At 38.9% G+C, this 144,179-nt stretch overlaps 1 protein-coding gene and 1 pseudogene across 1 annotated transcript; one reads left to right on the top strand and one right to left on the bottom strand.

Moving 5' to 3' along the window:
* The first annotated feature begins 34,679 nt into the window (after positions 1-34,679).
* Positions 34,680-40,331, top strand: Fam170a (family with sequence similarity 170 member A). Its single transcript, XM_035438728.1, has 4 exons — positions 34,680-34,749; positions 37,631-37,777; positions 38,639-39,397; positions 40,237-40,331. Exons 1-4 carry the CDS (start codon positions 34,680-34,682, stop codon positions 40,329-40,331), a joined length of 1,071 nt encoding a protein of 356 aa, XP_035294619.1.
* Positions 40,332-49,111: 8,780 nt separating this feature from the next.
* Positions 49,112-99,585, bottom strand: LOC100771976 (annotated as a pseudogene).
* Positions 99,586-144,179: the final 44,594 nt, after the last annotated feature.

Below are 144,179 nucleotides of genomic sequence, written 5' to 3'. Positions count from 1 at the left end.
TAAATAAAAATTCAAATGTGACATCTATAGGAAAAAGTTGATTTCGATTACATCCAAGCAACATTGTTAGAAAGATTAGAATGTTAATGGACTATAAATCAAGTTTCTAATGCCAACAAGGGCCTGGTATCCAGGACACCTAGCAGAACTAAATTAATCAGAAAAAGAAACTAATCTCAGTGTGAAGGGCAAACTCTAGGGAACCAAAATGTATAAAATATGCACCGAATTTATAAGAACGTATACAAATAATAGAACTTATATACTTATCCATGAAGAGGAGGGAATGACAGTATGATGTAGGGATTTAAAACATACATGGGGGCCAGCGAGGTGGCTCAGTAGGTAAAGATGCTTGCTGCCAAGCTTGATGACCTGAGTTTGATTCTCAGGCCTCACATGGTACAAAGAGAGACCAGACTCCTTGCAAATTGTCCCCTGTGTGGTGGTACCCGTGCACATGCACGTGCCCCCTACACAAACAAACACAATAAAACATATGCATGGCAAAAGCAAAAGGATTAAGGACTAAGATGGGACCACTGTAGACCAATAAACTGAGTACCTTACTTTTGCCAACAGACACCCAAAGAGAAAATAAAAATTCTGTTGTTTTTTAAGCTTAACCCCATCCTAGCTTTATCCCTTGAAGCCACGTGAATATCCTTCCTTTTAATTAGGTAACCCATGGGATCTTTGATGATGACTGCCTAAACTGGTGTATACAGGACACCCGGCACAGACATGTACTCAAATGCTAGTTTCTCTTTTTTTCAATGTTTTCCTTTTCAAATGTTTCTTCCCTATTAGTCCTCTATTTTTTAATTTAACAAATTGAGCTTTTAAAAGCATGCCTTTATTTTGATTTGTTTCATTTTGAGACATGGTCTTTCCCTGTAGTCAAATTTGAGATCTCCCTGCCCTCCTCATTCCTGAGGGTGGGGATTACACGCATCTGTTATTCCTCCCTGCTCAGTTCTCTGAGATGGCCTTCTCCATAAAGAGGCAAGCAGGGGAGATACCTGAGTAGGCCTGGTGACTGCACTTAAACACAGAGAAGAACCAAGGAAAATGAACTCCACAGGTAAGGATTTCTTTTTAAGTTTTCAGAGAACTGGGCTACAGGCAATTTCTGTAGCCACACCACCAGGTGACCCTATAGTGACTTCCCATCATTTGCCATCACTCAGCCAGAAATCTGTCCCGGAACTCATGCTGCTACAGCCTTCGCTTTCTGAGCCCTTCCTAAGGAAAATATCCAATTGATTTAGAGTAGATGGCAGGCAAAGATGATGCAACAAGTCCTGACATTCCTCTATTGCTGCATTACCCAAGGCAGGAAGAGTGGGTAGAGTATGCATGCCCACTAATGGTATATAAAGGAAAAGGGGCTGGTTCAGTTTAAATTCACAACAGATACCTCAACAGGCACTTGCAAGGAAACAGCTGACTGTGTGTGGTGGCACAAACCTGTAATCCTCAACACTTGGGAGGCTGAGTCTGAGGGAGGTTTGATAAGAATGCAAGGTTAACTTGGGCTATAATATGAGTTCAAGGTCAGTTGAGGATACACAGCAAAACCCTTTCTCAAGTCCACCTTGCCCAAAGGAAACATCTGGAAAGCTGGGGAGTCAGTTATGCTAGGTGGGAGTGATGCTTCTGAGTTTTGACACCAGCTTAAGCCACTTTAGGTATAGGGCTGGAACTGTGTTGAGTGAAGGATCCAGCTTTTGCTACAATTAACCCAAATAGAAAGTCTTGCCTATACTTCCAAACAAAGTAAAGCTGGATAAAAACAAAAACAGACAAACAGAATGCAAAATGTTCTGAAAATGGATTTGCACGGAGGTGCTTGACACTGGGTCTTCCAAACATGACCCCTGATCAATCTGGGCTGCTGGAGTCAGCATGGCTCTCAGTCTCCTGTGGTGATGAATTATCTGCCAAAGGTTTCTCAACTGCCCATAGTTTGTCCCTTCCCCTCAGGTATTTTTATTTAATTGATGTGGCCTGGGAACATACATCCAGTTTCTCTTTTAAAATCTCCTGGGGCTGAGTCCAATGTGGTTCATAGAGCTAAGAACCTCTAAATGTAGGAAAAACTCTAAAACCTAGGTTGAGAAAATAGGATCTGCTAACCTCACTGTCCCCCTTTGATTTCTGAAATTCTGTTATTTTAACTTCAAGTTCTGAATAAAGATGGTATTAAGGTACCTTTGGATGCTTTACTCCATTTTTCTCCCCATGTTTTCTGTCATGGGAGGCGTTCTTCCTGTGTTCACACTGGAACTGAGTTCGCAAAGCGGCCTCAGCAGTAGCTGTTGCTTTTAAAAACTTTTGGACACTGACTTATTTTGCTCCCTCTGAGATCAATTGCCTTAAAGTGCCCTGTTAGCCCTCAAATTGGAAATCCCAGCACTTTCTCCAAAGGCATAATGTGTATAGAATTGGCTATTTAAATGGGAGCACAGGATGGAAGACAGGACATTTAACTCCGAAAAGATTGTCAACAGCGTATGAGTTTTCTGGTCCTTATGTTGAGTTGGTTTAGAAAAGCCCAGTATCTTGTTATCTTGTCACTTGGAGGAAACACTAAGGAACAATTTCAAGAGCCTCAGCCCACACGTGCTGGTTAATTATCTGTGTCCTGCAGAGAAGGGGCCAGGAATGGGTGGTGAATAATGGCTGGGAGAAAGCTTTTGCAATGCCCCAGTCTGTGGTGAGAAGTCAACACCTGAAGGCCCTTCAGAATCTGTCTTTATTTTTCTGCAGAACGAACTTTTCATCAAATCCAAGTCCCCAAATGCCTTGTGTCCTTTTCAGCCCTGTCTGTACTTGTCTCCCCCAAGGGCAGATGGATAGGCTGGCTTGCCTTTGCTACAGTGTCATTTTATTGAGTTAATTCTTATGTCTCCTGCTTCCTTTAGAGAAAAAGATCACAGCTTGACATTATAACAGACCCTCTTTAAATACTCACGGGAGAAGAAAGACCACAAAAACATAATCAGCTGCCTCTAGATGAATAACAACAATCTTGCTCCCAAACCTTAACCTTCCAGCTCTTAAAACGTTCAGTGTAAACAAGGTTGCCTTAGATAAATGCCTTCTTTTGAATAAAAGTTCTCTCTCAGATAAAATTTTGCAGCTAGCTTCATAACCTCCATCATCCCAGTGGTTGACTATGTTCACTCCTTCTTAAATTTTCACACTGCGGGTAGTGGGGTGCATGGGAGAATTTTTTAAAAGGCATGAAGGAAATTCGTTTTTTTACCTGCCTTACTTTTGAATGTTCATGGCTTCCTGGAGCTGTGGTTATGATGCCATCTCCTGATGGAAAGTGTGGATGAAGATGCTGGAGCTGCAGTTACCATGCCATCTCCTGATGGAAAGTGTGGATGAAGATGATGGAGCTGCAGTTACCATGCCATCTCCTGGTGGAAAGTGTGGATGAAGATGCTGGAGCTGCAGTTACCATGCCATCTCCTGGTGGAAAGTGTGGATGAAGATACTGATAGCATATACCTTTCACAATGACCTGATGTGCAGCATCAACATGGCTCCTCAAGAAACTCAAGTGGCAGGATTGGGAAGGAGTTTTCCTTTGGGCCTTGCTTTTATTGACAATCAGGTACTTCAATTCAGAAAACTCAGTTCCTCCTATAACTAAAGGACAATATATCCCCTTACTTCAGGGAGTTCATTTCATCAGTTCTAAGTGCTTTTGGGAATCATTTATTTGACACCGGGATCTTGACCTAAAGAGTTTCTGTGTTACACAGTGTCCTGGTATGGTTGCAAATACCTAAGACAATCAACTTAAAGAGAGGACACATTTACTTTGTCTCTTTGGCAATTTCAGTCCCCCTGTCCATAGGACTGGTGCTTGGAGGCTATAGGAATGGAGTATGTCATGTGGGAGCATGTGACAGAGAAGTGGTTTTACTTTATGTCCCAGAAATGAGAGAGAGAGAAAGAGACCAGAGTTCTGCAATTTCTTTTGAAAGCACACCCCAAATCTACATATTTCCCTGTAAAACCCACCTTGTAAAGGTCCACAACTTCCCAATAGTGCCACAAGCTATGAAACAAAGCTTTATCATCCAGACCTTTGGATGACTTTTGACAACCAGTCTAGCAACTTCCTAACCAAGGATCAGTACTCTATAGCCGGTTGAGGTTGACAATGTTGGCATGATCAGTGTGACAGATTCATAACCTTCCTTGAACCTTCTGGGAACCTTCCTATACAGGATCAGGCAGCATAGCCATTTTAAGAGATACCACAACCAAAAAGACTCTTTGTGTTGACTGGTGGCCAGCAAGAGGCTCTCAGTTCAGCATAGTTCCTTAACTCTTAGATTGAATTTGCTTGAAACTTTTGATTAATTTAACAATAGTTAAACAAAAAGTATGTAAGTTAGCTACTGTTGTATATGTCACTGCCCTCAGGAATCACAAAGCAGATGTGAAGGGAATTAGTTTTATTAATTATATACTTTTGAACTATAAAGTTCAGCTAAAATCATATCATATCCATTTGACAAATGAATTATTAACACAGTATATTTTGGTATGTATTTGTCTCACATCTGAATAAAATTTCATTTTTATATAGCAATCATGGGTCTTCTGTAGCCATAGTTATTTTCAGTTCAAGCAGTTTTCCTATACGTTTTCATTCCCATACAACCTGCTACTGAAACCAAAACATGGATGTCCTTGTTGTTGGTTGTTTTTACTCTTTTGCTTTTTGACTCATTTGGGGGTCCCACCACCCAGTTCCCAAATAAATCACACTGAAGCTTATTCCTTCTTATAAATGTCTGGCCTTAGCTTGGCTTATTTCTAGCCAGCTTTCTTTGACTTAAATTATCCTGTGTACATTTTGCCTCTGGGCTTTTATCTTTCTCTATTCTGTATGCCTTTCTTTACTTCTTACTCTGTGGCTGGCTGTATAGCTGGGTAGCTGGCCCCTAGAGTCCTCTCTCCTTTTCTTGCTCCTTCTTCCTCAACCTCCTTCTTCCTCTTATTTATTCTCTCTGCCTACCAGCCCTGCCTATCCTTTCTACTGCCTTGCTATTGGCCATTCAGCTCTTTATTAGACCAATGAGGTGTTTCAGACAGGAAAAGTAACACAACTTTAAAGAGTTAAACAAATGCAACATGTAGGGAGAAACCCTGATTAAGAGGTACTGCTGACCATGCCCACATGGTCAGAGTGACCTAACAAGGGTTTAAGAAGGAGAGAGGTGTGCATATGGCCATCTTTTGTCTGGTTGAGCTAACTAGTAAGCATTTTGTGGGTCTTTCCTGCTCTGGAGTAAACCTGGTCACTGGCTCCCTTGCGTGAGTACTTTTCCCTAAATAAACTACCTGTTATCAATGTAATTCTGACTCCACTTTGCAATCCTCATTAGCAATATAAAAGAATGCAACATATCTTTGCATCATTAAAACAAATGTTCCACAACATAAACAAATGTAATGCATCTTAGAATAATATTCTGTAACATGCCCCTGATTTAGATCCTGCTTTTCTTTGTCTTTTGCCTGTGGTATTCTTTCATGGTAGAACTGACCTATGAAGGTTGTTACATACCACCCTTCTGTGGGAGATTCCCTCTGTGTCCTGGGTGGTTTTGTGAATTTGACACACACACACACACACACACACACACACACACACACACACACACACACACACAGACATATCTGGCAAGAGGGAATCACAACTGAAAAAATGCTTCCATAAGTCTGGCCAATAGGAGGTGAGTTTCTTGGAAATTTTCTTGATTAATGATTGATGTTGGTCAGCACAGATCATTGTGAGCAGTGCAAACCCTGGGCAGGTGATCCTGGGCTGTTTAAAAAAGCAGTTCCTGAGGAGCAAATCAGTAAGTAGCATCCTCCATGGCCTCTGCTTCAGCTTTTTCCTCCAGGTTCCTGCCTTGAGTTCCTGCCCAGACTTCCCTCAGTGATGGAGTGTGATCAAGAACTGTGAGATGAAATAACCAGTGGGGTGAGTTTAACAAGTGGAAGACATTGATGATAGGAGGAGGGTGGAGAGAGGAGAAAGAGAGAAACCGGGGTATTCTCCCCCTTTTCATTTCTGCCTTCAGTGATTCTTGTATAGCAGGAGAATTTATTCCATGCTCCAGTTATCACAGGGTCAGCCCATCATTGGTTCAGCCTTTGTAGGATTATTGACTTGCCTATGCTCTGGAGTACTGGTGCTTTGTCTAATGTGGTATTGGTTTTCTGTTGTTGCTAATATCTGAGTTACTACATCACATCAACCTGGCTGTCGACTCTTCCATGACCTGTGTAAATCATTCTGTGCACTAGTTTCCCTCTGTTACAAATATTTGGAGTGGTAATACTTACCCTGCTCATTTTATATGGCAGGAGTTTGAAGCCTGTATGCTTCCTAGGGTTATCTAGAAGACAAACGTCTTACATCTCAATCACTGACAATGCAGTTACGAATTGACAATAAAACCATATTGTTAATGTGAGCAGCTGTAGAAAAGGTCTTTGCATCAGTGCCATTGTACCAGGCCTTTTGAACAGACCATGGTTCAGTCTGCTATTTCTGTTTTGTTAAGCAATTATTCAAGTTACCTTCACTAGTAAGTTATCCAAAGAAACTGGTGTTCGTATTTGACTGGTGCCCACATTACTCCTCTGTTGTTATTTCATTGAACAGAACTCTCTCAACCCAGAACAATGAATTCACCTCTCCAGACGTCTGATTTACTATTAACTAGGGAATCAACAAGTGGAAGGAATCTGGGTCAACAATTCACAGAAGCGTAGTGAACTGAAACTTCAATACAGAAGCCTAAATAAATTAAGGGTTCAATTTTTCTCATACAATAAGAATCTAGAGATGGCATGTTTGTAGGGGTACTTGGGAGGTTGCCAGCAGTAATTCTAGCTCTAAGATATTAGAGCTGAGTCCTTCACTGAGGTGGAAGCCATGATTATGGAAGTGCACGACTCCAGTCTCCTTTCAGTGAAGAATTTGTCATCCTGAGAACCAATAAATTCATTGTATTTTGGATATTCCTCAACTTTGGAACAAGGGCTACAATTTCTTTTTGAATATTCCAGGTAGTGGTGGCATATGACAAGAGACACTTGGGTAGGTCATATCTGCTCAATGTAGGCTAACAGGAATTCTTTGCTCAGGAAGTTCCCTCTGAGTTTGGCGAAATATGTTGGGATGGCCATCTTTCAGCTTAATGTACCTCTTGCCAAATGTTGCCTTTTTTCATTTTTTTCTTTCATAGGTATTGTGGTGGTTTGAATGACAATGGCCCCAAATCTCAGAGCTTGTGGGAACAACCAACCAATATCTGATTTGGTTTAATTCCCACTCCATGAAATGGAGTCCATGTTTAACATTGCTCAGGTGGCCAAGAACCCGAGACTAGATAGATCATGGATCTAGAGGAAAACCAAATACTACTGTTCTACTAAAGAAATGTATCAGTAAAATGACTCCTAAGGACATTCTTCTATACTCATAGATCAGTGTCTTGCCCAGTCATAATCAGAGAAGCTTCTACTGCAGCATTATCTTCTGCAGTAGATGAGAACAAATATAGAGATCCACAGCCAAACATTATGTCAAGAGTAAGAAACCTTATGACATTCAGCCTTAAACAGGATGTCTCCATTAAATCCTTCTCCTCAAGACTCAGGGAACTTTGTGAAAGAGGAGGCCAGAGGGGATGGAGGATACCAAGAAAACACAACCCTATAAACACTGCATGACCAACGCAATATGAACTCTGTGGCAGCATGTACAGGACCTGCATGGGTCTGCATCAGATGAGGTCCTAGAGATGAGACAAAAGTTAGATGTATGCTCCTATCCCTAACCCAGAAGCTATCTCCAAATGTTAATCACTTGCAAATGAAAAATCAGTTTTCAGTGTATTCAAGGGTACTTTCCACTTTCTCTTCTAAGAGGTCCAGTGTGGCTGGATTTATGTTGAGGTCTTTGATCCATTTGGACTTAAGTTTTGTGCATGGTGATAGATATGGATCTATCTGCAATTTCCTTCATGTCAGCATCCAGTTATGCTGGAACTGTTTGTTGAATATGCTTTTTTTCCCAATGTATACTTTTAGCTTCTTTGTAAAAAATCAGGTGTTCATAGGTATGTGGATTAATATCAGGATCTTTGATTTGATTCCATTGGTCCATCTGTCTGTTTTGGTGACAAAAAACAAGCTTTTTTTTTATTGTTATAGCTCTATAGTTACGATTGAAGTCAGGGATGGTGAAGCCTCTGGAAATTCCTTTCTTGTACAGGATTGCTTTGGCTTAAATCTCCACCCATGGGAGGGTCAGGCAGCCTGGATGAGTGTCCGTGTCTTAGATACCCACTGCTGAATTGTTCAGGACCAAAAGAATATAAAGTCTAAAGTGACTCAGAATTCAAGTAATGTATTATGTGCAAAGAACATATTATGAGTAAAATTTACCAGTGGGTTATCTCTGTTGGAAAGTATTGGAAGAGTTTGAAACAGTCTTTGCTATGAGGAGCTGGCTGACCTCTGGGTTCAGCGAGTTGATCAAACTTGCTGGCTTCCTTCCTTATCCCCCAACTTGTCCTTACTTCCTTTCTTCTAAGGTATTTCTTTGTACTCTACAAATAGGAAGGAGCCAGAGTGGACAGAGAATGTCCTTATCTGTCTTACACAATACTGCCTGGAAGGGAGATAGGCCATTTGGATGACACAGGTAGGTGAACACAGATCCTCACCTTTGCCTTTGACAAGCTACTTTTGAAGAAGACATATTTATACGTGAAGTAATGTGAATATTTTTGACTGTCATATCTAAATATGTGTAACAAAAGTTTTACTTTTTTATGTTCACTTTAGATGCAGATATAGCTTTTTTTTGGTTTTTTGAGACAGGGTTTCTCTGAGTAGCTTTGGAGCCTATCCTGGCACTCGCTCTGGAGACCAGGCTGGCCTAGAACTCACAGAGATCCGCCTGCCTCTGCCTCCCGAGTGCTGGGATTAAAGGCGTGCGCCACCAACGCCTGGCGAGATAGAGCTTTTCTAATGATGCTATTAATTAACATACTTTGGAATTTTCCTACTCAACCTATTTCAAGCTAGTTTACTGTTTAGGTTGGTATATTTTTAAAGTAGGATTGTTGGAACAATGCCACAGACCCTACTTCCCTTACATGTACCCTGTTGGAAAAGGTATGTCCTTTTAAACATATTTTGTTGATGATATTTAAGTTTACTCTTTAAATGTGTGTATCTAAATTGTATGTGTATATGTACCTGAATGCAAGTACGTGAGTCCTATGTTACCCAGGTAGATATCAAAGTATAACCTCAGATGTCCAAACTTCCCTACCTTGTTTGAGATAGTCTTCATGTATGCTATACCTGTAAATGGACGTTTCCTGTCCCAATCTGCTATTCCCAAATACCCAGAAGCTACATGCCAAATTACCACACACAGGCTTATATTAATTGTAAATGCTCGCTGATAGCTCAGGCTTCTTACTATCTCTTACATTTTAAGTTAACCCATATTCCTTATTTATGCTCTGTCACGTGACAGTACCTTTATTAGCATGGCATGTTTATATCCTGCTCCCTCTGCATCTTGTTAGTGACTCATGACACTACTCTTCTCCTTCCTGCCATCCTTAGTTTAGCCCCCTGCCTATATTTCCTGCCTGGCAACTGGCCAATTAGAGTGACAAATCTTTACAGTGTACAAGAGGATTATCCCACAGCATACACTTGGCTACCTGGCCTGTGAATGTTGGAATTCAGTCCAAGAATGGAGTCATGTGAGGAGACTTCTAAATGCTGGTGAGAAAACTCCAAGAAACCAAGACAAGAGTCTTATGACCTCAGTTTCTTAAAAAACAGGGAACTGTTCTTGGATTATGCTTTCATACTCCACCCAGGTATAGCAGACAGGAATGAGTTTACTTTAGAATATTCATGAAAACTGCCTATTGTTATTTATTAAATGCCTCAATGGAAAAAAACATGTTTTTGCCACATGCAGCTTGTCAGCCACGTGTGGCTTGGCCTTGTGATTGGACACTTTGTTCATGTGATTCTTAACTTTCAGGGTATAAATTGTCTGATGCTCTGAATAAAGTTGGCGACCAAATGAGATTTTAGTCCACCTCATTTATTGACTCCATTCTTCCAGATCCCACCACCTACAGAGGGGTACACATGAACTTCTGTGAATTTTCCCGTGTTTCCTGTACATCCTGTGTGGGAGCTGGGATTACATGTGCACCATGCACACCCACTTCCGGAGATTCAAACTCAGGTCCTTATATGCACACGGCATACACTCTTCTCATTGAACCATTTCTCTGATGAGTCATTGCCCCACCCAAGTATGACCCTTTATTTTGGCAGATATTTAGCTACCTCTTTGTAGAATGACACATCTTGAAACAAATTCTTGGAATTTATGGTGTGGATAAAATACTTCATTATAAAATAATTATAGAAATATCCATATTTTCTTTGGTTTTTTATAACTTGCAAGAACATTTTCAAGACTAAAATCTCTGTTGTTAAAACAAAAGGAAAACTTGTTTATTTATTTGGTATTTTATCTTTTGCTATTTTTAAAAGAAATAACTATAAATATCCTTCGGAATGCCAATTTCAAAGTCATTCTATCAAAACAATCATTTATTTCTACTACAGATCAAAGAGCAACTCTAGAGTTAGATGGACTTAAGTTGTTGACTGGAACCTTCGTAACAAAAACAGAGATTATAAGAAAACCAATGAAAAAGTTTAACATGTATGTTTCAAATACATTTGGAGAGACACAAGAATTGAAAAACACTCACAGAAGTCACAAGCTAAAGAAGAACCTTAGTTTCTAGGGACAGCAAAATTTCAGAACATAGTATGTGGGAAATTAGTGGTAGGACAGAGCAGTTAGTAATGTTGGCTGTGAGTGGATTTTCTTTTTTTTAGTACTTCTAGGCTGGCAACAATCTGCAAGTGTGTCGACGATGAAATTATGTAAATTTATGTCCTCATTTTAGCAAAATGTTTAGGGAGGGGGACGTAGAACTCTTCTGCTTTTGAGTTCCTTTCAACCCAAATAATCCTGATACCAAAGTGGATTACTATGGGGGTATGTACTCCACAGTCCTTCACCTTGTTAGGCACAGAACACTTTCTTGTTTTAATTTTTTTCCATTTTTATGTAAATTAGGAACAAGATTGTTTTACATGTCAATCCCAGTTCCCTCTCCCTCCCCTCCTCCTCTGCCTCCCACTAACTCCCTACCTATCCCATATCATTTCTGCTCCCCAGGGAGGGTGAGGCCTTCCATGGGGGGTCCTTCAGAGTCCGTCATATCCTTTGGGATAGTGCCTAGGCCCTCCCCCCGTGTGTCTAGGATCAGGGAGAATCCCCCTATGTGGAATGGGCTCCCAAAGTCCATTCCTATGCTAGGGATAAGTACTGATCTACTACACAATGCCCCATGGATTTCTGAGACCTCCTCACTGACAGCCATGTTCATGGGGTCTGGATCACTTCCATGCTGGGTTACCAGCTATCATCCTGGGGACCATGAGCTCCCCTTGTTCAGGTCAGCTATTTCTGTGGGTTTCACCAGCCTGGTCTTGACCCCTTTGTGGCACAGAACACTTTCAAAACAGACTGGTAATATGTTTGAATTGTAATAAAAGTGGAAGAAAATGCAATTATGGTTCATTCAAAATGTATTTCAATGTTTGAATAGATTCTCAGGGATATTACCCAGATGTAGTATTTGACACATTACCTCAAGGCATTTGTTGTTGCTATTAAAGAGCAGATATATTTACAACAATAATATCAGTGGAATTTTATGTTAAAAGCAGATAATCTTGAAAATGGTTTGGGCAGTGTCAAGTGAGGAATGATGATGCTGAAACTATGCAAATGAAGATCAATGTCAGTCATGGTAGCTCGTCTTCCCTTTTAGGTAATTTGTATGTATCTTGCCTCTCTGAAGCCCACACTATTTTCTAGTTTTACTATCAGGTTGAAGTATTGTCAAACCTTACTCTTCATCATGGAGTCCAACGCCTTTATTACCCCTGTTTTCATCTTCTCCAGTTGTCAGATATTTCTCTGTCTCTAGACCTGTGACCCTGGGAAGATGTGTATTTGTCTTATCACATTTGTTTTCTGCCTTGTGGTCTTGTTAAGACTATTTCATAAGCCTACATCCATGTTAGACTTGGCCAGCACGCAGGCAGTTTCCAATATTATGCTATTACATTAGTTAATTGGAAAAAAATCCCAATCTATCTACTTCTTTTAAGTATTCTCATATACATGGCAATTGCTAAAGACAAAAGAATCCTGTTAGTTCCCTTTTTTCTTGGCATTTGTATTGATGTTCTTATCAACTATCTTGTACCGAGGGAAGAAATTAAAGTATGGCCATCATTCCATCATTGTGCCTCTAAGAGGCAACACTAAATTAGCTAACAAATATTATCAGCATATTTACTGTACAGTCTATGTTTGAGTGTGGTTGTTTTAGAGTGTTTAAATTGTGGCAGCTGTCTGGCTTAAACAAATAAACAAAAGCTAAGGATGCTATGAAATAAGACCATTTACAAGGTCCATTACCTTTTGACTTTGAGTAATTGCCTAATTACCTTACGTTCCAAGCTAATTCATGGAATTACATCTAATAATGCCTTACATTTGTCTAGTGTTCGTAGGTTTACAAGGTGCTTTAATTTGCAGGACTTGTTTAATCAATCAATCAACTATTCAATTAACAAATCAGTAGTTTAATAGAAATTTCTTTGAAACCATAACAGTACAAACATCAGTAAGCTTAATTTGGGTCCTCCTAAGATAAGTACAACTATCTTGCTCTTCAAAGCTTTCAGTCTAGCCGAAGAAGGAAGAAATATCAAGAAATAAGTGGACTAAAATGTTGGCTGAACACATTTGTGGGGGTACAATGTGGAAAACAGAGGTTGTTCTCACTGGGGGATGTCCAAGTGATAGAAAGCACTCATTGAGGGAAGGCAACTGAGTGAAGTATTAGATTATTTTTGCTAGGTTATCCAGGCTCATGGCATAGAGGAGCCTGATTGATAGGGAGGGCTTAAGCATCATCTTGGACATACTCCTACGAGTTCAAAGGATTTCTCACTCTGCAGCATTTCCTCCCCATCTCATACAGTTCCTGGAAGGAGAATCATGTTTTAGCTGAGACAACAAAGAGAAGTCTGAAATGGAGAATTAAATCTATAGAATGAGCCAGGTTCCCAGAGTAACAAGAAAAACAACTTGATTCAAAAAGTTACTCATCCATAACTGAAAAAAGAATGCCAAACCCAAGTGCAGGAAACAATTGCTTTGCTAAGATTCATAGGCTTGTGGTTCTCAGTTTCATACAGTATTAAGGCAAGTTATTCAAAAGGTGTTTAAATTACTGCAGCATCACTTCCTCTAGATCAGTGGTTCTCAACCTTACTAATGATTTGACCTCATGTGTGGGGACCCCTAACCATAAAATTATATCGTTGCTACTTCATAACTATAATTTTGCTACTGTTATGAATTGCCATGTAAATATCTGATATGTAACCCCTGTGGGGTTCAGGGCCCACAGGTTGAGAATCTCTGCTCTAGACAATATGGAAACACATTTTGGAGGTGGAACTTCTGTTAGTATGAACCTTATAAGGAAACAGGATTTAAAAGAATGATCCACTTCTGCCATCACCATTCACAGACTTAATTTCTTCCTTACTATGTTCACTAAAAGCCACTGGTATTTTTTTTATAGGAAAGATGTTTCTCTTTCATAATGTTCTTTGTGTGTGTGTGTGTGTGTGCGCGCGCGCGCGTGCGCGTGCGTGCGTGCGTGAGTGTGTGTGTCAAGCCACATCTCACTAAGTTGGTGGAATATTGATTTTCAGTGTGCATTGAAGAGAACAAAAAAAGCAGTTTAGCATTGGTACATATTTTCTTTGTTTTCTGAAAGAAAACTTGATTTTGGGTTCTAGTATGTATCATCCATTGAAGTTTTCCAATATGAGCTGTGGCTGCTAGCAGACTAATGGGAGGTGTTTGGTTTGTATTTTCTCCCCCCATATTTCATGTGACTATGGGAGAATGAAGAATTAGAATGGCACACTGGAAAAATGATTCAACTTGAATACCAACAGCTAGAGAAGCAGGAAGCTGTTTTAACTTGTTCCTGTTTTTCCAATGAATTGAGAAATCCTTCATTTATGATTCTTTATAGGAAAAAAGGTTTTCAAACAATCTGTTCCAAACCTCATGAGAATGCAGGGTAAGAGTAGAAATAAAGAGATTATTTGTGAGATTATTTATAATTTATGAAGAAACTGAGGCCATGATAGGCTAAGGGTAGGCTCTATGATAACCAGTAATATTTTTTATCCTCAGAACCAGTTCCCCTTAGTTACACATATTATAATGCTTTTTTTACACAGGCATTCTGTGATGGGCACAAGCTACCTCTATCCCTGACCTCATCTTTCTCAAGTGTGTGTGATCAACTGCAAGAGAAACCAAATGAGAAAACAGGTGATTCAGTAGCAGCCTCTTACACTGCTATGAAAAGACAGCAAAACCATGTATCTCATCTGTCCAATAACTTGAATGACTAAACTCTTAAGTACCAAAATCAAAATTTTCTACCCTCCTGGGAGCAACTACAAAGAGTGGAATTAGTTTGAATCAACCGCCTGCTAGAGAGCCTCATTGTAACGCTGATGAAGTTTAAATTACAGAGGAAGAAAAGGTGGTGTTAGGTCTCAAACCCAGGATAAATGAATGGCTAACTGAGGTGTCTATTTAACATACCAAAGCAGACCTGGCAGCCAGATTCTCCCAGCATCCCTCAGTCCCTATGTGTTATAGGGTGTGGCTGGCATACCACACCCAATACCCAGGGGTTGTATGCCCAATGTAACTGAGCCATTATGGTTATGGGGTCTTTTACTCTACCATTTACTCTCCTGGCTCCCCCTCCTTCCTCCTCCATCTTCTCACATGGCTCAGGTTAATGTTCACCCTGGACTCTCCCAGATGTCTCTGTCTCTGGCTATGCTCTCCCTCAAATCTATAATAAATTTTGTCCTACACCATACCTAGCAATAGTAACATCCTCCCTTTTTATTTCTTTTTCTTTTTCTTTTCTTTCTTTTTTTTTTTTTCATCCGGGTGGAAGTGTTTCCAATGCGGACTTTTTTTTTTTTTTTTTTTTTTTTTAGGTCATAGGAGCCTGTAGCTTGAGAGATTCATATCAATGGTAATATCACACAACTTTAGCTTTTGATTTCTCTAGGGATTATGCACTGTGTTATTCCTATTCACCCCAGTGGCATCCCCTAGGGGTTTTACATGTGCTTCCTAGTTCTAAAAACACCCTGAGTTTAGGATGTGTGTTTTTCATTCTCCTGCTTCAGGCCCCATGTTGTCAGGCTGGCTGCCCTCAGAAGGGACACAGCCTTCACTTTGAGATGGTAGCCAGAGTCGGCAGCCTCCCTGGCTACCATGTCTTTCTATGACTTTTATTTCCTTCCTTGATGTGTGCCAGGCTGAAACAGGGTTTCAGCATATTTTTCTCTCTATTTTTAGATTATACAGGTGTTTATTTTCTTAGTACCAAGATCTGAGCCTGTGAGAGTAGATAAGGCATGGACAAAGCTGGGAAAAATATTAAGAGCTGTGGACCCCTTGTCTTCTCTTTGGCCCCATGAAACTGACTTTAACCTCATTTCTGTAATGGTCTGCTAGGACTCCTTGAGAACAAAACATATCAATACTTTGTGCTCAACTCAGGACTGATACATTTTCCTCTTCTGTTTTCCCATTCTCTTGGTCATCTGTATTCTTGATTTCTGTTTCTTTTGTTAATCGAATTTCTCTTACTATTAGCTAATGGAGTGAAAATTGCTTTGTAAAATACAACTCCTTAGGTCATATCTGCCTCTGTGAGAGGAAGGAAGAAAATGACAGAAACAGACAGGAACAGTCATATCTTTCCAACTGGAAGAAGGACAGTCTATTTCCTTCTGGTAGTAAGTGACATGAATTCAACTGAAAAGGGCTATTTACTTCCTGGGGCTAAGAAATCAAGAATCTGGAACTCAGTTACCTTGTACATATACAACAAAATAAGCCTAAATGGAGCTATGAAAAGAGACATTTAAAATTAGCCAAGGGAACTATCTCTGTTACCCCAGAACCAACACTCAGGGTCACCCCTAGCATTGCAACAGAACACCAGCTGCAGTTTCCCCTCCGCCCTGACAGTACTTTCTGTGGATCCCATAGCACAACTATAGTGGCAGCAGTCTGTCCAGCAAGTACAAAAGTGAAACCGAAAGAGAAACGCAGTCCCCTGAAAGTCTCACTTTTCATCACCCTGACCACGCCCTCGAAAGCGTGGTCAGGCACACCTGTAGCCAGCCCCTAAGTAGGCATGGCTACAGCTTCCCCTACAATTCCCCTTTTAGTCTAAAAGAGGATTAAAACTTAACAGTGTAAAGTATCCAAAATTAACAATCCCTAAGCAGGCGTGGCTACAGGTTCCCCTACACACAACCCCCATCCTTCCCTCCCTGCCTCATCACTGTGTCCCAGCCCCCAACTCAGGTAGATACCCCTGCTCAACCACAGGCCGCAGCCACCAGATGACTAGATAGGCTGCCTGTGGACATTCTGCACTCATCTCTGTTCTCCCAGACCTAATTCTCAGTGGTTGCCCCTATTGATGTAACAGACCATCTCCCCTTTTCCCAGCCTCAAGCACTACCAAGCAGCTTCCTCCCTCCAAACATACTAGCCTAGCAGTCCAGTAAAACAGGCAACACAGTGCAAACACACTCTGAAAATCCAGAGAGGAAACAGAAATAAAGAACAAAACACCTACCCAATAAAGATAACACTGAGACCTATAATCACTCAAACTCAGAGGCCTAGACACCAGCATAAGAAGATAATCATAACAGTCAGTGCGATATGTCTCCAGCAGAGTCCAGCTTTCCTACAACAGAAGGCCCTGAATATTCCAACATAGCTGAAGCACAAGAAGAAGACCTTAAAACCAACTATATGAAGACCATAGAGGTCCTTAAAGTGGGAAATGAATAAATCCCCTAAAGAAATCCAGGCAAATACAAACAGTGGAAGGAAATGAATAAATCCTCAGAGAAAGCAAAGAAAAAAACAAACAACTGGAAGAAACAAATAAAACTGTTCAAGACCTGAAAAATGGAAATAGAAGCAATAAAGAAAACACAAACTGAGGGAATCCTGAAATTCAAACAGGAACTACAGAGTCTAGCTTCACCCACAGAAAACAAGAGATAGAAGGGAGAATCTCAGGCATTGAAGATACAATAGAAGAAATGGATATGTCAGTCAAAGAAAACGCTAAATCTAAATATTACTGACACAAAACATTCAGGAAATCTGGGACACTATGAAAAGACCAAATTTAAGAATACTAACTATAGAAGAAGGAAAATAATCCTAGCTCAAAGGTCCAGAAAATATTTTCAGCAAAATCACAGAAGAAAAAATTTTCAAACCTAAAAAAAGAAATGCCTATAAATGTATAAGAAGCATACAGAACAATAAATAGATTTGACCAGAAAAGAAAGTTTCCTCACAACATAATAATCAAAATACTAAACATACAGGACAAAGAAAGAACATTAAAAGCTTCACAGGAAAAAAGACCAAGTAACATACAAAGGTAGAAATATTAGAATCATAATTGACTTCTCAATGGAGACTCTAAAAGCCAGAAGAACTTAGAAAGATGTGCTGCAGACTCTAAGAGACCACAGATGCCAGCCCAGATTACTACACCTAGCAAAACTTTCAATCACCATAGATGGAGAAAATAAGATATTCCACAATAAAGTCAAATTTAAACAATATCTATTTTACAAATCCAGTCCTACAGAAAGTGCTAGAAGAAAAAATCCAGACAAAGGAGAAGGAGGTTAACTACACCCATAACTATAGGAAATAAATAATTTCACATCAGGAAAACCAAAAGAAGGGAAGTGCTCTCTCTCTCTGTCTCTCTGTGTCTCTGTCTCTCTGTGTCTCTCTCTCTCTCACATACACACACACATACACACACACATACACACACACATACACACACACATACACACACACACACACACACACACACACACCACCACCACCACCACCATCAATAACAACAACAACAACAAAATAACAGAATTCAACAATCATTGGTCATTAATATTTCTCAATGTCAATGTACTCAATTCCCAATAAAAATCCACAGATTAACAGAATGGATGGATAACAGGGTCCATCTTTCTATAGCATTCAGGAAATACCTCAGCATCAAGATAGATATCACCTCAGGGTAAAGGGCTAGAAAAAGATATTCCAAGAAAATGGACCTAAGAAGCAAGCAGGTATAGCCATTTTAATATCTAACAAAATACACTTCAAACCAAAATTAATCAGAAGAGATGAGGAATACTCATCTACTCATCAATACTACATATTGATCAAAAGAAAACCCACCAAGATGACATTTCAATTCTTAACATCTATGTCCCAAACACTTACGAGTATCCACTTTTCTATGTAAAAGAAACACTACTGTGGCTTAAGTCGCATATTGACCATCACACACTGATAATGGGAGACTTCAACACCTTACTTTCATCACTGGACAGGTCATCCAGACAAAAACTAAGTGGGGAAGTGCTGGAGCTAACTGACAATATAAACCAAATAAACCCAACAGATTTTTATAGAACATTCCATCCAAGAACGAAAGAATATATCCTCTTCTCAGTGCCTTATGGAACTTTCTACAAAATTGACCACATACTTGGACACAAAGCAACTATCAATAGACACAAGAAAATTGGCATAACTCCCTGTATTCTATCAGACCACAATGTATTAAAGCTGGATATCAACAACAGAAAGCCTACAAACTCATGGAAACTGAGCAACTTTCTACTTAATGAAAAATGGGTCAAGGAACAAAATAGTAAGAAAGTGAAAATATTCTAGAATTTAATGAAAATGAATTCACAGCATACCCAAACTTATGGGATACAATGAAAGTGGCACTAGGAGTAAAGTAGCACTAAGTGTCTACATAAAAAAAATTGGAGAGATCTCATGCTAGCAACCTATCAGCACACCTGAAAGTTCTAGAATAAGAAGATGTAAGCCCGCCTAAGAGGAGTAGATGGCAAGAAATAATCAAATTCAGGGCTGAAATCAATAAAATACAATTAAAGAGAGCAATGAAATGAATCATTGAAACAAAGAGTTGGTTCTTTAAGAAAATCAACAAAATAGACAAACCCTTATCCAAACTAACTAAAAGGCATAGAGAGAATATCCAAATTAATAAAACTGAAAGGAAAAGGGGTACACAACAATAGACACCGAGGAAATCTAGAGAATCATAAGAACATACTTTAAAAACTAGTACTCCACCAAATTAGAAAAATCCAAAAGAAACAAATAATTTTCTTGATAGGTGTCACTTACCAAGGTTAAAATCAAGATCAGGTAAGCAATTTAAATAGACCTACAGCCTCTAATGAAATAGAAGTAGCCATTGAAAGTATCCAATCTCCAAAGAGCCTAGGGCCAGAGAGTTTTAGCACAGAATTCTACCAGATTTTCAAAGAGGAGTTAATGCCAATACTCCTCAAATTATTCTACAAAATAGAAACAGAAGGAACATTGCCCAATTCATGTTATGAGGTCACACTCACCCTGATACTCAAACCAATAAAGACTCAACAAAGAAAAAGAATTACAGATCAATATCCTTTATGAACATAGGTACAAAAATAAAGTAGTTTCAAACCAAATCCAAAACATATGAAAAAGATCATCCATCATATAAAGTGGGCTTCATCTCAGAGGTTCACACAAAAATCAGTAAATCACCAACCATATAAGTAAACTGAAAGGAAAAAACCCACATAATTATTTCATAAGATGATAAAAAAACCTTTGACAAAATCCATCACTCTTTCATGATAAAAGTCCTGGGGAGATTATGGATATAAGAGACATACCTAAACATAATAAAGTCATTTACAGCATGCCTGTATCCAGCACCAAATTAAATAGAGAGAAGCTCAAGGCAATTTCATTAAAATCAGGAACAAGACAAGGTTGTCACTTTCTCCATATCATTCAGTATAGTGCCTGAAGTTCTACTTAAAGTGATAAGACAACTAAAGGAAATCAAGGGGATACAAATTGGAAAGGAGAAAGTCAAACTATTGTTTTTTTTTTTTTTTCAGAAGATATGGTAGTATATGTAAGTGACCTACTAATTCCACTAGGGACCTCCTATAGCTGATAAACACTTTCAGCAAAGTGGCTGGATACAAGATTAACTAAAAAAAATCAGTAGCCCTCGTATATACAAATTACAATAGACTGAAAAAAATCATGGAAACAACACCCTTTATAATAGCCACAAATAATATAAAATATCTCGGTGTAACTTACTAAACAAGTGAAAAACTTGAATGATTAAAAACTTCAAGTATTTGAAGGAAGAAATTGAAAGATATCAGAAAATTGAAAGATCTCCCATGTTCCTGGATTGGCAGGATCAACATAGTAAAATGGCCATCCATCTTCCCAAGAACATTCTACAGATTTAATGCAATCCCCATCAAAATTCCAACACAGTTCTTTAAAGACCTTGAAAGGGCAATTCCCAGTTTCATATGGAAAAACAAAAAACCCAGGATAGCTAAAACAATCCTGAACAATAAAAGAACTGCTGGAGGTATCACCATCCCTGATTTCAAGTTGTACTACAGAGCGATAGTAATGAAAACTGCGTGATATTGGCATAAATAATGATACAAGTTGGCAAATGGAATCCAACAGAAGTCCAAGACATAAATTCACACACCTATAGACACTTGATTTTTTGATAAAGAAGCCAGAAATATACACTGGAAAAAGAAGCATCTTTAACAAATGGTGCTGGTCAGACTGGATGTCTGAATATAGAGCATAAGCAGATCCATATTTATCACTCTGCACACAATTCAAGTCCAAGTGGATCAAAGGTCCCAACATAAAACCAGACACACTGATTCTGATAGAAAAGAATCCATTGAACACATTGGCATAGGAGACAACTTTCTGAACAGAATACTACTAATGTAGTAATTAAGATAAATGATTCATTAATGGGTCCTCATGAGCCCGAAAAGCTTCTTTAAGGCTAAGGACACCATCAATAGGACAAAGTGGCAGCTTACAGAATGAAAACATTTTTTTTTAACCAACTCCACATCCAATAGAGGTATAAAATCCAAAATATATAAAAAGCTCAAAAATTAGATAAAAAACTAAATAATCCAACTGAAATGTGGTACATATCTAGACAGAATTCTCAATAGAGAAAACTCAAATTTCTAAGAAACACTTAAAGAGATGCCCAACATACCTAGCCATCAGGGAAATGCAAATCAAAACTACTTTGAGATTCTACCTTATATCTGTCAGAATGGATAAGATCAATAACACAAGTGATAGTTTATGCTGGCAAGGATATGGAGCAAGGAGATCACTCCTCTATTGCTGATGGGGGTGAAAACATATACAGTCACTATGGAAATCAGCATAGTAGTTTCTCAGGAAACTGGGAATCGATCTACCTCAAGACCCAGCCATACCACTCTTGGGTATATACCCAAAGACATTCCATCTTACCATAAGGACACTTGCACAACAATGTTGATGGTGGTTTTCTTCATCATGGCCAGAAACTGGAAACAACTTAAATGTCCCTTAACAGAAGGATGAATAAAGAAAATGTGGTATTTTTACACAATGGAGTATTACTCAGCTGTTAATGACATTTTATGGGACTCCTAACAGTGGGAGTGTGTGTGTCTCTGACTCTTTTGCCTGCTCTTGGGACTCTTTTCCTCTTATTGGGTTGCTTTGTCCTGACTCAATATGAGGGCTTTTGTCTTGTCTTATTGTATCTTGTTTTCTGTCCTGTTTGCTGACATCTCTTAGAGACCTGATCTTTTCTGAAAAGGAAATGGAGGGGGAGTGGATCTGGAGAGAGCTGAGGTGAGTGGGCAGGGAGGATTGGAGAGAGGGAAAACTGTGGTTTGAATGTATTGTATGAGAGAAGAATCTATTTTCAATTAAAAAATAATAAAATTGGCCATGGAAGCCAGAACTTCCTGGATTTGAATAATTGGGTAACATATCTAGGCACACTTCTTCTGTTTTTAGGGGGGATGAAAGCTTCCAAGTCTGAAATGGGACTCCTAGGAAAATTTATTGAGGTGACATCCATTCAATCTATCACCTCCTCCAACTACTTTGAGCCCACAGACACTGCAAAGAAGAGCAGGTACCAGTGGATAGTGTGCAACCTACATGTAGGAAGGTGATTTTAAAAAGCAGAAAACTACGTGGACAAAAAAATGCAGTGATCAGTTGTCAGGATGTCTGGCATTTTTACATATTAACTATGTCAGCTTTTCAGGGAAACCCCTCCTATCTATCTGATTGACCTTGGAAAGAAGCTTGGTTTACTCGATGCCTCCCTTAAAATCCAGAGTCCATGTTTGTATAATAGAATATATAATTGAGTCCTATAATTTTCTCAGGTCCCAGTGGAAAGTTTCTGTGTGTGAGCAGAGATGTTTTCCCCTACGTTATTGATTATCTCTCATGATACTATGCAAGGCACTTTTTACACGTGTCATTAAATACATGATGATGATGTTAAATGCTTATGGAGCACTTAATCCAATAATTTCTAATCAGTTTTCATGTATTCACTCATCAAATACTCATCACAAACTAGGAAATTGATACTATTATGGACTTCATTTTCAAGATGATCATATGAGCCTTGAAGAAATAAACAAGGTACCCAAGTCTTACACTGACCTCAGCATTCAGAGGCAACTGTGTTCTTTCAGATGAAGAAACTGAGGTTCAAGAGATGATGGTGAATGGCCCGTGATGCCTGGAAGTCAAGTTAAGACCTAATTGTTCCTTCTTCTTGGCTGCTGTGCTTTCCCAGAGCTAGTGTTGCTTTGTCCTGAACTGCAAAGCATGGCACATTTAATGAAAGGAAAGTTTACGAAAAGCAATGCAGACTGATGAGTGGGATGCTTTGCAGTAAAAAAATCTCTTTCAGAATTCTCATCGTTTCCCACTCAAATTGCTAAAGCCATAATGGCTAACAATTACTTCAGTCTGTCTGAAGCAGTGTGGGAGTGGACCATCTTAATTTTACTGCTCAGGGTGTGCACTGGAGACCAACAAAATTTTCCTTTAGCTTGCTGAAGCATTGACCAGAAATTGGATATATTAGATGCTGCGTTTCCCCATCAGCCTCGCCTGACCCTTTCCTGTTAGAACTTTGTCTTGGAACACCATTACTTTATGAGAGAAATAGAGCTTCAAACTGGGTCAACTTTAAATATATAAAAAATGTCAATGCCAACCTATTTTCCAAATAGATTAGACCTAGTGCATCAGATCAGTGTGTCTGTCTGGGGCAGGAGGAGGGCGATGTTTTTTTCCCTTCATCTGTAATAATAATAGGAAATCTTTGATAGTCATGACTTGGAATTTTCAAACATCCCCTGTGAAAGTGAGAGACCAGAATGGAAATCTGATTATTTCTAAAGGATATGCAATCAAGTTTGAAGCCAGGTGCTTGGATTAGTATTCAAGAAAAATGTGGGTGTGTCTATTCATGCTAGATGTTGGGAAGATGAGGAGTATGAAGACAAGCAATGTTAGTTTGTCTCTATTAAGTGGGTGAGGTATAAACTAGTGTGATCTCTGCCTGTGGGAGAATGTGCCACTCCTTAATTGTCTTCTGCCTACTCACAGGCACCATGTCAGACACTTCATAGAAGGACATTGCAAGGGTAGGAAATAGAGGTACATTGGAATGACTGCTGTTCATCAGTGTGGCTTTGATTCAAACCTAGATGACTCTGATGATAGGCTTGTATTTCTTTCTTACATTTTACTATTAACTAGGAAGGATACACTTAACAATTGTTTAACACATTCTATATCCTCTTATGTGGAAAAAAGCTTGTATAGCTAACTTGCTGAGTTGCATACTAGTTTAAGATGATCATTTTTGATCTGGAGACTTTTAAAGGAATTTTGAGCAAATAAAGTGTTTTTTAAAATTTTAAAAGTGAAAACAAGTGGTAGCAAATATTGGCAAAGATATAGGAGGAAGAGGAACCTTATTCATCCTTGGTGAAGTGAAAACTGGTATAACCACTATGGAAGCCAGCATGGAGGTCTCTCAGAAAACTAGAAATAGTCAGGTGGTGGTGGAACATGCCTTTAACCCAGCACTTGGGAGGCAGAGGCAGATGGATCTCTGTGAGTTCAGGGCCAGCCTGGTCTAGAGAGTAAGTTCCAGGATGGCCAGGGATTCACAGTGGAAACCCTGACTCAAAAAAAGCAAGCTGTAAATGCATATGATATAGATATACTATTGTTGGTCATACACCCAAATGACTAATACCCTACACTATAGAGATACTTGCATATCCATGTTCATTGCTGTTTTATTCACAAGAGTTAGGAAATGGAATCATTCTAGATTTCCACCAGCTGGTGACTGGATAATGAGAATGTTGTACCTACATACAGTGGAATTTTATTTTACTATAAATAACAGTAGAATCTGCAGGTAAATGGATATAACTGAGGACAATTATACTGAGTGACATAACCCATACATACAAAGACAAATGTCACATTTTATCTCCTATACATAGATCCTATCTTCAAATATGTAGATTTGTGGGTTCAATTTCAAGAATCTGTAGAAACCTGGAAGCTAGGAAGAGGTGACTACAGGGGATAACGTTAAGGATGTTTGAAAAAGTCATATGGAAACCTATTGTCTCATAAGCTTACTGAAATAATAATGATAATAAAAATAAAGCTTGAATACAAGTATCCTATTTGAGAGTTATGCCACCAATGATTTTACTCAGCTGTGAAACCTGTGAACTACAATAACAACCAGCATGGCAAGCCCATTGGTGCAATAGTGACAAGATTGATATAGGGTTAGATTTAGGTCCAACCAAATATTAACCAAATATGGTTGGATTTAAGTCTTGACCCATAGGGAAAAAATACCTTATACCTAGTACTGTAAATCTGGTCAAGAACTTGTGGCTAAGTGGTGGGTGGTCACAGGCCCTGTGAGAGAAACTATTATTATTATTTTCCTGAATAAATGTGGTTTCAGACTGCTTTCTAAATGTTTATCATGGATTGATGCAGCTCTCAACCCTCATCAGAGAAGCTTCATTCTGCAGTGGATGATGGTTCATATTCAGACTGACAATTGGTCAAAGTGTAGATAATGAGTGACTGTGGCATACTCATCCCTGAAGGGGACCTCTGTATCACACTGTCTACCCACTGAGGCTTCAGGAACATGGAAGAAGAAGGGGTGGAAAAATTATAGGGCCAAATGATGGAGAGGACTGTTGCAAAATGTTTCTTTAAAAAGACTGATGCATGTACAAATTATTGCACCTGTGGTTATCTGCACACAATTGTGCCCATGAACTTTTCAACATGGAAAGGGGAAGGGCTCATGAGGATCTGGCACTCCTTGAGGGCTATTGACAGTCAATGGTGGCTAGGGGAAGGAGTACTACTTTCATCAGTGGTATAGCTATTAATAAGTAGCCCATGCTCCAGTAAATAGCACGTTGCTCAAATTGGTCACATTCACAGAAATGGCATGGAAGACTTGCTGGGAAAAAAGGCTTCAGCAGGAGAAGGAAGGGGGATGAGATGGAATAATAGGGATTGAGAGGGACTGAAATTCATCATATTCATGTATGGCACCATCAAAGAGTAAACAAATTAAAACAGGAATCTTTATTTTTTTTCTGCCTCTTCTATGCTCCAATGGGCTTTGGGTGAAGAATAGGCAAGGTCTAGGTGTCAGTTTGACCAGACTGATTGGTGATGAAATTTTCGAATTTTGATTTCCTTTTGAACTTGTAGTTGTTCAGTCCACAAGGCTAGATGTGAGTCTACACTGGACTTTCAAAGAAGTAGGCTCTAATACCAGCAAAACAAAGTCTCAGCAGTAGGGTAAATGAACTTGCAATCAAGAGAGTGAGGGAAAGCAGGCAAAAAGCAAAAGCTTCCTTCTTACGGATTCTTTTATGGGCTTCCATCAGAAGGTGTGGCCTAGATTTAGGGTGGGTCTTCTGATCTCAAATTATCCAATCAAGAAAACGCTTCACCAGTATGCCCAGCTTTTTGGGTTTTAGTTGGTTCCAGATGTAGTCAAGTTGACAACCAAAGTTAGCCATCACAGCTATAAACAACAGGCTGCAAGGAAGTAGATTTGTCCTTACAAGAAAGAATTTTCAGTTACACTTGCCCAAAGACATAGTTTCTATAAACAGTGGTGATTCATGACCATGTTTGATGAGTCAGAGAAATACTTGAAAGGACCATTTTCCAGGAAATTCAAGGGTATTAGGAGACTGGATTTCACAAACATTGTATTTCTTCCCAATTTGGAGTATTCCAGCAGCAGCTGAACTGTCCTAGACTTTGCCTACACTTTGGTCACTGACACCACTGTGGTTAGGTTATCCTTTGGAAGACTGATGTTAGGAAGGGAAGAGAAGCATCCACAGTGAGAGCAGTTACTTTACTAATGTTCTGACATTAGCCTGTTCCTTGTGAGCCCTGCCGACTTGGGGCCAAATGTTTGTATTTGATAATCTTTCACTTTGTACACCAACTCATCCAATTGAATTAGTTTTTTCCTTTCCAAAAAACGGGTATGGGTGTTATGGCTGCATTCATGTCTATACACATGTGTGTGCAGTACCCACAAAGACTAGAAGAGGCCACCAGAGTCCATAGGATTGAGTTACAGATAGTTGTGAGCTGCCATGTGAGTGCTGTGAATTGAACCTGGATTCCGTTTGAAAGCAGTCAGTTCTCTTAGCTCTTGTGCCATCTTTTCAGTCCCCCCAACTGAGATTTTATGTAGGGTCTCAGCTCAACCACAAAAGACTGAGCTGGGTCTGAGGAAGGGTAAGTGCGCTGATCACTTGCTTCCCCAACCTTCCAGGATCCCAGAGACAATCAGAGGCATTGAGGAATCAAGCATCTTTTAAAGCAAAAAACAGTAAAGCAGAATTATGTGGGAAAGCAGCCAGCCAATACTTTTAAAGGTCAACCTATCATGCGCCTAGTGCACCTAGGCACCCTATGCTTAATCCAGCGATCATGAGCTGTCCGAGCAGTGACCTCATCTGGTTCGATCTAGGGAGTCAATTACCTTTACTTGTAAACATCTCAGGACTCGCCCATTTTACTTCCCCTCGGTGCCGTCTTTGTAGCTCACATACCCTGTAATTTTATAAATGTCCTTAAATAATATTTTTTCAGACATTAAACATTGTCAGGCTCCAACAAAATTTGTGGTCATAGACTTTCTCTGAGGAAGAATAGATTTGAGTTATTTACAACATTTTTGAGATATGGAAATCTTGGGGCTCTCAGGAGACATAGAAACAGTTAGAGCTTTCACACACACTTTAAAGTAGCTTTAAAAATCACCCATAAGCAAGTACACTGCTTCCTACTGTATGCCAGGCCGGAATTTCCAACTGTTAAGACAGTCTCGGGACTCTGATCCCTTCTTACCCTCTCAAGGACAAATTGTGAATGATAGGATGTTTTTGCTCACAGCCTACAACTAACTTCCTGTAGTGACAAGCAGTAAATATTCTAGAAAGAGAAGTGCCAGGCTGACCATCTTAATGCTTTCCTTAGGACAGACAACACCCTGCTGTGTGCTCATGGCGGCATCAGCTCAGTAATCACATTGGTACACATAGGGGCACATTTTCTCTTGATCTTTTATAGGACTATTTATAGACAGCAGGAAGACAACATTTATGAATTAAAAGACTTTCAAAGCACAAGGTTTTCCAGTGGTTCAGGTTGTTCCCTCATTCTGAATATATTGCTGACCTTGTTGTAGGAGAGATGCTAAGACGTTGGCCAGAGTGCAGCAATCCTCCTCACATCTGTGAAGTGATGTCCAGGGCATATAACCAAAACCCTGCAAAGTGGGCTTAAAGGAAGATATAGCTCAGCTGAATTGAGTCTTTTAGGTTAGGAGTTTCTCTAGGGCCCAGCAGTCCTATGATCTCCTTTCTAAGACTTGCTTTTCTTACTTATAATTGACACAAATCAATTAAGTCCCTGATGGGAAGATTTCTTTCACAGTTATGGGTTTTACCCTAATCTCAGAGCGCCTTTATAATTACATACTGATTACAGTGTGGCTATTTGAACTCTCATGAGTCTTAATTCACTTCTTAACATTATTAATTTGGATACATATATACATATATATGTATAACAATATATATATATATATATATATATATTGTTATTAGTACCTTGTCTCACTCAGGAATACTGGTCTGTAGATAATTCATAATGAAGTTGAATATTTATTTAATTTTGGTACTTCCTCAACAGCCTCTTCTTCACTCTACCTCTTCTTTGTCCTTTATCTACATCTTATTCAAAAATAGCCTAGTTTTGTGTGTGTTTTCTACTAGTCCTTGCTTAAATGTAGGCTGATAGTTATTTAAAGTCTCAGTTTTCATAAAGATATTTATATTTAAAGAAAACAATTTAAGGCTTAACACCCAAAATGCTAAATCTCTATAGTTAAATTTTAGGTAGTGAAGTCTGTGGCACAGATGAAGGGAGTCAGCTTAGTTTCACAGGACAGGTGGGGCTCTCCCTTTCTTGGATCGTATCATTGGTGTGATGACAAATTTGGGGAATGGCAGTACTTCCAGGTAACACACATGCTGATGAGGGGGAAAACTGAAAGAAGACCAGGTTGGGATACTGTGTAGGAAAGGAAGAAGCAAGATGCAATCAGTGCTTTCACTATTTAAGTGTTGTGCTTTGGGTGGTGGTGTATGGGGAAAGTAAATTCAGAGAGCTGTCAGAATCAAAGAAGAGGAACACAGCCTTTGCAGATTCACCTGTGCTGCAGAATTGACTCTCAGCAGAGAAGTCACAGGAGCCACTAGTGTCCTTTGGAAACTGGGAATGTGGGGGCCCTCCTTAAGGGAGATCTGGGAAGATTCTTACCAAAAATGCCCTTTTGGATTGTATTCATAAAATCTGTCAGTCAAAGGACAGGGCTCAGGCATAGGCTTGAGCTCTGTGTGAGGTGGGAAGTTTGGCTACATTAAGGGAAAGTGAAAAGGTGAAGGTTGTGCTGTAGGTTTAAAAATGTCATAAGCCTAAAGGATTGGTTGGCCATTTCAGACTGTGTTCCTCTCATCTTAGAAAGCCATTTAAGATCTGAGCAAAAAGGGATAATATTCTCCAAAAAGTAACACTGAGCAGTAGTGATTAAAGGAAGAGAATGGCATGATCCTTTCCCCCCAATTTGGGAAAGTGTGCAAGAGTGCCTCTGATTTATCAGGTGTGTATGGTATGTGTATGAACAGAAATAAGCAGCTTATTGTAATGAGTAAATCCTTCTTCCATAGATGCGTTGCTTTTCATGATGGAGCAAATATTTGGCAGTCAAGTTATCTTTAAAGCAATAACAGAAAAGCGACTTGGCATACGTTTCTGAAGCATTTGTTTCTTGCACAGATCTCTGAGCAAATAGGAGAGCTCCAAGTTGGTTGCACGTGCCTCTGCACTTTCATCTCAGCTAAAACTGTGGGGCTGCAGAGGCTGTCATTATTCACAGATTTAGAGTGTCAACAAAGATAATCGAAACTGCAAAGTGGGAATCAAGAGTTTTTCAGCCATTTCTTTAAGTCTTAGAAACATTGTTTCCTGTGTTTTCTGACTACAAAAGCCTTCCAGATAGCTATCTTTTTAGCTCCATCATTTTTTGAAGGAAGTGAAATTATGTTCCCATTTTTTTTTTCAGTGTAAGGCCAAGTGTTTTAAGGACTTCAGATATTCCTTCCTGAATTTAAGATGAAAAAGGTAAAACAAGCAAAGGCACCATCCTTGTGTATAAACCCTAACAGTGCATGGTAGAGAGGTTTTGAATCACAATCTAACAAGATAATTTTTATCGAGTTTTGTAGATGTGCATCCTGGTCAATTGTATTTCCTGGTTCCTGATTTTTGAGTGGCTGTGGCAACTACCAATTCTAGACCAAAACACTTAATGCCAATGAAACACTTTCCAGTACTGTCTTTCCTCCTGTAACCATACTGTCAGTTTTCCAGCCAGTGTTGGCTTTGTCAGTCTGGGTATAGAAGTAAGTATAATGAAGAGCAGAATTCCTGACCAACTGACAGTGGGCACATAGCAGGAGCAAGGAAACTCATTTTAATCCAATGAGACTGGCGGTAATCTCTCTCTCTATATATCTCTATATCTCTATATCTATATATCTATATCTGTGTGTGTGTGTGTGTGTATGGATAAGCTTCTTTTTGATTGATACAAATATAAGTAGATAAAGAAGGTCCTTCCTAAGACCTCATCCTCCCTGGGGAGCAGAAAGGGGATGGGATAGGGGGTTGGTAGGGGGACAGGGGCGGAGGGGAGGGGGAGGGAACCTGGATTGACATGTAAAACAAGCTTATTTCTAATTTAAATTAAAAAAAGAAAAGGAAAAAAGAAGGTTCTTCCTAAATTAAAACTAAAAGAGATGAATTTCATTATTTTATGTTTATGAGTACTTTGTCTACATGCATCTTTGTTCACCACATGCATACCTGTTGTCCACAGGAGGAAGAAGAAGACATCAGATAGCCATTGTGTGGCTGCTGGGAACCAAACCAGGGTCCTCTGCAAAAACAAACGTTCTTAACTATGGAGTCATCCCTCTGGTTCCTAGTTTAAAAATTCAAAGACCTTTTTTGGCCACATTTTTTCCCCCATTGTTCCTTTCTTAACCACTGGCAGACACTAGTCATTTTTATAATTTGTCATTTCAGTCATGTTTTATAAATAGAATGACATAGCCTATAAGCTTTTTGGATTGTCTCCCTTCCAACTCTGCCTAGTTAAAAAAAATACTTAAAAATTTAAATGTTTTAAAATAAGATTGCTTTTGTGCTTATATTGGCTTTTCCTTTCATTGGGATAAACCCCCAAGAAGGTGCTGGGTCACTTGGTAGTTACATTTATTTTTAAAGTGGTTGTCTTCTGTCTCAGGAGTTTTATTGCTGTGAAGAGACACCATGACCACTGCAACTCGTATAAATGAATAACATTTAATGGGGTGGTGTATGGTTTCAGAAATTGAGTCCATGGTGGGACATGGTGGCATGCAGGCAAACGTGGTACTGGAGCTGAGAGCCCTACTTCTTGATCAGCAGGCAACAGGAAGTGACCTGTCTTACTGGGTGTGGCTTGAGCATATATATGAGACCTCTAAACCTGCTTCTACAGTGACACTCTTCCTCCAACAAGGCCACAACTTCTAATAGTGCTACTGTCTATGAGCTTATGGGGGGCTAATTACATTCAAACTACCACATCTTCTGAAAGTATTTGGTATGCTTACCAGCAGTGTACAGCAGACCCAGCCCCTCCACATTCTTGTTAGAACATGCCATTGCCATTAGAGTGTCTTTTGATTGTTTCTGATAGTTTCTTAGTGAGACCTCACCATGGTTGAAATAAATATTGAGATTGAATGGCCAATGACATTGAATAACATATCATGTGATTATGTGCTATGTGCATCTAATCCCTAGTAATGCATCTCTTCATTTCTTTTTCCATTTTAAAACTGGATTAGTTAAATGCTTGACTTTGAAATGTTGAAACAATATATTATAGATACTAATCCTTTGTTGGATACATAGTTTACAAATACTTTATCAGAGTCTACAGATCTCTTTTTACATTAGTAATGGGTTCTTATCCTAGAAAGTGGTTTTAGTTTTGATGCAGCCTAATTTGCCTATCTTTTTACTGTATGGATTATGTTTTTAGCTTTAGGTTTAAAGAAATTTACAGTGAAGCACGCACTCCTGCACTCCTGCATGCTACTGATGTCTCCGATCCTGAAGGTTGCTTTCTCGTTTTCTTCCCTAAATGTTGGAAAACTTTATTCTGAGTTCATGATCTATTACTTCACTAGCTTTATGCAATTCCCCCAGGCCATAGAGTTAACTTTTGTATAAAGTGTGAGGTTTAGATGGCCGTTCATTTCTTGTTTTTTTTTTTTATGGGGATCTGATTGCTTCAGCACCATTTATTGAAAATGGCTATCTTTTCCCTGTTGAATTACTTTTGCAGTTTTGTCAAAAATCACTTGGTATATTTGAAGAAGTTTATCTGCACAATTTCTGTTCTGTTCAATTGATTTATATGTCCATATCTTGGCCACCATAACACAATCTTGATTATTGTAGAAAATAATGCACAAAATAGGGTAATTTTTATTCCTTTTCAAAATTGTTTTACTTTAGTTCCTTTGCTTTTACATATATATTTAAGAAAAAAAAAACATCTATAGCTACAAAGATTATTCTTGGATTTTGGTAGAAGCTGTACTAAATCTGTATATTAATTTTCAGGGAATTGTTGAGCCATAGTTCTCTGTTTTACAACTTTTCAGCCTTGCACATTATTTGTTAATTTTATAACTGCTTCATTATTTGAGCAGTTATAAGTGGTATTGTTTTGTTTTTGGTGGTCACCTGTCTATTTATAATATACAGAAGTACAACTATACTTCTGGGATCTGAACATGTATGATGATGACTTTTGCTTGTCATAACACCTCTTTCCACTTCATTAACAGCACACTGTGTATTATAAGTTGTCTAGAGAACACTACAGGAGGTTGTGTATAATACGGACATTTGCCGTCATTTTATTTCAGAGTCTGGAGCACTTGTACATATTTTAATTTACAGGAAGTCTAAGAACCAGTTCCCCATGGATATTGACAGGCAATTGTGGTGAGTTTATCTTCTACCCTATGATCCTGATTAATTCACTTAATTATGTTTAAAGGTTCCTTCTTCCTTCACAGCTCCCTTCCTTCCTCCTTCTCTCATCCCCTCTGCACTGTTTATCTTTTCCTAGTGTGTCTTATTTCCCTGCAGTTTTTTATCCAATGATATTATCTGCAAATGGGAACCATTTCATTTCCCTCATCTCATCTGAGTAGATTTTCTTTCCTTTTCATGCCTTATTTGACTTGCCATACTTCCTATCTTTATCCTAAGCACATCATCATCAACAGTGGTGAGCAGAGACAAATTTGCTGTGTTTGCATTCTTAAGGGGGAAAATGTTCAGTAGTTTATTGTTAAGTCTATTATAATCTTAGCAGCACATTTTATGTAGATCTCTTTGTTGAGCTTGGAAATTGCCCTGTGCTCATATTTGTATGAGACAAAAAAACCCCCAAAAAACAAAAAAACAAAGCAAATAAAACACAATAGGTATTTTCCAAATGATTTTTGTTGTATCAGTGGCAACCAGTGGTAGCCAGTTTTTGCTAGTACAACACAATGTATCTCTAAGCTACTTATAAAGTTTCTTTCCTCAATAGTCTAGTGACTCAAATTTCAGGATTGGGGTCTTGGTTCAGCCTCTCTTGAAGGCCCTCACATCTCCGCTAATGGTCAGTTTAAGCTTTGCTCCTGTTCTTGCTTTGTGTGTATTTCCATCTGTCTGTTTTTGGAAATCATGCAGGGCTGTGGCTTTGAGGGTGGCCATCAGAGTACCTGACTGCCATGGCTCCTGGACTTTAAGTAGGACAGGTTGGCATGGTTCTGTTATTTGAACAACACAGCAGTCTCCTTTTGGCATTTTTTTTGTATCTATCTTCCCAGCTATACATCAAGGCCCCTCTTCCCCATGGTTTACATACACCTCTGATCTAATTGGTGTTTTTCACACCTTCAGTAGAATAAGAAGAAAGTGAATCCCAAAAAATTCTACTGATGCTGTTTTTCTGGCCCAGTATTCTGTTTTCTGCCAAGTTTGAGGCTCTAGAGACAATTTATCAACAATTTTAGCCCTGCCAATACCTCAGCTCTGAGAAATGAACAATGAACACAAAACCTGATGCTACCTGCATCAGGGCAGAAAAGAAAGGGTGAAATAACAGGAGAAATAAAAAAAAAAGTGAAGTAGAAACATGTTAACATCTAAAAATATTCTGCCACAATTGAGAGACGAGAGTTGAATTGCTTAGAGAGATTCCATGGGGAAAAAGGAATTGTTCTTGCAAAGAGGGTTTCTGAAGCTTCAGAGGCTATGCTAGACTGAGGTTCACAGAATGCTCTGATGTCATCATTGAGAATCCTCCAGTAAGCCTGTGACCTTTGACCCTTAACAGCCATGCAGTGTAGTGAACACTGGACAGGGCTGCTGTTTGATTAAGTGATCTGAGTTCTTCAGCCAGTTAAGCGACTTGATTATTTTTTTAATTTGTGTTGACTTATCTTAACGGACTTCCTGAACGTAAAAAAGGACCAGCCAACCTGTAGAGAAAAGGTGAAATTGGACTTTAAGTATCCTTCAAGTGACTATTTTGGCTGAAACTATGAAACGACGACAAAAGAGGAAACATCTGGAAATTGAAGAGTCCGAGGAAGCTGATGAGAAGTCAGAAGGTATGTACTGGGCAGCTTGTCTGGGACCACAAGGGATGCTGGTCAGCTTGAGCTTACAAGAGTGACTGAGGAGGATTCAGGTGAAGCAGAGAGGCAGTAATTGCTTATTAGCTGATACTGCCAGATCTGTCTCCAGGGTTTCAGTGGTGTGAGACAGTGCAGAGAGTCCAGATGCCCACGGCAGAGAGACAGTCAGTTGGATTGTTTTATGAACTTTGGCATTTCATGGGCACTGGCATTTGGAGTTATGGACTTCCAAGCTTGCTGAGGTCCCAGGTATATGACTCAGAGGTGCAGATTTTCAGATATTCCTTTCTGAGTTCATATCTCTTATTCTTTTTTGTTCCCTCCCAGAATAATAAATCCCCTTGGAGATATGATGGGGATTGCTAAAAAACTGAATTTCACTGAGTCTTTTAGGACAAAATAAAGAGTAGCCTATGAGTTAAAGGGCCTGAGAAATATTTTGAGAAATAAAATGAGTATTCAAAAGGTTAAAGGTTGGTCTAGGGTTGATGTCATATTGAGACTATGAAGATTTTATTCCTTGAGTAGAAAATATTTATAAATGGAGTCTGTGGATGTACAGGTTTTAGACTTTCCAGAGGAAATGAAAAGAAAGGAAAGGGTCTGATTAGAGACTAAGGGCATGACAGATGGGGTGACACTCACCAGGACCCTAGAGAAAGCAGACGACACTCATAGTTGCTGGCTTGTTTCCTAAGATGCATATAAGTGCAATTACTGTATGTAAAAACATGACATGTGGGCTGGAGAGATGTTTCAATGGTTAAGAGGACTTACTGCTCTTGCAAGAGGACCTGGGTTCCATTCCCAGAACCGACATATTGGCTTACCACCATTGGTAACTCCAGTTCCATGGGATCAGATTCCCTTTTCTGACCTCCTTGGGCGCTAGGAATTTAAATGGTATGCATACATACATTCAGGCAACACACACATATAAAATAAAAATAAATATGTAATTAAAAAAATAAGTGGTTTGCTATAAAGGGTTGTCATGTGTAGGAAGTGGGGTAGAATTGAGCCCAACCTAGATGCTCAGGAATCTTTTGCCTCAAGTAGAGCCCCCAGCTTCCATGGGCCCTGGGACCTGAAGACTATGGGCTGAGCCCAGAGAACAGTGGTTTAAAACGCTGTCAAATTCTAACTGGCAGTTGCAGGGAAGTGAGGGTGAGAGGTTTTGACTCCTGAATTTACCCTTATATTTTAGAATTCTTGCCCAGGTATCTTTTTTTTTTTTTTTAAATTTTCCCCAGGTATCTTTATTGGAAGAAGAAATAGTAGGTGTAAGGGTGGGGGAGTGTCACTAACTCTGAATTATGTAAGGTAAAGTTACTGTATTCTTGCCTACACTTGGCTGACACTCAGTGTATGTGGTGATACAGTCACAGCTCTCATAAGGGTCTTCCAGGAGATAGCTACACATTTCCCATGTGTGCTCTGATACAGAAAGATGTGCCATACCGCCATACTTTGAGGACATACAGCTATGTAAACACTGCATCCTTCCACTACATGCACACACAGCCCATTTATGTGACAGTCTTCTCTTCACACACTGAATTCTAGTGTGTGTGTGTGTGTGTGTGTGTGTGTGTGTGTGTGTGTGTGTGAGTTCCACATAATCATACATACTTAAGGATATTTCTAAATATCATATAAGGACCAGTCACATGTCATAGTTTGTCACATCTGAGGAACACTATCCATGTAATAATACCAGGCCTGCTTTGTACAAACCACAGTAAAACACAGAATCATCTGCACCTTTTGTTACGGTTGTCAAATAAAATATAGACTATACTTAAATTTGAGTTTCAGATAAGTGACAATGATTGTTTAGTATGAACATGTACTAAACACTGTATAGGACATATCTACTCTAAAAATCTGTCTGTGACTTACTTGAAATTCTAATTTGATGGGATATCAGGCATTTTTGTTCACCACATCTGGTAATCATTATATAGCACCATAAGCTGACCTAGTATATATTTACCTATTTCTGTTCAGTGCTTGCCTTTCAAGACTAAAATGGAAAGCCCAGTTCAAAGATGGACTTCGGTTCAGTATTCTCAGAGCCTAGAAATTGCCTCTTACGTAATAATTTATTAAATCTTTCTTCAGTGAATGAAACATACTTAACAGATATAGGCCACACAGAAAAGGTTACATATTTCCTAAGAGCTCTTTCTCTGGATAGAGACCATATTTCTACTGTTTTTTTACCACACTGATGTCACATTTATTAAAGGTTGTCTTATATACATCACTGTCACACTTTAGTTAATTAATTAATTTTTGGTTTTTAAAGACAGTGTTTCTCTGTGTAACAGCCCTGCCTGTTCTGGAACTCACTTTGTACACCAGGCTGGCCTTGGACTCACTTAGAAGCTCCTAGCTCTGCCTCCCAAGTGCTGGGATTAAAGGTGTGCACCACCACCACCTGGCCTTATTTTTACAGTTTTATTTACTTTTATGTGTATGATTTTTTATTGCAGGTATATATCATGTGTATGTGTGGTGCCTGCATAGGCCTGAAGCGGGTTTTGGATCCTCTGTGGCTGGGGTTATAGATAGTTGTGAGCTATAATGCAAGCACTGGGAATCAAACCCAAGTCCTCTGCAAGAGTAGTCAATACTCATCCAGTCCCTACACTTACATTTTTAATGAAGAAATTAATAAAATAACTTGTGGCTGTAATTAAGTACTGGAGTATCCATTAGGGCCAGATTGCAAGCCATGTATATTAATTATAATTGCTAATTCTGTCAGACACCAGTATTTGTTGGATAGGTAAATGATGTACAAACATGGCCAACCACCATATCTTTGTGTCTTTTATACCTTTCTCAGGGATTTCAAAGTCACAAGAGGATGTCCCTCAACCCGAATCCACTGGAGTGGCCAAAGCCCAGAGCCCAGGGGTAGGGGAGGTCTCCTCTGCCTCAGAATACTTCTCCTGTGTTTCTTCTCCACACAAGCTCATCCATCGTAGTAAGGGTGCGAGGCTCCTTGGGTGTGACACACTTTGGGTACGGGGCTTCTTGGGTGAAACTCTTTGGGTGCCAGGCTCAGGGTGCAGTGCAGAAGGCATATAGATTCAAGGACAAGGTTGAAAGGAAATCCAGGTAACGTTGGGAGTACTCAGGGCTCTGTAGAGGAGCCTAGATACCATTCAGAGCTGCTAAGGGAGTTGGAGTTTGGTGTGGGCGATCCTGAGCCATGGCTTCATCATGGCGAGAAGTCATGAAACGGAGGATAGAAGGGTCTGGGCCTGGGGCAGCAGGCTGAGGGAGCAGATAAGCACCTTTAGAAGAATTGTGTGGCTTCTGCCTTTGGATCTGCATTCAGAGTTCTGCAGAGTTGCTCAGCATAGACGTCAGAGTAGTGGGACTACCCAGCATGGACTCCCAGACTTCACACATAGCCGCATTTCACACAGATGTGTACATTCTCAGTACATACCCAACGTGAAAATGTGTGACGTGACCCATTATGCTGTCCTTGAGCACCATAGCCCGCATTCCACAAATACCACAGCAGTGAGGTCACAGGATCTCATCTTCATGGCATAACAGTCTACCTCCACTTCATACACTCTTTGTTTCCTGCTATCATACTCCACACTCCTAAGTACATACCATATGCTAATATCCCTATACACACACACACACACACACACACACACACACAAACAACCCACAGCATATACACTCTCCCATAAAGCAAACATTAAGCACCAAGCTCATTGTTCAGTCATATCACCCCAAGACCTCTTTTCCTGTGTCACACATACTCTCACTCATGGTCCCTCAGCTTTCTCTCTGAAGATACTCTTATGTTTCTAATTTCAATTACCAGGAACCAGGAAATCACAACAAGACAGTTCCATCTCTACATTTCCACTAGAGCTGGTTCCAGAAGGAGATGCCACTAATGTCACCTCCCAACGTCCCTTCTCATCCTGTCCGTCTTATAAGACTTGTGTGTCCTCCCTGTGTACAGACAAAGATGATAAGGGTATGAAAATATACTACATGCAGGTGCAAATGAAAAAAGGTGTGGTTGTCTCCTGGGACACAAAGGAAACCTCAGAGTCCCCAGAAAAGCAGCCAAGGATGGAAGAAGCCACCCTTCCTGATGGTGTGTGGGTGGGCACTCCACCCTCTGATGTGTCCACCAGAAACCCCCTGTCGGACAGTGAACCCAGTGGGGAAGAGAAAGAACATGAAGAAAAGCCAGAGTCAGACAGCCCACCAGGGTCACCCATGATTGAAGAGAGACCCAGGGCTAAGACGCCTGACTGGTTGGTGACCATGGAGAATGGCTACAGGTGCATGGCCTGTTGCAGAGGCTTTGCCACCATAGAGAACCTCCAAGAGCACGTGCAGTACGGGATCAGGGAGGGCTTCAGTTGCCATGTCTTCCACCTCACCATGGCGCAGATGATTGGCAATGCGGCATCAGAGAGCACCCAGAAGGAGGAAGAGAACAACAACAAGGAGAAAGAAAATCACAAGGAAAAGAAGACTGAGGAGCAGCAGCCCAAAGAGGAAAACGGGACGAAGCAACCCTGGAGCCAGTGTCCAGGCTGTATGTTTGATTCTCCAAAGGACAGAAGTGAGCAAGGGCTGGGTTGACTGAGCAATCTGTCCGTCCAGTGCAGGCTTGCACCTCCATCAGGAAGAGAGGGGGTTTGCCAGCTCTGGGAATGATGGAAGAGGGATTAACCAGGCCCTCTGCTTCTTGCTCAGGAATCTTAACATTACTGTAAGTTGGGATTTGTCCTGAGTTTTCCAGCTCCTGCAGGAAGTTCAGATCATTTCTAAGGGCTGACAGAGCACCTTTACTTATTAAGAAGTGTCCTTATTTTGGTTTCCATACAGCAACTTAGATTCTAGGGCTAAAGGATCCTGGAAAATGGGGTGGCCATCTCTTGCAGGAGGTAAGGCCCACAGGAATAGAATAGGGAGCATACAGAAGAGAAAGCTGGGCTATTTTGAGGCATACCCAATTCTCCTAGGGAAACTGACCTTTATTAAGTGAGAAACTAGGGAGTTTTGACTGGGAACTTTTTCTGTTCCTGCATGATTGTCCTCTACTTTAAAAGGAAATTGTGTTGTTCCTCAGCAAACAGGAATAGCCTGGAGAGAGGATGGGATCTGACCCAGCAGGATCAGAGGTTTGGGTCTGAGAGGTTTCGGTCTGAGCTGAGAGCTCATGGTCATAGCCCTGTGGGGAAAATGAGAATGGAGGAGAAAAGGAGCCACACTGAAGTGAAGTCTCAAGAAACCCGGGCATGTTCTAGAACTTTTTGCTGCAGTGGAGCTGGAAATGAACTCATTGTGGTGTGTGCATGACTGTGGAGTTCAGATAGAAGGGAAGGGTATTTTACTAGCAGCAGTCATGGCATTTCTCATCTCTTCTTGTTCTACTGTATTTATTTTTCTCCAACTCAGGAAGAAGAAAGGACCATCAAGACAGCAGTGGAAGCAGACAGAATGGCAATAGTGTGAAGGAAAATGAAAAGACCAACACTCAGCAGAACACATAATCATATGCAATAAAGATTGTTTTCCAAACGGTGCCTGGCTGCGTTCTTAGCCAAATAATCTGGCTGCCCATCTTCCCATGTCTAGAAGTTGATCAATGAGGTTTCACTAAAACATTAATATCTGTCTTAGACTCGGCCTTGCAAACTGAGACTGCAACTGTGTATCTGAAAATCTTCCACTTAAAATACATTTTCTCATCCAGATGAGTTAAAATGTTATTTTCCCTTTTTTTCATTTTTTTTACTTTTTATTATTATTATTATTATTATTATTATTATTAATTCAAGTTAGGGAACAGGCTTGTTTCACATGTAAGTCCCCTCTCCCTCTCCCTCCTCTCACCCCCATTCCTTCTCCTTTATTTTTATTTCTTATCCATTCTTATCCTGACTGGTCTTTTAAAATCTGACTCCAGTACCTTTGAGCCAACCACCGCTGCCACCCATAGGAACAACAGGAATATTGACACTGAGGTCTGATTTTGAAGCTAGCTGTGAGGTTGTTCCCTACCTCTGAGCAACATGTCTCTGAGCAGAGCAAAGAAGGAGCCTAGAAGACAGATGGTGTTAGAAAGAAACTGTGTGAAGACATTTCCTGGCTTGGAGTGGGCTTGAAACAGTCAATGTGACTAAATATCAGACAAAGCTGTTATTTAGAAATGAAGAAGTAAATACATTGCCATATAAAGAAAAGCTAAGAGAAATCCTTCAAACTAAACATTAAGAAACACTCAGAAATATTAATAAAAACACTTAACAAGCTAAAAGAAAATATGGGAAGCTGTAAACTTACCAGTAAAAACAATTGCACAAACTACTCCAACATGTTCCAACGTGCTCTATGCAGTGAGTAGGCAACTCAGATCTCTAATTTAAAGATTAAAAAGCTAAACAATTGTGAAACAATAACTACACCATTAGGGAAGAGATAGGCAACATAGAATAATATGACACAGGAAATGTATAATTCAAAATGGGAGAAGGCAAATATTTCATTTTTTAGTATGTTTTCTCTTGTTCATTTGTTTGTGCCTATTCTTATCTTTGTGGTCATACTAAGTTGCTAGCATTTCAAAACAGTTTCATAAACAAAAATGTTTTTCTGGAAGCTTAATGGCAAAAATACGCATTAGATAATCCAGAAATAACAAGGAAGGAATCAAAACACATTAATACACTCAATCATTTCACCACAAAGGAAGATCATAAGAAAAAAGAAAGAACAACAAAATACCCCCAGCAAAATAAAAAAAACAAACCCACAAGGAAAAATCCTAGTGGAATTTTTGCCTTAATTTTAGTGCTTGAATGGGGACTTCCTAGTTTTACCCTGATAAACAAAGACCCCGGGAGTCATCACTCCCAAATTAACAAGAAAGACCTGGACAAATTGAAGTCAGACTTTTCTTGGACTGAGTTTACAGTTTAAATCTCCTGTAGGCAATTTGGAGAGGCAAGTGCATTAAGGAGGCATACTGAAAACCTTATGACTTTGAGCAAGAGCCTCCACAGCCCTCAGTGTCCTACAAACACCTATGTGGTAGTTTTAATGGATTGCTAGAGGCTGAGTGTAGACTAGCTTCAGAGGAAGAGATTCCTGGGGAACACATTGCTAGGGGCTTCCTACAATTTTAGGGGACTTACCTCTAAAAAACCCAAGCAGATTCTGACATCAATGATTCTAGAAAGAACTCACTTAGGTTCTTTGTTTTACCCTCAATTTTTTTATTTAAATTAGAAACAAGATTGTTTTACATGTCAATCCCAGTTCCCCCTCTCCCCTCCTCCCCTTCCCCCAACTAACACCCTACCTATCCCATACCCTTTCTGTTCCCCAGGGAGGATGAGGCCTTCCATGGGGGGGGGTCTTCAGAGTCTATCACATCCTTTGGGATAGGGACTAAGCCCTCCCCCGTGTGTATAGGCTCAGGGAGTATCCCTCTGTGTGGAATGGGCTCCAAAAGTCCATTCCTATACTAGGGATAAGTACTGATCTACTACAAGAGGCCCCATAGATTTCCAAGGCCGCCTCACTGACACCCACATTCATGGGGTCTGGATCACTTCCATGCTGGTTTCCCAGCTATCAGTCTGGGGACCAAGAGCTTCCCCTTGTTCAGGTCAGCTGTTTCTGTGGGTTTCACTACAAGGATGACACCAACTAACAATCTAAGCAACAGTGCAGAGGTTACCTCATTGAGGTTCTTTTAGGGGAGAGGAAATACATCCATTGTGAATATTCTCAAAGCTTACTCCATAGCTTAGGCCTACAGACAGACACACCAAAGACTGAAGTTTAATAAGACATTTGTATTATAAATATAATATCCTTTTCAACAACCTTGTACAACAAAGAACTCCAGTACATGAGAGTAGACAAAAACTTAGAGAACTACAGGGCGTGGATTCTCTTTGGAAAAACTACTTTGGAAAACCAAATATTAAGAGGGTAGAAAACACACACACACACACACACACACACACACACACACACACACACACAGAGAGAGAGAGAGAGAGAGAGAGAGAGAGAGAGAGAGAGAGTAGCTTTAGTACTAACACAATGAAATACAGACAATAGGGACTTTTAATGGTATGCTCCCCAGAGCTGCAGATCAAATCTTAAACATGTTACCACAGGGTTCTTCATTAAAAGCCTATTTATTTCTGTTCCCATTATCTTAGCAGACAAATCTGGTTTTCACAAAGGATATAACCAAGAAGAAAAACTGAGGATAAACAGTCTTTAGAAATAAGCAAACATTCAGATCTTACCTCTACAGAGAGAGATGGAGAGAAGAGAGAGTGTGTGTGTGTGTGATTGATATTTTGAGATTGGGACCTTGTTACAAATGGTGATGGTTTAGGAATACTGTGGGATATTCAGGAGATGGAGCTTCACTGGATGAGGTTAATCAATGGGAGTCTTTATAACCACATCTCACTTGCTGTTCATTCTTAGCTTTTAGAGTGTAATATAATATGTAATAACATGGTCTCTTCCTGCTACCATCATTTCTTCTCTTCCTGCTGTCATGTCCTCCTTGCAGCAATGAAGTGATCCTCTTGAAAGGTAAAGGTAAGCCAAAATAAACCCATCCTTGATTACATTGTTTCGTGTCATGTATTTGGCTATAGCAATGACGAAAGTAACTCATACAGAAAATTGTTATGGTGGATAGTGTTATTGTTGGGGTAAATGTAACCATGTAATGGTTCATAGGCTTTGGAACCAGTTTGGAAGAGTAATGTAGAAGGATTTGGAGATGTGAGCTACAGAACCCCTAAATTGATACAAGCAGAGATTAATGATTCATCGGTTCATCATGGTGGAAAAGTGGAATACCAAGAGAAATGCGGGCAGTGGAGGCCTGGCCCATGAGATATTTGCTGAGGGGTATAGATTCTAGAAGTTACTCCTGTGTTAGTCTGACAAAGAACTTGGCTGCCTTCTGCCCAGGTCCTGAGAACTTAAATGTAAGGGATTTTCTTTTATGTAGGAAATTTCAAGACAGGCTAGTGCTCAGGATGTGGCACATGTGAGAGACGGTAAAAAAATATGAAAAACATAAAATTTAGAGCAAGTTTAAGTTGTAGACAGCAGGCATGCAAGGCTCTATCTTATGAAAATATGACTACAGTTGAAAGTAGAACCTCTGAGGACACCATGGAAATGGTTCCCTGAAATTGTGGTTCAGGGTGGGCAGGGCATTTTCCAAGTTGGCAATCCAACATGGTGACTGGTTTATGTGCATGAATAAGTCTTTTTTTTTTTTTTTTTTTTGGTTTTTCGAGACAGGGTTTCTCTGTGTAGCTTTGGAGCCTATCCTGGCACTTGCTCTGGAGACCAGGCTGGCTTCGAACTCACAGAGATCCGCCTGCCGCTGCCTCCCGAGTGCTGGGATTAAAGGCGTGCGCCACCAATGCCCGGCATGTATAAGTCTTAAATTGAGGGGGTTGGGCAGTCTTATGTCACAGTTTCTGAGACCCAAGTGTGGTGGTTTGAATGAGAATGGCCCCATAGGCTCCTACATTTGGATGCTTGGTCCCCAGTTGTTGGAACTCTGTGGGAAGGATTAGGAGGTGTGGTCTTGGAGCAGGTATGTCACTGAGGTTTGAGGTTTTAAGCCCATACCTTTGCTAGCTGCTGTTCTGCCTCATGGATCAAATGCAGGCTCTTGGCTACTGCTCAAGCACCATAGCTGCCTGCCTGCTGCCACACCCCCTGCCATGTTTTTCACGGATTACCTTCTGAAACTGTAAGCTGCCATTAAACATTCTCTTCTATAAGTTGCTTTGGTCATGGTATCTTAGTGCAGCAATAGAAAAGTAACTAAGCTACCAGGCAATGTGTGACAAGTAGGATTCCCTGCAAGGAGGCTGTGAAAGGTCACTGCATGAAACCATGAAGTTAAACCTACGTTCAAGAGAGACTCAGAGACACTGGAGATGCCAGGACCCTGGAATGTTGGCAAGGAGAGAACTAGTCTGAGAGAGACAATGTGTGCCATAGGCCCATATGACTTCATTAAGAACACCAGGCACTGGCCATGGAGCTGTAGGATTTGATGTTTGCATTGCTGGATTTAGGTAATGGTTTAGTTTGATCTTCTTGTTTGAAGAAGGGATATTTTCTCTGTGCCACCGAGTGGTTAGAAGCATATAATTTGTTTTATTTTCTAATTATACAAAGATAATTAAAATGCTACCTTGTAAAAATACTACCTTGAGCCTCAGAAGAGACTATAACTTTTGAATAACGTTGGGACTTGTGGTGGTTTGAATAAAAACAGCCCCCATAGGCTCATATATTTGAATTCTTGGTCATCAGGGAGTAGCACTACTTAGAAGGGTTAGGAGATATGGCCTTGTTGGGGAAGGTGTGGCCTTGTTTGTGGGAGTGTGTTACTGGGCGTAGGCTTTGAGGTTTCAGAAGCTCAAGCTGGGCAAAATGGCCCTCTCTCTTCCAGCTGCCAATGGATCCAGATGTAGAACTCTCAGCTCCATCTCCACCACCATGTCTGACTACATGCTGTCATGCTTTCCCATGGATACAATGAACTGAAGTCTCTGAGACTATAAGCAAGCCCCAATTAAATTCTTTCCTTTATAAGAGTTACAGTGGTCATTGAGTCTCTTCATAGCAATTGAACACCAAGCTAGAAATGTTAAACCTTGAGGATTTTGAAACGGCAAACACGTTTTGCATCATTAGATGGCCATTAGCTTATGGGGGGAAGGGATGGAATGCTGTGCGATGTCCCCCAGAGGCTCATGCATTTGAACAATTAGCTCCAAACTAGTGATATGTTTGGGAAGGTCATAGAACCTTTAGGAGATGCAGCTTGTTGGAGGAAGTAGGTCACAAGGGGTAGGTCTTGAGGTTTGTAGTTTATTTTCACTTCCTGTTTACTGCCAAATTTCTGACTGAGGATACAAGATGACTAGCTAACCTCATGCTTCTCCTGCTATGCAGTTCCTTCCTGCTTGCTGCCATGACTTTCCTGGCCTAAATGAATGATCCACTTTGAGCTGTGTGTCATATTAAAAAATAATACCTAACTAATAAATACCACAACAAATCCTACCATGTTATTTACATAATATGCAAAATTTGAGCTGATCAATCAGATCGCTGAAGATGTGAATTCACATGGAGCTATACATCACTTGGCAACGCACTCACCTTCTCTTTATCTCATTTTGCTATTCTAAAATAGGAATAATAACAATATTTACTTTATGGAGCTCTCTTAGGAACTACATTAATTAATCTATTAAAGCACTCAAGTATCTGGAATATGTGTGTGTTGTTTTGTGCTTCTATTCATTTTTGATGTTGCTATTTTAATTATCAGATGGAGTAACTTCCTTTTGTGATAAGAAAGAAAAAGAAGGATAAGAAAACTGGACCTCAACATATGACAATGTCAACACTATCAGGTACATCATGATGTTCAGTGTTATCTTAGCACTCAGAGTCAGATCATGATGTTATCCTGCTGAAACTAATCACAGGGAGCATGACATCAGGGCAACTCACTCTAGAAATAAAATGGGCTCAAATAAAATGATTAAATGATGACCTCGTTAGAGAACAGACAAAAACAAGATTATAGTACCAATTGAAGATTATATAATGTCCTTTTCACCCAGATAACAGGAACAATGATGGCTTCTTTGTCAAGTATAGGCACTCGTTCACATTTATCTTTCTGATCAGTAGATAATATTTGATAAAATACCCAGTCAGTTTGTTTTGGATATTACCCATTATTCTAGGATACATTCTATTCATGCTCCTTTTTTTCTTGTGAGTTTTAATTTTTAAAAATAACAGAACAGAATGGCAGTCTTAAGAATACATATAATAAATAAATGGTAAGCTTGTACAGACACAAAGGAACATTTACACTCTGCTAATGGGAACATAAACCAGTTTAGAAATTGTGAAAATTAGTATGGAAATTTTAAAATAAAATCTAAAAATAAATCTACTATAAAGTAGTTACACCAGTCCTATATATTAACCTAGGGAATCCAGGTGAACATATCATAGAGATACTTGACCACTATTGCCGTATTATTCACAATAACTAAATTAAGGAACCAATTAGGTAGCTGTCAATACAGGAATGAATATAAAAGTCCGTTATATATACATTATGGACTTTTTTCAGTCACAAGGAAGAAGAGAGTTATGTTATTTCTAAGAAAATAAATGCAACAGGAGACAGTCATAATAAGTGAATTAAGTAATTACCAGAAGGACGGCTATCATGTTTTCTTTCATTTGTGGCTTCAAGATGTTATATGTACAATAATACTTGTACATATAATATGAAAGTAGAAGCAATGCTGTCTACGGGAATTTATCATGGAGGCATGAGGATGGAGAAGAGAAGGGTATTGTATATGGGTGGAATACACTTAAAGTATATTGAACACTTACACGATAATTTCCTTCCTTCCTTCCTTCCTTCCTTCCTTCCTTCCTTCCTTCCTTCCTATTTTTCTCTTTGGTTTTTCGAGCCAGGGTTTCTCTATGGCTTTGGAGGCTGTCCTGGAACTAGCTCTTGTAGATCAGGCTGGCCTCGGAACTCACAGAGATCTTCCTGCCTCTGCCTCCTGAGTGCTGAGATTAAAGACGTGTGCCACCACCGCTCCGGCATAGGATAATTATCTAAGTAACCCATTACTATGTGTACTGAAAAAATAGATGAGAAAAGTAAAAAGAATAAAGAATTAAAAAAATAAAACCCTGGACTTCCAGAATGAAGAATTTTTATAAAATCAGCATTTCAATAGTTCCTTGTGTAGTCTAATGATCCCTGAGAGAATTCACATCACAATTACAAATTTTCTTTTCCTTTAGAATTAATTGAATTTACACACACACACACACACACACACACACACACACACACACACATATATATATATATATATATATATATATATATATATATACATTCTGAATGCTCTCACCCCTACCTTCCTTGGTCTACCTCTCCTTTTGTTATAATTTCATTCATGTCTTTTTGTGCTGTTTGTGTCCATCTGGGCTTGGCCATGACTGTCTGTGTGGCTATGGAAGACTCCAAGGGAGTCTGATGGGTTCACCATTGGGTACACAAGTAAAGACCATGATTTACCCTCCCTGTGTCTACCAGTAGGCAATAGTTCAGCAGGGGCAATGTTCCATGCATCCAGTTTATTTCCTTATCCATGATAGACTGCTAAGAGGGAAGTCTTATGCAGGCCCAGTGCATATAACTAGTTGCTGTGAGTTCATAATGACAATGGTTGTACAAACACTGTTTTTAGCAAAGATAAGGACAATGAAAGTTTCTGAAGTATGTATATAGGCTGCCACCACCTGAGAAGGTGAAAGGAGTGGGTGAGAAAACTCTATAAATTTAATTCAGAGAAATCTGTCTCAGAACTAATGGTTGGTGGACTCAAAGACTCCAGCGTGAGTCTACTACTATTTTGCTGCATGGACACAGTATGAAACTTCCTTCTAAATTCATATAATTGTAGATTAATGCCTCTCTCTGATCTCAGCAGAGAGTTTCTTTGTGCATCATACAATAGTTAACATAGAAACTCACAACTACTAAGAGTGCAGAGTATTAGTGGAGTGTATAACAACTAATAGGACTTCTGGATTGCACACTTCCTCTCCAGGGTCAAAAAACACAATGAGATGGAGAGATTGTAAGAGTCAGAAGTCATAGAAGACCAGAGTGAAACACTGTCTTCTGGACATGTCAGGGCCACTGTACTCATAAACTCAGAGCAGCTGTGGTTGTATGCACCAGATCTGTGCAAGAAGAAGCCAATCAATATTTTAACACGGAGGAGAGAGAGGATCATGAGCCCCCACCTCTAATTGGGAAGTTACTCAAATTGATGGCTTCTGGAGGATGGACAATCAGTTTTCTTTAAGGATGTGGCCTCTGGTAAGTCAACTACACCCCAGCGGATAGCACCACATTAGTGAATATTTGTGTAGCACAAAATGGAGTCAGTGGGCTACAACAAAGGAGTATACACAGTTGAAAGGGGGTGGTATTCTAGTTAGGGTTCCTATTGCTGTGAAGAGACACCATGACTACTGTAACTCTTTTTTTGGGGGGGGGTACCAAAATCCTTTATTAGAAGAAATGGTACAAATTAAAGAACTTAAGCAGATGTTTTGGTGACTTATAGAAAAGGTAATGGCAGCCAGCATGCATGCACCGCCTCAGTGACCGGTGACATCGCTGGTGGCTGTGGGAAGTCAGCTTAGCTCTCACTGTGTCCCAGGGTGTGCTTGTCAAAGGGATATTCTGCCATGCCAGCTTCAGGGGCTCCCATCTTGCCCGAGTTGGTCTCGTGGCCACCCAGCTCTTTGATGGACTTCACCTGCTCATTCAGGTAATGGGTCTCAATGAAGTCGCACAAGTGTGGGTCATTTTTGTCAGTAACCAGTCTGTGCAGTTCCAGTACTGACTGATTCACACTCTTTTCCAAGTGCAGTGCACACTCCAGTGCGTTCAGCCTGCTCTCCCAGTCATCACGGTCTGGTTTCTTGATATCCTGCAGGAAGATTCGGCCACCTCGTTGGTTCTGCAGCTTCATCAGTTTCTCAGCATGTTCCCTCTCCTCATGAGATTGGTGGAGAAAGCATTTGGCAAAGTTCTTCAGAGCCACATCATCCTGGTCAAAGTAGCAAGAGATAGACAGATAAACGTAGGAGGCGTACAGTTCCAGGTTGATCTGGTGGTTGATGGCAGCCTCAGAGTCCTGGAGGTAGTTCTGGCACACTTGCGAGGGAGATGCGGTAGTTAGGGCGGTGGTGGTTGTGGTGGTGGTGGGTGAGGTGGCGACACTGGAGCGGTGGAGCGACTATGTTGCAAAGAGATCTGTCCTGGAGTGGCCTGCTGGGGTCGGAGGGGTCGAGCACCGGGTTCCTTTCAAGCACCATTGAAGCAGGAAACCATGGCAACTCTGGGCGAGAATGTCTGGCCTACTGTAACTCTTATAAAGGAAAACATTTAATTGGAGCTGGCTTACAGTTTCTGAGGTTTAGTCCATTATCATGGCAAGAAGCATGCTAGCATACAGGCAGACACGGTACTGGAGAAGGAGCTGAGAGTTCTAAATCTTTATCCACAAGCAACAGGAAGTGAATTGTCTACCACACTGGGGACAGCTTGAGCATATATGGGACCCCCCAACGTCTACCCCAACAGTGACATATTTACTCGAACAAGGCCTCTTACTAGTGCCACTCCCTATAGGCCAATCATTCAAACACAGGAGTCCATGGGGGCCATACCTATTCAAGCCACCACAGGTGGTGATGACGGGATGGATATGGGAGGACTTATGGGGAAGAATTGAGAGTATGAACCAGAATGTTATATGCATATATGAAATTCCTGAAGAATCAATGAAAGTATTACATGGGAAGGGTGAGAGGAAGGCAGGGATGGAGGAAGAGATATAATTATATTTTAATCAAAAATTTTAAAGAAGAGTTAAAATATTACATTAAAATAATTTTGTGAAGTAGAAGTTCAACCTCATTTTCAAAAGTATACTGTTTGAGGCCACGTGACTAAGGCAGTGGACAGAAACCACCCTTTCCCCTACTCCACTCCACAAAACAAGTATAGGACGTATGTGTAAGCCAAGATGCCTCTGGAAAGGCTCAAGTACCATTAAAGAATCTTAAGAAACACATGAGAGAAAATATGAAAATGGCAATGTTTATATAAAATACCTCCAATGAGAGAATCATAACTGAGATGTCACAAGATGGGCAAGGGAATTGGAGGAAAGGCAGACGTTATCTGCGTCACCCCTCTGCAGGAATCACTACAGGCCTCCATGGCTTTTTGTGTTACTGAGGTAACCAACAACTGGGAGGCCCACAGTGGCAACCTGATGCACAGCTCTTTTCTCCCAATGAGTAACTACTGATTGGCTACTTAATGAACTCAGCCAACACTTCATATCTTCATGTAGACCCATTCTACATGGACTAGCTACCTTAGAATTCCTGGGTTCAAGATCCAGGTTCTATGGGCATACAGGTCCCTACTTAGGGGCTAGAACAGTTGCCACCTGGGTCTCAAGGCAGGAGTCTCTAAATCTTCCTGTCTCCTGGTCATTTACTAAGCTGGAAGTTAGGTTGTCCCTAACCCAGGAGATGTAGTGATATAGTAGTTATAAATACAAGATATATAATTATGCATAATAATAGTTGATATAATAGTAAGCAATTAGAGATGAAAATTAAGATACTAATGCCCCCAACTTGGTTAAACATATTTTAATGTGTATGTGTGAAAATATTACATACTGTACCATAAACACAATTTTTATGGTTTGAACTATTTAAAATAAACTTAATTTAAAAATTAAATCAAAACTATAAAATATCCAATAAGAAATGACAGTGGAAATGCAAGCCCTGAATACTGAACTGAGTCTTTAATTATGAAAGATTAAAAGATATCTCAATATATGGAGACAGATTCTTGTGTTTACAGGTCTGAGAGTTCTTGTTGCTAATGTGTCAATTACCTCTGAATTGGAACATCAATGGAATCCCATCATATTCCCAGAAGGAATCTTTACAGAAACTGGTAGGCTGGACACTTAAACTTATATGGTGATGGAAATAACAGAATTTCCAAACACAGCTTTGAAAGAGATAAAACAAAATTTGGGGAATTACACTAGCAATCATTCAACTTATCATAAAGTCACCCCTATGCGGACATGTGCTATTGATATAGCAATAGACACATGGATCAATGGAATAGAACAGAATGTCTGGAAATAAACCCTTACTTTATTGTCCATCTGTTTTCAACAAGGATGAGAAAGAAATCTGTTGGAGAAAGTATAATCTTTTCCAAAAATAATGCTGGGATACCGATGTGCAAAATAGTTAACAGAAGCTCTTATGTTGCTCCATATATAAAAATTAACTTAAAAAGCCTCATACTATGGTCAACCAATTTTTGTTAACTGCGTCATTTATAATTAGATGAGTAGAAATAATTTAACTTGCTAAAAATAATACTTGGTCAATTAGGCAACCATTTTCAAAATCGAAAACTTTGGCCCTTACTACACTTTGAATTGTAACTTTGAATTCACCATAGACATAAAATATAAGAGCTTAGGAATAACATTCCAGGGGAAGGAGGAGGCCAGAGAAGGGGAGCGAGAGGGAACTGAGGTTGGTGTGTTAAATGAAAAATGAAAGTTTTTTTAAAATAAAAAAATAACATTCTAGGAGAAAACTGAAGAAAAATTCATGGGCATGGAATAGACAATTTGTTTTGATTATTCTAAAACAATCCATAGAAGAAACATACAAATTATATTTCATCAAAACAGAAAAGCATTTCCCTTTAAAAATGCAAATAGTTGTCCAGAGCCCTACTCCTACCCAAGGTCCCCGTCACCCCAGGATCTCTCTGGGCCTGCTGCTGCAGAGAGTGAACCCATCTGCATAGAGTGGACCCGCCCAGACAGGAAGGACCTCTGTGAGTCTGGAAATATCTCACTCTTCCTTCCCCCTCTGCCGCCCCAACCTCTCCTGAGTGAGGAGACACCAGGAGAGGCAAGACCATCCATAACTGCAGACATTGAAGTCTTGGCCCACACACACCACCGGGTGACAAGAGGAGATAGAGAGACCCCACCTGCACCCACTGGAAGAAGAGATGGGAAGAAAGCAGAATAAGAACACATTCAATAGAAAGACCAATATGACACCACGAGAATCTAGAGTCTACACCAGCAAGATCTGAAAAGCACAACACAGAGGAAGAAGAAGAGACAGAATCTCTTAAAGAAATAGAAGAAAAAACAAACAAAAATTCAAGAAATAAGTAATTCTCTTAAAAAAATCTAAAGAAAAAGCAACCAAACAAGTGAAGGAAGCACTGGAAACAGTTCAAGGCATGTAAGCTGAAATAGAAACAATAAAGAAAACACAGAATGAAGGGATGCTGGAAACACAAAGTCTGGATAAACGATCAGGATCTAAGGATGTGAGTATAACCAATAGAATACAAGAGATGGGAGAGAGATTCTCAGTTGTTGAAGACTCACTAGACGATATACAGTCATCGACCAAAGAAAATCTCAAGTCCAACAAATCTCTAACACAAAATATCCAGGAAATACAGGGCACAGTGAAAAGGCTGAATCTAAGAATAATAAGTGTAGAAGAAGGTGAAGAAATGCAGCTCAAAGGTACAGAAAACATATTCAACAGAATTATAGAAGAAAACTTCCCCAACCTACAGAAGGATATGCCTATGAAAGTACAAGAAGCTTACAGAACACCAAGTAGACTGGACCAGAAAAAACTCCCATCACCACATAATAATCAAAACACCAAACTTACAGAATAAAGAGAAAATATTAAGAGCAGCAAAGGAAAAAGGTCAAGTAACATATAAAGGCAGACCTATCAGAATCATACCTGACTTCTCAATAGAAACTTTGAAATCCAGAAGGTCCTGTATAGATGTCCTACAAATACTAAGGGAACATGGATGCCAACCCAGATTACTGTACCCAGCAAAGCTTTCAATCACTATAGATTGAAACAAGATATTTCATGACAAAACCAGATTTAAACAATACATGTCCACGAATCAAGCCCTACAGAAAGTCCTGGAAGGAAAACTCCAACCCAACGAAGATAACTACACTCACAAAAACAAACCAACTTTTCCAAACAGGAAAAGAAATAGGAGGGTGAAATCCACACACAACGACACCGCCAACAATAAATCCAAAACAAACAAGAACCAACAATCAATGGATATTAATATCTCTCAATGTCAATGGTCCTAACCTGCCTATAAAAAGATATAGGCTAACAGAATGGATACGAAGACAGAATCCATCCTTCTGCTGTATACAAGAAAAACACCTCAACTTCAGAGACAGGTGTTACCTCAGAGTAAAGGGTTTGGAAAAGATATTCCAATCAATTGGACCCAAGAAACAAGTTGGTGTAGATTTGTAATATCTAACAAATTAGACTTTAAACTAAAATCAATCAAAAGAGATGAAGAAGGGCATTTCATACTCATCACAGGAAAAGTCAATCAAAATGAAGTTTCAATCCTAAAAATCTATGCCCAAATACGAAGGCATTTGTAAAAGAAATATTACTAAAGCTCAAACCACACATAAAACCACACACACTTATAGTAGGAGACTTCAACACCCCTCTTTAACCAGTAGACAGGAGCACCAGACAGAAACTTAACAAAAAAACGAACATAACATAACAGAAGTTATGACCCAATTGGGGTTAACAGATATCTATAGAACATTACACCCAAACACAAAAGAATATACCTTCTTCTCAGCGCTACATGAAACCTTATCTAAAATTGACCACATACTTGGCAACATAGCAAACCTCCACAGATACAAAAAATTGAAATAAACCCCTGTATCTTATCAGACCACCTTGCTTTAAGATTAGAATTCAGCAGCAATACAAATTGCAGAAAACTTACAAACTCATGGAAATAGAATAACACCCAATCGCACCATTCCTTGGTCAAGGAACAAATAAAAAGTGAAATTAAAGACTTCCTAGAATTTAATGAGAATGTAGATACAACATACCTAACCTTAAAGTTCATAGCACTAAGTGCCCACATGAAGAAACTGTACAATAGTCACACTAGAGAATTGACAGAACAGCTGAAAGCTTTAGAACAAAAAGAAGCAAACTCACCATGGAGGAGTAGACGCCAGGAAATAATCAAACTGAGGGCTGAAATTAATAAAGTAGAAACTAGGAAAATATTACAAAGGATCAATGAAACAAAGAATTGGTTCTTTGAGAAGATAAACAAGATAGACAAACTTCTATCCAAACTAACCAAAAGTCAGGGAGAGAGAGAGAGAGCATGCTAATTAACAAAATCAGAAATGAAAGGGGGATATAACAACAGACACTGAGGAAATCCAGAGAATCATCAGGACATACTTTGAAAACCTGTATTCCACAAAATTCGAAAATCTAAAGGAAATGGACATTTTTCTGGATTGATATCACTCACCAAAATTAAACCAAGAATAGATAAGCAGTTTAAATTGACCTATAACCCCTAATGAAATAGATGCAGTCATTCAAAGCCTTCCAATCAGTAAAAAAAGCCCAGGGGCAGATGGCTTCACTGCAGAATTCTATCAGAAATTCAAATAAGAGCTAATACCAGTACTCCTCAAATTGTTCCACACAATAGAAGCAGGAGGGACATTGCCAAACTCTTTCTACGAGGCTACAATTACTTTGATACCCAAGCCAAACAAGACACAACTAAAAAAGAGAACTACAGACCAATATCCCTCATGAACATCGATGCAAAAATACTCAACAAAATATTGTTGGATCGAATCCAAGAACACATCAGAAAAATCATTCACCATGATCAAGTAGGCTTCATCCTAGGGATGCAAGGATGGTTCAACATATGAAAATCCATCAATGTAATCCACCATATAAACAAACTGAAAAAGAAAAACCACATGATCATCTCACTAAATGCTAAAAAAGCCTTTAACAAAATCCAGCATCCCTTCATGATAAAGATCTTGGAGAGAACAGGAATAACAGGAACATATCTAAATATGATAAAAGCAATATACAGCAAACCAACAGCCAACATCAAACTAAATGGAGAGAAACTCAAAGTGATTCCTCTAAAATCAGGAACAAGACAAGGCTGACCACTCTTTCCATATCTCTTCAATATTGCACTTGAAGTCCTATCTAGAGCAATAAGTCAACAAAAGGAGATCAAGGGGATACAAATTGGGAAAGAAGAAGTCAGACTTTCAGTATTTGCAGATGATATGGTAGTCTACATAAGTGACCCGAAAAACTCTACCAAGGAACCCCTACAGCTGATAAACACTCTCAGCAAAGTAGTAGGATACAAAATTAACTCGAAAAAATCAGTAGCCCTACTATATACAGATGATAAACAGAATGAGAAAGAAATCAGAGAAACATCACCCTTCAAAATATCTACAAACTGCATAAAATATCTTGGGGTAATGCAAACCAAAAAATGAAAGACCCGTACAGCAAGAACTTTGAGTCTTTAAAGAAAGAAATTAAAGAAGATAAGAGAAAATGGAAAGATCTCTCATGGTCTTGGATAGGTAGGATCAACATAGTAAAAATGGCAATCTTGCCAAACGCAATCTATAGATTCAAAGCAATCCCCATCAAAATCCCAACACAGTTCTTCACAGACCTTGAAAGAACAGTACTCAACTTTATATGAAAAAACAAAGAACCCAGGATAGCCAAAACAACCCTGTACGATAAAGGAACCTCTGGAGGCATCACCATCCCTGACTTCAAGATCTATTATAGAGCCAGAGTCCTGAAAACAGCTTGGTATTGGCACAAAAATAGACAGATAGACCAATGGAATCAATAGAAAAATCCTAATCTTAACCCACACATCTATGATTAACTGATTTTCGACAAAGATGCTAAATCTGTACAATGGAAAAAAGATAGCATCTACAACAAATGGTGCTGGCACAATTGGATTTGGACATGAAGAGGACTGCAGATAGATCCACATCTGTTACCATGCACAAAATTAAGTCCAAATGGATCAAAGATCTCAACATAAATCCAGCCACACTGAACCTCTTAGAAGAGAAGGTAGGTGGTACCCTCAAACAAATTGATACAGGAGACAGCTTCCAGAACATAATACCAGTAACACAGACATTGAGATCTACTATTAATAACTGGGACCTCCTGAAACTGAGAAGCTTCTGTAAGGCAAAGGACACAGTCAGTAAGACAAAACGACAGCTCACAGAATGGGAGCTGACAGAGGGCTGATTTCTAACATATACAATGTACTCAAGAAGCTAGCCACCAAAGCACCAATCAATGAAATTAAAAAGTGGAGCACAGAACTAAATAGGCAATTCTCAAGAGAAGAATCTAAAATGGCTGAAAGACATTTAAGAAAGTGCTCAAAATCCTTAACCCACAGAGAAACGAAACTCAAAACAACTCTGAGATACCATCTTACACTGGTCAAATGGCTAAAGTAAAAAACACCAATGACAATCTATGCTGAAGAGGATGTGGAGAAAAAGGAACACTCCTCCATTGCTGGTGGGAGTGCGAACTTGTAAGACCACTCTGGAAATCATTATGGCAGTTTCTCAGGAAAATGAGAATCAGTCTACCTCAAGGTCCAGCAATTCCTCTCTTGGGCACATACCCAAATGTTGCACGTTCATACAACAAGGACATATGTTCAACCATATTCATAGCAGCGTTGTTTGTAATAGCCAGAACCTGGAAGCAAAGTAGATGCCTCTCACCTGAAGAATGGATAGAGAAAATGTGGTACATTTACACAATGGAGTACTACTCAGCAGAAAAAAAAGCAACGGAATCTTGAAATTCATAGGCAAATGGATGGAACTAGAAGAAACCATCCTGTGTGAGGTAACCCAGTCACAAAAAGACAAACATGGTATGTACTCACTCATATATGAATTTTAGACATAGAACAAAGGATTACTAGCCTATAATCCTCTTCATCAAAGGAACTAGGAAACATGAAGGACTCTAAGAGAAAAATGCATGGTTTCTGGAGAATGGGAAGGGCCAGGATCTCCTAAGCTAATTTGGAACGTGAGGGTAAGGGAGAGGGAGCTGGCAGAATGGGAGGAGGACAAGAGGAGGGGAGAGGAGGAAATGGAGGAGCAGAAATATTGAGTTGGGGGAAGAATAGAGGAGAGCAGGATGAGAGATATCATATCAGAGGGAGCCATTATAGGTCCGAGGAGAGATCTGGCACTAGGGAGATTTCCAGAGATCTACAAGGATGACAGGAACTGACAATCTAGGCAACGGAGGAGAGGCTACCCAAAATGCCCTTCCCCTATAATGAGACTGATGACTACTTTTTATGCCATCCTAGAGCCCTCATCCAGTGGCTGATGGAAACAGAGACAGACACCCACAGCTATACACTGAACTGAACTCTGGAACCCAGTTGCAGAGAGGGAGAAATGAAGATCAAGGGGTTTGGGACCAGGCTGGTGAATCCCACAGAAACAGCTGACTTGAACAAGGAGAGCATATGGCCCCCAGTCTGCTGTCTGGGAGGCCATCACGGGACTGATCCAGACCCCTGAAAGTGGATGCCAACGAGGAGGCCTCAGCACCCTATGGGGCCTCTGGTAGTGGATCAATATTTTCCCCTGGTGTAAGAAGGGACTTTGAGAGCCCATCCCATGTGAAGGGATGCACTCTGGCCTTTTCCCATGGGGGAGGGCCTAGGCCCAGCCCAGGATGATATGGAATTTGGGGACCCCCATGGAGAGCCCTATCCTCTATGGGGAGTGGAGGAGGGAGGGGGATAGTGGGTGGTTGGGGAGGAGGCAGGAGAGGGAGAAGGGATTGACATGTGAACTTATAATTTTGTAAAAATAAAAAAGCGTAAAAAATACAAATAGTTAAACTGACTGATGAACTATAGAATAGAAGAATACATTTGCAACTCATGTGTTTAAAAATAAGTTATTCTGGACTTGCCCCAGGAGGACCAAGCAATGGCTAGTCTGCTGGAATTAGAAAAGATGGGTAAACAATCAGGAACTACAGATGCAAGCATAACTAACAGAATACAAGCGATGGAAGAGGGGATCTCAGGCACTGAAGATACACTAGGGGAAATAGATTAATCTACCAAAGAAAATCTTAAGTCCAACAAATCCCTAACATAAAGTATCCAGGAAATACAGGATACTGTGAAAAGGCCAAACCCAAGAAAAGGTATAGAAGAAGACGAAGAAACCAAACTCAAAGGTGTAGAAAGCATATTCAACAAAATCATAGAAGAAAACTTTCCCAACCTAAAGAAAAACCTGCCAATGAAAGTACAAGAAGCCTATAGGACACCAAATAAAGTGGACCACAAAAAGTCCCCTTGTCACATAATAATTAAAACACCAAACATACAGAATAAAGAAATAATATTAAGAGCAGCAAAGGAATAAGGCCAAGTAACATATAAAGGCAAACCTGTCAGAATTACACCTGACTTCTCCATGGAAACTCTGAAATCCAGAAGGTCCTGGATAGATATTCTACAAACAATAAGAGACCACGGATGCCAGTCCAGACTATTATACTCAACAAAGCTTTCAATCACTGTAGATGGAGTGAAAAACAAGACATTCCATGACAAAACCAGATTTAAACAATATATAGCCACTAATCCAGCCCTACAGAAAGTACTGGAAGGAAAACTCCAACCTAAGGAAGTTAACTACACTCACAAAAACATAAGCAATAGATAATCCCACTTTAATAAAAGCCAAAAGAAAAAGCGGGGTACATCCACACACAATACCACCACTACCACCACCACCACCACCAAATCCAAAACAAACAAGAATTAACACTCAATGGTCCTTAATTTCCCTCAATATTAATGGTCTTAACTTGCCTATAAAAAGACACAGGCTAACAGAATGGACATGAAAACAGAATCCATCTGTCTGCTGCATACAAGAAACACACCTCAACTTCAAAGACAGACATTACCTTAGAGTAAAGGGTTGGGATAAGATTTTCCAATCAAATGGACCAAAGAAACAAGCTGGTGTAGCTATCCTAATATCTAACAAATTAGACTTCAAACTAAAATCCATCAAAAGAGATGAAGAAAGTCACTTCATATTCATCACAGGAAAAATCCACCAATTCTGAACACCTGTGCCCTAAATACAAAGGGACCCACATTCATAAAAGAAACATTACTAAAACTCAAATCACACATAAGACCTCACACAGTTATAGTGGGAGCCTTCAACACCCCAGTCTCACCACTAGACAGGATCACCAGACAGAAACTTAAACAAACAAAGGAACTAACAGTAGTTATGCCCCAATTGTGTTTAACAGACATCTATAGAACATCCCATCCAAACACAAAGAATATACCTTCCAGTGCCACATGGAACCTTCTCTAAAAATCAACCACATACATGGCAACATAGCAAACTTCAACGGGTACAAAAAAAATTGAAATAACCCCCTGTATCTCATCAGACCACCATGCTTCAAAGTTAGAATTCAACAATAACACAAATTGCAGACACCGTACAAACTCATGGAAATTGAAAAATGAGCAATTGCACCATTCCTGGGTCAAGGAAGAAATAAAGACAGAAGTTAAAGACTTCCTAGAATTCAATGAAAATGAAGACACAACATACCCAAACTTATGGGACACTTTGAAAGCAGTAGTAAGAGGAAAGTTCATGGCACTAAGTGCCCACATGAAGAAACTGGAGAACTGTTACACTAGAGAATTTACAGCACAACTGAAAGCTCTAGAACAAAAAGAAGCAAACTCACCCTGGAGGAGTAGATGCCAGGTAATAATCAAACTGAGGGTTGCAATCAATAAAGTAGAAACAAAGAAAACAATACAAAGAATTAATGTAACAAAGAGTTGGTTCCTTGAGAAAATCAACAAGATAGATAAACCTTTATGCAAACCAACCAAAAGCAGAGAGAGACCATGCAAATTAACAAAATCAGAAATGAAAAGGGGGACATAACAACAGACACTAAGTAAACCCATAGAATCTTCAGGTCATACTTTGAAAACCTGTACTTCACAAAATTCAAAATTTAAAGGAAATGGACAATTTTCTGGAGAGATATCACTTACCAAAATAAAATCAAGAACAGATAAGCAATTTAAAAAACCTATAACTTCAATGAAATAGAGTCAGTCATCAAAAGTCGCTCAAGCAAAAAAGCACAAGGCCAGATGACTTCAGTGCAGAATTCTACCAGAAATTCATGAAGAGCTAATACCAATACTCCTCAAATTGTTCCACATAATAGAAGCAGAGGGTTCATTGCCAAACTCTTTTTATGAGGCTTCAATAACCTTGGTATCCTAGCCACACAAAGACACAACTAACAAAGAGAACTACAAACCAATATCCCTCATGAACATTGATGCACAAAACTCAATAAAATACTGGCAAATCGAATCCAAAAACACATCAGAGAAATCTTCCACCTTGATCAAGTAGGCTTCATCTCAGGGATGTAGGGATGTTTCAACATGAAAATCTATTAATGTATTCCATCATATAAACAAAATGCAAAAGAAAAACCACAGGATCATCTCACTAGATGCTGAAAAAGCCTTTGACAAAACCCAACACCCCTTCATGATAAAGGTCGTGGGGAGATCAGGGATAACAGGAACATACCTGAACACAATAAAAGCAATATACAGCAAGCCAACAGCCACCATCAAACTAAATGGAGAGAAACTAAACACAATTCCTCTAAAATCAGGAACAAGACAAGGCTGCCCACTCTCTCCATATCTCTTCAATATTGTACTTGAAGTTCTAGCTAGAGCAATAAGACAACAAAAGGAGATCAAGAGGATACAAATTGGAAAGGAAGGAGTCAAACTTTCAGTATTTGCAGATGATATGATAGTTTACATAAATGACTTGAAAAAATCTACCAGGGAACTCCTACAGCTGAAAAACACCTTCAACAAAGTGGCAGGATACAAGATTAACTAAAAAAAATCAGTAGCCCTACTATATACACATGATAAATGGGCTGAGAAAGAAATCAGAGAAACATCACCATTTACAATAGCCAAAACGACATCAAATATCTTGAGGTAAAGCTAACCAAACAAGTGAAAGGCCTGTATAGCAATAACTTTGAGTCTTTAAAGAATGAAATTAAAGAAGATACCAGCCAATAGAAAGATCTCCCATGCTGTTGGATAGATAGTATCAACATAGTAAAAATGGCAATCTTGCCAAAGGCAATCTATAGATTCAATACAATCCCCATCAAAATACCAGAACAATTCTTCACAAATCTTAAAACAAAAACAGCCAACTTTACATGGAAAAACAAGAGACCCAGGATAGCCAAAACAACCCTGTATAATAAAAGAACTTCTGGAGGCATCGCTATCCCTGATTTCAAGCTCTATTATAGAGCTATAGTCCTGAAAACAGCTTGGTATTGACAGAAAAATAGACAGATAGACCAATGGAATCAAATTGAAAATCCTGATATTAACCCACACACCTATGAACATCTGATTTTTGACAAAGAAGCTAAATTTATACAATGGAAAAAGAAAGCATCTTCAACAAATGGTGCTTGCATAACTGGATGCTAGCATGTAGAAGATTGCAGATAGATCAGTATCTGTCACCATGCACAAAACTTAAATCCAAATTTAAGACCTCCACATAAAGCCAGTCACACAAAATCTCTTAGAAGAGAAAGTTGGAAGTACCCTTAAACTAATTGGTACAGGAGACTGCTTCCTGAACATTACACCAGTAGCAGAGACATTGAGATTAACAATTAATAAATGGGACCTCCTGAAACTGAGAAGCTTCTGTAAGGCAAAAGACACAGTCAGAATGGCAGCCACAGATTGGGAAAAGATATTCACCAACCCCACATCTGACAGAGGGCTGATGTCCAAAATTTACAAAGAACTCAAGGAGCTAGTCTCGACATCACCAAATAATCCAATTAAAATTGGGGTACAGAACTAAATAGACAATTCTCAATAGAGGAGTCTAAAATGGCTGATAGACACCTAAAAACTGCTCAGCATCCTTAGCCATCAGGGAAATGCAAATCAAAACAACTCTGAGATACCATTTTACTTCTGTCTGAATGGCCAAAATAAAATCAACAATGACAGTTTATGCTAGAGGGGATGTGGAGAAAGGGGAACACTCCTCCACTGCTGGTGGGAGTGCAAACTTGTAAGACCACTTTGAAATCAGTACAGAAATTCCTCAGGAAAATGGGAATCAGTCTTCCACAAGATCCAGCAATTCCACTCTTAGACATACACCCAAAAGATGCACATTCATACAACAAGGTTCAACTATGTTCATAGCCGCATTATTTGTAATAGCCAGAACATGGAAGCAACCTAGATGCCCCCCAACTGAAGAACGGATAGAGAAAATGTGGTACATTTACACAATAGAGTACTACTCAGTAGAAAAAAAAAAAACAATGGAATCTTGAAATTTGCAGGCAAATGGATGGAACTGGAAGAAAACATCCTGAGCGAGGTAACCCAGTCACAAAAAGACAAACATGGTATGTACTCACTCACATATGGATTTTAGACACAGAACAAATGATTACCAGCCTACAATCCACACTGCCAGAGAAGCAGGAAAACAAGTAGGACCCTAAGAGAGGCATACGTGTTTCCCTGGAGAAGGGGAAAGTGACAATATCTTTTGAGCAAAATGTGAGCATGGGGGGAGGGGAGAGGGAGCTAGAAGAAATAGAAGGAGAAAAGAGGAGGGGAGAGGGGCACATGAAGAAGCAGGAAGTTTTAGTTGGGGGAAGAATATAGAAGAGAAAGATAAGAGATACCATAATAGAAGGAGCCATTATAGGTTTAAAGAGAAATCACACAGTAGGGAAATGTTTTTATATCTACAAGGATGACCCCAACTAACAATCTAAACAGTAGTGGAGAGTCTACCTTAAATGCCCTTCTCTGATAATGAGATTGATGACTATCTTATGTGCCATCCTAGAGTCTTCATCTAGTAGCTGATGGAAATGGAAGCAGATACCCACAGCTAAACACTTAACTGAACTCCTGGAATCTAGTTGCAGAGAGGAAGGAGTGGGTGAGCAAAGTGGTAAATACCAGGCTTGTGAAACTCACAGAAACTGGTGACCTGAACAAGGAGGGGCTCATGGACCCCAGAATGATAGCTGAGAAACCAGATTAGGACTGTTCCAGACACCCTAAACATGGGTGTCAATGAGGAGGCCTAGGCAATCTATGGAGCCTCTGGTAGTAGATCAGTATTCATTCCTAGCATATAAAGGATTTTGGGAGCCCATTCCACATAGAGGGATACTCTCAGCCTAGACCGATGGGGGAGGGCCTAGCCCCTGCTCCAAATGATATGACAGACTTTGAAGATTCCCCCATGGAACACCTCACCCTCTGTGGGGAGCAGAAAGGGGATAGGATAGGGGGCCAGTGGGGGGCAGGGGAAGAGGGAAGGGAGAGGGGACTGGGATTGACATGTAAAAGAAGTTTGTTTCTAATTTAAATAAAAAATAAAAATAAGTTATATGTATGAGAGAGTTCTTACAACTCAATCATAAGACAAATGATGTACTTTAAAACATGTGATATAGTTCATCAAATAAGATATATAGATGACTAGAAATTTCTCTGAAGATAACATAAATGCAAGCACAACAAATGATGTTTAGTATCAGTCATTAGAGAGCTGCAAACTGAAACCACAAGGAGTTTATAAGAAAAGGACCAGACATTCTAAGTGTTCGCAAAAATATGGAAAGCTTCCAATATTAAAAATCCCTTGGGATCACAGATCAGACCAGATCAGACCAGATACGCCCAGGCAGGGAGGAGCTCCTGGAATCTGGGTACAGGCCACTCTTCCTTCCCTTTCCGCCGACTCATCACAGATCAGACCAGAGTAACAAGAGGAGATAGAGAGATCCTACCTGCACTCACTGGAAAAAGATATGGGAAGAAGACAGAATAAGAACTTGCTCAACAACAGAAAGACCAATATGACACCACCAGAATCTAGGGACTCCACTCTAGCAAGACCTGAAAAGCCCAACATAGTGCATGAAGATGAGATGGACCTCAAAAATTATCTCAGCAAGATGATAGAGACCTTCAAAGAGGAAACAAGAAAATCCCTTAAAGAAATAGAAGAAAAAGCAAGCAAAAAATTACAGGAAATAGAGGAAAAGACAAACCAAAAAATTCAAGAAATAAACAAATCTCTTAAAGAAGCTAAAGAAACCCAAGATAAAACAACCAAACAAGTGAAGGAAGCTCTTGAAACAGTTCAAAGCATGAAAGCTGAATTAGACACAATAAAGAAAACACAGAATGAGGTGATGCTGGAAATGGAAAGACTGGATAAACGATCAGGATCTAAAGACGTGAGTATAACTAATAGAATCCAAGAGACAGAAGAGAGAATCTCAGCTATTGAAGACTCGCTAGAGGATATACATTCATCAACCAAAGAAAACCTCAAGTCCAACAAATCCCTAACACAAAATATCCAGGAAATATGGGACACCGTGAAAAGACCAAACCTAAGAATAATAGGTGTAGAAGAAGGTGAAGAAACACTGCTCAAAGGTACAGAAAACATATTCAACAAAATCATAGAAGAAAACTTCCCCAACCTACAGACAGATATGCCTTTGAAAGTACAAGAAACTTATAGGACACCAAACAGACTGGACCACAAAAAGAATATAATAATAATAATAATAATAATAATATAATAATAAAGACACATAATAATCAAAACTCCAAATCTACAGAATAAAGAGAAAATATTAAGAGCTGCAAAGGAAAAAGGCCAAGTAATATATAAAGGCAAACCAATTAGAATCACACCTGACTTCTCTATGGAAACTCTTAAAGCCAGAAGGTCTTGGATAGATACCCTACAAGCACTAAAGGAGCATGGATGTCAACCCAGACTACTGTACCGAGCAAAACTTTCAATCATTATAGATGGAGAAAACAAGATATTCCATGACAAAAACAGATTTAAACAATACATATCCACAAATCCAGCACTACAGAAGGTTCTGGAAGGAAAACTCCAACCCAAGGAACATAACTACATGCACAAAAACACAGGCAATAGATAATCTAATTTTGCCAAACACAAAAAAAGCAGGAGGGCAAAATCCACACACAATGACACCACCAACAATAAATCCAAACCAAACAAGAACCAACGAACAATGGACATTAATATCCCTAAATGTCAATGGTCTTAACTTACCCATAAAAAGATATAGGCTAACAGAATGGATACGAAGACAGAATCCATCCTTCTGCTGTTTACAAGAAACACACCTCAACTTCAAAGACAGGCGATACCTCAGAGTAAAAGGATGGGAAAAGATTTTCCAATCAAATGGCCTCAAGAAACAAGCCGGTGTAGCAATCCTAATATCTAACAAATTGGACTTTAAACTAAAATCAATCAAAAGAGATGAAGAAGGGCATTTCTTACTCATCACAGGAAAAGTCCATCAAGATGAAATCTCAATCCTGAACATCTATGCTCCAAATACGAAGGCACCCACATTTGTGAAAGAAACATTACTAAAGCTCAAACCACACATAAAACCACACACACTTATAGTAGGAGACTTCAACACCCCCCTTACGCCACTAGACAGGACCACCAGACAGAAACTCAACAAAGAAACAAAGGATCTGAAAGAAGTTATGACCCTACTGGGGTTAACGGATATCTATAGAGCATTCCATCCAAACTCAAAAGAATATACCTTCTTCTCAGCACCACATGGCACTTTCTCTAAAATTGACCACATAGTAGGCAACAAAGCAAACCTCCATAGATACAAAAGAATTGAAATAAACCCCTGTATCTTATCAGACCACCATGCATTAAAGCTAGAATTCAGCAACAATACAAATGGCAGAAAACCTGCAAACTTTTGGAAAATGAATAACACCGAATTGCACCATTCCTGGGTTGAGGAAGAAATAAAAAAAGAAATTAAAGACTTCCTAGAATCTAATGAGAACGCAGACACAACATACCCACACTTATGGGACACTCTGAAAGCAGTGCTAAGAGGGAAGTTCATAGCACTAAGTGCTCACATGAAGAAACTAGAGAAAAGTCACATTAGAGAACTGACAGAACAACTGAAAGCACTAGAGCAAAAAGAAGCAAACTCATCAAGGAGGAGTAGACGCCAGGAAATAATCAACCTGAAAGCTGAAATCAATAAAGTAGAAACTAGGAAAACATTACAAAGAATCAATGAAACAAAGAGTTGGTTCTTTGAGAAGATCAACAAGATAGACAAACCTCTAGCCAAACTAACCAAAAGGCAGAGAGAGAGCACACTAATTAACAAAATCAGAAACGAAAAGGGAGATATAACAACGGACACTGTGGAAATCCAGAGAATCTTTAGGTCATACTTTGAAAATCTGTACTCCACAAAATTCGAAAACCTAATGGAAATGGACAGTTTCCTGGATAAATATCACTTACCAAAATTAAATCAAGATCAGATAAACAGTTTAAATCAACCCATAACCCGTAATGAAATAGAAGCAGTCATCAAAAGCCTCCCAACCCCAAAAAAAGCCCAAGACCAGATGGCTTCACTGCAGAATTCTACCAGAAATTCAAACAAGAGCTGGTACCAGTACTCCTCAAACTGTTCCGCACAATAGAAGCAGATGGGATATTGCCAAACTCTTTCTATGAGGCTACAATCACTTTGATACCCAAGCCACACAAAGATAAGACTAAGAAAGAGAACTACAGACCGATATCCCTCATGAACATTGATGCTAAAATACTCAATAAAATATTGGCTAATCGAATCCAAGAACATATCAGAAAAATCATCCACCACGATCAAGTAGGCTTCATCCCAGGGATGCAAGGATGGTTCAACATACGAAAAACCATCAATGTAATCCACCATATAAACAAACTGAAAAAGAAAAACCACATGATCATCTCACTAGATGCTGAAAAAGCCTTTGACAAAATCCAACATCCCTTCATGATAAAGATCTTGGAGAGAACAGGAATAACAGGAACATATCTAAACATGATAAATGCAATATACACCAAACCAATAGCCAACATCAAACTAAATGGAGAGAAACTCGAAGCTTTTCCTCTAAAATCAGGAACAAGACAAGGATGTCCACTCTCTCCATACCTCTTCAATATTGTACTTGAAGTTCTAGCTAGAGCAATAAGACAAGAACAGGGGATCAAAGGGATACAAATTGGAAAGGACGAAGTCAAACTTTCACTATTTGCAGATGACATGATAGTCTACATAAGTGACCCGAAAAACTCTACCAGGAAACTCCTACAGCTGATAAACACCTTCAGCAAGGTAGCAGGATACAAAATTAACTCAAAAAAATCTGTAGCCCTACTGTATACAGATGATAAACTCAATGAGAAAGAAATCATGGAAACATCACCTTTCACAATATCCACAAGCAACATAAAATATCTGGGGGTAACACTAACCAAAAAAGTGAAAGACCTGTACAATAAGAACTTTGAGACTTTAAAGAAAGAAATTAAAGAAGATACCAGAAAGTGGAAAGATCTCCCATGCTCTTGGATAGGCAGAATTAACATAGTAAAAATGGCAATCCTACCAAAAGCAATCTACAGATTCAATGCAATCCCCATCAAAATCCCAACACAGTTTTTCACAGACATTGAAAGAACAATACTCAACTTTATATGGAAAAATAAAAAACCCAGGATAGCCAAAACAACTCTTTACAATAAAAGATCTTCTGGAGGCATCACCATCCCTGACTTCAAGCTCTACTATAGAGTCATAGTTCTGAAAACAGCTTGGTATTGGCACAAGAATAGACAGATAGACCAATGGAATCGAATTGAAGAACCAGATATTAACCCACGCACCTACGAACACCTTATTTTTGACATAGGTGCTAAATCCATACAATGGAAAAAAGATAGCATCTTCAACAAATGGTGCTGGCACAATTGGATTCGGACATGCAGAAAATTGCAGATTGATCCATACCTGTCACCATGTACGAAACTTAAGTGCAAATGGATCAAAGATCTCTCCATAAATCCAGCCACATTGAATCTTCTAGAAGAGAAAGTGGGAATAACCCTTGAACAAATTGGCACAGGAGAACGATTCCTGAGCATCATGCCAGAAGCACAGACACTGAGGTCTGCAATCAATAAATGGGACCTCCTGAAACTGAGAAGCTTCTGTAAGGCAAAGGACACAGTCAGTAAGACAAAACGACCACCCACAGAATGGGAAAAGATCTTCACCAGCCCCACATCTGACAGAGGACTGATTTCCAAAATATACAAGGAGCTCAAGAAGCTAGCCACCAAAACACCAAACAATGAAATTAAAAAGTGGGGTGCAGAACTAAACAGAGATTTTTCAACAGAGGAATCTGAAATGGCTGAAAGACACTTAAGAAAGTGCTCAAAATCCTTGGCCATCAGAGAAATGCAACTCAAAACAACTCTGAGATACCACCTCACACCTGTCAGAATGGCTAAAATCAAAAATACCAATGACAACCTATGCTGGAGAGGTTGCGGAGAAGAAGGAACACTCCTCCATTGCTGGTGGGAGTGTGAACTTGTAAGACCACTTTGGAAATCAGTATGGCGGTTGCTCAGAAAAATGGGAATCAATCTACCTCAAGATCCAGCCATTCCTCTCTTGGGTATATACCCAAATACTGCATGTCCATACAACAAGGACATATGTTCAACCATGTTCATAGCAGCATTGTTTGTAATAGCCAGAACCTGGAAGCAACCTAGATGCCCCTCAACTGAAGAATGAGAAAATGTGGTACATTTATACAATGGAGTACTACTCAGCAGAAAAATGCAATGGAATCTTGAAATTCGCAGGCAAATGGATGGAACCATCCCGAGTGAGGTAACCCAATCACAAAAAGACAAACATGGTATGTACTCACTCATATATGATTTTTAGACATAGAGCAAAGGTTTACCAGCCTATAATCCTCTTCCCCAAAGAAACTAGAAATCATGAATGACTCTAAGGGATAAATGGACCCCAGGAATGGGAAGTGGCATGAACTCCCGAGCTAATTGAGAGCATGAGGGTAGGGGAGTGGGTGCTGCCATAATAAGAGCACAAGAAGAAGAGGAGAGGAGAAGAAATGGAGGAGCAGATATATTGAGTTGGGGGAAGAATAGAGGAGAGAGAGCAGGATGAGAGATACCATATCAGAGGGAGCCACTATAGGTCCGAGAAGAGATCTGGAACTAGAAAGATCTCCAGAGACCTACAAGGATGACACGATCTGACAGTCCGGGCAGTGGAGGAGAGGATGGCCTAGAAGCCCTTCCCCTAGAATGAGATTGATGACAACTCTCTATGCTATCCTAGAGTCCTCATCCAGTGGCTGATGGAAGCAGAGACAGACATCCACAGAAATACACTGAGCTGAAATCTGGAACCTAGTTGAAGAGAGGGAGGAATGAAGAATGAAGGGGTCTGTACCAGGTTGGAGAAACCCACAGAAACAGTTGGCCTGAAAAAGGGAAAGCATATTGACCCCAGATGCTCCTTGGGAGGCCAGTATGGGACTAATCCAGCCCCTGATCATGGATGCCAATGGGGAGGCCCCTGCACTCCTGGGAGCCTCCGGAGGTGGACTGGTGTTTTGCCCTGGTGTGTGTGGGGGACTTCGAGAGCCCATCCCACTTGAAGGGATGCACTCTGTCTCTGAACACATGGGGAGGGACCTAGGCCCAGCACAGGAAGATTTGGTGGACTTGGTGGAGCCCCGGTTGGGGGCCCTACCCTGCCTGGGGAGTGGTGGGTGGATGGGGTGGGGGGTAGGTTGGAGGTGGGGGAGAAGGAATGGGGGTGAGGGGAGAGGAGGGAGAGGGGAATTACATGTGAAACAAACCTGTTCCCTAACTTGAATTAATAATAATAATAATAATTATAATAATAATAATAAATGTTTGAAAAAAAATCCCTTGGTAGGCCGGGCCTTTAATCCCAGCACTTGGGAGGCAAAGGTAGGTGGATCTCTGTGAGTTCGAGGCCAGCCTGGTCTCCAGAGCCAGTGCCGGGATAGGCTCCAAAGCTACACAGAGAAACCCTGTCTCGAAAAACCAAAAAAAAAAAAAAAAAAAAAAAAAAATTCCTTGGTAGATTGTGAAATAGTGTGTTTCAAAAAAAAAATACTTAGCAGTTTCTTAAGAAGCTAATCATGCTTACTGTAAAATTCTGCAATTTTACTCATATATCAGTTCAAGGAATGTTAAGACATGTGCTCACACGCAGAGTTATATGTGAATGTTCTTAGAAGCACTGTGAAGGACAACCTCATAATGGAAGCGATGTAGTATGAGTGACAAAAGTGAATGGCTAAAAAGATTACATACACACATACACATACATAGCATACACATACATAGCATACACATACATAGGAAACATATGTACAAATGAACAAACTGTATACATTATAGCACAGACAATCTTAAACACTTGCTAGTGGAGATCCACACATGGTATTTTTCTATGAAATTTAATAGGGAAATCTATACATAGAGAAAACAGTTGGATAGTGCCTGGGGGAGGAGAATTCAGTATACACAAGCACAAAAAGGGGCCTTTTGCAGGTGGTGGGAATAGTTCTAGATCTAGGTAATGGTGACATTACACACCTACTGAATAAATAGAAAATTATCGTACTGTGGTCTTTCAGTGGCTGAATTTAATGACCTTGAAGATTATACATAATAAAACTGTTTTAGAAGAAAAAATGAGAAATAGGAAGAGACAAGATCAAAGGGAGACTTATTTGAAGGTTGTGTGAAGGAAGAATAAAATTAAAATTCTGCTATCTCCAAAGGAGGAACTGGAGCTCATCAAAGGAAGGGGACAATGTGCATTTTATTCCTTAAAAAGAAAAATCTGCTGATTGCTTTCCTAAAGAGAAACAGCCTGAACTCTAAGAAGATAGTTCTTCATCCCCGAAGGTTACCATCATCTATGAAGACTGTGAAATCACACTAGGAAGGAAACTGCATTGCCTTGGCACCGAGATGTTATCCTCCGGAAGTTATCGCTTTATGCATCTGAAGCTTTATAGTATCAAAGCACACACACAGTTCCCAATGCTGTTCCAACGCTACTGTGTCTTACAACAAAGCTGCTTTGAGGGGCAACCGCCGGTCCCTCAAAGGCAACTGTGATGTCCTTCCTAATCCGTCCAGATTCCATGTTGAATTGATTCCTGATTTTAACAAGACTAGTGACTCAGTTTTATAGATAAGACATCCCTCCTACATTTTAAATCATGGATTATGGGGACAGCCCATATTTCTTCAAAAGGAGATGAAGTTCTTGTCTGGATTTTAAGTGAATCAGTACAAATGAAGGAATTCTAGGAGTTTCTATGGCAAGAAGTTTCTGTATTAAATGCTATAAGACCCATAAAAAACAAACTGCTCAGTTATCACACAGACTAACTGTGATGTTTATATATGTTATAATGAGCTGAACATTACAAACAAAATTTTTGATATTTACTAGGAGAAATCCCATCACTGACATAAACAAAACAGCAAACAGCCCTGAACTTAATTTCTTCCCAGGTGTTTGTTCAATGAAGGTGGATAAAATTCTAACTTAGATAAAACCAAAGGTCCTCTAATCTCACAGGACATTTATAATTAGAAATTAGATGATGGAATACTTATCCATTTGAAGTTCAGGTTAGAAGAGTGTTTTTGACTGAGTTTCTAGAACATAAACCACACTGCATTCTGGTGGGAAGCAAAAATGACTATATAAATTGAATACAAAAATTCATGAACATCTGGAAGCTTGATAATTGCAGACAGAATGTCACATTAAACAAGAAATCAAAGTGCTTCTTTCTGGTTCATATGTCTTTAGGAGGCAGAAATCACTTTCCTTGGCACAAGCACATGGGCTTAATTGACAAATGTCGAGATGGCAGATTTTGCCATATGCCCTTCCATGGATCCAGTCAAGTCTAATGAACACTGGAGTCATAAACTGAATTTGTTCTGGGATGGGATATGATAAATTCTTAAATCAGTGGCAATAAAAGATGTAAAGCAGAAGCTTAAATACAGCAAACAGGAGTTTGAGCTTCTTTGACCAACTGGGATAAAGTAAACTCCTATTTGCTACTGATAGTCAAGGGACCAGGGAAATTCCTTTCTTTAGACATGTCCCCATTGATGATTCCATCAGGGTCCAATGGACACTTTCAAGCCAATACTCACACAGATGGCCTTGATTAAACTAAATGGGTCACTAAGCAGAACTAGAAGTCCTGAATCTATGGAACAAATGGGTAGGGGCTTGGGATAGGGTTGATATGGATGGGAAGGAGATAAGGGAAGGGGCTAATCAATATACATTATATATTCATAAAATCGTCAAACAGCAAAAATCAATAGAAACACATTCCAAATCTAAAGGCTTTGGGTGTCAGGTCCCCAGTGATCAGAGAAATATCAGTTCCATTGCGATATTGCAAAAGCCATATTCTGCCTCTAGGACTGCTTTAGCTGGCTGAAAAGTTTTCATCCTAAATTTAAGCCAATATTTTAAAATTGAAGATTGTCCTAGAAAAATGCTTGCTTCCACCTTTGCTTAAAAAAAGTTCTCTCTGTCTATGGCCATATCACCTTGAATATACCTGATCTCTAAAAAATGTTTTATTTTTAATTGTGGGTGTGTGTATATGTGTGTGTGTGTGTGTGTGTGTGTGTGTGTGTGTATGAGAGAGAGAGAGAGAGAGAGAGAGAGAGAGAGAGAGAGAGAGAGAGAGAGAGAGAGAGAGAGAGAGAATGCATGCAGGTTTCCATGGAGGCCACAAGATGGCACTGGATTCCCATGGACTGAAGTTGCAGGTGACTGTGATGGTCCCTGTGTTGGTGCTGGGAACCCAACCTGGATCCTTTTCAAAAGCAATGTGTTTTTAATGGCTGACTCATATCATATCTCCATCCATCTTTTGCTTTCTGTCCAACATGACAAGATGTGATAAATTTCCTCGTAACTACAGCCAGTGTCATGAGGCCTGTGCTCTTCAGTTCCCATGGTGCTCTAGAGCCCTAGTTATCAGTGCTGCTTGCAGGGAGCACACATCCAGCCTTTTGTACCTTTTATGGCATTTGGCTTTTGTAAGCCTTTCAGGCCATGATGCTTGCTTCTTATTAAGGCAGTGATGTGACATAAATAAAATGTCCCAATTTTATTCTGCTTTTGATGATCCAATTTTCTTCTGTATCTCTGAATGTCTGATGTCCCCTAAAGGGCTTTATTAGATGACTGACCTGCTATTGCCCTCACTCTTGGTGCTTCTCTGTTAGAGTTGTAGGGGTGTTAATCACACTTTTAATAATGTTGTGAGGTGGAACTATAAAATAATCAGTCCAGGTTCTGAATATAAAAGATCAAGTCTATAAGGTTGTGTTGAAGAACATCATTGGGCTGAGTTTCCTCTTGATTTGAATTTAATCCCACCCCCAGATTCAGACTTCTTTGCTGCAGGGACAGAATGTATCCTGGCACCAAACTGATAGTGCTTAGGTCTTTTCCCAAATTTATTGATTCTAGAAGCTATCACTTGAACCTTGGTAATGAGAAAGGGAGCTAGGAGAAAAACTATAAGGTTTTCTTCAGCATTTCCCTTTATTGAGGTTGGAATACTTATTTCCAATGCAAAATTGAATAAGGAAAAAAGTCCCCTACCAAACACACGTATTTCCTCATTTTTCAATTCTCTCCACTTACTTGGTTTAGCAATAAAGCAAATGGTCAGTGAAAGTTTTCTCATCCCTTAGGCACACAGCCCTCCCTCTCCACAAACACCAACCACCCACTCTATTGCACCAACCCAGCTTTTTCCATGAATAATAAGTTGAGAAAGAAAATACTAGGCAAAATAATTCTCAAGTTCTCTCAAAGTGAAGACTAAAAATGAGTTTGGAATCCTCATTTGTCCATCATATGTCACTAGGGTTCACATACTGAAGTTCAACAGAATACTTGTTCTTCAAAAGTGCAACTACAACAGCATCCAGACACCCAAACTTAGATATAAATATTCTCCCCTATGAAGAAATTAAATTCCCAGTGGCAGGTAACCCTAGTTTTTAAATTAAATACAAAAATAAATAGTTTAAAATAAAATATTTAAAATAAAAGTTTAAATATTTTAAAAATAAAAAATATAAAGACTAAAATCTATTTTGTTAAAATGGTTTCCTTAGATTTCGGAGAAGGTCTTAGTTGTATCATGGGCTGAGCTATGACCCCTGGGAATGACTGGTGACGTTCAATATACCAGGAGGTAAGTTCATTTTCTCATCACTTCCACTATTCAAAGAGTAGAGCTGAGGGAATATTTAAAAAAATCACTGTAATTGTAGTTTAAAACAGCCGAATACTAGCTCCAAAGTTATTATTTCCAGTTAAAAATATCATCAGAACCATGACCTGACATGTGCTGTCCCCAGAGATCAAGCAGAGACTTGGTGCTGCCAAAGGGAAGGAGCAGGAATGCAAAACACACTCATTTTACATTGCGTTTGACTCCCAGATTTTCATTAATGTCTGTGGCCCAAAGTCAGTGAATTGTAAAATCTGCCTTAAATTGATTATTTTGAAAAAGCATAGAAGGGAAGAAAAGCCACTCTTGCATTTTCTGTTCTTTACTGAAAAGTAAGAGCAAACGCTTGGCAAACTTTTAAAAGTTACAATATTCATGACCTTAGTTCACAGTTAATTTAGTTTTGCCCCATGAAGGGTAGGGATGGGGAAAATAATACATTAAATAAATAAGATGTACCAAATTTTATCGAAATTCCTTTGGACTATGAAATCCTTTTAATTTCATATCCTCTGGAGGCCTTGATTTTATTCTCCAACCCCATTCCAAGTCAGCATGTGCTCATGAGATCTGTGCAGATGGGAGTCTGCTTCTTAGAGACTATTGATGCTCTTTTTTTTTTTTTTTTTGTCTGACTCCCATAAGACCTGCGTATTTCTGAAGGTTGTCCTTGTTCCTTCACCTTGGTTTTTGCCACAGAGTTGTGTTCTATAGTCCTGTCTTTATCTTTTAAGTGTTTTAAACAACATAACAGTTCTTCCTGTAACACATTTTTCTGCAGCAGCAATGGTTTTTCATGCTTTATTTCTGTCCAATGTTCTACTGTTAGAAGGCTCAAATTAGTCATTTCTTCAGTTGCTTTTCTTTTCCACCACATAACCAGCTATTCATAATACCTAAGCAATCGCTTAGCCTTTTCTTCCCTCTTGCTTTTAAGCTCACTTTCCTGATTTTATGACATAATTTTCTCCAAGTTCTATCTCAGAAGATGGCTACAGTCAGTTCTCATGCTAGCTAAAAATCCATTGTGCAAAGAAATCTTGTCCTCCCCTTGTGGATGGAATCATACCATCACTGTCTTTGTTTCCACTTGCAATGACTGTGTCAACTTAATATTTAGACTTTTAGTTTAGGCAGATTTTTAAATCATCGTCATAAAAAATCTGTCCAAATATTTTTTATAACTATACCCTTAAGTCCCACTTAAAAATATCTACATTTTTAAGAGGACTTGTTTTGAAAATTATCTAGGTAAGTCTGGCATCCCTTAGTGTAGTAATTCTAAAACACCCTGTTATCTGCTATAATGTTACAATTATGTTTCATTAGGCCTCGATTACCCTCTTCAATCCTATAGTAACTAGAACAATTCCCACCTTTTAGCTCAGCTTTCATGAGTGATTAAGTTGGGACTTCATTCTTTTCTAAAACTTATCATTCCTAAGATTTCAATCATTATCCAAAGAAAATGTCTCTCCCCTGCTAATTACATGTGCCTGATCTATTTCAGCTTTCTCTCATTCTTCCTAAAATTCTTGTTCTAACAATAAAACCAAAGCATATTTTTAAACTGAGACGTTCTTTCTGAATTCTGAACACAGGCATTCCACAGAGTAGATGAAGCAGTGTTTTAATTGCCATTTTAAAGTTTGGATTCACAGTAGCTTGTTTGCTTTTGGCATTACTCACTATATGCTAAGGGAATTTAGCCTTTTTAATTTGAAATAAATGTCTATGGATAAATCAGAAACTGACTCTGAAGTAAAAAGTCACTACAAGTCTTGATATTGCTGTCATTTTCATGCTCTCAGGAGTCCATTAAGTGGTTGGGAACTGAGAACCTGTAGAGTACATTTTGTGTGATTCTAAGCAGTTAGCAGATAGCTCCTCCATTGGTGCCAATTGTAGTGGAGAATAACATAAATAGGAATGCAATTTGGGGCAGCTGATTAAGAACTGCATTGGTGTGCCAGGCATGAAATTCATGCTAGGTATTTGTAGCCCACATAGATTGAGCTGTCTTTACAAACCTTTGTAGAGCCAGCTAAGAAAGGTGGTAAAAGTAGCATAATTATTCCACCTACCAATGCTTATTAAGCATGTACACTGAAGCTCTGTTTTGATGTGAGCATAAGTATGAAGCAAAAGAACATTTTTCCTTTGGACAGGAATCAAAAATGAACCCAAGATGTCTAGAGTGTTAGCCTTCTATTCAGTTAACTCAGCAATAAACAGGAGGATCTTTTGACTTTCAAATGTTTGAGATGTTAAAACTTTTAAAACAACTAAAATTAAATAATATATAGTTTACATATATATATGTATGTGTATATGCCTAACACAAATACTCACATTTAATAAATACTAATTATATTTCCCAATACATATGCTTAGATTTTTGAAAAACAGGATCTCATATGTTTAGGCTGCTTGGAATATGCTATGCAGATTGGGCTGGACTTGAACTTAGAGAGATTCACTTGCCTCTGTCTCCTGAGTTATTAAAGGCATGCAGAACTATGCCTCACTTTTATCTTTTACATATACACTATAAGAAGTTACTTTAGGATAGATTGAAGAAAAACAGGCTGCAGTGAAGAGAGAAGTAGGTGGGGGTTACCTACTGATCTACTTTTCAGGTCAGGTCATGGTATGACAGATATTAATTTATTCTGTGTTTAATTTGTGTACTAAAGCACAGTAGGAAAATATACATACTGTTCACATGTACCAATAGATTATATACAGTAGCAGATCTCTGGCTTGTCTAGTCATAGGTTCTTGGCCCCAACAACTGTGCCAGGTATGGGTTCCATCTCGTGAAGCAGATCTTAAATCTACTCAGAAAGTGATGGGATACTTCTATGACATTCACGCCACTACTGTACCAGTGGGTATATCTTGCCAGACGAATCATTACTATGAACTCAGGGTCCACAGCTAGATAAACTGATGATTTATTTTCTTCTTTGGTAGAATGTATAGAATCTTCCAGCACCATGAAACCTATCAAGTAGAGATAAAACCTTCAGGTGAGTAATAGTTTGATTTCTCCATGTTCTAAACTCATCAATGTGGTGTCTTCAGCAATAGAGTCTTCCCATCATGTTCTAGAGAGCAATGGCATTAGTTTGTAATTTTTAAGGTCTATGTAAGGTCTATGGTACCTCACTGGCCAATAATTCCAATGCAGGTAACCCATTCCTGACATTGAGTTTTTTTTAAATTTGTTAGCCACTAGTGTCTAGCAATGGCATTGCTGGCCTATTATAGGGTAACACTATTTAAACTATTTTACATATGAATTACATCTTTGAGGAAGTTTCTACACATGTAGTAGTTTTACATATGACTTTTTGAGACTGCCTGTAGTGTTAGTTATCTCTTCCTGTGCTCCTTTCTCCACCTTACATTCCACCCCTACCCTATTTAATACTTATTGTTTTATTAGTCCTCATTCTTCCTTCATATTCTTGTATTGCATCTTCTTCTACAGAGATACTTGCTCATCCATGTTCATGCTGCTCTCCTTACAATAGCCAACAGATATAACAGCCTTGACGTCCATCAAGGGATGAAGGAATAATAAAAATGTTATACAGGACTGGAGAAGATGGCTCAGTAGTTTGATTCCTAGCATCCACATGGCAGCTCACAACCATGTATAACTATAGTTCAGGGTATACATTTTCTTCTGGCCTCTGTGTGTTTCAGGCATGCAGGTGACACATAGACATGCATGTAAGCAAAATAGTCATACACATCAAAAATGTTTCACATATATATGATGGAATATTATTCAGGCATCAAAAGTGAAATTTTGAAATTCTCAGATAAATGGATGGTACTGAAAACAATTAATCTGACTGTGTTAACCCTGACCAGAAAGATGTCACCTGTTGTCTCTGATTTGTGGGTTAGCTTTGAATTTTTAGATATGTGTGTCTTATTTGAAATAACCACAGATGCTAGGAAACTACTAAAGGGCCTTGGGGGAGTTTCAAGGGAGAGTAGATAGAACAGTATCATTTTAAAAATACAGGTTCTCACTATGTATCCCAGATTGACCTGGGACTTTCTATGGTGATCATCTTGGTTTAGCCTTCTGAGTGTCTGGTGTATAGGTATGTAACAACATCTCTATCCATTTTCATAGTATAGGTTTTGAAAATCTACTTGGACTATAAAACTTCCTTTGCACTTGATAACCTTTTATTGCTTGAAGTATCATCAAGGCTTGTTGAGAATCTATGAAGGTTTCTTAAAAATAAAAAAATAAACTTCCTACATTCTTTTCTTTCTCTTCATCCCACAGGAGTGATTTAAATAGCATCCAGAATGCTATGTAGAGCTGACATTTCAGATGAAGATCAGATGTGCTAACGGTTGGGAAAGAATCTCAGGAGAGAAGTGATAACCCAAGTTCTTTAAGCCAACAGTATCATGAAAATAACACTGAACTACGGATCAGGAAGCCAGGTTCTATTTCTGGCTTTGCTCCTAAGATCATTGGGAAAGCTTCTTGTCATATTTCCTTATCTATTGAAAGAGCTCCTATTGAATGAGGGGAATGAATCACCTCAAATTCAAATGTTCTATATTATATAGACCAATATGCACTTAAAAAATATGACCTATATAATCTATATTGCAGAGTGTCTTTCTTCAGACTCCATTCAGGACTATATCTTTTAATATTAATAATATATTCAAAGTAGATTATAAGCAGATGCTAAAGATAGATATTTATGATCATCCTAGCATCCCATTATGATGCTCTAACATAGATTTTTGAACACATAAATAATATGTGGTTGTTTATTAGTACCTCCTGTCAAATTTCTATAGACTTTAATATTATATTTCTAAGATAGTAATTATCTTTTTCCTTTCCCCAAAAACTTTGTTAACATGGCAATAAGGGGATATTTTTATTTTGTTAATTTTCTAAGAATCCACATCCTTTGTATCTTGACAATTTTTCCAACATTTGATAGCCTTGATGTGAGAACCAGACCCATTATTTTCCAAAAGTATCCTGACAAGAGTCAGATTATCTAACAAGAAAAAAAAAAAACAACCCAACACATGCATGAGAAGCCCTCTTTTGAATTGTTGGCTATGGTTGTCCAAGAGACTCCCCAAACATATAGGCTTATCACTATTGTCCTTGGTTACCCCACAAAGGTGGAAGATAATTTTCTATTGTTGAAGTCACTGTGCACTTCAGACAAAGGGCTTAGAGGCTCCTGAATGTGAACTGAGGACTTCTCCCTGAGGACTAGCTTTATGGTACCAGAAGGAAGCTAACAAAGAAGTGAGAGATCAAAGTCCTACCCAGATAAGATGCCTATGAACCACAACAATGACCAGCATGGTAAGATAACCCTAAGGGTATAATAATGCACAAATACCTCAGTGTCAAACAACAGTTTTATAATTGGACTTAAGACCCATTCAACAAGAAAAAATCATGCCTGGTTCTGAAAATTTAACCAACTACCCAGGGCTAGTAAAGTCATAGACTTTGGAGGAGAACCTACAATTGATACTTTACTAAACCAGCATAAGCCCCAAGTACATTCTAAATAGTTTTCCTCCTCAACAGGTCCTTTATGTGACAGTAGTGTCATTTAGTCATTTAACCTTAAAATAAAAAAATGCTTCTATTGACATATTTTTGATCTATAGCATTACGTGAACTTCATATATATGAAGTTCATATATATATATAGTATATATATATATATATATATATATAGTTTAAGTTCAAATTGTTGCAAATTAAAATTTCACATATTTTGAGAAAAATAGAAACATCATTTTGAAAGATATTCCTGAAAGAGACATTCTTTTATGTAACAGTTGCAGAATGTTTCCTTGACAACATTGCTGCTAAGACTGTCTCCTTGAGGCAATAAAGAATCAGTGGTGAGTGACTGATGTCTCTGTTAAATATAGAAAACATGAATGTGCCATGTGTATTTAAACATGTCACTATCATTACACAACAACATACTAGTTAGTTTTTATTAAATGTTTGTTTTAAAAGATAAAACTCAGCAAACAGCAGCTTTGAAAAGTAAAAGAATGGAGCAATTTGCAGAGTAAATGGATGTGTTAATGTGACTGGCACTTCAAATGGAATCAATATAGACCTCACCTCAGTCTTTTCCAAATAGGAGCATAAACATCATTAATTGGAGCATTTATTTAGTGTTGTTCTGTGAACTGGATTAGGTGTTGTTTTCTTGGTAGAAATCTTGGAAGTAATAATTGAAAGGAGAAAGTAGTATGACTCTGTAGTGAAGAGCATTGACATTCTGCCAATACCTCACATTTCACAGATGAAGACAATGAGACATTTCAAAATATTAGCTTTCTCCTGCCATGGGTTTGAGACTAAAAGTCATCTGTTTTCTAGGTATTTCTCGAGGGGTTTTGCTGGTGTTACAATCTAATATTTATTATAGCATGTGTAATGGATACTCCATTTTAGAGTCAGGAACAGTAAAAGGCAGCCAAGCTCTTCAATTATGGGAGGAAATCTAGAAAGAAAATGCTGTTTTTAAATACTATTTTTAAAGCACATGCATGACTAATCCATTATAGCTGTGTGTTAACACTAAATGAAAGTTTGAATATGCCTTCCTACCATGAGGACTTACAGCTGATCCAACAATTACAATGTGCAAAGACCACTGTTGTCTATTGGGAAGCAAAACTGTGGATGTGAATAATGGAACAAGAGAAGATGGCACTGGCCTAAAATCAGTTTTTAAGTCACATGATGGTGAATACCAGCTTGAAATGGCACAAAAGTACAATGATAAGCAGGAGTCTAGCCAGATTTTTTTTTTTTGTCTTGCAAACCTTGAAGTTGCAATAGATGCTGAAAGTGAAAAGAATGAAGAAAAAAAATCCCTTCCATAAAAGGAATTAGCATGCTAGATCTCTATACCCAACCTCTAGTCAACTTCGGGAAAGTACTATCAAATAAGTGCTACCCCAGTGATATCTGTAGGCTTCTTGTAGCTGAAGCAAATGCTTCACTGGCTTCTGAATTAGAAACTAATGAGCCTAGTTCACAATAGAATCAAAAGAGTTGTTTCAGGCAGTTGTGTGTCTTCCAAATAGGAAAATGGAATTCAAGAAGTCTACTCATTGGCATCCCTGACACTGAAAGCTTAGCTGGTTGACATTAAGTTGGACTAAAATAGAAAAGGACATACTTATTGGAAGGTAGCCATGCTGACCACTATACTGGCAATGGTTTATCATGACACAGGTCTTGACAATCATTTACTTGTCTTCTACAATTTTAGTTCATACTTACTAAAACGTTGATTAGTAATGTACTTTTGTATTTTCTCATATATCCCAATGTATCATTAAGATTCAACCCCCATTCAGAGGGCTTGGTTCAGTCCAATGTTAGTTCCCCAGCTTTACAACTGGGGTTCCTGTACTCTCACTAGGTCAGATCAGCTGTTTCTGTAGGTTTCTCCTGCACTGTCTTGACTCCTTTGCTTATCCCTCCTCCCTCTCTACTGGATTCCAGGAGTATGGCTCCATGCTTACCTGTGGATGCCTGCTTCTGCTTTGATCAGCTATTGGATGAAGACTCTAGGATGACAATTAACGTAGTCATCAATCTCATTATAAGGGAAGGGCATCAAAGGCAGCCTAGAATCTTAGTTGGGGTCATCTTTGTGGATTTCTGAACATTTCCCTAGTGCCTCTAACAGTGGAACCAGTATTTATCCCTAGTGTACAAATGGACTTTGGGAGCCCATTCTCTATGGAGGGATACTATTTCAGCCCAGATACACGGAGGAGGGCCAAGACCCTCCCCCAAATTATGTGACAGACTTTGATGACACCCCCATGGAAGGCCTCACTCTCCTTGGGGAGTGGGTGGGAGGTGGGTTGGGGGGGTCAGTGGGGAGCATGGGAGGGAGAGGGAATGGGGGGGCTTGATATGTAAAATAAGATTGTTTCTAAATAAAAAATAAACATACAAACTACCAAAAAAACAATTTAGTAAAACCGTTTGAATACACAGTTAAAACAAAAAAGAACCATCCCTCAAAAGCAATATGTTTTTTTTAAATTATATGTTTTATTCTTGGGAGATTATAACATAATTATATAACTTCCCCTTCCTGTTTCAACCTTCAAACTTCCCAATATCCTTTTTTCCTGATTTCTTACAGATTCACTATATATATATATATATATATATATATATATATATATATATCATAAATACACACAACCTGCTCAGTCTGTATAATGTTTTCATTTGATAGTACCTAGAACATGTTTACAGTGTACCATATACTTATGAAAAATGTTCAAAGTATTTCCTCATTTAAGTATGAAAGATCTTACAGAAAGATAGAAAGATGAAGGTAGCCAAATGTAGGTAAGTGAATAAGGCAGAGCAGGATATATAGACTAGGACCTTGGGCATTTGAAAGGCTTATTCCTAGTGATTCCTACCCATAGATGGTAGGAATCCTCAATGTTCCATCCAAATTACAAGGTAATGGTCTAAGCCATTTTTAAAAATGTAAATGGATTAATAGTCACTACCAAAACAAGAGACAGGAGGATTCATAATCTCACACTGAAATTCTTGATATAACCTCATACTTTCAAAGATATGGAACTGACCATAGTTCTTATTATTGGCTCAATTGCTGTAAAAATAGAAGATTCTAGTCAATTTCTAAGTTGAGGGATGCCTTTATGATCTAGATACATAGATGTGACTAGATGAATAGATAGATCTATGTGACTATAAACAGAAAATATAGATTTTTATGCTTAAAATTTTATATAGCAAGGGTAGATTTAACCTGATTTTGTTTGAGATTTTGGGAAAACATATAACAAGTCACCTTACAAAAGGCTGATAAAATTAGGCTTAGTTTGGTCTGTTTTGGCTCATGTTACAAAATTTACATTCTATTCATATAGCAAAATACTATTCTGAGAGCACACTATAAAAATTCCACACTAGAAGGTATGTGTACCACCATGAGAGGAGGTCTTAAGTTTCTTCATAAATGGCACGGTCTTTTGCATTCATGGATTGCTTTTAGAGGTATGAAATTTTGGGTCACATAAAGAATTAATTCTGTAAAAGAATTTAATAGGAATTGTTTCATATAGCAATTTCCATTATAAAATAATGTAAATTATTAACTAATAGTTATTTGTAAATACATCTGTTTCACAAAGCAATGTATTATTCTACATACCATCTTAAAAATATTTTCTTTGCCAACAATAAAATGCATTTTTATTCAGCTTAGTAGTCATAGATCAATAATATTGCCAGGATTTTTCTTCCTTCCCTTGATTGACACAGTTACAAGAATCTTGTATTTCATATATACATAATATATTCCACAATTATGAGCATGTTCCAAACACTCTGTAATTGTCTTCATTGCTTATGCTTCTATCAAGTAATACTGTCCACACTATGCTATTTCTTTAAAATTTTAGTGTGTGTGTGTGTGTGTGTGTGTGTGTGTGTGTGTGTGTGTGTGTGTATGTGTGTGTGTGTGTGTGATGAAATGCATGTGGAGATCAGAGGACGGTTGTATGGGGTTAGTTCTCTCTTGTTACCAGGGGTTCCAGTGTTTGAACTCAGGTCATAAGGCTTGCTTGGCAAGCACCTTTACCTGCTGTGCCATTTTGGCAGCTCCAGTATGCCATTACTTTTAGTTACTTAACTATCAAAACAATGTATATTTATTGATTGTATAGTATGTGCCATATCATAGAGAAGTAGTGATGAGCCAAGCAGTCATTGTTTCTTCCTTCACAAAGTTTTCATCCTAGCTCTTATGCAGAAATACGATTCTAGATAAATCTGAGTTTATTTCCTTAATTTAGCCTAGCTCATCAATCCCATAATACATATTCATTTTTTAAAACAACAGAAGAAATCGTTAATTTTCAATTTCTTTAGAGTATAGGAGAAAAGAGAAAATATAGTCTTATAAAATTTTGTCATATTCTAAGAAGCAATCTAAGTGCAAATACAAAAAGCATTGAGTTCCCTAAGAACCCAAACAGCAATGAACATGGTTTTGAAATCTTTTCATCACATTGTATCTACAGTTATTAAAAACCAAGAAATAATTGTCAAAATCTCCTAGGTTAAAATCAGTTATGATATGTTAATAAAACTTGCCATTTTTGACATTTGACAAATTTTATAACTTCAAGATTTTTCACTATGTGCTCTTTATCTCAAAATAGCTTTTTTTCCTTGATGGCAAAAATTACATTCCATGGAGTGACAAGTAGAAACCGAGGCAAATATTAGTACATTGGTTTCACTGTGTGGACCAAGGATGCCATGGAAACTTGCAGCTCAGTGCAATAACTGTTATAAACTCCTCATAGGCAGATGGACTAAGAACACAACTCTCATAATCACCTGGATCTTTATGCAGAAAAGAGCAACTGTGGAGAACTGCACATTCTAACTCAAAGAGCATGGCTACTCACTGTAGTAAGGCTACGGCTCTCAAGAGCAACAGTGGAGTAAGACAAAGAAGAAAATGAACTTCAAATCTTATAGACTGCTGGTGTCTTTTCAATATAAATTTCATGATTGAATGCCCTGGTCATTTCCCCTCAGATGCTCCTCTTTATTATGTGTTCATTCATTCACAGTGTCCAGTTCCTTCAAAGTCTTTATTATTTGTTTTGATAGCTTATGCAATATTTCCTCTTAATCACTGTTCATGGCCCCATAAGTGTGAGTAATGCTAAAGCAGATGGTATTTCTTTCTATGAAGCACACATTTGGCCAAATGTCAAAGCAGAGCTATTTTTTTCTGAAGTCTGATAGTCAACCTTCAGTCCTAGCACATCTTAGGAACATGGCATGTCTGAGATTATTTTGCCAGACTTGGTGATCTCTTATCTGACCAGCACATATCACAGATACAGAAATATACTTTAGGCATTCAGTAGTTTAAGAACTTCAGCTATTAAAATATTCATATTTCCTAGTTACATGCCATAGATTTAACATTTAAATTAATATAACTTGGAGCTGGAGAGATGGTCCAGTGGTTAAGAGCACATACTGCTGTTACAGAGGACCCAAGTTTGAGTCCCAACACCCACACCAGGTGACTCAAAAACACTTTAATTCCAGGCCTAGGGGACCTGATACTCTATTCTGACTCCACAGGTACTGCACCCACATGCTCATATCCACACACAGGAACATACATAAACACTAATTAAAATATTCAAAATAATACAATTAAACAGAAGCAAAAGATGTTATTTCTGAAACTCAGAGAAATGGCATTTAACCTCTATACTTATGTTTTCTATCTTACAAAACTTTATTGTTCAAGAGTGTATAGTATAATAATTTTCACTCTTACTCTCTTCTACATTACAGTGAGCTACTATCTTCAGTGTAAAACGTTATTGCTCCCGGTGACTGTCTTCAAGGCAACTGAAAGTGTTAGCTAGAGTTACCAGCACACACTATGGCAAAAGTTCAAAGCTAATTGATGCACTTTTACATTTTCTAATATGGGAAGTGAGAAAATTGAATGTAGTCATGATACAATACAGCACAACAAAGAATGTATATTGAACAATAGAATTTTCTAATGGAATTAAATTTCTTCTTTGTAAAGAGATTTCTGAGCTGAATTGGGAGAGATGAGTGTATAGAAACCATAAATAATCCTTCCCAACCATGACAGGCAATTTCACTTGCACACAAAGGGATGATTTTTAAATGAACAGAAATTTACTTTTTGCCAAGTACTTTACAAAAATTCTACTTCATACCATCAGAAGCAATGCATTTGAATATGGAAATAGCCTTTACATACCTCTAACTTAGGAAAATATTTCCAACCAATGAGAATATGTCTTTATCAAAGTAGTGATTGTATATTGTGAATTTTTATCATTAATCATTTCCTATAAGTCTACTCTCATGCTCAAAACTGAGCCCATGAAGGAGAAGTGCACAATGGTGAAGAGATATGTTCCAAGAAGCAGTGGCATCTGGAACTGATAATCTCACTTTCTCTAGTTCCAGCTCAGCAGACAGAGTAGCCACTCATGTTCTCCAGATCCCACTACTAAACAATGAATATGACAACATCCTCTGTTTGCTCTTAGCTCACTGCTTTCCTTCTCTTCTATTACCAACTTAATTATAATCTCTTGTTCATCATTTACACTGTCCAGCCTTGCAACTGCCACAACAACTACTTAAAGCCTCTTGTCTATCAGATTGCCCACTGAATTAATAATGTTACAGACCAGAAGATGGTTATCCTGAGTGGTCAAATATAAAGAACTGAGCATGGTAACACAAAGCATCAATTCTCTCATAAATGTTTAGTGACCCTGTTTCCATGCAATGTGATAGGGCTTAGACACCAATAAAACAAAGTTTCTGCTATCATGGAGTTTATCATCAAGAAAGAAAATAGTTGTGCAAACAGATCATAATTCAGAGGCAAGCATTCAACAGTACAGTTTATGGAAAGGAAGTGCTAACTATTTAATTAGCTGTACCACACGGGAGTGAGCAGGACATCAGAAAAGTCATCCAGGAAACACATCTGTGCATCCCCAAGATAATACTCTGAAACAAGGAGTTTGACATGTGCACCTGCTCAGATCCATTGTACATCATTTTCATATAAATCTCTTCTCACTAATTACTCATATGGGGTTTGCTTTATCCAGGGTAAAGGACTGTTCAAAGTTCTGAGTGGCTGTATTTATCTCCTGAGGGAGGCAGGGCTTTCAGTTACTGAAGAAGTGTGATCTGGCTGATGGTACCATGTCAGGCATCAGGGAACCCATGCACTCTGATTTTGATCCATGTGACCTTGGGGGTAAAATTCAATATTTTGAGCTACAATTTTATTTTTATAAGATAATAATGATTATAAAAGCTGAAATGTTTTTATTGGTTCTAAAATAGCCCAGGAGTTCTACTTTTTGTGCTAATTCTTTGTGAATAAAACAATGCTTATGAGGAATAATTTAATTAAAGTAAGTGGATTCTAAATTACAAAGTGATTAGTAGATAATTAGGAGGTGATATTAGGCACATGATGTCCAATATAGTTATCTGGAGGAGAAACATTCAACCCAAATTTATTCCAGTTAATTTCAGGAAGATGCTTATCTCACTATGATTAGAGATTAAAAATACATTGCTTAATAGCCATTATTAAAAGCAACCTACATAAATAATACATGGAGTATAAGCCTACTTGTTATAAAAGGAAACAAACATCTATAATTACATTTGATTTAAATATCACGGAGAAAAATTTCCACCAAGTTATATACTAGGGTAGGGCTGGGAAAATAGTGCAGGTAAAGTGTTTGCTGTGTAAGCATGAGGACTTGAGTTCAACTTCCAGGACCCATATAAAGAAGCTGAATGAGAGTAATGGTTAGTATATGCTTATAATCACAGTCAGGGGAGGGGGAGACAGGAAAATTCCATGAGTTTACTGGCCAGCCAACCCAATCTAATTTGCTAACCCGAAGCTACCAAGAGAATATGCTTCAAAAAAATAACATGGATGATGCCCAAGTAATGACCCCAAAGGTTGTCATCTTTGTTTATTCATGTGTATATACATATACATGCACCCAGAGTCACAAAGGTAAACATGATATTCATATATATACCAGCCTATTACAGTAGCCATGAAGGAGGCTGTAAATAGGTGAATAAAGGGTTATGTATAGCAAAAGCAAAGGGATAGTGAGAGAAAGATAAAGGTAAATTTTACTACTTTATTATATAATTGCATGTTGGTCAAAATTTTTACAATAAGGATGTTATAATATGTCATTTGAATAATTAGGACAAATTGAAATATATTAAAATTATTGGGTTGCATAGACAGACTGAGCACCCTTCTTCGTATTTCTTTTCACTGAAGACTGCTGAAATACAGAATTAGCATATATAATGAAATGAATAGTAACTAAGCATAGAAATGAGAGGCTGCCCACAGATAAGCACTAAACTGCAAAATCTTGGTACACCCACAGTAAATAAGATATGAAAGAATTCTTGTTTTGAAAAAAGTGACTACTAAAGAAGTGGTAGTTTTGTTGGTAGTAGAACTCATTGGCCCACATGAAATATTATTTTAAATTTGAAATATTTTATATGAAAGAAGTCTGAAAGTAGTCCTCACCCCCATTTAATATCTCTGAGCAGATGGCCTAGAAAAATTAGTAAACAGATGAAAAATAACAAATAGGAGGAGACAGGCTTCATCACAATGGATCTATCACAAATTTGTAGTAAGGAAGTACTTTAAAATACACTGTAAAAAGTGCTGTAGGGGAGGTTGGTAGGTCTATATTGGAGCAGGGAGTAGATGGGCTTCAGAATCAAGAGGGCTTCCTATAGAAGTCAGCCCACCTGAGAGAGTGACTGCATCTGAAGACATGCCAAACACAGTCACCCTTCTTTAACAAAGGAGGGAGGGATCTTGGAGTTTCTGTTGGACATATAAAGAAGTTGGAAGTCATCAATCCCACATGTTCAAATAAGTGAAAGATGTGCAATCTCAAAATACACATTTTTTTCAGATTTTTTTTATTTGAAACAGGATTGTTTCACATGACAATCCCAGTTCCCACTTCCTCCCCTCCTCCCCTACCACCTTCCCCCAACTAAAACCTTACCTATCAAATATCCTTTCTGCTCCCACTGGATGGTGAGGCCTTCCATAGGGGGGTCATCAGAGTCTATCGTATCCTTTGGGATAGGGCCTAGGCCCACCCCCGTGTGTCTTGGCTCAGGGAGTATCCCTCTATATGGAATGGGCTCCCAAAGTCCACACCTATGCTAGGGATAAGTACTTAACTACTACAGGAGGTCCTGTAGATTTCCGAGGTTTCCTCACTGAAACCCATGTTCCTGGGGTCTGGATCAGTCCCATGCTGGTATCCAGTTATCAGACTAGGGACCAATAGCTCCCTGATATTCAGGTCAGCTGTTTCTGTGGGTTTCACCAGCCTGGAATGGACCACTTTGCTCTTCACTCTTTCTTCTCTGCATCTGGATTCCATTTCAGTTCAGAGTTCAGTGATTAGTTATGGGTGTCTACTTCTACTTCCACCAGCTGCTGGATGAGGGTTATCGGGTGGCATATAAGTCAGTCATCTATCTCATTATCAGGGGAGGCCATTTGAGGCAGCCTCTCCTCTGTTGCTTAGATTGTTAGCTGGTATCATCTTTGTAGATCTCCAGACCTTTCCCTAGTGCCTAATTTCACTGTAAACCTAAAATGTCTCCCTTTATTATGGTATCTTGTTATCTTCTATTCTTCCCCTGACTCAAACTTTCTGCTCCCTCATGTCCTGTGCATCCCTCCTCTTCTCCACTTTTCATTCTCCTAGCTCCCATCCCCCTCTTCCCATGCTCCCAATTTGCTCAGGAGATGTTGACCCTTTCCCCTTCTCCAGGGGACCATGTATGTCTGTCTTAGGTTCCTCCTTGTTTACTAGCTTCTCTGGCAGCATAGATTGTAGGCTTGTAATCCTTTATTCTATGTCTAAAATCCACATATGAGTGAGTACATACCTCATTTTTTTTGTGACTGGGTTTGTCTTTTTGTGACTGGGTTACCTCGCTCAGAATGGTTTCTTCGAGTTCCATCCATTTTCCTGAAAATTTCAAGATTCCATTGTTTTTTTTTTTTTTCTGCTGAGTAGTACTCCATTGTGTAAATGTACCACATTTTCTCTATCCATTCTTCAGTTGAGGGGCATCTAGGCTGCTTCTAGTTTCTGGCTGCTGTGAACATCGTTGAACAGATGTCCTTGTTGTATGAATTTGCTTCTTTGGGGTATATGCCTAAGAGTGGAATTGCTGGGTCTTGTGGTAGACTCATTCCCATTTTCTTGAGGAGTCGCCATACTGATTTCCAAAGTGGCTGTACAACTTGGCACTCCCACCAGAAGTGGAGAAGTGTTCTCCTTTCTCCACACCCTCTCCAGCATAAACTGTCATTGGTGTTTTTGATTTGGCCATTCTGACAGGAGTAAGATGGTATCTCAGAGTTGTTTAGATTTGCATTTCCCTGATGGCTAAGGATGTTGAACACTTTCTCATGTGTCTTTCAGTCATTTTAGATTTCTCTATTGAGAATTGTCTATTTAGTTCTGTACCTCACTTTTTAATTGGATTGTTTGGTGTTTTGGAGACTAGCTTCTTGAGTTCTTTGTATAATTTAGAGATCAGCCCTCTGTCAGATGTGGGGTTGGTGAATATCTTTTCCCAGTCTGTGGGCTGCCATTTTGTCTTACTGACTGTGTCCTTTGCCTTACAGAAGCTTCTAAGTTTCAGGAGGTCCCATTTATGAATTTTTGATTTCAGTGTCTGTGCTACTGGTGTAATGTTCAGGAATCTGTCTCCTGTACCAATTAATTCAAGGGTATTTCCCACTTTGTCTTTTAATAGGTTCAATGTTGCTGGATTTATGTTGAGGTCTTTAATCCATTTTGACTTAAGTTTTGTGGGTGGCGATAGGCTTGAGTCTTTCTGCCGTCTTCTACATGTCCACAACCAGTTATGCCAGCACCATCTGTTGAAGATGTTCTCTTTGTTCCATCGTATAAATTTGGATTGTTTGTCAAAAATAAGGTATCCATAGGTGAAAATTCACATTTTTTGGAAGAACTGATGCTCCAGGGTAATCACCTACTCCTACAATGGAGATGAAGACAGAATGCATTGGACCGGATCTCATGCAAGGAAGGCCAAGGAGCATGATATTGGCAGGTCCTGGGCTGCAGTGGATGAATTGCTGGAGTCTCTGTGTAGACAAACTTTTAGAGTTAAAAACTCTAAGGAAGACCAGTCTGAAGGGAGCACCACATTTTCCTTGAGTTTTACCTCCAGAAACTACCAGGTCTCATTCCGAAGTCCTAAGAGAGTCCAGCTGAGCTGGGAGAAGAAACACTGTCCACTACAGTCCCTATAGCCTTTCATGTGGTGAAAAGGAAACACCACTTAGGCTTCACAAAAGACTGAAACCTCTTTGTTGGACTGCAGAACACACTCTTATCTTCATATTCTGCCACAAAGAAAACAATCAACCCAAATAAAAAACAAACTTCAGAAATATATAGAGTCCTCAAAAGAAGAAATACCAAAAGCCAGGACATGCTTAAAGTGTTCAACCACCTTAGTCATCTGGGAAGTGCAAAGTAAAGCTATTTTAAGGTTCCATCTCACCCCAGTCCCAATGGCCATCATAAAGAATACTAATGAAACAAACGCTGTTCTGGATATGGAGAAAGGGAATCCCTTACAAGTCAGAGTACGAACTCATGCTGCCACTTGGGAAATCACTCTGGAGTTTAATAAAAAGTCTAGAAATCAAATTACCACATGATCCTACTATTCCTCTTCTGTGCATCTACTCAAAGGACTCTGTATCTTATTGCAGAAATAGCTGCACATAAATGTTTACTGCTGCTCTATTCACAATAAAGAGAAAATGAAAGCAGCATAGATACCCATCAACTAACAAATGAATAATGAAAATGTGGTACATTTACATAACAGGATGGTATTCAGCTATAAAGAAAGTGAAATTATAAATTTGCATGTAATGGCCTGGAAGGATGGCTCAGTGGTTAAGAGCACTGGCTGCTTTTCTAGGGGACCCGGGTTAGATCACCAGTGTTGCTATATTTTCTTGTCCCACCATGTCCTGCCACTGCTTCAGCCCCAAATAAACACACGGATGCTATATTAATTATAAAACTGTTGGTCATTGACTAGGGTTTCTTATTGGCTAGCTCTGACTTAATTATTAACCCATAACTATTACATGGCCTTATCTTACCAGAGAACACCTGGTGCATCTTATCCTCCCATTCTCCACATGGTGACTCCTTTTGGTGGGTTCCCTCTGCCTACCTTTCCCAGAATTCTCCTCATCACCTCACCCCACCTATCTTCCTGCCTCTATTTTCCAGTGTTTTATTCATCAACAAATAAGAGAAACATACATATATAGACATCCCCATCACACCAACACCCATAGAGAGGCTCACAACTGTCTATAACTCCAGTTCCAGGATATCCAGTGTCCTCTTCTGGCCTCTGCAGGTACCAGACAAACACATGGTGCACAGGCATACATGCAGACAAAACTTTCACATATCTATTTCTTTTTAAATTGCAGGCAAATTAATTGGACTGGAAAAAATCATACTGAGTGAGGTCATTCACCTAGAAAGACAAATACCAAATATTCTCTCTCATATCTTGGAATATCTAGAGCCAGGAAATAAGAAAGGAACCACTATGTGGGGTGCCATAAAGGAGGAGGAATAGTAAAATCTAGATAAAAGGGAAAAAAAGTAGGAACAAACTATGGAGGAAAAGGTTTATGCAGGGAGGGAGGTGGGGAAATGTAAATAATGTGTGTGTGTGTGTGTGTGTGTGTGTGTGTGTGTGTGTGTGTGTGTCTGTGTGTGTGTGTGAGTGTGTGTGTGTTTGTGTGTGTGCGTTTAGCCCAAACTAAAGGAGTATGAAAAAGCCATATGGGAACTTACTGTCTTATAACTGCTCCCCTTATCCCTCACCTGAAAAAAAAAATCCCAGTGCCACACATGGGACCTTTCTATGAGTTGTCAGCCCAGAAGCCCCCAAAATTACATAGGCAATTGCTGTTGCAATTGTTATTGCTCTTGGCTGTCCACCATAACTAGATGATAAGACCCTTTTGTGGAAGTCACCACACATACTCTGGCTGTATTTACCTATGTAACCTAAACTGACAACGGCAATTCCTATAGCTATCCAGCTTTCCTAGTACTGCCAGGTGCTACGCAGGCCATGGGGAGAGAAAAGACATCACTGAGACACATCACGGGTACATGCAGCACTGGCCCTATGTGCTACAGTGCTGACCTGCCAGGCAACATGTGCCAATACCAATAAAATAATAATTAGCCACTTTCTGACTGGATTTGAGGCCTGCTCCACAGGGGGTATTTCATGCCTGACTCTATAAGCATGATCTCAAGACTACAGCTTGTTTTAAGTCCTGGGTGGAAATAGACCACAGGCTGTAGGGGAAGCTGTAGCCACGCCTTCTTAGGGGCTGGCTACAGCTTCCCCTACAAGTGTGGCTACAGCTTCCCCTACAACAGGCATTTTGCCAAATGGTCATGCTGTCAAATTACCACCTAAGTATACCCATAGATTGATGTTCTCAACCTTGGTCAGTTTTAACCATTGGACAATGGTTATTGTAGAGACTGATAACTGTTTGAAGTGATGAGAATAAGTGACTATGATAGCACAGCTCTAGATGTGACATCCTTATCAATCTCAGCATCACTGAAGAGGGAAGAGAAAGAATGTAGGCATAGGGGGGTGATAGCGAAGAGTACTACGACACCCTGTCTTCTGGACATGATGTGCCTCTCTCCTAGCTGAGGAGCACTTGATGACTACTTGGGGCAGCAGAACCTTTTTCTTTGGGGATTTGGCCACTGATAGGTTACTTGTGCTCCAGTATATGGCTTTACACTCAAGTACATGCAGGCAGCACTATTTGGAATGTTAGTTTTTTAAAAAAGGTGACAAGGACATGAAGTTGGGAGAGGAGTATTCAGAGGCTTTGAAGGAAAGGAGTGGGTGTAGACATGATCACAATACATTGTATACAGGTAAAAACTGAATAAAAATTGACAATGCTATACTTAAGATCAAGAGTCATGGATTTTAAATTCTAAATATGTTTTGAAAAATGGCTAGAAACCTGGGAATGGTGGCACATGCCTTTAATCACAGCACTCAGGAGGCAGAGGCAAGCAGATCTCTGAGCTTGAGGCTAGCCTTGTCTACAGAGCAAGTTTCAGGACAGTAAGTGTTACACAGAGAAGCCCTGTCTTGAAACACCAAAAAGAGAAAAAAAAAAAAGACAGAGCTGGATTACAGGAACAGGTATCCAATTGGTCCAGATGTTGCACTTTCACTCAAGTGACATGGGTGAGGTTATTAGGCTCATAAAGGAAACAGAAAGTTTTAATGATGTAAAGTCTTTTAATTGGTCTTCAGATTGAAGAGTTATCACAGAGGAATAATTATAGTTTCAAAAGAAATTATAAAGGTTTCATTTGAAAGAGGTAGAGGTGGTATAGGCGCTAGAAGCTGAACAATGAGAAAAGCAGTATTAAAAAGAAAATTATAAGCTCTATCACATCCATCTCATAGAACTGGTATTCAAAGGATAGTGTTGAAGGTGGATGCAAAAAGATAGAAACATATTGATATTTTTGGAAGCTAGAAGGAAAACCAATAGATGATTTTTGAATATTGTTTTAGAAGACATAGAAAGTAAAAAGGGACAAAGATGATTCTATGAAGGAGTCTCATTCTTAGGAACAGATCAGCTAGCTATATGTGAGGATGTTTGTCTGTAATCCTAACAGCTGGCCATCCAAGGCAGATAAACCAGAAGTTTGAAGTGGATCTGGGGCTGCACGGTAAGATCTGGTCTCAAAAGAAATGAAAGAAAAAGAAACAAAATGAAATGAAAGAGAGGAAACAAAACAAAAACAAAAATCCTAGATAACAGTAGTTCTCAAAAGATTGTCATAAAATGGAATAATGATAGTATTTAGAGTTCTGGAATTAATTTCTAGCATATGAAAACATATATAATTAAAATAATTAGAAGTTTTCTAAAATGTATGCTGACATGTATAAAAAAAAGTTTAAGTAGCTATTCTATACTGGGCATCAAAGCCCTACTAGAATACCAGAGGCTAACAAATAAAAAGCCAAGTGCCAAGAATGAGTTACCACTTTCTGAGTTGTTGGCCAGCAGATGCTGAATTAGGCTACTGACATTACTTTTGGTTACCACCCAGAACATGACAGCGAATCCCTATTGGTGAGGATACTAATACTTGAGTCATAGAACATAGAGAAATTAAGCTGGTGTTCACCTGGAAGATTTGCCTCTACTTTGAAGGTTTCGTACTACTAGAAGGTATTATGAATGCTATTAAAGGAGAAAAGTAATTATTGTCAATTTTATCTAGCTGTGCACCCTGAGAACTACAAAACTGATTGATCCGGTAAGATTTGCCCACTAGGGCAACAGTGGCATGCCTATCATGGGAATAAACAACCACTTTTTTATTGGATCTAATATCTGCTCCACAAGTTGAAACCCATACTTGTCACCAACATCAAGGCCAAGAATCTGTAGCTACACAGGTCCTAGGTCCTAGGAGAGAACCTATAACTGTTAGTGGGGCATAATATATTAAACTGACTCTAAATGATTTATCTTTATATCCATAGACTAGTGTATTCTTCACCCCTCATTAGAGAAGTTTTTTCTGTAGTAGACAGAAATTAATATAGAGATTCACAATTGCTCAAATTAGAGAGAATAAGAGACTTCAAAATTCTCAGTCCTAAACAGAGCATCTGTATCATGGCCACACTTCTCAAGGCTTAGTGATCTTTGTGGAAGAGGGGACTGGAAGACAGAGAACCAGAGATGGTAGATGACTACATGGAAACTTATTTTCTGAACACAGCAGGGTATGAATTAATTTACAGCAGTTGAGATAGCACGAACAGGCTCTGTACAAGTTCAAGCCAGACAAAAATCCCAACATGGAGGGAAGAGGTGAGCATGGAGTTTCACATCCTAGCTAACAAACTATTGGCAATGGATAGTTGTTAGTAAAGGAAGAATTGGTTTTCTTTAAGAGTCTAGCTGATGGTGGGTTGGCCATACTCCCATTGAAGGCTACACATCCAAGCACGAACTGTACTTGTTGTTTTAATCATTATTTTGTACTAATCCACTGCTGAGGCCATTTGGTTTTTTTTTTTAATGATTTCTTTTATTTTTTGAGATTATATGTCATTTCACCTTTCCAGTTCCTCCTTCCATATCCTCCCATATACCTAACCCTTGCTCTTTTTCAAATTAATGGCCTCTTTTTTCATTAATTGTTATCATCTTCATATATTCCTAAATAGAACCTGCTCACTCTGTGTAATGTTAATTGCATATGTGTTTCCGTTGATGGCCATTTGGCACTGGATGACTACTTTGTTCTTTCCTGTGGCAAACTCTCCTGCTCTTACTTAGCATTTCTTAGTTTCCTATAGTTTTTTTTTTTGTGGTGTGTAGAATCGAGGCCTTGCACTTTCCCCATCCACATTAGAATATCTGGTGGTGTTGTCCTTGTTGTCCTTGTTCTGTCCATGTTTGGGTAGTCATGTAGGTGAGACTTCATGGGTGTAGATTCTGTCATTACCAGGAGACAATATCACCAAAGCTCCCCGATAATCTGGCTCTTACTGTATTTCTGCCCCTTTCTCACAATGTACCCCTAGCCTTAGGTGTAGGAGTTGTTTTGTAGAGTGTCCATTGGGACTATGATTCATAGCTCTGCATTTTCCTTGGCTGTGGTTTAATGTAATGGTATCTACCTGTTCCAAAGAGTAGTTTCCTTGATGAGAATCGAGAACTACACCTACCTGTGAGTATAATAATTTTTTTTTACATGACATAAAATCAGGCTGAAAAATGATCTAAATACATTGTATTAGATTCTCAACTAATAAAATATGAAAAAATAGATAAAATAATTGGTTACCTTTGGTGAGTAGGGGTGGGCATGGGGGAGTGAAAGCCAAACAAACAACACAAAGCAAAATGAAACAAGGAACCATTGTCATTGTAAATGATTCTTTCATTTTTTAACAGATGCTCATTTCTCTGATAAAATGGAACTTTAATCACCTTAAAAAGAAGTTTTAAAATAAAATTTAAAACCTTTAATACTGTAAGAATCCTTTCATGAGAAACCCATTAGAGGTGCTTTAAAACAGTCCCCATTCATGTAAGCTCACAGCATAGAACTCCACCAGAGAAGGTGATGCCCCTGGGTAGTTGGTCTTTATACCAGAACTTCAAACACCCAAAGAAGATAAAATAAACTTGACATATCCCTGGGCACAGTGTGTTCACTACTGAGAAAAAAGAAGCTCTGTATAAAGCAGAGAAAGAAGTTGTCTCATAGTGAACACACTTCTCAACAAAGAACACTAAGAGAGAAAGATTAACACCAGATTTTACCCATCATGATGAACAAAATTTAAGAGGCAAAAAGAAACCTGGACATATAGAATCTGAAGTTCTATTGTGGATTGGGCTACAAATGAAATTGAAATTCAGGCATCAAGAATGGGAACATGAGACAGCAAGATGGTTCAGCAGGTAGAGGCATGTGCTGGGCAGGCCTGGTGATCATAATTCATCCTTCAAACCCATGTAAAGGTGGAAGGAGAGAGCCAGCTCCACAAAATGGTCCTCTGAACTCCACAAACATATCATGGTGCTCTCTATCTCTCTCACACACACATACACACACTAATATAATCAATAAAAAGTATGGGAACATATGGTAACTCAAGAGCAGAGCATGTGTTTAGCTTTAGCCATGTCCTAGATTCAATTCCCAGCATCAACCATTAGTAAACCCTGGAAATATGACCATTACAGCTAATTCCTTTGTACTGGAATGATGCTTCGTATTTGTAATTATCAGTTAGCTGTGGTAAGAAAACCATTATAATGCCATGCCTCAGTGGAGAGTTGAGCTTGTTAACAGACAAGACAACAAACAGAATCTACTTAGGAGTCAAAGATCTAGATTAAAGCCCACACTGTGCCACTTATTAAATACCAGCCAAGTCATGTAACATATCTAAAACAGCTTCCATTTGAGTGCACATATCATTTGAGGTTATAAATGATAACAATAGCAATAAAAATAACCATCTTATGGGGCTGGAGAGATAGCTTAGCTGGACCACTCTTCTAGAAAGCTCAAGTTTAGTTCCCAGCACTACTTTGGGTGGCTCACAACTTGTCTGTAACTCTAGCTGCAGGGATGCAGTGTCTGCTTCTGGCCTTCACCAGCATTCCACCAGCATGTGTGACTGTCACTCCCTCCTATACACATACAAACCTTAAAAAAATAGCCAACTCAACCTGTGCCCCCACCATTTTCAACGTTGTTACTTTCTGCTGCAGCATTGGTGGTGAAACACGGACTAAGAATCAACACACCCATGTGGAGCTTTATTGAAAAGGGAAAGAAGGGGGGTTGGATGGGGGAGGATTGACAGCCAACCCAAGAGAAGGAGAAGAGAGAAAGGCAGAGGGAGGTGGAACTTTTAAAGGGAAAATTGAGCATGTGCACTGAGGCTTCATGCATGGCCAGAGTCCTCAGGCGGGTCTGTAATGGGTAACGTGACTTGGCAATGGCATGCCCTGCCCATCGTCAGGGGGCGGAGTCAGTCTGGTATTGGGTCCTAACAATCCCCACTCTTGTTATTATTAAAGGTGGGGAGTTGGGCGTGGCAGGCTAGGGAGTTCTCTAAGGACTTAGAGTTCTTAAGATTGCTTCCTGCTAACCTGGGGGTGGCGTTGACGATCTTTGGGGGGATCTGAGAAAGCTGTGGTGTTTCGAAGTCCTGGGAAAGCTGATTGTTTCATCGCAGTCCAGGCTGCTTGGAACTCTGGCACCTCTTTAGACCTGTCAAGATGTTGGCAGAGTAACTGACAAGGTTAGGTTTGGAAAAAATTTTTTTCTTAGGTCCTTATACTTGAGGGGAGGATGACTGTAAGATGAGGGAGGGGTTCTCAAGTGGTCCCAAGATGAGGGAAGGGAATCCGGGACCAGGGAAAGGTTGAATAATATTTATTTGGAGTGAACTTCATTTTTTTTTTTGATCCAAATAGGCTCCCTGGAACTTATAAGAATCCTTTGAGTTTGTGAAAACATAAATTTTAGACACATTAGCAGAATATTCATGTTAGAAGCAACTTGGCTGAAAGCATTAACATTTTAAAATTGACAGATATATTTTAAGACAATAAAAGCACTTTAACTTTGAGCTTGTAGTCTTGATCATATCTATGCTGTATGGAATTTTTCTGGTTACCTTTCCTCATGAGGCACAAACATTTGGTGGTCTTTATGTCTCTAGATCAATGGCTTCAGGCTGGCATTCCTGTAACAACAGCTAATTGGTTAGATTAGAAGTTTTAAGTGGGTTATTGCGGGATACAAAAGAGATTGATGAGCAGGGTGTAATTAGAAACAGGAGAGTTTAGATCAGCCTTGTAGGAGTGGAGCCTTGTTCTTCTGAAATAGGAGACAAAGTAGTTGATCTCGGTGTCCTCCAAAGCTTAAGGGAACAGGGTCCTGTTACAGAAACTATGTATGAAGGGTGAGTCTTAGGTGGAGCAGTAAAGAGCTTGAGGTGGGATAAGTGAATCCAGTGGGGGAGACCCTCAACTTTATCAGCTGTTGGAGTAACAAGAATCACCTTTCAGGGGCCCTACCATTTAGGAGATGGGCAAGGGGAGCTGGTCTGGAGGAGAAAGAAGAAGAACCTAATCCCTGATATTAATTGGGGATGTACAGAGGTTGGCACATGGTTGAGGTAGAGAGTGGTCAGCAAATTCCCATAGGAGGGAACAGAGATGATGAATTAAAGGTGTAAGCAGGTGGTCAGGGAGAGGAGAGAGTTTAGGTGAGAGGCCAGGTGTTACAGCTGGCCACCCATACATGAGTTCAAAGGGTAAGATGAAAAGAGGTTGTTTGGGGGAGAGCCCTATGCCTGAAGAGAGCCAGAGGCAAAAGCTTCACCCAGTCAAGGTGAAGTTACTGTGACATTTTAACAAGAACATTCTTTAAAGAATGGTTAGTTCGTTCTACCTTCCCTGAGGACTGGGGGTGATATGGTATATGAAAACGCCAAGGAATGCTGAGAGCTTTAGATAGGGTTTGGGAGATCTGAGAGGTAAACTCAGGGCCATTGTCTGACTGAAGAGAGGCTGGAATCCCAAACTGGGGAATAATTTCCCTGAGAAGGATGTCAGAGACTGGCTAAGCTTTCTTGTTAGTAGTAGGAAACGCCTCTATCCACCCCGAGAAGATATCCACCAGTACAGGAGATATTTAACTCGAATGACTGTGGGCATGTGGGTAAAGTCAAGTTGCCAGCCAATCCCTGGGAGAGAGCCCCTGGCCTGGTGGGTGGGAAAAGGGGGACTACAGTACCTGGAGTTAGTTAGGGTCTGACATCTGACATGTTTTTACAAGAGGCAGTGATAGTTTTTAAGAAATTTAAGTCCTCAGAAGTGGGTTGGAGGTGAGTCTTGACAGAGGAAGAGCCTTATTGTTAGGGTGGAAGAGCTGGTGTAGATAAGACAGAATTTGACAAGTATGAGGAAGTGACTGTGAGAATGTGGGTTGTAGTGTATGAACACCCTGTGGTGGGTGAGGTAGATCTGGGTCTGGGAGGGCTGCAGCCTTAGCTGTTTCATCAGCTCAGTTGTTGCCCCGAGAGATAATGAATGAGCTGTTAGTCTGATGAGACCAGCAGTAGATAATTCCTATCGCTTTGGGGAGGTGAGAAACCTTTAGCATGACCTTAATATAATCTGAGTAAGTTATGGATCCTCCTTTTGTAATAAGTAGCCCATGCGGGCGCCAAATGGTCCATTTCTGCTGCAGGAATTGGTGGTGAAACAGGAACTACGAATCAATACACCCATGTGGAGCTTTATTGAAAAGGGAAAGAAGGGGGCTGAATGGGGGAGGATTGACAGCCAACCCAAGAGAAGGAGAAGAGAGAAAGGTAGAGGGAGGTGGAATTTTTAAAGGGAAAACTGAGCATGCACACTGAGGCTTCATGCATGCCCAGAGTCCTCACACAAGTTCATAATGCGTAATGAGTGATGTGGCGATGGCATAGCACATCACTGTGCGTGCCCTGCCCATCATCAGTGGATGGGGTCAGCCTGGTATTGGGTCCTAACAATCATAATATTTTTTATTGATTATTAGTTGGTCACACTTGCTTCTCATTCCTCTCAGGTCTACCTGAGAGAGGAAAGAACATACATGAAGTTTGTGGTCAGTGCTGCTCCTGAAGGCCATGTTTGGGTCTGTGGTCCGTGTTGCCATTAGAGGCTGTGAGGGTGTCTGTGGTCTGTGCTGCCATCAGAAACCATTTGAGGGTTCATGGTTTGTGCTGCTGGCTTTTATGGGCATGGAAGCCTCTTTTACAGTAATATTGATGACTGTGAGCCCTTTTTTTTTAAATCTTGAGATCATATACAGCATATACTTTAAACTTATAAAAATCATTCAAATGTCATTTCTGATCTTTATTATGGAGAACAGGTTCCCATACATGAAACAGTTGCCAGGTGCTGTTCTTCTCCCTCTATTGGGGCCTAATCAATTAGGATGGGCAGTATGGAGCAAGGGGTCCTTCTAGCTGCAGCCAGCTACTTAATGCCAGCACATTAGTCAGCGTCTACCAGGAAGATCTGACCTGATGAGTGTGGTAACCTTCCTCATTCTTTGCTGCCCATATCTAGGTGCTATAAGGAACTGCCAAGAAACTTCAAGAACATAGTCTATCACTGTAACACAGATGTTTTACTGTTGATAGAAAACTTCTCATGTAGTTATGAGGAGTTTAAAATTTAGAGATGGATAGGTGATGGTGATTAGAATTTTATTGCATAAAAGGAAGAAAAAGATTTTGAAAATGGCATTAACATGTATTTGGTAACAGATTTTGTAAAGAAAACATCAGAACCATTAATTTTCTGGCTTGTTTACCTGGCAGCTGTGAAACATGTTGTCTGTTATCTATAGGAAATGTATGCTATTCAGAAAAGATACTAGGAGATAAGTCAGAGAAATGGGCTTTACGAAGAGGTGCATCCCTGTGAGTTAGTGATTTTTGTTGAACACATTTGACATTGCTCTGTGATGGGGAGGATAGGGTTGGCATTGCTGAAGAGATGGAAAATTCCCAGGATGATACAGACTCATTTTTCAAGTAGAGTCTGTGCTAGTATGGGCAAACTTCCAAGACACTGTCTTCCTTCTGTTGGCTCAGCAGTCAGGATATGCTGCTTTTGTGTCTTCATGATTGAGATGGCAGAGAAAAACCACAATTAAGTTCCTTGAGCCCAAAACGACTCAGATTATCTCCATCAGTAACCCATTTTCCACAAACCCCTGACCAGCCTAATGAAACACAGGCTGAAGGAGGCTACCTCCCTAAGTTATGGAAGGACTGAAGATAACATCTTTAAAAATATTTATTTTTACTACGTTTAATTATATGCATGTATGTGTGTCTGTGCACATGAGTGCAGGTGCCCCAGGAAGCTAGAGGCATTGAATTCCCCCAGGGCTGGAGTTGCAGGCAGCTGTGAGTCACCTGAAGTAGTTGAATCACCTACTTCAGGGAATCAGTCTTGGATCCTGTAGAAGAGCAGTCTGTACTAACTGCTGAGCCATCTCTCCGGTGGACACCTACTCCCATCCCTAATCCAAAACTATCTCTAATTGATAGCCACTTGCAAATGAAAATTTAGTTTCCTCCAAAAGAGCCTCACTGGGGAAACAACTATTAAGGTAGGCTACATGCTCAGCAGAAAATGGACAAAGGAAAATGAACTCAAAGGCATCATTGGAGGTTCCTTGTTTCATGATGTCACATCAGGGCTTTTACTTTTGTAAAAAAAGTTATCTTTTTCCATTTTATTTACGTATTTTATTTTTTCTCCTTTTTACCCTTTGTGTACATATTATAGATTATAGCTTCCAGTTTAGTATTTTTATGGAATTAGTGAAGTGCAATGGAGTGGGTCTCTGTTTATATGTGTTTCTTTGACCTTTTCTTGGGCTCTTTTTTTTTTTGTTCTATTCCAAAGTGATGTGTTAATTTTTGTTTTGTCTTGTTATATTTTACTATATTTTATTATTCCATAGAAGCCTGGTTTCTAATGAGAGGCAGAAAGGGGATGCATAACAATGATATTATGTGGCAAAATATCTATTTTCAGTTAAAGGAAATAAAAAATAAATGAAGAAAAATGAGCTAGAGTTTATAGAACTTTGTTTTAGCCATAATACTTCCTAGGCCCCAGCATAAGGTTTTTGAATGACATTTAAAAGAAGAAATATAAGTAATTCAGGAAACCACACTTGACTTGTGTTTATTTTTGCATGTGTGGGTAAAAGTTTGTCTCAATTTATGCAAGAGACAAAGAATAGTTTGTGGTTAGTGTAGGGTGTTTTCTGTATATGATGCAAATTTTGTGTTTATGTGTTTTTGATTCAGTGTAATTTATTTATATTGACATCCATAGCATTATGAACTATGAGGACATATAAAAATGATTACAGGTTACACCACTAAATTCTTTGTGACTCTTCAGGCTTCAATGTGCTCCCTAGTTTTTTTTTTTTTTTTTGAACATCTTTTGCATTCTTTTGTAAAAATCTCCTTTTTATGTGTCATAAAAGACATTTTAGCAGAAGTGTGCTTTCTCAAAAACACACTATTTCTCTCATGTGCTCAAAGCTCTTTCTTGCCTCCAAAGGGATAATCCTACTGTCTGATGTTGAAGAATTAAGGACATTTGGCATAAAAAACAGTAACTGAGTGAAACAAAAGAAAATTATGAGTGATAATCATGATAAACTCAGTTTCTTCATTGTTTCCTAACTAATTGAAAATAGCTCCTTTTTTTCCCCACATAATATATTCTGATTATGGTTTCTCCTCCCTCTAGTCCTCCTAGCTCCCCCTCCCCTCCCTTCCCATCCATATCCACCTCCTTCTGTCTCTCATCAGAAGACAAACAGGCTTCTATGGAATAATAAGGAAAGAAAATAAAATATAATAAGGTAAAACACATTGGAATTGGGCAAAACAAACAGAAAGAAAAGAGGCCCAAGGCACAAGAAATAGAGATGAACTTATTTGCATATTCAGGAATCCTATAAAAACAGTAAACTGGAAGCCATAACATATACATAAAGAACCTGTAGGTCAAAAAGAGAAGAAAAAAGGGTAGGTCAACAGAAAATGAACTCAATGGTCTCTTTGGAGGCCCCTTGTCTCATAATGTCCTGACAGGGTTTTTCTTTTCTTTTTTCAGTTTTATATTATTGTTTTTATTTTTATTTATTTTTCAGTTCCTTCTTTTTAAACATTCAGTGGGAAAGCAAAGATTGCAAAATTGAAGTCTTATTTCTACCTTATAATAATGGCTATTCCCTCAGTAAGCCTAAATTTAACCACGAGTAGAGTAAGACAATTAGTTAAGCAAGATATTCTCTGTGGATGCTTATGTTCATGAATAGCTGCAATGCCATGCTGTGGGACTGCCCAAAGAAGTTATTTTGACCATTGTAATCTCAGGAAGTTAAGTGCTTCATAACACATAGTCAGTGCCATCTATGTTTGAAAAAGGAAGAGTTCAAAAAAGTAAAGGGAAGGCTGTGTGACTATAGGTACCAGGAATGGGCCATTGGAGCACAGGACTCTTCAAGTACCTTCTTGAAGGCTCCAACATCAACATTTATGCCACAGCTACCTCAGGCTGTTGCAAAGATAATCTTCATGCTCCACCCACTCTGCTTGAACTTCCTTATTTCATCAACTTTCTTTTACAAAATGGAAATTTTCAGAGGGTTCCCTGCTCATCTTCCCAAGTGAGAACGTTTGAGGGGGGGAGGGAGGAAGGGGAATATCTGTAGATGCTGCTTCATTAGGATTCAAAAGCTACATTGTTCCTCTTCTATGTCAGACTGTAGTTCTTACACACACCCTGGATCATCAAGGAGGTCATGATTTTCAACTTTCAGTTAAGGAAATGTTTCAAGAAACTACAAATCACTCATTTAGTTTAACCAGAGCCCTTTTGTTTAACAAGTAACCTTGAACCTGACCTATTATTTCCTTTATGCAAATGACCCGATTGAGTGAGTCATCTACATTTGGTAGACATTAAACATTTTCTTAGAGAAGATTCTATATAAACCAATGACCTAAAGTATTGCCATGTGGCAACACTGGCAAATCTCATTTGCTAGACAAAGAGCATGTTAAGCCATCAAATTGAATAACCCTCAAGCAAGCAGAAGATTTGTGTGTTGCCTAACTGTAACTGGCTACTTTTAGGTAATGGAAACATTTTGATTTTATGTATGGTCAATCTATAGGAAATCCTCTATTTTGGATTTGCTCACCAAATTTCACAGATAGATCTTCAGATACCTTTAATTTTGTCTTCAATATATAGTAGCCTTTCCCTTGGTATTTAGTCACTTCACTAGTCTAGCTACTTTTAAAAAATAAGTATTTATTTATTTTACTTCCTGGCCACAGTTTCCACACTCTCCTCTCCTCCCAGTCTGGTGCATGCTGGGTAGGATTTGCTGAAGGAGGTGGAGGCAGGAAGATCACCGGCTACTTTTTTTTTTAAGCTTCCCTTCAGTTAAGCAAGGCTATGACTTTTCCTGAGTGTCTATAATCTGCTTCTGAAGTGCCCATCCACAGCAGCCTGGCCTTTCCTGTCTACAGTGTATCCGGAGGCTGAGGTTTCTCTGATTTCTTAAGATCCACCTGTTTACTTTGGAGACATGGTCCTTGGTGGCTTAGCTGCTGCCTATCTTTTCTGCACCAATAAGAACTCTATGCACTCCCTCTCTTTCCTCTCCCCCTTTCTCCTTCAATTACCACAATTTTCTTGCAAATCCTCATATTTACCAAGAGCTGTCCAGCTCTCACGTCTTTGAAAATGTTATCTGTTCTGCCTGAAACACTTCACACCCCTCTCACTTCCATACCTAATCAGCAAATGTCTAATCATCTTGCAAATCTCCTATCAAGTACTACTTCATTAGCAAACTCTCGAGTGACCTTTCTAAGTGGGTCACTTATCTCTAAAATACGCTTTCAGCACACGACTCCCACTTCTCTGCCATGATAATCACTTTTGCCATGTTAAATTTACTTCTGTAATAAGTTAATGAATATCTATCTCCCCGATTAAACCAAAACTCTGGGTATCCAGGATCACCATTTTATAAGAATGGAAAAGCTCAGTGATAGGCACATACTAGGTTCTCCAAGAGTATGTAACGTATGAAGCAAACAAATGACATGTTGTTTGATATTTACTACTATTAAATCTTTATACAAAATGTCAGGCTACATGTAGTGAAAATCTGTCTTATGTGACTAGTATGGTTTGGACATAATGCTTCCTCCCTGAAGTCATGTGTGCAAAGCTTTGTCTCAACGCAGTGCTCAGAAGTGAGACTTTGGGAAAGTGATCAGATCATGAGGGTTCTGACCTATTCAATTAATAGATTAATGTATTGATCGACTCAGATTTCAAAATTAGGAGGTGACAGTAACTAACAATAACAGATGCAACCTATTGGAGTATTCAGGTCACTGGATGTATTTGGAAGGCTGTTGTCTTTTAGGTGTCCTCTTCTCTCTCTGCTACCTGTCCATTGTGAGATGAGCAGCTTTGTCCACCCATAGGCCCCCTCCTTTTATGCTTTGCTTCACTTCTACAGTCAAAGGAGTCAGTCCACTATTTGCTGGTACCATGAGCTGAAATAAACAGTTTCTCTTTTGAGGTGTTTACCTAAGGATTCTATCATAGCAAGTAGATGGGACTAATACAGTGGCTTATGAAAGATCTTTAGATACTCTCCATGTTGATAGTTACCCAATCTTTCCCAGATTAAATTGAAAATTTATAATTTTGTGGCACATTTTTATTATGTAAACTTCTTGATAACTCATCCTAAGCAGACATCAATGGGAGGGTTGGAAGCCAGGTTTGAAGCTCTTATGGCCTCAGGATATTTTAGCAAATGCAGTTAATATTTTAGTGCATCTGTATTGCATACTTGGGCAAGACTGAAATCAGAAATGTTTGGGCATTCCTCCTTTCTGTACAACTTCTGACAGTTTGGTTTTCATTGAAGATGATTGGTTGGTATTCCTTAAAACTGTAACCCAATTCTCCTTCAGCATCAGCTACCTATGGTGGATCTTTCTGTCTTCCCAGAATCTTCAAAGCAATTCTTCCTTTATCCTAATATTTATTTTTAAATACACGTGTGTGTGTGTGTGTGTGTGTGTGTGTGTGTGTGTGTGTGTGTGTGTGTGTGTGTGTGCGCGCATCTGTATGTATGTGTGCTTATGTATCCAGGAGAATGTGTTGCAGAGCCTGGAGCTGGAGTCATAGGTGACTGTGAATTGGCTGCCTCATGTGGATTTTGGAAACAAAACTCAGGTCATCTGAAAGAGCAGCAAGTGCTTTTAACTGCTAAGCCATCTCTAGCTCATGATTCTCATTTAATAAACATTTATTTTGTTTTTAATTGTATGCATATGTTTGTGTGTGTGTATGTGTGTATGCCTGCAGAGGCCAGAAGAGGGTGCTGGATACCCTGAAGCTAGAGATTCAGGTACCAGATTTATGTACAGGGAACTGAACTCCAGGTCTTCTGTAAGAATAGTATGTGTCCTTAACCACTGATCTACCTCACTGTTCCCAAGTTGATACTCCTGGAGAAGATAATTATAACTTTTACATACAAAACTTTTTTTCTACATAGTTTTTAGTCATTCTGGTGGTTTGAATGACAAAGTCCTTTATAGACTTGGTCCCCAGTTGGTGGAAATGTTTGGGAAGGATTAGGAGGTGTGACCTTGTTGTAGGTGGTATGTTGCTAGGGGTGGACGTTTAGGCTTCAAATGTTCAGGCCATTCTCAGCTAACTCTCTTTCTTTTTGCTTTGTGTTTGTGAATCAGGATATAAATTCACAGCTATTGCTCCAGCATCATGTCTACCTGTCTGCTGCCATGCTTCCCACCATGATAGTCACGAACTCACCCTCTGAAAGTATAAACCCCAATAAACTGTCTCTTCTATCAATTGTCTTGGTCATGGTATCTTAGCACAGCAGTAGAAAATTAACTAAGATAGTCATCTCATTGTTTATAAATATAAACAACCCAAAAGAATATTGAATATGTAATTCATAGAAGTGCTCAATGAACACAAAAATATATTCAGTCTTACAACTGATTATGGAAATACAAATTAAGAGACAATGCAATGCTATTTTTAATAAGACTGATTAATATGTAAATTACTGAAATAACTCAAATAAGCAGGGAGACAGAGAAATAGGTGTTTTCATCAGTTATTGAGAGGGGAAAAAAACAAGGATGAATGATGAAGTTCAGCTTCAGATGAACTTAGCCTAATAAGAGTCTACTATTTACCACTTAATTAATATAGTCATAATCTGTATATCCTCATTATGGCATAAATACCATATTTAAAGTCTATCCTCATAAATAGTACTTATTATTGCTATAGACAATGTAAGAAAACTAGAAAAGGGACTACTTACTAGATACAAAGATTTTTGATGTATCTTATTCTCATGTGAAAACTTTGTACTTATAAAAGTCATGGAAAATTGCCGGGCGTTGGTGATGCACGCCTTTAATCCCAGCTCTCAGGAGGCAGAGGCAGGTGGATCTCTGTGAGTTTGAGGCCAGCCTGGTCTCCAGAGTGAGTGCCAGGATAGGCTCCAAAGCTATACAGAGAAACCCTGTTTCAAAAAACCAAAAAAAAAAAGTCATGGAAAATCATTTATTCCAATTATAAGGGTTTAATAAGGTAGCTATGTAGTTGCTGCGGAATATTTAGCTATATAAAGATATGTTACATTTGTTTAGTCTGTGGAATATTACTTTAACTATGTACAGGTACAGGTGGGTTACCTTTGTTTCTCCTGCATTTGTTTAATGATGAAAAGATGTGTTGCAGTTTCTCCATACCTTTCTAATTCATCTGATTGGTCGAATAAACAACGGGATGGCCAACAGCTAGGCATTAAAAGGATAGGCAGGGATGGAGGGCAGAAGAGAATAAGTAGGAAGTGGAATCTAGGATCAAGAGGGAGAAAAAGAAGAGAAGAACAAAGAGAATGAGGGAAAAGAGAGGGAGATGCCTGGGCCTAGCCAGGCAGCTGCCAGCCAGCAGGCACAGAGTAGGACATACAGAAAGAAAGGGAAAAAGCCCTGACGCAAAACACAGATAAAGAGAAACAGAAATTAGATAAGAGCTAAACTAAGGTCGGGCATTCATAATGAATATTAGGACTCTGTGTCTTGATTTGGGAGCTAGTTGGTGGCACAAAAGAAAAACCCCAATGCATGTAGTTAAGGTTAATGTATAACAAACAAACAAACAAACAAAAAAGATATCTTACTTTGTAGAAATAATTGGAAATATAATGCAAAGCAATACTAGATCCAAACATATCAGAATCTATCTTCTACATAAAAAGCATATAAGAAAGTACCTACGGACATACTGCTATTCCCATAGATCAATGCCTTGCTCAGTCCTCATCAGAGAAATTTTTCCTTGGAGTAGAAAGGAGTTAACACAGAGTCCCAGAGCTAGACAATGTGCAGTGAGTGAGAAATTTTGGTACACAGAGTCCTAAATGAGATGTCTCATCAAGGTTCAGGGATCTATACAGAGGAGGAGGAAGAAAGATTCTAAGAGCCAGAGATGGTGATGGCTCCAACGAAACTGTCTTCCAGACACAACAGGTATGATGCACATATGAGTTCAAACACAGTGTGGCAGCAACATCCACAAGATCTGCACAATTCAAGTCAGATGAGGTCTCAGCATGAGACGGGGGAGTCGACAGGGGACCCACTCCTAACCAAGGCGATATCTGCAATTGATACCTACAGGCAAAGGGAAAGTCTACTTTCCCCAACAGAGTCTTACTGGGTATATCATCTTAAACTTTATTCCAGGGCAGGCCCTATGCCAGGAGATGCTGGTTAGCAGGAAACAATCTCCACATTTCTTCCCTCTCGCCTCCTCCCTCCTTCCTCTCTTTCTTCCTTCCTCTTTCCCTCCCTTCCTTTCTTTATTTTTGTGGACTTTCTCTTTGCCTGTTTGTTTTGATTTTTGCTTTTGTGGGGTTATTTGAGTGAGAGAAGGGGGGGAATGAGGAGGATCTGGTAGTTGAGAGAGGGACAAAACAAAAACAGAGATGTAAAATGAAGTGTGATGCAGTGTTTTCTTTTAAAGAGTGGAATGAGCTAGGTTTGGTGGCACACACCTTTAATCCCAGTACTTGAGAGGCAGAGGCAGGCTGATCTCCATGAGTTTGAGGCCAGTCTGGTTCTCAAAAAGATTTACAGGACAGCCAGGACTACACAGAGAAATCTGTCTTGGGAGCAGGGTGGAGAGTGGAATGAGTGAATGTACAGAATACAGATAGAACTCCCTCAGAGCACTGTTTCAAGTATCTGTTGTACACACATTACAAGCAACTTAACCCTGCTTCTTTCTTTAGTCACCACTGTCTCTGCCAGAGGCTTTGACAAGCTTAATTCATATGCAAATTGTTCACACCTCACTTAAGCCCACACTATATACATCTAAACTTTCTGTTACAAGGCATGCACTTCTAGACACTATTAAATGGCCTCCCTCCAGAATCTTACAGGGAGCCAAAGGGCAAGCCAGAAACTTGTTTTTGTGTTTTTTATACAGTTTGAATTATTATTATTATTATTTAAAAATCATTCTTATTTGTAACTTTTAAAATGTAGAGAATTTATAGCATCATATATATTATAGATTCAATATAGGGGTGTGAATAAATAAACTGTCTAGCCAAGTAGTTGGGAACATGGAAAAAGAGACTGGAGCTGTTTGGAAAGGAGAAAACCACAGGGGTACAAGGCTGGCAAGGGTCAGTGATGATGTTCCACTCTAGAGTAGACACGCTGACTCTGACCATCTCCATGCAGACAGCACTAAAATGGCCTGCACGTCATCTTACCATCTTACCAGTCTTACACGGGGGTGGGTGGGGTGGGGGGACATTGTACATCACCCAGGAAGAGGCCACTCATTCACCCCAACCATCTGTTCACAAAGATTGCATAAAATTCGAAGTTTAAGGCAACAGGTTAAGTTAATCGTAGTATTTTGAAGGTTAAAACTTAAGAACAAAATATTGAGGTTTACTCTATTTTCAAAGTGCTGATTGCAGGGAACTAGATTTACCATTTAATTCTTGGATACCATTGTCATTTAGCATAGGGTCTGAAACCACTGGAAATTGTGCAGGGTAAGTATAGCAAAGGGTTTGCAGAGCTGGGTGAGGATCACTTAGTTTGATGTTCACTGGGCAGACTCCTTTGCTCCCTCTCTTCCAGATGTTATCAATTTCTGTGTGTCACGCCATGAAAAGTTTAACATTCATTGGTCTAAAGTCCTCACTACAATTGATTTGTGTGTGTGTGTGTGTGTGTGTGTGTGTGTGTGTGTGTGTGTGTGTGTGTTGCTTTTTTTTTTTTTTAAGAATCCTCGAAATGTTTACACTTGGATTTCTCTGAATAGCATATTGAAAGTGCTTTCAAGTACCAAATGAAAACTGAGACACAGAGCCTTTCCCCACTGATTACTCTACATGTAACCATTGTTTTGTAGAATATGAATTTTTTTCCAACAGAATCATGGGACACATAGTACATAAACATCCCATCTGCCAGTCTTTCCATTATCACTTTTTGTTGCTGGCTAAACTAAAATTGTTTTCTCTTCCATCTTCTCATTACCACATTGTGTTAGTGTGCCAAAGTAACATTCCTCAGCATCAAAACTTATGTTGACACACTTAAATGCTTGTCATGTGTTCAACATGTGAGGGAAAACACAGTGTTTTATAAAATGGTAGTGAAGGGAGAAGTGTGTCTTTAGTTATTCCTTCCCTTTAACCCAGGAATCTCTGCAACCTCCCCTAAGAAACCTGTGAGCTCTACAACATTCTCTTTCTTCACTTCATCAATGTAGGTTCCTAGAACTTTGCCTGACACATTCACTTAAAATAGTGTACAAATATGTGATGCTCTTGGTACATTATACAGCTAAAGTATATTTGTGGTAATCTAAGAGAAACACACACACACACACACACACACACACACACACACACACACACACACACACACACACACACACAATGTCAGAGATATGTTAGAGATTCACCTCAGGTAGCTAACTAGTCTGTCTATGTGGGAAGGAGAATCATTTTCAAATCCTCACGCTCTACAACTGTCTAGGGGTACTTTTTGATTTAGAGAATAAATACTTAATACTAGATACAACAGCAAGCTGTTATTTTCTTCAAGGAGAAAATGAATTTGAGTGAACCCAGATGTTCGATTTAGACTCTCTAGGTTTTTAATCCTTCTTAGTCAGGCTATTTCTCCCATTATCCTAAGTTGTGATTCTCCTATCACTAGCCTCATCATAACAGACATTGGACAGAACCAAATAGTAGCTGTGATCATGGCTCAACAGGTTGGAAACAAGACTGCACCAGCACATGTTCCACAGATTGGTCACCTCTGTGTCCCCAAACTTCCTAGGAACTATCAATACCATTTCACATATGTTAATTATGAAAAGCAGCATATACATTTAATGGTATCATTTGCTTAAAATATATCACTGTTTTACACAGATGCTATACTTAAGGAGTAAAATTATATAAATAAATTTGTGGTTCCTTGTTCAGAGGGCAATAAGGAACAAGAAAGAGGTGACTTGACACCATGGCTGTTTAAAGGCAGTTCTCAAGGATGACTAAGGAATAAGGGAACAACTGGATTCCTGACCCAGTTTATCTAGTCAGTTTAATTTTCTAGGTGAAAGGTTATGGGTTATAACACTGCAAATCCAGAGCTTAGAATTGTGAGTTCGTGTCCTTCACAGATATTCTGCTTTCAACAGCCTCTGGGAAGGGGACAACAGACTTCCCACTCCTCAGTAAGTAGGATGTTCCTGGAGAAACACTGTGTGGACATCTCCTTATCCATCCCTCCTCATGGGATTCACATATCTTTCTACATAAAGTCACAAGACCTAGACTTGGAAAAGAGAGAGAAGGGAGTGAACAGATATTTTTCTCTAGATGCAAACTCAGGCTCCGCCCCCCAACTTTGCCTCCATCAAAGCTGCTGCTGTTATCCTTTAATTACCATGTGGCCAAGAGATATGTAATGATGATGCTCTCCAACACGCTTCCAAACCAGATGAAATAAGGTAGAATTCAAGTTGTCCATCTTACACTTTAGATACATTAACCCATTGCATTTTCAGAAAGGTAATAGTCAAAGGCTGTGGAATGTTTTAAACTGTAAGCATAAGCTCCAGCTTCCCAGTTCTCTGACAGGATCTTTTCAAGATGTACCAACAGCTGCCAAGCTAGGGTGCTAACCCACCCTGAGATTTGCAATGATGCTAAAAAAAATGGATCTGCCAGTTACTAAGGCCACTGTCAAACTGAACTTCTTGGTGCCTGCAAAGAATAATGCTTTAAAATGTCATGGAAGTCACATATTACGGAACTGGAGCAGAAGACGAAACTGTTTATTCCCAACAAATGTTTTCACTTTGTCCACAGCGACAGTTTCTGGGCGATAAGACTCTGAATTAAAACAGCCCAGGCCAAGGTTACTGGCCATGTAATAAAATGTCAAGCTGAAAAAAAGGAGGCTCCCTGGGAACTTCATCTGAACTTTGGTTCTCTTAATCACTCCCTAAACGAAACAACCTCCTTCCATTGTAGAAAATTCGAAAAGCAAAGCATCTCCTAAAACTGAAATACGAAATGAAGGCACAATGTCATATCTGAAGCCCTCAACAACCCTTCCTCTCCCCACACCCGCCATCACTCCACTCAGATCTCTATTTCTCATATTCATCCCCAGTTTCCTATCAAACACCTAAAGGGAATTATCCACATAACTTATTCCCCATGCCATTTGTTTTATATTTTTACAGATTGTTTAGTTGATCAAAATTCATAGTTGGTAGGGGCATGGAAACTAATAGGGTAAAATACTAATAGCCACCCTGATTATGGTCATCAATTACACATGTCTCACTTGAGCTGACTAAACACAGTAAATGCCCTGCATTTTGAAAGAATTATGAGCAATTCTCTTTAAATTGAGATAGTCACGAGTTTCTCTCTAAGGTTCTTGCAAAAAACATGTTAACGGAAATAAAAGGTTATCTGGAGTTTTCTCATTTCTTTTTGGAAAGGGGAAAGGAGGTACCATATTTTAACAATGCAAGAAAGCAGACACCGTGATCCTATCATGTGAAACATTGTCTTTGTCACTGCCAATTTTAAAAATAGCAAAACCTTACTTTTAACCATTGGATATTGATCTGGTAGTTAATTAACTGAGCTTCATCAACCCATTTGCATCCCTGTATTAACAATGTTCAGGTGATGAATGGTACCTGTATATTAAGAACAAACACACAGTAAAACAACATGTGAAATGTTTTCTATTCCAAACAGAGAAGAGATTTTTCTTCCCTCTCCCTTTGCTTTAGAGCATACAACCAGAAAAATACAAGTCAATGACTTTATTTTTATTTAAAATGTATGCAATTATTGTTGAAAACTAGAGAGACCTTTTCGAGCTCTATAACCCAGGGTTGTCTTCAGCAAAGACTTTGGAGTTGTATGATGAACATTAAAAGGTTCTCATTCCTACATTCCAGCTTATTTGGGAGATTAGGATGGTACCTAACTTTTGATGGTACCTTATTTTAGTTTCAAAATTATTCCCTTTTACATGAAGGCATAAGAAGTTTGTTTTCTCCTGGATAAAGCCAGTTTGCTGATACAAATGGCCAACCTCGTTACTAGGCCAAGTTAGGATGAATCACATGGGACAAATGGTGTTGTCTAGTCCTCCTACTGAAGGAGTGCTTAGAACTTATCTCAAGACAGGCATATAATGACTGTACCTTCTTGACTATAAAAAGGTGGCTTTGTTGTTGTTGATGATGTAATTTTTTAGCAAACTGACCCTGAACTGCACTGCATTTTATTTAATGCTTGTTCAATAAACAAACATTGTTCTTTAATATTCTATGGAGAGGATTTCTGTTTTGGAAAAAGATTTTTCTTTTAATTTCATTCCCCTAGTACATGGAAATTGGAATGGATGAATCCTACAAGAAGCACACAGCTATGGACAGTTTGGGGGTCCAAAAATGAGTAAAATAACATATCAGAGCAACTGAACTGACCATTGTGCCTTCTTGATTCATTTCAATAACCTACTCCCCAAAATGGTAGGCACATATTAAAGTACTAAAATCTACTGATGGACATGCCACTATTCCTAAATTTTCTAGCTTTTGTTTCAGTTTGGTGTAATTGAACAATTATCCTGTATTATGTTTCTCTACTAGTTCTGTCCTAAATGGAGGTCATAACTAGTTAGTTCATAAAATGGACACAGAAGTGTTTAGTATACCCCTTTGCTTATGCATCTGTAACTTAATACTGTCTAATTGATAAAGAACATAGATTTATTTTGGACAGTTCTGGAAATGCAAACTGCCAGTGTTCCAGGGGTATCTGGCAAGGGCATTTTTGTGAATCATGCAGCTTGCTTGCTGAAATCCCCTCTTATCAGATGCATGTCTTATGGTAGAACCTTCATGACCACATCACTCCAAAGGACTTAAGCCTCTCAGTGTGGCTGCATTGGGGATTAAGTTCTTACCACATGTACTTTGGAGGACATGTCCAAACATAGCAGTTCAGTTCCACTGAACTATAAGAGCATTTGGATATGAATTCCTTTAGGTTGACAACATCCTCTCTAAAACATTGGTGCCTTGCCCTGTCTGTAGTTAAGATACCGTGGAATGTTGTAGACTGGCAACATGAACTCAGCACATCTAATGCATCAGCTTGTGTAGCGTGAACTCTTCCTGCCAGCCTGGTCCCAGAGCCTCATCAATCCAAACGAACATACAAATGCTATATTAATTATGAAACTCTTGGCCATTGGCTATGGCGTTTTTAATTATTAACCCATAACTACTAATCTATATATTTCCACTTGGTCTTATCTTACCAGAGAAAGGTCAGGGACATCTTACTCCTCTGGCTTCCTACATCTCAGACTGTTCAGCATCGCTGCTGAGAGGAGAAGAGAAGAGCAATTTCCTGTTTGTCTCTGCTTATATCCTGATTCTGCCCAGCTACGTTACTTCTTGCCTGGCTAATCAGCCAATCAGTGTTTTATGCATTAACCAATAAGAGAGACATATACACAGAAGGACTTCACCCATCAAGCTTGCTTACTTTTCTCAATCACTGGGGGTAGTTCATATAATTACAGTTTTACAGATGAGCTGCTGGAGCAGAGGGGTTTTATTGTCTGAGGTTATAAGATTTGTGAACTCTTGGGTGTCAATTCCTAGGTAGGCATCTGTCCTAAGCCAATGATTTTTAGCAGTTCCATAATAAGTGTTAGAAATAAAATCCCTAAGTTTGTCATCCCACCTAAGATATGCACTTTTTTTCTTAAATGTTTTTGCCTTTTCTATGTCATATGCCATTTCTATGAAAGAAACAGACATAGAATTTTTTCAGTATGTTACTATCTTCTGTAACTGTTAATACAGATATTTAAATCCTTAGGTATTAATTCATTACGTCTGCATTTTCACTTCCTCCACCCCAGCACCGAAGATGGAAGTACAAAGCCAAAGAAACAAATAGGTTTTGTAATTGGATGACATGTTAACCCATATCACAATTCTTATATAACCTTTGGGGTCCCACACTGACTTAGATCAACAGAGTGATCACCTGTCCAGTGCAGTTAAAATGTGCTATTGTATTCATAACATTACCCAGAACAAAAGAATATAGCCACACAGACAGTGCTTCTACTCAACAATCCATGTACCAAAGCATGCACAGAGATACTCCATTGTCCAGGTGAATGGGTAGAGAGGGAAGTAGAATGAAGATATGAGAACACGTTGAATGTTACAGTTGATATCTCAACTGTAAGCCAGGGTACACCAAGAACTGTTGCCACAGTGACTAGGGACAGTGGAAAAACTCTAACAAAGGATGCAAGGGGGTAACGATCTTTCCTCTGAGGAAGGAAAAGTAAAATTCAGATGGGAACTTTAAAGCTCAGTGGTGCGCCACACCTGAGTTTAGAGAGCAGATGTATGGTTCTTGAAAGGTACAGAAAATAGAAGGCTGAACACATTGTAAAATGAGTGCAGTCCCTGGGGGCTTCTTGCTCAGGAAGATGGAGGGTCATTCTGGAGTAGAGTTCACAAACTGGGCTGGAGGAGTTTTCACAGCAAAAACAAGCCACACTAAAGATAACTTCACATTTGGAAATAATGAAGCTATGGGGAAACAATTCCCCAAACACACGGTCCTCAAGAGGAAGAAACATGAGCAGACAAATGAAGATAACACTCTATCCAGGTTTGCTATAGTAACACACGGTTCTATTCCTGGCTATACTACAGTATGAAGACAACTCTATACCTGGGCACACCATAGCAACATTGCATAATGATGGCTGCAGGCTAAGAAAAGTCAAATGGGCTTTGTTGATGTGACACATCATTCATACTATACCAGCATCACATTTTTGAAGTCAGTATTGCTATATAAAAATTCTTCTTAAATCTCATTTCTTTGGTGCAGGATTAAAGCATGTCTTATAAAACTGAAGCTCTCTCCCCTCTCTTATTTTTACCTATCCATGAAACTAACTGGAACTGAATTTGAAGATTTTGCTGTTTAGGAATCCCTGCCTTTAATCAGAGAAGCAGATGTTACATATCAACTTGTCTTTTAGGTCATGGAAAAATCATACATGTTAGGACAAAGAACATACTTTGTTCTCTGTCAATAGGCAGAAATTTGTTTTGGAAATTATAAATTGTTAGTTTAAGTCTCAGCTTAGATGATTAAAATTCTATTCTCACACATTTATGTGGCTGTTCTTGCGGCATTAGCCTGAGAGCATGTTTACCAGGGGTGTAGTTGTAGTGGATTCTGGGGCTTCAGCCAGAGGGCAAGACTGAAGAAAGTGAGTTACAGAAGTGTTAACTCAGCATTGGTCTAGCACCCTACCTCTAGTCCATCAGAGAGTTCACAGAGGGTGAGTATGTAACAGAGAAAAATGGACTTGTGAGGCATATGAGAGTGCCTGATGTTCGGAAGTAGTCGAAAGATCTCAGCCAGGAGGTGGAGTCATATTTTAAAGAGGAAAATGAGTGTAAGTCCTTGAGACTTTTAGAAAGCAGAGGGCAGAGTGTCAGAATAATAGGAAGCCAGAACTGTTGAATATGGTGACTAGAATAGAAGAGTCATGGAAGACAATCATTTGAAAGAAGGTAAGACATTTACAAATAAGAAAGAAGCAGTATGGAGGAAATAGAGGTAATTAAGAAGGACTGTTCATTCAAGAAATTCACAATAGATAGTCAAATGTAATTGCAGCTATGAGGAGAGGGGACTCTCCCAGAAGTTCGCTTAGAAATGAAAAGCTATTGCTGAAAGAATGTAGACCATTGTGCTAGTAAAAACTGAAGACACTGATTAAGAATGAAGAACCAAAGGGAATTTTCTGAGTATTAGACTCCAAGATGGAGGCAGAGGATAAACACCAAAGAACTAAGATAGTGCTTTGTTAGGAGGATTCCTACAGGTGTTGAGACATTTGAGGGAAGGCAGATGTTCCTGTGAGGGGCTCCTGGAACATGAGGGACACTGGGTTCAGCATTCAGCAAGGCCTCATTGAGAAGAGACAATTTGCATGATAGATCATAGCTCCACCTTTAACATAGATCTACATATACACAAACACTAAAACAAAAACCACCAAATGGAAGGACTGATTCAGGGTCATCAAATTGGCTAGTGGGATTTTCTAAAAAATTAGGCAACTAGCCAGCCTGGTCTCCAGAGCGAGTGCCAGGATAGTCTCCAAAGCTACACAGAGAAACCCTGTCTCGAACCTCCCCCTCTACCCCCCAAAAATTAAGCAACTAAAAACAAGGATTTTTTGTTTGTTTGTTTGAAAAAAAAACACACCAAAAACCAAAGCAAACCAAACAAACAAAAAACAGAAAAAGTTACCTGGAGATACTCACCTAAACAAAACAAAGCACATGCATTCAGAAAAACATTTCAAAAAGATTATGCATCATGCTAATAAGTATAGTAGTTCTTTAAATATATTCTTTGAAAAGTGTTAGCTTCTATTTTCTTTTGCATACATTTAAAACTGTAAATTTGAAACATTTCTAAGAAGCTCAGATGCAAGTAACAGGACAAGAAAGGAGGAATTTGAGATTTAGTGGTGGAGTACAGAAACTAACCCTGTAAGAATGTGAAGCACATGAAAGTTGCCCTTCTGGATGGCATCACACACATACCTCACATGGGATGAGAGCAAAGACTGGGAGTATGTTGGCTCCAAAGAGGTATACACACACAATATGCACATAAATGTCAATTATAAAATAATGATTTTTGTAGGACAAAAGTGATTATTCCAACAAGCTTCAGCCAGTCAAAAAGTAACAGTCTGAGGCGACGGTTGCCAGCCTATATAAGGAGGGGTTTTTGGGAGTTCAGGGTCTCCACTCTGTAAGCTTATGCTCTCCCTCTCAAGTAGCATTAAAGCTTTACTGCAGAAGGATCCTGATTGTGTCCCCGTGTCGTTTTTGCTGGCGAGACGGTTAGCGCGGGACAAATGTTGTCTTGTTTAAATTAAGTTTTAAAGTAGCTTGAATTTTCTCATAAATGGAGTCATTTCAGAACCATTGCTTGTGAATGCCAAGAATTTTTACCATCTTGGAATAAATTTGTGTGACCGATAGAGTAAACAGTGGTATTCTGTGCTGGGCTATGTGTGTTTAAGCTTATTTGTTTGTTGTTGTTTATTTAAAATTTGTGTGTCTGTCTTTGTGTGTATGTATGCACAATGAGAAAGCCTGGGAGGCAGGGAGAGAGACCGTGTCAGTAGGGAAGCATGTACATATGCACATTCATGTGTGGAGACCAGAATTCAACTTCAAGTATCAGGAACTTGTTGCAAAATATTATTTTAAGATGTGTCATCTTTGTTTATGCTGTGGAACATTTGCTCAATGATGCAAAGATTTGCTGCATTCTCTTATGTTGCATTTGTTTAACTCTGTGAAGCTCTGTTACTTTGCCTGTCTGAAACATCTGATTGGTCTAATAGAGAGTTGAACAATCAATAGCTAGGCAGAAGAAAGAATAGGTGGGGCTGGCAGGCCAAGAGAATAAACAAGAGGAGGAATCTGGGGAGAGAGGATCAAGGAGCAAGAAAAGGAGAAAGACATCAGGGGCCAACCACCCAACTACACAGCAAGCCACGTATTAGGAATTAAGGAAAGAGTTACAGAAATAGAGAAATATAAAAGCCCGGAGGCAAGAGGTAGATGGGATAATTTAAGTTAAGGAAAGCTGGCAAGAAACAAGCCAAGCTAAGGCCAGACATTCATAAGTAAGCAAACGTCTTTGTATGTGATTTATTTGGGAGCTGGGTGGTGGGGCCCCAAAGAGCAAAGAGTAAAAGAGTAAGAGTGAATAAACAAAAACAAAAACAAAACTACAGGAGCTAGCTACCTTGCTTGTTGAGACAGTATCTCCTCATTGTCCTGGAATGTGTCATGTAGGTGAGACTGGCTAGCCAGTGAGCTCTGCACCAAGGATCAGTTTCTGCTACAAACACTGTTGTTAACAGGAGTGTTAGGGATCAAACATGGTTCATCTAGCTTGTGTGGCAAAAATGTTACTGACCAAGCTGTCTCTGAAGTGCCACCCCCTATAGCCTGCTGATTTCTAGTGGATGATTTGAAATACAAAAATAAATACTTCCAGAAATAGTCTCATGAGAACAAACCAATGCTTTTAAACACAACAGAAACACAGACTCTCACATAGTGACAGATATTTTTTCCACACTTACCAGTTTGAAGCTGAATATTTTATATAAATATAATATACATTTATATAAAAAAACAAGATGCACCAATGGCTTATATATTGAGATTAAGACATAAAAATGCAATTTTAAACTGAGTTAGGTGACCTACTCAGTCACCTTTCAGCTTTGTTTGGCATTGTTTTTGGAAAGCATATGATTATTAGCAAGGCACAAGAATAGATTCCAGATTGTTTTCACAATCATTTCATTATTTACTTATTCATTGGTTTTCTATAAATTTCCATTTCTGGATCTGTGGAATTCAAGCAAAGGTAAGTCTGTGTGCACATGCTCACACACACATATTTACTTATGTATACATACATATATCAATATATCTACACCTTCTCCCCCCCACACGAAGTTTACAGTAAAATATTCAAAAGAGCAAATAACTGCAATAACATCAAAAGAAAGAACTGAAGAATGGATGGAGAAAATGTGGTACATTTATACAATGGAGTACTACTCAGCAGAAAAAAACAAAAACAAAAACAATGAAATCTTGAAATTCGCAGGCAAATGGATGCAACTAGAAGAAACCATCCTGAGTGAGGTAACCCAGTCACAAAAAGAAAAAATGGCATGTACTCACTCATATATGGATTTTAGATCTAGAGCAAAGAAATAGCAGTCTACAATCCACACTGCCAGAGAAGGTAGGAAACAAGGAGGACCCTAAGAGAGACCTACATGGTCCCCTGGAGAAGGGGAAAGGGACAAGATCTCCTAAGATAATTGGGAACATGGGGGAGGGGATAGGGAGTTAGAAAAAAGAGAGGGGGAGAAGTGGAGGGGAAAGGAGGACATGAGGGAGCAGGAAGACCTAGTCAGGGGAAGAATAGAGGAGGGCAAGAAAAAAGATACCATAATGGAGGGACCCATTATAGGTTTAAAGAGAATTCTGGCACTAGGGAAATGTCTAGAGATCTACAAGGCTGACACCAACTAACAATCTAAGCAATAGTTGATAGGCTACCTTAAATGTCCTTCTTTGATAATGAGATTGATGACTACCTTATTTGTTATCCTAGTGCCTTCATCCAGTAGTTTATGGAAGCAGACACAGATACCCACAGCTAAACAATGAACTGAACTCTGGAATCCAATTGCAGAGGGAGAGGAGTGATGAGCAAAGGGGTCAAGACCAGGCTGGAGAAACCCACAGAAAAGTTGCTCATGGACCCCATACTGATAGATGGGAAACCAGCATAGGACTGTTCTAGACCCTCTGAACGAGAAGGTCATTTTGGAAGGATGGTTAATCTATGGAGCCTCTGGTAGTGGATCAGTGTTTATCCCTAGTACATGAATGGACTTTGGGAGCCCTCTCCACATAGAGGGATACTCTCTCAGCCTAGACACACTGTGGAGGGTCTAGGCCCTGCTCCAAATGATATGACAGAGTTTAAAGATCCCCTATGGAAGGCCTCACCCTCCCTGGGGCACAGAAAGGGTTTGGGATAGTGGGTCCATGTGGGGAAGGGAGGAGGGGATTGAGAAGGAACTGAGATTGACATGTAAAAGAAGCTTGTTTCCAATTTAAATTAAAAAAGGGAAAAAGAATAGAAAAATAAAAACATTTATCGCATATTACATTTAGTTTTAGATAGGCTTTATTTATTTATTCAGTTATTTATTTAGTGTTTTTTTTTTTTTTTTTGAGACAGGATTTCTCTCTGGCTTTGGAGGCTGTCCTGAAACTAGCTCTTGTAGACCAGGCGGGTCTTGAACTCATAGAGATCTGCCTGTTTCTGCCTCTTGAGTGCTGGGATTAAAGGCATGCACCACCACTGCCAGGCTTAATATAAGAAGTTGGATTGTGGTCTGCATTATGATGTCATCTTTAAAGAATGACTCAATACTCCAGGGTTTCTCTCCTGGGACCCCTTACTGAATAACACCATAATGACCAAACACTGAAACTTTAGGTTGTATCATTAAGACACATCCTTTGGGGAGACTTCTTTTGGTTGAATGATTCTTAGACCCTAATTTTTATTTCTAGAATGCATTCAGATATTAAATGTTACCCAGATTTTACTCTTATGCTTACTTCTGTAGAAAGTCTAGGATATAATAAAAGGTATTTTTCCTTCTGTGTAGGGGGCCCACAAGACCACTCTGATCTTTGGTGATTCATGAGGAAGTCTCAAAGGAATCCACTTAGATTTATAATCATGTCTAATATTTATTGAGCCAAGATGATAAAAGAAATCAACAAAAAGGAAAGGTATGGAGATTGATGTCTGGAGGAAATAAAGGAAAGCTCTAGGGAGTTTTTGCTTTATGAGATCACACAGGGCTCCATGTCTTGACATTGAATTATGACAAGTGAGGAATGTCTATTAGCAAAATTCATTAGAGCTCAGTGTCCATATGCAAATATGTATACATGTTTATTTAATTTTTATTGAGGACCAGCTTCATTACCCCTCTCTTCCTCTGCCAAATTTTCTGGATCTCAGAAGCAAAGCAGCTATCCAACATAACTCATAGTTTTCAGAGACATTGTAGGCACAAGAAGCCACTTTTATTAGTAAGGGAATTGTCAGAACTATTTAGGAATCTAAGTTTTCAAACACCACCCAAGACCAATCTCAAAGAATGCCTTTTTCAGGATAGCAGATGCAGACCTCATGCTAATTCTTTTATAATTCTCTCCTTTGGAGAGAGGATGAACAAATGTTTCTGCTCAGGTTTTCTGCAAGAGTATAAATTCTTGGAGGCAAATAAGCTAGACTTTAAGTGAGAAAGTCTTGAGTTGAAGGGAAATAAAATGTCTGTTGATAAAAATTACTTATTCCTAGGCTGGAAGAGAGTTGAGCATCAGTGGTATAACTGTTTCATTTTTATAGCAAGAAGAAGGAATGAGAGACTGGGTCAATGTAAATAAACACTATAGATAGCATTGGATAGTGGTCTATCTAAGCTACAGAATTATTTTCGTTTTGAAAGATTTGCAAATAGTTACCTGGTTATCTTTAGTCAAAACTATTCCTCTAAAACAATATATTGCTTATTTGTATTTATGTGTGTGTTGATTAGTTTTATGTAAATTTTACATAAGCTAGAGTTATCTGAAAGAAGGTAAAATTAATTGAGAAGATGCCTTCAGAAGACCCAAGTGTAGGGCATTTTCTTAATTAGTGATTGATTGGGGAGGGCCCAGCCTATTGTCAGTGGTGGTACCCCTGGGCTAGTTGTCCTGGGTTCTATAAGAAATCAGGCTGAGCAAGTCATGAGGAGCAGATCAGTAAGCATCACTCCTCCATGGCTTTTGTGTCAGTTCCTGCCTCCAGGTTTCTGCCCTGCTTGAGTTCCTGTCCTGATTTCCCTCAGTGATAGACTGTTACCTGGAAGTGTAAATGAAATAAAGCCTTTTTTCCATGTATTACTCAGGGATATCTAGAGTAATAGAACTTATAGAATGACTATCTATCTATCTATCTATCTATCTATCTATCTATCTATCATTTATCTATCTATCTATCTATCATCAGGATTTATTAGAATGACTGTGGTCCAGCTAATTTAACAAAGGATGCTTATTTAATGAAAGTGCAAGAATCTAGTAGTTGATCAGTCCATGAGGCTGGCAGCTGGTCTTCAGTAAACACTGGAACCTGAAAAGTAGGTTCTAATGCTACAAGTAGGAATGATCTTGCTACCCAGGTGAAAGCAAGCAGGCAAAGAGCAATAGCTTCCTTCTTTCATATCCTCATAAGGGCTTCCAGTGGAAGGTGTAGCTCAGATTAGAGATGAGCCTTCCAGTCTCAAAAGATCTGTATTAACACTGTGTCTTTCTACCTCTAAGATCCTATTAGAAGTAGGCCCACTTAAAATTAAGCAAAAATTTCTCACAGGCGTGCCCAAGTTTGGGTTTTTATTTAATCCTAGATGTAGTCAGGTCATGCTTTTGGCCATGCTGTTTCATCACAGCGACAGTTACCCTAATTATGACAATGTGTATCTGTGCATGTCAGTATGTATGTGTGTGAATGTGCCTGTGTGTATGTATGTGAGTATGCTGTGTGAATGTGCATGTGTGTATGCCAGTATGTGAGTATGTTGTGTGTATGTCAGTATGTGAGTATGCTGTGTGCATGTGCGTATGTCAGTATGTGAGTATGCTGTGTGACTGTGCCTGTGTGTGTATGTGAGTATGCTGTGTGAATGTGTATGTGTGCATGTTAGTATGTAAATATGTTGTATGAATGTGCATGTGTGTATGTCAGTATGTAAGTATGCTGTGTGCCTGTGAGTACTTGTGGAGGTCAGAAGAGGGCAGATCCTCTGAAGCTGGGTTCTAGGCAGTTGTGAGCTGTCAGACATGGGTGCTGGGAACTGAACTAAGTAAGAGCAGTACTTTGTACATTCTTAGACACTGAGACATCTCTTTCACTTCACAATTGTTTCTTTAAAAATTTTAACGTACATAAATTTTAATTAAAAGTCTAGAAAATGCATGTCTTTATCTTTTTTTATATTATATTTTTAAAAACATTTCTCCCTTTCATTTCCTCCCTCCAGACATTTTCATATATTCCTTCCTGCTCTCCTTCAAATTCATGGCTTTTTTTGTTTTTAATAATTGTCAATGCATGCATGTAAGTATATGTATATTCACATATATTTCTAAATATAACCTGCTCAGTTACAAATTATTCTTAATCATAGTTTACTGACCAAGTCCAGCAATAGTGAAAATATTGAGCCATCACTTTCATTTGTGAAAGATTTGGATCCAGCATCATCATTACTCATCTTCTCAATATCAAGAGCTAACTTCAAATCTCCCTTCAATTATCAATCTAGAGATCATGTCACCCTGCATTGTGACATTACAGGACTGCAATGGGTGAGGGGCTCATGAACTTTTTTCTCTAACGTTGAAGAAGGTCTATCAGAAGATTAGAGACCATTTCTCTGCCTAACCTGCCCAAGCTTCTTGATTCTTCACTTATTACTTTAGGTTTGAACCATCAAAGTAAGAACTACATGTTGAGGAAGTGAAAATGAATTTCCATAAAATAACTGAGCATCTAGTGCTTTTAACCACTGAACCATGTCTCCAGCCCCAAAATAATCTGAGTGTCTAAGTGTCCCTTTGGAAATCATCACAAGAAGGGGCATATGCCCATGTCTGAAGAAATAGCCTACCTATGTTCTTCTTTCATTGTATCTCAGCATATTACACTATGGATAGCTTTAAATTGTATTTCTTCTCCTTTGATTGTGAAATACTTTATGCAGGAACTTCCTCTGATTGTATTTGAAAGGTAGTTATATGAAAATGTGCTGCTGCTGCAATGTAAACAATTTAACATCATGTATTAGTGAAGTAAAAAAGAAAATAAAACAGAATTTTTCTGTGATCCCATATTGATCAAATGAAACATGTGGATGTATATGTTCAACTACATAAAACATGCATAGAAAGAAAATCTTCAAAATGTATCAGTAGATATTACTAAGTAGATGAACCCATGATCCTTTTTGCCAATATATTTTCTTGTTTCCCTATAGACTTTGGCAGGTTTCATAACATGTTATAAAGTGTCCAGATAAACAAAGCACTAAATAGAACAGACAGCACTGTTGGTTAAGAGAAACATTTTCAGGCTGGCCTCAACTTAATAGGAGAAACTGCTGGATATTCCCTTTCTTTTTGACTACCAGACAATCATTAGAGCCTTGGCAGTGGTCTGGGAAACTACTCAGTGATAACTCACATACAAACACTCACACATCATGTCAGGCATATACTAAGGCTCAAAGAGGAATTTACAGAACTGGCTTGTTGGAATACAACACAGCGGAAGATACCACATACTTCAGACACAAGACTTGGAGGAATAAAATTACAAGTGATCTGGAAGTGTCATCACCGAGGACTAGCTTTCATAGCATCAGAAGGAGCTATACAAACTGCCAAGGGAGAGGAGCAATCAGTAGTTCTATCCAGTTGTGATGGATACAAAATACAATGACCAGCATTGCAATATATATCCAAAGATGCAGTAGTGTCACTTATATCTTGGGAGTAAGCAACAGCTGTCTGATTATACTGAAGACCCACTCAATAGGAGGAATTCATGCCTTGTACAGTAAAAAATAGGGTACTACCTTTAGATGGTGAGATACTGGAACCTAGAGAAGAACCTACTACTACTATGTCCCTAAACAAGTTTAATTTCTAAGTATACTATAAATACTTAATCTTATATTCACAGGTAATTGAAGCCCTCATCCCTCATCAAACAAACTTTTCTTTTCTTTTCTTTTCTTTTCTTTTTTTTTGCAGATGGGGATCAATACAGAAAGTCACAACTAGTCAAAATGGAAAGAAGACCATGGGATACCCAGCCCCAGTTGATAGATGCTCTATATAACCGACACTGCTTACAGTGCTGTGAATAGAGTCCTTTGAGACAAAGCCAAGAGTCTTGTGCCTTCAACTACTAATGGGATAATTAATTATCTCACAAATCCCACAATCTTTGCAGTTCTTGACAATAGTCACAAACATCTAGGAAGTGTGGTAAGGAGAAAATAGCAAAACAAATTCTCAAATTATTGTAGCCATCTGACTGTGAAGGGTGATTCAACATAAATGTCATTCTTTAATTATAGCAAAAATAGATCTGAGTACTATTTTATAAATGTGCAGAAAATCAGTATTTGTATAAAGTAGAATAAATCTTTGAGATCAGTAGTTATAGAATAAATGTTATTAGTATATAAACATGTATAAATAGCCAATGGAAGAAAAGAAAATCCTAAAGAAACATAAAGAACAGAAATGATCAAAGTTAAAAAGGACAAAACATAGCAAGCAACTAACAAACTTCTATAAATGCATTCTTTTTATAACATATTCCAATTTCATCAAAATGAGTAATGTTATTTGTAGAGCACACTTAAAGTTACTCACAAAGGTTAAGCAGAAGTTGAGGCATTTCTGAAAAACACATTTTTAATTAGTATCCAGAGTTTCAAAATACACGGTTGCTTTGTCCAACTCAAACATTAATTTGCCTTCAAAACAAAACAATTATAAAACAATTGACTAGTTGGCAGTGTTTTAAAATTCTATTTCACAACATTTGGAAGTTAACCATTTAATATTAATGGAAAACTATTTAAAAGCTATAAGGCACATGCAATTTCAGGGAGGATTCACCAAATGGAGGCCTTGGCTATCACTGAGTCTTGAGTTCACGATGCTGTTTATGGCCTTCTAGCCCAGCAGTGCTTAAAACACTTCCAGAAACTGGAAATATATTTTACAATCTTTATTTGTGTTTGTAGATATTATTTTGATTACATTTAGTGATGGATCCTTAACATATTGATTTTAATTTTGTTTATAAAAATATTGAATAGGCTAGAAAGGTGGCTCAGTGGTTTAGAGTACTGGGAGGGAGAAAAGATAAAAGAGGAAAATGAGGTGAATGTGATCAGAATACATTTTATATGTAGGTGTGTGTGCATAAATGTCATAATGAACCCCATTCTTGTGCATAAAAAGAGTACCTGTTGTTTTGCAAAGGACATAGGTTTGGTTCCTAGCACCCACAGTGGGAGGCTCACAATGCCTGTAATTCCATCTACAGGGGATCTGATTCTCTTTTTTGATTTCTCCAGGCAACTATGCACTTACCTTCTAATAATAAACAATATATTTTAAAAACAGGCAACTAAGGAATGCTGAGAGTAGGAGAAATAGTTGGTTATCTAACCAGGTGGTTGGCCCTGAAAACATTCATAAGAGTAACACTATATACACCGAACAGGTTATATTTAGAAATATATGTGTATATGTGAAATATATGTCACAATAATTAGTGAATAAGGAGGACATGAATTTGAAAGAGAGCAAGGAGGAGCATAAAGGATGGCTTGGAGGGAGGAAAGGGAAGAGGAAGTGACATAGTTATTTTATAACCTCAAAAATAAAAGAAATGGAAAAACAGTCTTTTAATTTTAGTTCCTTGTTTTGTGTATTTAAAAGGTCCTCATAAGACATCTTTAAAATACTTGTTTCCCCCATTACTACAAGTGGAGCTACATACATGTGTGAACATTTTATGCTTTTTATTCACAATCTGTGACTCTAAAATAGTGTCTGGGTTGTGTGACTCATTTTAAAAGAGGCTCAGAGGACCCCATAGATTTAGTTGACTAGAGTGCCACATGACTGACAAGGATTACATCATGCTATGAATCTGATGAGTGCAGTTTGGGATACATTATAGAACTTTCTTTCTACACAAAGCAATATTTCTCAAACCTGGCCATTATTAATGTTCATGCTGTTCTTATTTCCTGTTCACTTGATGGAAAATTACCAAGTTATCTGAAAGCAACAATAAACTACTTGTTTGAGTCTTCTCACGGCATTGAAAAAAAAATCTGTTACAGTTTAGAAAATATATGTAAAAGAGTGTCACACTACTTCCCTGCAATTATGTTTATATTCTGTTTCCTCATTTCTTATTTCCTCAATCAAAATAATATCCCCATCTGTCCAGTAGCCATAGTCATTTCAATAGTGTCTTGAGTACAAGTGATAGTGAGAATGGATGTTGGTGAAGAAAAGGTATACTGTTAACCCACAGTGATGGAAAGGAATGCTCAGTTTCAAGAAGCAATAAAGCTTAAATCAGAGGGCAGCATTTTCCATACCTCCATCCCATTAAATCACATTTGTGCAGGTTTGAATAAGAATTTCCCCATGGGTGCATATGTTTGAATGCTTGGCCAGGAGTTGGTGGAACTTCTTGGGAAGCATTAAGAGGTGTGGTCTTGTTGGAAAAGATGTGCCACTGGGAGTGGGCTTTGAGGTTTCCTAAGCCCATGTCATTACAGCTGACTCTCTCTTTCTGCCTCCAACTTTCTGATCAATAAGCTCTAAGCTGCTACTTGAGAGAGCTGTCATGCTCCTCACCCTGATGGTCATGGACTCACCCTTTGACACTGTAAGAAAGTCACCAATTAAATAACTTTCTTTAGAAGTTTCTTTGGTCATGGTGCTTTCTTTTCACAGCAGTAGAAAAGTAACTTAGAGACTATTGGAATTAAAAATTGTGTCCCTGCTTTGTTGATGCTCATGAGAGGAATGCACCTTTCTGTATGGAGACAGAGGAGGAGTGGACGGGGAGGGTAGAGGGAAGGTGGTGGGGGAAGGGAATTGGAGGAGAGGAGGGAGGGGAAACTGTGATCAGGATGTAAAATAAATGAAAAATTCTAATTAATAAACATAATAATAAATGTCACAACTGGAATGGGTCTGATTCTTATGAAGGACAAACTAAACCATTTCAGGGATTTAGTATGTATGTCCTGTTGACACTGCAGTTAAAGTATGTCACAAAGCTCCCAAGCATACAAACTTTGTTTCTGGAAGTGGCCTTTGAATTCTTATTTAGACTCTCATGGGTGTGAACACCTGAGTCAGCACTCCTTGGCAATAGCAAGGGATTAGGATACTGCATGCTACTAAATGAAGTACAACTCCTATTTGTCAATGGGCAGCTAAAAACCAAGTGACCTAATATCTGTCTACCAATCAGTACCTTCTCTTTAAGTCAATATTCAGGGTTTGTCAACTGTGTAAAACCAGGCAGAAACAGCCCAACATTATGCGTGTTGTTTACTGGCCTGGTTTTCTTCACATTAGTGAGTGATATCAATTGTGAGATACATGTATTGGGGTAATCCATTCAATTTTATGGTTTGCTTTTGCATTTTACTTTCTTTCTTTTAATAATGACCACAATGTCTTAGTTTTAGTAATGTCCATGTTGTCACCTTTTCTCCTATGGGTAATATTTTTGTGTTTGCTATTTCAAACAATTTCATATGTTATAAATATTCCCAGATCATTAAAATATGACTGCATTTCATATTAATTTTATAGTATATAAATATATTTATATGCTGAATCATTCTTTTTTAAAATAGTGTTGTGAGTCGTTTCTAATTTTTCATCAATATAAACAATCTTATGAAGAATATTATTTACTAGATTTCTACTGCATGTATCTTGGGTTATTTGTTTTTGGATTAAATGTTATTATTGGTTACATTGGATCCAAGGATATCTGTAACAGTCAGCTTTACTAATTTTACTAGTAGTGTGCTAGAGGGCTGACTTCCAAATTTAAACATCTGGTTATGTTTATTGACTTCATATTTCTTCTTTTATGAAGAATCAACTTTGTCTTCTTTTATGAATCAATCTTTTGTACAATTGCAAGAGAAATTCACTGGGTATTAACTCTTTGGCTTATTCTCATGTTGTTGCCCCCTTCCCCCCACTCATCACTGATGTTGACTTTAAGTTTTTGTACAAACAGTTACAATTTTTTTCTGCTTTGGACAATAGATGCCATGTATACAAAGGTACAGACCATATGTAAACCAAGTTTTTCTTTTATGCTAACAAGTTCCATAGTCTTCCACTACCAATAATCAACAATGCTTCCAAAGTAATGTCAAGGTAGAGATACGACAGAAGACAGTGATGTTTTCTGAAATCCATTTTATTCACTTTACTTGATAGTTTCAAGGATATTTTCAACCTTAGGAAGTTCCTGGCTTCACAGATTGAGGAGGACTGTACTCTTTGCTAATACCTGGCCTATACTTGGGTCTTGAGTCTTGATGTAACCTCCTTAGCCTCCTATAAAACACCCAAACTAGCAGTGCTTTAAGTTTTCCACTCACTTAGCTTGAGAGGAACAGGAACACAGAACCTCAGGACTTACTCCAATATGGTCTGATAGTCCCATTATTTTGATTGTAGTTTTGATGCAAGCAGTAAAGTCATCAGATTTTTGTTGGTAATGTCAAGAGTTCGTCACTCATGCATGTTTCATTAGAATGTGTGGTTTCAGACCACCCAGTCTTCAGACTTGGCAGCTGAATTACAATGATGAAACCAGTGAAAAAACTATTTAGCATCCTGCTGCATCTTGATTGTTTTCTTGAGATGGATGAAAATTCACCATGCACTGGGTCAGCCTTTCCAAAAGTACTTGGCCACAAATAACAAAACAAAATGAGAATGTTATTGAAAAAATGAATGGGAATGGTGTTGGACAAGCCCTTCCTTAGTCAGATGAAAGAATACTGAAATCTTAAGCTAAATTATACTATATATGTATAGTATGTGGTAGTTGTTTTGCACAGACATAAAATCAAATTTTCCATTCTATGTGTCTCTTCCTTTCTTGTTTTGTTTTTTCCCCTTTGAATTGTTTAAAACTATGAAGCTTAAGGTATAGGAAGAAATGCAAGAAAATGGAAAAAGAAGTTTTGACAAGATGTTAATGCCTCTGACCTATTCAATCATGTTGATTAAAGAACATGAGGGAGCCGGGAGTTGGTGGCGCACGCCTTTAATCCCAACATTCGGGAGGCAGAGGCACTCGGATCTCTGTGAGTTTGAGACCAGCCTGGTCTACAAGAGCTAGTTCCAGGACAGCCTCCAAAGCCACAGAGAAACCCTGTCTTAAAAAACAAAACAAAACAAAGCAAAACAAAAAAAAGAACGTGAGGGAATGGTCAGGTCAAGTTGGAGGAAGGACAGAGAGGGAGAGAAAACAAAGAAATATCTTGATAGAGGGGACCATTACAGGATTATTGAGAAACCTGGCACTAGGGAAACTCTCAAGAATACACAAGGATGACCCTGCAGGGTCTTAGCCCAACCATGGAAGGTTGAGCTGAACTGGGTCTGGGGAAGAGTAAGTGCACTGCTTGCCCATTTTCAACCTCCTGGAGACAATCAGATGCATCAGGGAGTCTTGTCAAACAGTAAGCATCTTTTAAAGGAAAAAACCACAGAGCAGGCAAACAGCCAGTCAATGATTTTAAAGGTCAGCCTATCATGTGTCTAGGTGCCCTAGGCTTTATCTAGTTAATACCAGCTGTTCATTCAGTGACCTCATCTAGTTTGATCTAGGCAACCAATCATCTTTTTTTGTAAACAACTCAGGACTGGCCCATTTGACTTCCCCTCAGCACCATCTTTGACTGGCTCTTGTGTGCTACATGACCCCAGATAAAATATCTAAGCAACAGTGGAGAGGGGGGCTGAACTGGCCTTCCCCTGTAACCAGATTGAGGTCTATTGTAATTGTCAAACTTTTATCAGGTAACTGATGGAAGCAGATGCAGAGATTCACAACTAAAACCACTAGGCCTCCTTCTAAAGCCTCTTGTACACCTGCTGCTTTCTTTCAAATTGAGGACTCCTTTTTGCTTCATAACAATATATATTGTTATGTATATATACATATGTGTGTGCATGCATATGTGTGCATATGTATGTTTGTCTAACAGCATTTTAAATGTATATTTAAATTGCAGTTTGACATGTAAATTTAGCTAAACCATAAGGAGTTCTTCCCTTGGACCTATGACCTCCACAGCCATGGGTATTTGGACTGGAGTTTACAGTACCTGACACAAATTCCCTCCTGTTGGATGAGCCTCAAATCTAATATGAAAGTGGTTGGTTTCTCCCCTACACACACACACACACACACACTTCTGCAGGCTCAGTGAAGATAAACATAGCTGCTATGAGATACCATTTGCCGTAGATGTGTCATACTCTAAAGATAGCATTGCATAGCCCTTCTTCATATCATCTATTCTTTCTGTTGTCTCTTCCATAAAGTTCCCTGAGCTCCAGTGGTTGTAAATGTCCTGTTAAGCTGAGGACTCAATTATCATTTATTCTAAGCATATTCAACACCCACAAGTCTTTATATCCACCCTTGTTCATTGCAAAGAGAAGCTTCTCTGTAAGAATGATAACAGTGTTTCTTTATTGGCATAAACATATTTAAGCTTCAGTTTGATGCCATGTCAATTTAGGTAGACAGCAATGGGTTCTTCCCTAGGACCTATAACCCCCCCTGCCCCAAGTCATTGATTTCTGACTAGCTTTACAGTGCATGGCACAAATTCCCTCCTGTTGAGTGGGGCCTCAAATCTATATGTGAGAACAGTTAGTTACCTCCATAACAGTTGTGCTCAATTGCACCAGTGGGTACATCCTGCCTGGCTAGTTGATATATAGTTCAGAGGTTCACAGCTGTGTAGACATTTGTACCTTGATTCCCTCAGTAGCTTGCATAGCACTTTCTGGCTTACATGGATGGGGAATGCAGCTCCTAGACACATTTGCTCAATAAACAAAAACCGGTGGTCAGTTTGAGGTGCATTTTTGGGGGATTATTAGTCAGAAAGGTTTCAGAGGCTCCTCAAATAATACAGGCTACTGGCATTCTTCTCAATGATAACAAAGCTAGATGATAGGGTCTTGTAGAAGATACCCTCACATCTTGAATGCAAGATACAGAGAAAACAAGCTGGAATGGAGCTGGAAGCTTCCTAACTTCTAGCCAAATTCCATTTTTATCATTGAGAAATAATTTAAGAAAATGAGAGGCGTAAATTCACAAACAAGGTTTAACTTTGAAACATTAACCAAATCAATTGGTTAGGAATGGTAGGTTGTGTGTACAGTTGAAATTAAAGGGATTTAATAACAATACATTTTTTTCTCTCCATGTCCAATTAAGTTATTCTGGATAAACATGTAGCATTTTGTTAGCAAAATGAAGCCACTTGTGTCTGCATTAAAAGTTCGCTGACTGGCATGTGAATGAAGGGAAGACTGAAAAACAAATGTTGTTTTGCAAGAATGTTTTCTGTTTTCACAAATACACCCACTCTTCTTGCTAAGAATGAATAATTTGGACTGAAGTTTCCCCTCAAAGACTTTGAAAATCCTTCAGCTTGTTCAGTCTTCCAACATATTTTTCTAATTATTGGGGACATCTGCACGAAAATATGTTCTCTGATTTTGCTATTCATTCTCTTAACCATCAATTGAGTATCAGCATTATCTTTCCTGCATAACTTCTCATTACATTCCCCTGTAAAGACAGCAATGCCTGTTTTACATTCCCCCCCCCCCGCAAGCTCTCATTCCCCTAAGGATCACTCCCCATCCTGATTTTATTTGTAATCAGATGCAGTGGATCACCTAATTTGCTTTTCAGTTTTGTTAAGTTTGCTTCTCCTGTTCATAGCTCGTTTCTGCTCCCAGCTCCCAGTTCTCCCTTAGGATACCTCCCTTTGTGCTCCCTCATATGTTGTGGTCTCCATGGGAGGTGCTGGCTCTATTATTAGCTGGTAAACAGGCCTAAGACTGTGTGGTCATATTACCACATTCCATGGCTACAGTACTTGCTTAAAAGGGGCTAATTAATATAATTGAATTTACAAATTTCATCCCAGGAAACTGGTAGTAAGTTTTAGAAAAGGTGCTTTCTTCCCATTAGAATTTCCAACCAGGATTGATACAGCTCAATAGCTACTGAGGGGAGCCCAGTGAAGGATGATGCCAGTCTTACATGGAAAAACAGAACCAAGAGGAAGAGAGAGATCTTTCTGATGCAGCCACCTACAAGTCTGGATTTAGAGATGCTTCTTCTGAATTTTCAATTATGGAAGCCAATAATTTCTTTTAATTATTAAGTATTTATATTTATGTTAAGCCATTTTATAAATTAGTAAATTCTTTAATATCAGTGTGATAGGATAGGACTGATGTTTTGCTCATTCTCCAGAAGAAGTATTTCTCAGCTGTCTTTCTTTCTGTTCAAAGAGCAGTCTTCCTGGCCGTATCTTATCACTCTGTAGCTGAATAGCCATGCCCATTGTCATGGTCCAGAGTATAATATTCACCTGTAGATTCTGATTTTACAGATACTACTTGGTTTCATTTTGCAGTTCTAGAAACAGGAATCAGTGTGGACCAAAAATTATCCCCTTCACTGTATCAACAAGCTCTACTTATAAAGAAAGTAAAGTCATGGTTCAGAAAGCAGAAATGAGGGGCAGGGTCAGTTCAATGTGTTGTGGCACAGCCATTCCTTACCTGAACACAGTTTGAATAGTTGGTTACTTATGATTGGTTGAGACTCAGTTGCTTATTCCCAGAAAGATCAATTTGTCTCTCAACCCTCATCCAAGACGTTTGTATTTGTAGTAGATGATGATTAACACAGAGATCCACACCTGGCCAAAGTACAGAAAGCAAATGATTGAAAAATGCCTAGCCCTAAAGGGAATATGCATCTCAAATACCCTCCCAAAGCTCAGGGATCAGTTAGGAAGAGGGGACAAGAAAAGTGTAAAAGCCAGAGGTGGTGGATAACATAACATCTTTTGAACAAAGCAGGATAGCTGCACATATAAACTCACAGTGGTTGTGTTCACAGGCATAAAACTTGCAAGGTCAAGCCAGACTAAATTCCAGCATGGAGAAGGGACTGGGGCACAGGATTCTACCCCTGACTTTGGAGTAATAGGCAATTGTTAACTACTGGGAAAGGAGTGGCCAATTTTTTCAAAGGGTATATCCTCTTGTACATGGGCTACCCTCTAGTGGATGACCACACAATCTAGATTATTTGGGGCAGCAAAAACTGGTCTTGAATTTTTTTTAAAGGACACTAAGTTAGGTGGCTGAGGAAGGGGGGTTGGATCTGGGAAGAGTCTGGCATGTGTGTTGAATGAAATGCTTAAGGAACTAATAAAAAACAAAAGAAAGATAAGACTGCAATGTGCTTCCAAATGAAGTTAGATTGTAGTTGACTATGTAGGGATAAATCTTTACACTAAAAATCAAGTATGTATAAAGTCATCTTTAGTTCAAGCAATTAGTAGATACACCTACCATGTATCTGAAAACTGAGAGACATATGTGACACACCTCTGCATCTTCACAGTACAAACATAAAAGACGTGAAAGTGTGAGCTTCTGAGAAAATCCACTTTTCACCAAAGATACCTCCATCACCTCCATGTTGCTCACAGATAAACTTTTATTATGCATGACTGATATAACTTCACAAGAGATTGATTTTTTAATATGAATTATTAAAAGTAAAACTTGGATAATGAAATGAATTACACTGTTCTGCAAATAAAAAAGTGTATACTTTTGAAGTTCCATGATCTTTAGCAACCTTGTTGACAAGGGACTGTAGTATTTCTGCCTTTTGTCTTGCTAGTCAAAGGATGTTGGAATTATCTTTAATAATATTCAAGTTTCATTAATAAAAGCTCTTCTCTACTGCAGTTTACATGAGCTTAATTGTGTAATTAGCCACACTGAATTTACTGTGGGAGTCTGCTGAATACAGAAGTGTTGGGAGACAAAGGAAGGGGGCCAGATGCAAGGTCGTATATGATATTGAAAAGAAAGCTGAGTGATCTTCCAAAGAAAAAGCAAAGCAAAGCAACAACAACAACAAAAACCCTCCCCCAAACCCCCAAAAACAAAACAAAAAACAAACAAAAAACCCCCAAACAAACAGTTGGGTCCAATAAAGACTTTGTGATCTGTAAATGGACAGGAAAATCTGCTGCCCAAACCCAATGAGCAAAAGAAGAGACTGAACCAGGTATGGTAGTGAATGCTTATCACCCTTGAGATGTGCAGAAAGGAGGAGCACAAGTTAGTTTAGGACATTCCTAATTATATAGAGTGTTAAAGGCCAACCTTTATTTCATGAAACCCTGTAAACAAACAAGAAACAAATAAACAAACAAAAGCCAACAAGCAGAAGAAAACACCCCATGAAACTTGGTTTGATTGCATGATGGTTTATTTTGATTGCCAACTGGATAAGGTTCAGAAACAGCCAGGTAACTAAGGAAATGCATATTTAGATGTGTCTGTGAAGATGCTGGGCCCCAAGCTAGATAAAAAGAGAAACAGTTATGTACCCACATTCATCTCTCTCTGCTTCCCAGAGACAATGTGAGCAGCTTCATCACCAGAAGCCCAGCCATTTCGGGTAGGTCAGTTGCCTAGCACACTTCCAGGATTCATCCATCTATGTTCACCATTACTAGGATTACAGGTCACCATAGCCATGCCAGCTTTTTACTTGGGTGCTGGGGATCTGAACCCACATCCTCAAGCTTGCAGAGCAAATGCTCCTCCCCACTGAACTATTGCCCTAGCTCCCAATGACTTTTTTTGTGTGTGTGACACAGTTTCTCTGTGTAGCTCTGGAGCCTGTCCTGGAACATGCTTTGTAGACCAGGCTCGCCTTGAACTCACAGAGATCAGCCTGCCTCTGCCTCTGGGATGTTGGGATTAAATGCGTGCACCATTACCACCATTGGCCCCATTTACTTTAAAAATCAGATCACAGTTCCTCTATTCTAATACGATATTCCTGACAACAAGTGGTAATGATTAGAAGAGAGCCTTCATAGTTCCTGTCTCATTTTGTTATTGAAAAGTGGTAATGGGTATTCTTCTGAGGACAGTTCACTTAAGTCCATGAATTAGGAAGTTTTTTGAACCTTTTCACTTGCAATTGAAAGGAAGATTGAAAGTATGGTCTCATCTTGGAGACTGGAAACTGAAATATTGGCTTATATAAGCTGTAGTATGAAAAATAAAAGACCCAGAGACTGATATTGGAATTCAAGCTTCAAACTGAAGATCAGTAAAGCAAAGCAGCCCAGCCACTAGCTCTTACCTCTACCTCAACTCAGACCAAAGAGGTGATCCTCAAACTGCTCCCAACTTCACTGTTCCTCAGATTTACTCAGACTGCTATGCTCTCCTCAACGTAGCTACAGACTAATTCTCAGACTGAATGCCTCTACCTTTTATACCTCTCAAATCCTGGGATTTAAGGCATGAGCTCTGATTTACTCTCTGGTAGCCCAGGGTAGTCTTGGATTTAAAGATCTGTCTACCTCTTTATCCAGAGTCCTGGAATTAAAGGTGTTTTCCTGGCTTCTATGGCTAACTAGTAAGACTGTTTTGCTATTTTGATCTCTGGTGGCTTTAATAAATCATAAACAATATATCACCACAATAAGGTCTATATAAATTGGTATACATTGGGATGGAATGTTCTAAGACAAGCCCAAGACAGCCTTGGATGACTCTCCACCCCAATAAAGAGAAAATATTTACAATTGACCCAAATAATATTTCATAGAAGGCATTCTCTTCCAGCAGTTCAAAGTCTGCCCAATTGTTTCCCCATCCAAATTCCACATTCAATGTGATCCTTTATGATAAAAGTAGCCAAAACCATCCCCATTTCTCAAAAGTTATTGTTGTTTTAAACAATCACTTTGACTCATTTATTAATAGATGACATTATCCATACTCAACATTTTTGTGTAAATCTGAAATAGTTAAGAACTAATTACAAAGAGAAGATGAAGACAAAAGAAGTAAAAATGGCCCTAGAACTACTGCAGATCATCAGGAAAGTGAATTCAAGAATGTAGAGGATATTGGGAATACATTGGCTGGGTGATCAGAAATAGGAGGGGTTTATGGATGAGGAGGCACTCAACTGGTCTTTTAGGAAGGGGCCCTCCAAATAGCCAGAGAAGAAAGAATTCTGACATGAATAATGTAGATGTATAGACAGAAATGAATGGATGCTGGATGATGGGTTTTCAGGTGTCCACTTAGGTTGCAATGGGAGGCTCTTGGGGGCTATATGTTGTCTTCGTCGGGAGATTTGTCAATAACTATGTTTAGCACCCATGCTTCACTGAGTGTACCTAACTTAGAATAAAATAAATACAATAGCAGAGAATTCTAAAATGATTTCCTTTAAGTAGCAGTGGGGAGACAGGTAAAGGATACCAAACCACTGTTCACGATGACTGGCATCCATTTATACTGCTTATCTGTTCTTATCAGACATCTCCCTTCACATAACCTTCAGCCGCTTTAGCTGACTAGGAGGCAGCAGTGGTTCATATTTAACATGCTAAGTTAAATATCACCATAACAACATAATACCCACTAGCTTTGAGTCCTTTGTAGAGGCCACTACACTTCTTCAGAACTTTACTTATTAAACTCGTTTCATGTTACAATTTTGAGAGAAAAAAAAACACTGCTTATTAGAGATGAAGAAATAGAACATTTAGCCTAAAGTAGTCTAGTGAGAGACTGAACTAAATTTCCAAACTCTGACCACCTCAAAGCAACTCCATTCAGTAATAACAACCCTCTGTCCTCAGGCTTGGCCTACAGACCATTCAAAGCTTGGGGAGGGGAGATACGAATTCTCATGAATGGCTTCAAAGTCAGCTAATTTCTGATTTAGGTCAGAAATCATTTAACATTCCATTTGTCTGCAGCTCCAGGCAGGGCTAGTTTCTGACTTAGTGGGTGGGCCTTTTGAATATTCTTGCTGCCAGTTTGTGACCATTCTTCCTAGGGTAGCTCACATTATTGGACCCAGCTTGCCAAACATTTCCAATGTTTCTGGGATGGAAAAGTCTGAAACTTGATTTTTGGAGCCAATGCTTTCCCTAATACTAGTTTTTAAAAACATTCCATTTTCAGTATAACTGTACTGGTAACAAGCCAGGATACCTTCACACCAGCACAGATCTCAAGGTGAAGAACACTTCAAAGACTTTTGTAATTGCTTCAGTGTGTTTTAGAAAATGTTTATAGGCATTTAGAAGGCTCTGACTGATTGCATTCTGTTCCTACAATGGAGGACTGAGGGACACATTCCAGTCCACCTCATCCAAGAAGGGACAAAGCTGAGGATAAAAACACCTCCCTATGAAAAATACCAGGTCTCCATCCAGAGAGAGTAATCTGCTATTTAATTTAAAGCCTGGCTCACTATGCTTTTCCACTCAAATACTAAGAGAAAACAAGCCGAACAATTCTGGTTGGGAGGATGGAAGTGAGCCCACCCCCACACCAGACAGGGCCTTCGATCATCGTATTTAGTTTCCTTCTTTGTGCTCAAGCATATCTGCCTGCTTATTGTAATTTATTCCAGCTGTTTTTTTCCTGGAAACTTGGGATCTGAAATTTGATATGTGGCTCACAAAGTACAAAGAAAGGGTAAATCATAGGATGTGGATTACCAAGTCAACAAAGCAGGTACTTCTTTTCCTAACGGGTGACTTAGGAATGATTATTTTGAGTCTGTCATGTTAATAGAGGAATCTTTCCTTGTTATTCGTAGATATCATGACTTTGTACTTAAATTGTATTACATATCCAAGTATTAAAAGATGAAGAATATGATATAAGAATATGCTTTTTGAATATAAAACCTTAATTGGTATGAAATTCGCATTTTACTTGATCTTAAATCTGAATGTGAGCATGTTTTACATGAATCCAACATCACTCACAATTTTCTTTTATTTTGATACCTTCATTATTGATTTACAAAACAGAAATCTCTAGTTTGCAATCATAATTTTTAAAGACCTTGATCAGTTTTCTCATCTTTCATGTTTAACATTAGAAAGTGTGCCAGGAATATTGAGCTACATGCAGCTAAGATTGGACAATTTTGTATTATTTTCACAGAGATTATATTTTTATAATATTTATAGATTAACTCATTTCTATATTTTTAAGGGATAGGGGAAGAAGGAAGGTAAGGGGGGAAGGAGTGTAGGAGAGAGGGAAAGAAACACACACACACACACACACACACACACACACACAGAGAACACGTCTAAATATTAACATATTGATAGGTTAATGCTGCTCTTAGACTTGGTCTGAGAAGCTTCTGTTTGCAGTCAACCTTAGATAAAGCAGAGTGGCATAAGGGGTCTTTGTGCTAAAAGTACAACTGTATCATGCCCCCAAGGATCAAGCATCACAGATGATGGGGCAGAAAGAACACAAGAACTAAGGGCTGGGGACGACTGTTGTGAAGCTGTGTTTCCTGGATATGACATGGCTGCTGCATTCATGATCATGTGGCTACCTGCCCATGTCCTGTACATGATTAGGCCCATCAACATTCTACCATAGTTGAGGGAGGAGCACATAAACCCCCACCTCTTTTAGAGGAGCTACTGGTAGTCAAAGGTCACACAGGGAGAAGTTATGTTTCACTGGTACATTGCCATCTATCAAGTGAAAACTGTCTGCCAGTGTTCATGGAGGAAATGCTAATTAATTGCGTGGGACACACACGCACACACACACACACACACACACACACACACACACACACACCATGAAAGTGAAAGAGGACTTGAGAAGAAGGGATTTTATGTGTGGGGGATGGGAATAAGAGGAGATAATGGGGTGCGGGAAGAGACCTATATCAAAGAACATTATATTTATATGCGACCATTGTGAAAGAATAATTACATTAAAAAATAAAGGAATGCTTATTCACACACATGTCTATGTTTATCTTGTGATTCAGAACAGAGTATGTATCCTATGTTTTTTGATATTAAGTTTATGGGTATGAACTGATTCTTAGATATAGTCATTTTTTTTTAAATCAGGTGTTAAAAAGTCAGTAAAGGTACTGTGCCACATTAAAAAAAAAAGAAAAAATATATTAGTGCTTTTAGCAATGTCCTTAGGATAGAAGCAAGACCAGCTTATGTTTGGTGAATTCGTAAGGCTACCCTACTGAGTAATTCAGTTCTAATGGAAATTCCACAAGGAAGCCAGGATGCTGGATTTCTATCATTTAGTCTATCAAATATTCATTTTAACAATCAGGGTTACCATTTCTATACCATCATAATTAAGATAGACAGAATGATCCCAAACTCCTCGCAGTAAGGATGTTGAGACTGCCTATCCACATCCAGTGTGCAAACTGTCTTGAAAGCAGAACTCCAACCTCACCCAGAACTTCACATAACCACAGCCTTGGTAGACAACTTAACTAATCCTCTATAAAGACCCTTCGAAACAAACACACATGAAACTGGCTCCATCGTGCTGATCCACACCACATGGAATAGTAAGTGCTCAATGTTTTTCTAACTGTGCGGGTCATTTGCTAACTAGTAGCATGTAATGAACATACCCACAGTCTACCTTACCTACCTCAGACCCATTACCTGTGTACTCTTGTGACTGGGGTTTATCCATTGTGCACACACGGATAGTAGTTGAGAATAGTAGTTCTCAAAAATTTGACTGCATATTAAAATTAACTGGGAAGCTATAAAAACATTCATGCTTGGCTTCTACCCATGAAGTTTCTGATTTAATAGCAAGATTGAATCCAGCATCAAAGTTGTGGGATTCAAATAATACATCATATAATTTCAGGTAAAATATATAGAAAACTCCAACTCACCAAAATTTTACTCCTGTCTAAAAGTGAGACATAAGGGAAGTTTTTTTTGTGAATGAAAATGGTCTAAATGCAAAATTAAATCAAGAACAGATAAGCAACTTAAAGA

This window comes from Cricetulus griseus, chromosome 2, assembly GCF_003668045.3.
Source record: "Cricetulus griseus strain 17A/GY chromosome 2, alternate assembly CriGri-PICRH-1.0, whole genome shotgun sequence".
Classification (NCBI taxonomy): domain Eukaryota; kingdom Metazoa; phylum Chordata; class Mammalia; order Rodentia; family Cricetidae; genus Cricetulus; species Cricetulus griseus.
Note: the sequence above shows the minus strand (reverse complement) of the source record. Positions and strands in the feature narration are given on the sequence as shown.

What these genes read in the sequence shown, in the direction of transcription:
- Fam170a (XM_035438728.1), top strand. Translation starts at nt 34,680, where the DNA reads ATGAAACGACGACAAAAGAGGAAACATCTGGAAATTGAAGAGTCCGAG. An exon ending in AGCTGATGAGAAGTCAGAAG is followed by an intron (nt 34,750 to 37,630) that starts GTATGTACTGGG and finishes TACCTTTCTCAG; the next exon opens with GGATTTCAAAGTCACAAGAG. An exon ending in TGATTCTCCAAAGGACAGAA is followed by an intron (nt 39,398 to 40,236) that starts GTGAGCAAGGGC and finishes TCTCCAACTCAG; the next exon opens with GAAGAAGAAAGGACCATCAA.